General features: G+C 56.3%; 3 protein-coding genes and 1 long non-coding RNA gene across 16 annotated transcripts; 1 reads left to right on the top strand and 3 right to left on the bottom strand.

Annotated features, from left to right (window-relative positions):
• Positions 1–15,963: 15,963 nt before the first annotated feature.
• TP73 (tumor protein p73) lies at positions 15,964–92,767 on the bottom strand. 7 transcript variants are annotated; one of them, XM_044942894.2, is made up of 15 exons: positions 92,531–92,767; positions 90,295–91,925; positions 64,047–64,143; positions 63,581–63,701; positions 36,989–37,231; positions 23,545–23,731; positions 23,164–23,279; positions 21,686–21,795; positions 21,218–21,360; positions 20,791–20,879; positions 19,885–20,009; positions 19,307–19,455; positions 18,913–19,051; positions 18,452–18,545; positions 15,964–17,001 (listed from the first exon to the last, which is right to left on the bottom strand). In XM_044942894.2, the coding sequence occupies exons 3-15, from the start codon at positions 64,112–64,114 to the stop codon at positions 16,663–16,665; spliced, it is 1,923 nt and encodes a 640-aa protein (XP_044798829.1). In that variant the 5' UTR covers positions 64,115–64,143; positions 90,295–91,925; positions 92,531–92,767; the 3' UTR covers positions 15,964–16,662. The 7 variants fall into 7 exon arrangements, with proteins under 7 accessions (XP_044798829.1, XP_044798830.1, XP_044798828.1 ...); XM_044942895.2 differs by having other exon boundaries at positions 90,295–91,920; XM_044942893.1 differs by lacking the exons at positions 90,295–91,925; positions 92,531–92,767 and adding an exon at positions 89,851–90,225.
• WRAP73 (WD repeat containing, antisense to TP73) lies at positions 92,377–104,700 on the top strand. Of its 6 annotated transcripts, none has more exons than XM_006053820.3 (12): positions 92,377–92,533; positions 96,263–96,415; positions 96,905–97,021; positions 99,102–99,174; positions 100,412–100,515; positions 101,177–101,263; positions 101,569–101,703; positions 101,779–101,856; positions 102,811–102,910; positions 103,567–103,692; positions 104,034–104,225; positions 104,370–104,700. In XM_006053820.3, exons 1-12 carry the CDS (start codon positions 92,465–92,467, stop codon positions 104,510–104,512), a joined length of 1,377 nt encoding a protein of 458 aa, XP_006053882.3. In that variant the 5' UTR covers positions 92,377–92,464; the 3' UTR covers positions 104,513–104,700. The 6 variants fall into 6 exon arrangements, with proteins under 6 accessions (XP_006053882.3, XP_006053881.3, XP_006053883.1 ...); XM_006053819.3 differs by having other exon boundaries at positions 101,779–101,868; XM_006053821.3 differs by lacking the exon at positions 101,177–101,263 and having other exon boundaries at positions 101,779–101,868.
• Positions 104,701–105,257: 557 nt separating this feature from the next.
• Positions 105,258–105,855, bottom strand: LOC112585078. Its single transcript, XR_003109428.2, has 2 exons — positions 105,629–105,855; positions 105,258–105,538 (listed from the first exon to the last, which is right to left on the bottom strand). It is a non-coding gene; the product is annotated as an uncharacterized LOC112585078 (long non-coding RNA).
• A 394-nt stretch (positions 105,856–106,249) lies between these two features.
• Positions 106,250–109,208, bottom strand: TPRG1L (tumor protein p63 regulated 1 like). Of its 2 annotated transcripts, none has more exons than XM_025285796.3 (5): positions 108,888–109,208; positions 108,671–108,762; positions 108,417–108,593; positions 107,400–107,553; positions 106,250–106,764 (listed from the first exon to the last, which is right to left on the bottom strand). In XM_025285796.3, exons 1-5 carry the CDS (start codon positions 109,095–109,097, stop codon positions 106,570–106,572), a joined length of 828 nt encoding a protein of 275 aa, XP_025141581.1. In that variant the 5' UTR covers positions 109,098–109,208; the 3' UTR covers positions 106,250–106,569. The 2 variants fall into 2 exon arrangements, with proteins under 2 accessions (XP_025141581.1, XP_025141582.1); XM_025285797.3 differs by having other exon boundaries at positions 109,026–109,208.
• Positions 109,209–118,138: the final 8,930 nt, after the last annotated feature.

The raw sequence follows: 118,138 nt of genomic DNA, 5'->3' as shown, positions 1-118,138 counted from the left end.
GTGTAGTGTAGTTTCTCCTGCTTGAGCATCATTTTAAGGTGAGATCAGGTCAGCTGTCTTCTCTATAGAGCTGTGTAGGGGTCTTTGGAAGTGGGAATTAATCTAAGAGTTAATTTCCCTTCAGTTTCATTGTGCATGAGCTAGTTAAGAGTACCTGATTAAAAAGTCCTTCCATCCAGGTTGGAGACAGTCCCTTAAATTATGTCTTTTTCCAGTCCTGGTTGCAGGTCATGAGGCATCTGATCTTCATCCAAAGATAGATTACTGAGATAAGCTTCAGAAACAAACTTAGGGTGTTCTTTAAGAATTCAATTAAATTTTACATTAATATCACATAACTGCAAAGAAGTATCTAAGAGATGAGTCTTGCTAGATGCAGACCTCCATTAACAAACTGGGATTTAACATTTTTTGAAAAATATCTTTTTCTCCCTAAAGTTAACCTCATTTTTATCAAATATAACCAAATTAAGGATAGTTTGTTTGCAAAATAGGTCTGTTCTCACTAATTTGGGTCTGATGATTTATATAACCATAATTGATTATAGACTTTTTATTTTGCTGAAACATTTATAGAGTCTCAGACTGAACTGTTAAAATAAAACAGGGCTGGGAAACTCACACCAAAGGCTTATCACAGATTTTGCCTAACAAATCTAGGTGAATTCTTCCCTTTTTTAAGGTCTCAAAAATTTCTTGAGATTTTTGTACCCATGAGATAAACTTCCTAACTCATTTGATAAACTTACTGGAAACCTAAGAATTTCCAATTTTTGGAGGAGTCAGATAGAAAATATAATTGTTTTGTTTATAATGTTTAATTTTACCAAAGTATTGTCATAATTAGTTTGAGAGGAAGGTTTTCCCTACTCCCTGAAAACCTAAGATTCAAACCAGTAATTTTTCAGATAGAAACCATAAAAGTCATAAGCATATTCGCTGGTTCATTCAGTCCTTTTGTTAACTTTTGTGAAGTCATCAGGTTTTCCATTAGAATACCAGGACATATCAGAATGTTAAGAACTTCATATAATTTCTAGGATATCTGTATTAGTAATTTTACCATACATTATAACATGAGCAGATTTATTACTCATTTGATAATCTTGTTCGTGTAATTTAACCAACCAAATAAACACAGTTTAATATCTCTCTTTGGGATGTTTCAGGGGCCCTCTGAAGTACTCCAAAGTTAGCTAGAGGTCAAAAGAAGTTCAAAAGAATTCTATTTAGGAAGTTTTATCGAAAAGATCAATTAAAAGAGTTTAGAACATTTGGTCAGATTTCATCAGTGTTGATGGGTGCATCATTTAGCTTGCTGATATGTCACAATAGGCCTAAATACCAAGGCTCAAGGTCTAGTGAAAGTCAGCTCCGCCATCTTGGACCCCAGTTTTCTTATGGCTGTGTCATTTCTAACAAAATCCATTTATCTGACTAATTGTAATCCAATTTTAGAAAATCCTGATCATGCATAACTCTTTTTAGTAATTTTTCATACCTTTTTTTTTTTTTTTTTTACTGAAAACACACTTCCTACTTTCCTTTAGCAATCAAGAACTTACTTTTATATTAGCATTTTATAGATTGGTGAGCATAAATACCAGTGATAATTTCTAAAACCCTTGCTTTCTTAGAACATTTTAGGATGGCACCAAACAGTATTCATTTATAGTCCCAAATCTCTTTAGTTTCTCTGTAAAAGGAAATTAGTGTTTAGTAGTAAATGTTTCAAAATCTTATTTTATTTGGAAATGACCTAACTATTCAATAGACTTCCCACACTTAGCACACTTGGCACAACCCTTAGAAATTTAAGTTACGCCAATCTGGAGAGACTATTTTAGACAGATATTTCTAAAGAATAATTATTGTTAATAGAGTTTATATAAAAGTTCATATCTCATTTACATTTTTTAGACGTTTCTTCACTCAAGGTAATTTCCTTATTGATAAACTTGTAACATATATAATATTTAACTTATATTAAACCTAGGTACAATGAAAATATTCTACTTAATGTTAATTACTCTAAGACATGTCTATATTAGGTAGATCAACAAACAAACATTAATATCAGGTATTTAATCTGAATATTTCCCAGTTCAATGAACCTGGAATTTATTGTTTAATTTAGAATTGTTTGATTTGTAAGCACTTACCTTTTTTTAAGCCAAATAAATAGAGCTTATTTACAAATTAACCTCAAAAATATTACCCAGAGACAAAGACATACCAAGACATATTTAGTCAGACACAGTGCAAGATCTAGCTTCATTTTCTAAGTTTAGTCATGAATTAGATATTACAATATAGAATTTACTAGTTTATAAAAAAAACAGTTGAAATAAATAAAAATTTTAAAGTCTTTTTCCACTTTTCCCTCAGTATCAGGAGTTAGAGATGGTCTAGATAAGTGTTCCTGAGAGTCCTGGTCTCAAGGCATATGGAAAGAAAATCAAGTTCTAACAAAATGGTGGCAGGTCTAAACCAAATGGTGGCCAGACAAAGCAAAATGGCCATCAGAAAATCACAACACAGAACACAGAGTTAAAACACACACATATAAACCTGGCAGTCCTCATCAGACACTCTCTTAAATACAAGAATACAGTCTCTCAGAAAACCTCCTATAGAGACACAGAACTTCAGATCCAAGTACAAACAGCTTCAAAGATTTCAAAGGGAGGAAAGGAAGCCAGGTTGAAAGAAGAAGGGGGAGGAGGCGGAAGAGGGGGGCAAAAGTGGTGGCCTTACAAACGTCTCCTGCCACCCACAGATACCCAGGCATTACGGGACTTTACCCTGGACCTCCAGCGAAGGGAGGACTGGAACTCAGCCCTACCAGAAATCAGACCAGACCAGAACCAGAATTCGAGTTCTCTGCCAAGAAGAGGTGATCAGTCTCCAATCCTCAGCTCAGGCTGAGGGCCCTTTGACCAGATTCCTGCATCCAGGACCAGGGGACTAGAAAAATGGGGAAGGATAGGAAGGGTTAAGGAGAGGAAAGAGAGAGGGAAGGGGAGAGAGATCAATAAAATCTCTTGTTCCTTACCGGTCGGGGCACTCTGGCCAGTTGTCTGCGTCAGGAGGAGACCAGGGACAAAAGGGTCCCAGTTGCGGCCACTGGGTCTGGTCCATTGCCAGGCAAGCTGGCCCCTGAGTACCCGGAGTGGTCAGGTTGTCAGTCTCAGTGAAGAAGAGTCCTGCCAGGGTCGCCATTTGTTGCAGGAAGGTGGACCCCTTCCAGGGCCCGAAACTGGGCTCTTGTCTAACACTCAGAAATGAATTGTCTGAGGAGACACATGTGCTGACAAAGCAAGAGATTTTATTGGAAAGGGCACCTGGGTGGAGCACAGTAGGGTAAGGGAACCCAGGAGAACTGCTCTGCCGCGTGGCTTGCAGTCTCAGGTTTTATTGTGATGGGATTCGTTTCTGGGTGGTCTTTGGCCAATCATTCTAATTCAGAGTCTTTCAAACTGGTGGCGCACTCATCACTCAGCTAAGATGGATGCTAGAGAGAGGGATTCTGGGAAGTGGACGGACACGCGGTGTCTCCTTTCGACATTTCCCGAACTCTTCTGGTTGGTGGTGGCTTATTAGTTCCATATTCCTTATCAGGATCTCCTGTCATAAAACAACTCATGCAAATGGTTACTATGGTGCCTGGCCAGGGTGGGCGGTTTCAATCAGTGTGCTTCCCCTAACAACTGCAAGTGGTTTTTGCCATGTATTGACATGAATTAGCCACGGGTGTACATGTGTCCCCCATCCCAAATCCCCCTCCCACCTCCCTTCCCATCCCACCCCTCTGGGTTGTCCCAGTGAACCGACTTTGAGTGCCCTGTTTCATGCATTGAACTTGGACTGGTCATCTATTATACATATGGTAATATACATGTTTCAATGCTGTTGTCAAATCATCCCACCCTTGCCTTCTCCCACAGAGTCCAAAAGTCTTTATATCTGTGTCTCTTTTCTGTCTCGCGTATAGGGTCATCGTTACTGTCTTTCTAAATTTCATATATATGTGTTAATATACTGTATTGGTGTTTTTCTTTCTGACTTACTTCCCTCTGTTTAATAGGGTCCAGTTTCATCCACCTCATTAGAACTGATTCAAATGCATTCTTTTTAATATATAAGTAATATTCCATTGTGTATATGTACCACAACTTTCTAATCCATTTGTCTGCCGATGGACATCTAGGTTGCTTCCATGTCCTAGCTTTTGTAAACAGTGCTGTGATGAACATAGGGGTACACGTGTCTTTTTCAATTCTGGTTTTCTTTGTGTGTATGCCCAGCAGTGGGATTGCTGAGTTTTATAGAAGTTCTATTTCCAGTTTTTTAAGGACTCTCCACACTGTTCGCCATAGTGGCTGTACTAGTTTGCATTTCTACCAACAGTGTAAGAGGGCTCCCTTTTCTCCACATACTCTCCAGTGTTTATTGTTTGTAGACTTTTTGGTAGCAGTGCAGGCAGATTCTTTACCCGCTGAGCTAATGCTTTCTTTGGGATCTATTAAATTCTTTCCTAACTTCTTCTTCTTCTGCTTCGGTATCTCTCTAGTACTAGTGTCTTAAGTCTGTCTGTTGAGTGGTTCAGCTCTGGGGTAGGGGCAACCTCCAGTTCCACCCTGCTTCCTTTGTTGCTGTTGGGTGTAGTGTTTTATGTAGAGCAATTTGGTAAAGGAAACCCATGGTCTTATTCAGATCATCTTTCTCTCTCTCTCTTTTTTATTTTTATTTTTTTGGCTGCACTGTGCAGCTTGTGAGATCTTATTTCTCTAACCATGGGCCGAATGTGGGCTACAACAGTGGAAGTGCTGAGTCCTAACACCAAGGAGCTCCTCAGATCCTCTTTGGCTTGCTGATTTTTACCCCTCTCATCTGCTGAGAAAAGATTATCAAAATCTCCCAACTGTGGTGCAGAACTATTCCCCCTCAGTTCTGTAAGTTTTGCTTTATGTGTTTAGGAGATCTATTACTGGACACATATGCATTTAAGATGGTCGTCTCTTTCTCATGAATCAACTATTTATCTTAGTGAAAGATCTCTCTCTTTTATCTTTTTGGCCTTAAAGTCTATTTTATCTGATATCTGATAGTCACTCTTACCTTCTTATGCTTCTATTTCATGGCATTCCCACCCCCATCCATTCATTTTCAATCTATTTGTATCTTATATTTAAAGTGTATCTCTCATAAATAGCATGTGGTTAGTAAAAGAGTTCCAGAAAAACATCTACTTTTGCTTTATTGACTATGCCAAAGCCTTTGACTATGTGGATCACAACAAATTGTGGAAAATTCTTCAAGAGATGGGAATACTAGACCACCTGACCTGCCTCCTGAGAAGTCTGTATGCAGATCAAGAAACAACAGTTACAACTGAACATGGAACAACAGACTGGTACCAAATTGGGAAAGGAGTACGTCAAGGCTATATCTTATCACCCTGCTTATTTAACTTATAAGAAGAGTACATCATGCAAAATGCCAGACTGGATGAAGCACAAGCTGGAATCAAGATTGCTGGGAGAAATATCAATAACCTCAGAAGTGCAGATGACACCACCCTTATGGCAGAAAATGAAGAGGAACTAAAGAGCCTCTTGATGAAAGTTAAAGAGGAGATTGAAAAAATTGGCTTAAAACTCAACATTCAAAAAGCTAAGATCATAACATCCGGTCCCATCACTTCATGGCAAATAGATGGGGAAATGATGGAAACCGTGACAGACTTTATTTTCTTGGGCTCCAAAATCACTGCAGATGGTGACTGCAACCATGAAATTAAAAGATGCTTGTTCCTTGGAAGAAAAGCTATGACAAATCTACACAGCATATTAAAAAGCAGAGACCGTACTTTGCTGACAAAAGTCTGTCTAGTCAAAGCAATGGTTTTCCCAGTAGTCATGTATGGATGTGAAAGTTGGACTATAAAGAAGGTTGAGCACACCACAAGGTTTGAATTGTGGTGTTGTGAGAGTCCCTTGGACTGCAAGGAGATCAAACCAGTCAATCCTAAAGGAAATCAGTCCTGAATATTCATTGAAAGGACTGTTGCTGAAGCTGAAACTCCAATGATTTGGCTACCTGATGCGAAGAACTGACTCACTGGAAAAGACCCTGATGCTGGGAAAGATTGAAGTCAGGAAGAGAAGGGGAAGACAGAGGATAAGATGTTTGGATGGCATCACTGACTCAATGGACATGAGTTTGAGGAAGCTCCAGGAGTTGTTGATGGACCGGGAAGCCTGGCATGCTGCAGTCCATGAGATCGAAAAAAGTGCGACACAACTGAGCGACTGAAATGAACTGAACTGGGGCTCAGCTGGTAAAGAATCCAACTGCAATGCAGGAGACCTGGATTTGATCCCTGGGTTGGGAAAATCCCCTGAAGAAGGGAAAGGCTACCCACTCCAGTATTCTGGCCTGGAGAATTCAATGGACTGTACAGTCTAGGAAGTCATAGAGTCAGAACTGAATTGAGAGTCTCCTAATCTTGATGAGCTCCTCTGGTCCCTTTCATCTTGCCTCAGGTGATTTCCTAGCTGTTCCTAACAGTTTGAATCTGCCCTTTGAAAGTCAGGGAAGGTCATGGAGGCTGGAGTCTTGCCTACAAGAAATGGGGGACAGAAAGGCCTGGGAGCCACACAGGGCCCTGCTTGGCATCAGGAGTGGAAGCCAGGGTGGCTTATTCAAGAGCAGTAGAAGCCAGATCCTTGGGGCCTGTGCTCTTCGTGATGGGGAATGACCATTAGGACAGTGTCAGAGATCTGGGCTGGAGCTGTTGCAGGAAGGGAGACCCCTTTAAGGGACTGAGAGCGGGCTCTTGCCTAACACTTGGAAATGAATTGTCTAAGAGGCACACAAGCTGACAAAGCACGAGACTTTATTGGGAAGGGGCACCGGGGTGGAGAGCAGTAGGGTAAGGGAACACAGGAGAACTGCTCTGCCACGGGGCTCACAGTCTCCAGTTTTTATGATGATGGGATTAGTTTCTAGGTTGTCTTTCTTTGGCCAATCACTCTGATTCAGAGTCCTGCCTGCATTGCTCAGCCAAAATGGGTGCCGGTGAGGAGAATTCTGGGAGGTGGTCGGACACATGGTGTCTCCTTTTAACCTTTCCTGAACTCTTCCAGTTGGTGGTGGCCTGTTAGTTCCGTGTTCCTTACCAGGACCTCCTATCTTAACATAACTCAGGTAGATGGTTACTACTACATGGTGCCTGGCCAGGGTGGCCGGTTCCAGTCAGTGTTTCCCCTAACAGAGCCAGAACCCCCAGTGGCAGCTACTACTGCCCTGGTCTCCCAGGTGCTGGCCTCACGTGGCAGAGTCACTTCTCCAGTTCTGAAAGCCAGGAGTCCAAGACCAAGATGTCGGCAGGGCTGGTTCCTTCTCAGGCTGTGGAGGAGGTGCCTCCAGGCCTCTCACTGAGCCTTCAGTCCCCTGGGACTCCTTGGCTTTGTCGATTTAGAAAAAATTGCACAATGTGAGAGCTGTGAGTGAAGTTATATTTGGGGTGAGATGAGGACTACAGCCTAAGAGCCGGCACCTCAGAGAGCTCTGAGAAACTGCTCCAAAGAGGTTGAAGGAGGGGAAGGTCAATATATATGCGGTTTTGGTGAAGGGGGAGTTCATGTTATCAAGCACTTATCTTTGCAAAAAAGTTTTCTGCGAGTCACAAGGAGCTGATGTCACCACAAAGGGATGTAGTGCTTTGCTAGTTCTGAGGATAGGACTCACAAAATACCTAACTATCCGAAGACCTGTTCTGCCAGTTTTTCCCAGAGCCCAGAGGGCCTCATTCCTGCTCTCCACCCTGAAATCCCTTCAGGGCGTGTTGAAGGTCAGCAGCTGCAGCAGCACATGGCTCAGTCCTTGCAGAGGCTGATGGCAAGTGCCAGGGTGTCGTTGACAGCTTGTGAGAAGCATCACCCTGCCTTCCGCTTCATCTTGACATGACACCTCCCCGTGTGATGTGCCTGTGTCCGCATGTCCCCTGTTTATAAGGACACCAGTCCTATTGGACTAAGGGCCTGACTCCAGGGTGACTTCACTTTAACCCAAACATTTACTGTCTGCAATGACCCTGTTACCTAATAAGGTCACATTAACAGGTCCTGGGGGTTAGGACCTCAACACGTGAATTTTTTAGGAGACAAAATTCAACCCATAACGACTTCCCCCATCAGTAATATTAAGTGCAGAGTGCTCTCCAGTCCAGATTCCCTGGCCTCGGGCCACCTGAAACATGCCTGGCACGTAGCAGTATTTGGTCGAATGCATGAATGATCATTTTTGTCTTAAGAGAATTTCTGGTGAAAAATGCAGTAAAAAGCTGAGGACATTCCAGCTTGTTTTCAAACTTTAAGTCAGTAAATACTTAAGGCCAACCAGTAGAAAACAGCAGGCTTGTTCCGGTGCCAGGGATAGTGAGGTGAAAATGAGACATCTGTTCCCTTGGAGATTAGCTCCTGGCCTGAGATATTTTGTCTTCACCTTTATTTTACTCAAGTGTGACCCATGAATGTATCTTTAATTCAGAATCTAGAAATAGGAGCTGATCACCAATGGGGCAGCTGCTTATACAATATTCCTTTCTTTCTGTAAACAGATCCCTGAGTTTTAGGCCTGGCAGGGATTAACCCTGCTAAGACATTTCCCAGCCATGCAAAAGTAGTCATTTGCTTTCCAGAGAGCTCTTTAAATAGAGAGGGTCTGCTAATGTTCGAGTTGTGATCAGACTTCCCTTCCTTTTTAGGGCTGGATAATATTCCATTGTATAAATAGACCACATTTTTTTATCCCAGTGGTCATCCATAGATGGACACTTGGGTTGCTTCCATATTTTGGTTCTTGTGAATAAATCTGCCATGAAACCAGGAACATGAGTTTTCAGCTGTTGACTAAAAAGATCCACAATGTGAGAGTTGAGAGATCAGTTTTATTTGGGGCAAAATGATGACTGCAGCCTGGGACACCACACCTCAGGTAGCCCTGAGAGACTGTTCCAAAGAGGTAGTGGGGGAAGGTAAATAAATAAGATTTTGGGAGGGATTTCAGTGCAATCAGTACTTACTTTACAAAAGGTTTTCTGCTAGTCATGAGGGGTAGATGTCACCATGAAGGGGTTTAGTTCTTTTTTTAGATATGAAGAGATGCAAAGATTGATCATGAAATCAGTTCCTGAAAATATCTAACCATCTAAAGACCTTTCCACCAGGTTCCCTGGATCATGGAGTGCCCAACCCTCCACCCTGAACTGTCTTCAGGGCATGTTGAAGGTCAGCAGCTGCAGCAGCGCAGGATTCAATCTCTGCAGAGGCAGATGGCAAGTACCAATTTGTAGTTGACAAAAGCATCACTTCCAGGCTCCCAATCATTCTTGGTCTTTTAAAAAAGTATTTGCTTATTTATTTATTTGGCTCCTCAATTAAAAGACATTCCTTGGAAGAAAAGCTATGACAAACCCAGACAGTGTATTAAAAAGCAGAGACATTACTTTGACGACAAAGGTCCATGTGGTCAAATGGTTTTTCCAATAGTCATGTATGGATGTGAGAGTTGGACAATAAAGAAAGCTGAGCGCTGAAGAATTGATGTTTTCGAACTGTGGTGTCGAAGAAGACTCTTGAGAGTCCCTTGAACTGCAAGGAAATCAAACCAGTCTATCCAAAGGAAATCAACCCTGAATATTCATTGGAAGGGACTGATGCTGGAGCTGAAGCTCCAATCCTTTGGCCACCTGATGCAAAAAGCCAACTCATTAGAAAAGACCCTGATGCTGGGAAAGATTGAAGGCAGGAGGAGAAGGGGACGACAGAGGACGAGATGGTTGTATGGTATCACCAACTCAATGGACGTGAGTTTGAGCAAGCTCCGGGAGTTGGTGATGGACCGGGAAGCCTGGGGTGCTGCAGTCAATGGAGTCGCAAAGAGTCGGACAAGACTGAGCGACTGAACAACAATTTATTTGGCTGCACTGAGCTGCAGTGATCTTCACGCAGGATCTTCAGGTGTGGCATTCGATCTTCAGTTGTTTGCATCTTTACTGCATGTGGTGGGGACTTTGTGCTGTTCTGGGCCAGGCGGCTCCCTCCCCAGGGCAGGATGGTGACTCAGTCTTCATGCAGCACTGTCCGCACTGAGCCTGGGGCGGCCACACATCTGTGCTTAGGAGACACTTTTAGATTGACTGGTTCACCAGCCATAACCCCCCTTTTCTCTCAGTTTCCTGTTTGCTGTAAAGCTGTACCCTGTGTAGAAAACTTACTTGCCCTTTGGATATCAGAAGATCTATACTTCGCCCAGATTAACTCCTATAACATCTAAAATGTTCTTCTATCCATTAATAGATATGACCTCCTTAAAAGATGTAGATAGGTCTTCCCTGGTGGTTCAGTGGTTAAGAATCCACCTTGCAATGCAGAGGATGCAGGTTCAATCCCACCCCTAGTTGGGGAACTCGGATCCCATGTGTAACTGGTCAGTTAAGCCCAGGCACCACAACTACTGAGCCCACAGGCCACAACTAGAGAGTCTATGTGATGCAATGAAAGGTCCCACATGATGTCACGAAGATCCCATGTGCCACAACTGAGACCCGTCACAGGCAAATAAACAGCACAGACACTGCGGTGATCACCATGAAATTCCCTGGTGGGTCTCTGGTCACTTTGAACATCAGCCAGCTCCACACAGGGATCTGTGACCAGAGACTGGAGGTGACTCCCTATCTCCTCTCCACCCCCCAACCAGTTGTAACTGTGAAACATAAAGTATTTCATTCTGATGGGTCAAAGGGAAGATCTCTTCTGATCCAGCCGTGCTCTGTTCAGAGTGCACGCAGGAGGGGCAGTACTAGGGCAGCACCTTGTATGCAGTAGGTGCTCAATAAATACTTTACTTTAGGGAAAAAAAAGCTTTTGTTTATTTATTTGGTTGCACCAGGTCTTAGTTGTGTGCGGCATGCCAGATCTTAGTTCCCTGACCAGGACTCGAACCCATGCCCTCTGCATTGGGAGCATGGAATATTAGCCTCTGAACCACTAGGGAAGTCCCTATTGTACTTTGTTTTAAAGTACTTTTAAACTCTTCTGTTTAAAAGTTTCTCACGCTTTGATGATTGAGATTCACTCTTTGGTCCTAATGATGTTTAAAAAAATTGTCTTCCTGAAGGTGCTTATCCTTTATTTACATGGGTTGTTGTATCAAAGATCCCCGTGGTCTTTTGGTCATTACACACAGAGCTTAATCTGCATCATGGCACATTGTAGTATAGAGTGGAAACAGGCCTGGAAGGTCAGTGTCATATGTCCCCCCTCCTGTGCCCTGCCCTGCCCTGTACAAGCTGTCACCACCTGGACAGTGCATCTCTAACCAGTTGCCCTTTCAAGTCCCCCTTGACCACTTTTCAAATGCACAGCTAGGGGCACCTTTACAGGCATATAATCAGGTCTCCCTGGACATCTCCAGCCAGCCTCTCCCCTCTCCCTGGACTCCCAGGCCCAGGTTGAGGGCTACCTGGAGGCATGCCAAGAGCTCTACAGACACTTTCTCAGGAAACTTCAAGGTCGGTGACATTCTCAGGAGGAGCCTGGGATGTGCTGACTTTTTAAAAAATATTAAATATTTGGCAGCGCTGTGTCTTAGTTGTGGCATGTGGCATCTTAGAGCTTCATGTGGCATTCAGGATCTTTAGTTGGGGCATGAGAACTCTCAGCTGCAGCATGAGGGATCTTAGTTCCCTGACCAAGCCCACTGCCTTGGGAGCACGAAATCTTAGCCGCTGGACCACCAGGGAAGTCTTGGGACTCTGCTGATTTCAACAAGAATATTAAGTTATGGGTGGTGCAGTAGGCGTGTCATTTTCAAAGTGGAATTCACATTGCCAATGCTAGAATTAGTTTCAAAGTTGTTTGTTTTGAATAATCATTAGCCTTGTATTTTAGGTACCATGCTGCAGGTGTCCCTTTAGGGTTATGTGAATATACCCCATTGCCTGAAGTGCCATAAACACTGTTTTAGCTTTGAAGCATCTAATAGGACAGTTACTTCCACGTTCCTGGGATCGAGCGAATTTCACATGTCCTTGAAGAAAGCATGTGCTTAGTCATTCAGTTGTGTCCCACTCTTTGCGACCTCATGGACTGTAGATTGCCAGGCTCCTCTGTCCATGGGCTTTTCCAGGCAAGAATACTGCAGTGGATTGCCATTCCCTTCTCCAGTGGATCTTTCCAACCCAGGGACTGAACCCAGGTCTCCTACATTGAAGATGGATTCTTTATCACCTGAGTCAATAAAACATAGCAGCTGCTGAGTAGAGCTGTGAGTCTAAATCCCTGGAGAACTCCTGCCTGGGGCCGTCCTGCACTTAGGAGCCATTTCTGGGGCTGATTGGGCTTCCCTGGTGGCTCAGGAAAGCATCTCTTATGTCTCCTGCATTGGCAGGCAGGTTCTTTACCACTAGCACCACCTGGGAAGCACACGTACCATACTGATATTAATGAATCATTTAAAAAATTTTGCCTGAAGATAGCCCTTTTCTTTGGGTGTATGTGGGAAGAGGAGCTGATGCTGTTCCTCCCGAGGGGGCCGTGGCCTCCTGTGCTCTCCGGCAGCTGCTGGGTGGGGGGGTGGAGTGGGGCGGTTGTCCCCGGAGCACTGTGCCTTGCAACGCGGCAGATCTGCTCTGAGCCCAGGCTCTCTTTCTAAAATTACATGCCAGCCTATTGGATATGTTTTTGTATATTTGCAAATAATCGTGTGTTATTCCTTGTGCTCCACTTGTGAAGAGTTTTTAAACCTAGATACTAAAATCATCTTGTGCTGAACACGTGAGCATTACCGTGTTCATCCTTCCAAGTGCGTGATGCAAGTCCCTGTCGCGACTTTGTCTGTCGCAGCCTGTTTCTAATTAAGTCCTTGTTCCCATCCTTTCCTGAGGTGTTGGCGTCTGTGATGCGGATTCCTGTCACCGCGATGGGGTGGGGCCACTTCGCTTTGACATGGAGGATGGCAGTTCTGGAGGAGTCGGGGATGCCAAGAGCCCCGCCCAGGAAGGCGGGGCGAGGAAGTGGGTGGGGTTCTATCTCACCTAGTTCTGAGAGGTGTGTGGAGGAGGGCACGCCAAGAGCCCCGCCCAGGAAGGCGGGGTGAGGGCGGGCCCGGGTGGTGGGCGGGGCTCCGCCTCACCTTGTTCCCCTTGGTTTCAGCCACGTGTCTAGAAAGCCCCGAGCCTGTCTCAAGGTTGAACGGGTTTTGAGTGCTGTCCTTTTGCCATGACAGGACCCCAGTCCCGAGACCTGAGGGACAGAATAAAGCCCCGAGCCCTGGAGACTGAGCCTGGCTGACTGGACGAGCTCCTGAGTTTTGCAGAGAAACGTGAACCTCAACTCGAAACAGAGGGAGGGCTGTCTACACTTGACACGGGGGAGACCTTCCTAAGAGGGACTCTGGACCCTGCTCCCAGGAGGCCTGCAGTGGCCGGGCCGCAGCCAGTCCTGTGAGCCGAACCAGCAGCACTGGGACAGAACCCGGTGTTACCCCTCAGGTCATCCTTGGACTCAAGTCCCTGCATATCCCCACGGAGCACTCGACTCTGAGGTGCAGGGGAGGAGGGCTCCCGGGTGTGTCACACACTGAAAACACCGGACAAACTCAGATGGGAAGCCCGCCTGGTGGTTTGTCACTTGTGCTCTTGTCTTTGAATCCGATTCAGTCATAAGCGTCAGTCATTGGAACCCAGGCTTTATTATGTAACAAAACCAAAAAATCCCATCAAAACACAGCTAAAAAAACACGTTTTCCCGAGATTACATTCCCAAGAGAGGGTAATAATACGGTCAGAATAGATCCATCAATGCTGCTGGAAGAAGCATTGCCTTACATTACCGACGGGAGTGGTGTGTTTTTTTTAAACCTTAAAGTGCTTTAGCCAATAAAACAGAAGCAAGCGTTTGTGTCTGCAAGGCTGGCATGTCCTAAGGGACAGTGAGACCATGTCCCCGGTCCCTGCATATCCCTGGACGAAAGCCACTAAAGGTGCCACCCAGACCTGGGTGGGTGACCACCCCCCAGCAGCCAGGAAGGGCTGGTGGAGACTGAGCAGCTGTGCTGGGCCTGGCCAGCTTCCTGCCCTCCTCTTCCCGGTTGGGAAACTTCACAGCTCACAGGTTTGTCTTCTCTTGATTTTTAAGGGCCTGTAAGGGCCATCGCTCCTGTGTGTGTTCCTGTGACCATGATGGAATCCCCACTGAACCGGTTCTCAAGGTTGCTCCTCCATCAGTGCCAGGAACAAAGGTCCAGGACCACTGGAGCTCACCACCTGTGGCATGGGAGCGGGGAGCCTGTGCTTGGCCCTCCACAGGAATGTGCCTCCTCTGCCTCCATATTGGGGGTCTGCCTGCCCTCTGCCTGCATGTTGCAGCCTCCCAGTTTCAGGAGCACCCGAGGGCCTCCCCACCGGCCAATGGAATGAGCCTGAGGGACAGCCACGGGAGCTCCAGGAGCTCAGCTACTTCTCAGCTGGGTTCATGGACCCCCAGGACCTGGAGGAAAGGCCTGTGGCTCCTGATGGGCCATGATTGGGGGGCCCAGCATGTGCGCTGGAGCACATGCCCTACCCCACAGCAGCCGGCTGTGACCCTGGGCTCAGACCCAAAGTCTGTGGCTCAATCCCCTCATCTGAACTGCATGAACAGTGTACTTACCCAGGCCCTGTGAGGGTGAGAAGGGAAACCGATGCCCACACCCCTCCCCCCGCCCCCACCAGCCCAGCAGCCCTGATCCTATGGCCGCTGTGATGATGCCACCAGGGTGTGTGCCAGGGGGGCTGTAGGCCCCCAGGACCCGAGCTGGCTCCTGTCCCCAGGCTCTCAGGCCTGGCTGTGGGCAGGGCCTCCAAGTGCTGATGACTCCCCCTCCCACCTCAAGGAGCTTCACAGGGAGCTTATGGTGTCGGGGGAGGGGGGTGTCACCCTAGACTCTGGCACCTGCATTCACACAATGCTTTTTAAATAAGCAGAACCAGGCAGTGTGCAAACTCCATGTCCAGGATAAAGCCCTGGTCTGGAGGGCCACTGCTGGCCAGTCATGGGTGGAGCTGGCTCTGGGGCTCCATTCCAGACTGGGCTCCGAGCCACTGAGTACAGGAGACACCCCACCCCTCCCACCCCACCCCCTGGTGCCCCTTACCTCCACCCAGTGCCCTCCTCTGAAGAGCCTGGGAACTGAACACAGGAACTGGCACTTGAACCCCCAGGACTGAGAGCCTGGCTTCAGAGTGGACCTGAGTGATCACAGTCTGCTGCTTCCTGACTTCCCAGGGCTGGGGGCAGGGTGGAGACTATGGCAAGGGAAAGAACCCAAAGAGCAGTTAGGGCTCTGTCCACATCAGCCCGTGGTCTGGGAGCCTTGCACTTCCCCATGACTTAGAGACAGGAGGGCTCAGATGATAACCGGCTAACCACAGGTAACCATGCAGAGTGAGGGACAGACAGGTGTTAGGAAAATACCAGGTGATGTCTCAGCTTACACAGGAGTCAAGCTTCCCTGCATCCCTCCTGCCTCATCCCCTCGCCCACGACCCCTGTGGTCCTGCTTCTGGCTCAGAATGCTCCCTGCAGACAGAACCGGCCCCATTGCCCTGGAGGGTACAGACACTGTCTCTCCCAGCCCACTGACTCCTCTAGCTGCCCACAGAGGCCAGGACCCCCTCCACTGGCCTCAGCACTGTGAAGACAGGAGGGCCCCTCCCACACAGAACACAGCTTCCCAAGGAGCAGGGTGGGGCTGCGGCTGCAGCTGGCTCTGTTCTCCCATCCCGGAATGGGGGAGCAAGTGACTGACCCCTCCCTGCTGTGGATTCCACCCAACTGGCCCCTTTCTTAGCCCATTTTGTTTACAAACACATTCAGACGAAAGTTAAAAAAAAGAAAAGGCTCACCCACATGTAGAAAAAGGGCATCATTTTATCAAATGTTCACAATTCCCAGGGGTCTGAGGAACCTGTGTCCGTGCTCAGGGGGCCACTGTAGGAAGGGCACTGTGGCCAGAGGTGTTGGCATGGGGCCTGGCTGCAGGCCATCCACCAGAAGTTTCCTTGCCTCCCAGGAGGGACCAGTCTTCCTAATTCCAGTGAAACTTGGGATTTTGTTTGGAGCAGGAAATGGGAAGTGGCTGCAGTGGGCTTTACACCAGTGGACAAGGGTGCAAGGGGCAGACCGACCCTCAAGACCAGCAGAGGGACCAGCCTCGGGCAGAGATGTAATCTGGAGACCGGACTGGAGAACAAACGTGTTAGGGACAAGCACCGAGCCCCTCATCCCTACCCAGAGCCAGAGACATTGAAAAACACTTTTTGGCAGTTGTCAGCTGAGCCCCCAGGAAGGAGAGGCAGGGAAGGTGAGCCCCCCAGAGGACGGACCCTGGATGCGCAACCTCAATACAGCTCTGGGGTCCTCCCCACTTCACCGGCGCAGCCCAGGGATCCTGCTTCCCAGGCCAGTTGGTGACTGGGAGGAAGCAGCCATCCAGCGAGGCTTCCTGGGCCGCCAGCCCGGAGACTCCGCCCTCTTCGCCGAGACTCCGCCCTCTCCGCTCTCAGCGTAGGTAGCACGGGGGCAGGGGGTCCAGCCGTGTCCTCCCCACTCAGTTGGCCTCGCTCTCCGTGAACTCCTCTTTGATGGACTGTTTGCGGGACTTACAGTCCGGGAGATCGAAGCCGAAATCGGCCCACTCGTCGGGCCCCGCGCCCCCGGCGGGGCCCCCGCGGTTGGGGATGGTGATGGTGTGGCGCACGCGGAAGTGCACGGCCTCCATGACCCGCTGGCGCTGAAGTTCCCCGGAGCCCCCGATGGCGATGGTGGCCGCGTTGCTGCTGGAACGGATCAGCTGCTGGGCGCTGTAGTCGTGGCTCTGCTTCAGGTCCTGGAGGCCCCTCCAGATGGTCATGCGGTACTGGTCGGGGATCTTCAGGGCCCCCAGGTCCTGCAGGAGCAGCTGTCAGGCTCCGCCCTCCCCCTACCAGGGACATCACCTGCCCTGCACAGCCACTGGGGGACCAGGAGGGAGGGGAGGAGCCCTCACGGCGGGGGGCGGGCACAGAAGTAGACAGTGCTGGATGCCCCTGTGCCTGGTGGTCTGGCCACACCCAATTCTGCCCTCGACAGGACAGGAGAGACAAGAAATGACATGGGTGGGAGTGGGGCACTGAGGTCATGCGGGCTGAGTAGGGCCTGGTTACTCTGATCACAGTCAGAGTAACAGATGGAGCCCCCCGACACTGGGTGCTGGAGGACCCCTGCCTCCCAGCCTTAGGGCCGGGTCCCCCACTTCAGGACAAAGCAAAGCCTCAGGTTCCTGTCACCCCACCCCCACCCCACCAAGCAACGCATCAACTGGTGAGGCAGGGTTAACAGGCCCTGAGCTAGTCCAGTGGGGCCGCCAGAGACAGGTCAGAGAGGGTAGTGGACAGAGGACAAGGCTGCCCTCTGAGCCACTGGCCCCGCTCCCTCTGGCAAATCCGCATCCCTTGGCTGGGGAGGAGGCCTCTGTCCCAGGGTCGACTGTGGAGCAGGTCCAACGGAGGCTCCAGGCCACTGAGTTGGAGCCCTGGGATCCAGCCGGCCGACAGCTGCGTCTCCCGGCCTCCAGCCAACAGTCATTACACTCAAGACGTCTCCAGGCTGTACACTGTGCTGTCGCTTCAGTCGTGTCTGACTCTTTGCGACCCCATGGACCGTAGCCCTCCAGGCTCCTCTGTCCATGGGATTCTCCAGGCAAGAATACTGGAGTGGGTTGCCATTCCCTCCTCCAGGGGATCTTCCTGACCCGGGAACTGACCCCGTGTCTCTTACATCTCCTGCATTGGCAGATGGATTCCTTACCACTAGAGTCACCTGGGAAGCCCTATGAGTGCTTGTTGCTGGGACTCTGGTTTAACCCAAAGACCAGCCCTGGCTGTGGGTCAGGGGTCAGGATGCCAAGGGTGGGGCACTTCTAGCCCTGCACACCCTGGACTGGACATTCAGTTGCTGTGGGTGCATGGCAAGCAGTTTGGGCCTCAGTCCTCCCCCACCCCCCACCGTGTAAACAGTGCTGAGCTAAACCAGCACCAGGTCCCTTCTGGACTTCCCCTTCTGGAATTCATCATGACTTGGAGACAGCCCGCCCCCCAGATCAAAGGCCACAGGATAGAGACTCAAGTCCAGATGAGTGACTCGGGGCAAGTCCTGTCCAGCCACGTGATGCTGGGTGTAAGCAAGTAGACTTGGCTACTTGCAGGAAGAAGGGTTTTCCAAACTCCCCAGCCCCCCTTACACGGGAAGACGGGAAATGGAGGGACTGCACCGCAAGGGGAGAAAGTTCTCTGGCCTGCAGACAGGGCCCAGGCTGGTCTGGGGGTGGGTTCTCCATGCCTGCCCCAGCAGGCAGTTACCTCTATCGTCAGGTTCTGCAGGTGGTAAATATTCTGTAAGCCCTGGGAGGTGAAATACTCGATGCAGTTTGGACACCCCAATCCCGTTAGAAAACTGCAGAGAATTGGGGAAACAGAGCAGCGTTAACTTGTAAAAACCTGGCTGTATGGCCTGTCTGAGTGGGAACCAGCCACCCCCAGGTCTCCCCACCCGGCCCAATGTGGCCACAGCTTCCGGCCCACGCTCACCTGGGTGCAGCCTCCAGGGAGCCCCTGGCTTTCTGTGTCCGCCTTCCGAGCACCTGCTGGAGGCTCACTATCCCCCTCCCTCTATCTGCTCTCCAGACAGTGGAGCAGGGACGGCACCAGCTGCAAGGGGCAGCAGGCACAGAGCCCTACCTTGGGCTTGGGGCCAGGCGGCCGGGAGCCACCAGGGCTGAGGTTACTGGGTTCATGGCAGCACCCAGCAGCAGCCCACGTACCTGAGCAGGCTGGAGTCAGCATGGTAGGAGGGTGGCGGGGTACAGTGGGACCCCGAGACCATGGACTGGGAGCTGGGGCCACCATTCATCTCCCCGTTGGCCGGCAGGGTGTGACCATGGTTGTTGAGTATCCCGGGGCCTGGGCAGAAAGCAGGTGGGACAGTCAGAGGCAGGCAGGCCAGGCCAGGTGTCCCAGGCTGTGTGAAGGAGGCTTGTAAGGCTCAGCCCCCACTAAGACCTGGAGTGGACAGAGGGGACCATGCCTCCTGCTCTCCGGCCAGAACTGCTGGAGGGTCCAGCCATCAAGAGCCCCGACTGGTCCTGAGCTGGGCAGGAGGGTCTGGAGCCAGGCTCCCCCACTCCCCACCCCAGCCACCCTGTCCGAGCCACTCACCCATGGGTCCCAGGTTGGGCCCAGCCGCTGAGCCATGCGGGGGAGGCTGGCCCACCAGCTGGTTGACTGAGGGCAGCTTGTTGACGGCCCCATGCGCTTTGCTCATGGGCGAGAGGACAGGCCCATAGGATGGAGGCTGAAGGTGGCTCCTGCTCAGAAGGGACAGCAACTCTGAGTGAAGCCCCCTGCTGCAGGGGCCTGGAGACCCCGCCTACACTGGGGTCAGAGTACCCACTTCCAGCCCAGCCTCCCTGCCTGACAGTGGCCACACTCACTCAAAGGCAGGACCTGGGCAATGGGTAGGAGCCAGAGGGGCGCCATTCTTGACCCTGGAACCAGACCTGTTCTTGGTGGGTCACTGTCACCCCGACCACCCCTTCCTGGCCTCCACTCAGCAGACTTCTGAGATCTCAGGCTGAGATGCTGCAGTTCAGGGAGCCTTCCTGGAGGAGGGGTACTGCCTGGTGCTGCTGTGTTTTTCCTACTGGGTCATCCAGCCCCATCTTTCCCCACATCAGACAGGTGGGTAAGACCGGGAGGACTGGGGTTGGGGGCGGAGGTGGAGGGGCTGCACTCACGGCCTCTGCAGGAGCTGCTGCTGCTGCTGCCGGTAGGAGTCCACCAGCTGCTGGGGCACCAGCTCCATCAGCTCCAGGCTCTCCTTGACCTTCATCAGGATCTCAAAGTTCTCCCGGCCCCGCACCTGAGCACAGACAAGTGGACCCTCTGCCTGCCCAGGATATGTAGACACCACCTGGCCCCAGAACCCCCCACCTCCTGGCGCAGGGGAGTGCTTTTTCTTTCTCAGGGCTCCCCAGCCCCTGCAGCCATGGGGTCCCCTGGTCCTGCTCTCCTCTCCAGAAGTAGGTCTGAGTGAAGCTGGTGGGCTGGCTCCTGTCCATGCAAACCACACTCACCCCTTACTACCCCTGAGTCTTTGCCACACTGCCCCCTCCCTCTTTTCAGAGCTCTGCAGACCTGGGGTACTGGGGTTGGGGGGGGCCTGGACAAACATGGGGCTTCTAGAACAAGGAACTCATTCTTGAAGGACTCAAGACAAGTCCTTGAAGGACAAACAACAAGCTCATGTCATAAAGACCAGTCCTAGCAAAGCAGGTGGGGGTTTATCTGAGCCGGGGTGGCCGCATCACAGGGCAACCTATACTCCCGGCTCGGTGATGCACTGGGGCCCACCAGGCTGTGGGATTCCTCCCACATGCTCCCTTGGGTGGAGGACTGCATTGCCCTGCACACTGTACCACTGTATCTGTAACGAGCCCTCCTGCTCTGGGAGCTCCATCAGTGGACCTGCTCCCCTTGTGGCTAGTCCAGCTCTCTGGGCTCTGGTTCTCCTTTCTGGGATCCACAGAGCTTGGGGTCTCAGCTGTCAGGGCATGCTGAATGGCACCTGCCACCCCCGGGTCCCTGGGTCTCCCCCTAGCACCGCCGTGCCCCAGCCTGGGCCCCGCAGCCGTGGGACTCACGTGAATGTAGTACACGTCATCGTCACCATGCCGCCTCTTCTTCACGTTGGTGCCCAGGGCAGGAATGGTAGGGGGGCTCTGCTTGAAGGCTGACAGGGGTTGGGGGCTTTGTGAGCAGGCAGGGAGGAGGCGGGGCACACGCAGGTGAGCCAAGCTAACCCCCTCACCCCACCCCACCACCCTCCCTGAGGTGTCCCTCGTGGACAGGCCCGGAGACCAGTCACCCACTTGGATGAACAAACTGGAGCGGCCACCCATGCTGGACAGAGTGGACTGGGGGGCAGCCACATGGGCGGGGCTCACTCTATCCCCTGGACACAGGCTTGCATGCTTCCTGAAAGTCTCCGGACCGGTCCAGCTCATCCCGAGGGTGGCCTGGCTCTGACAGTCCGGAGTTGCCCTCCGCCCTTGCCCCCGCCCCGCTCACCGCGCTTGCTGGCAGCCCCGCTCTTGGCAGCACTCTCGTTGAGGGCCTGCTGCTCACGGTAGTGGTCTTCATCTGCTTTGCGGTCCCGGCCAGGACAGGCACAGATGCGGCCCTCAAAGGACCGGCGGCCCAGCACCTGTCCGCTGTCCAGGGCACAGCCAGAGCCATGAGCTCTAGGGGCCCACCTTCCCCACCCTCCTCGAACCCCACAGGACTGGCCTTGATGGGTCCAGGGCTCAGGGCTGAGAGCACAGCTGCTCCAGGACACCAGGTCTCCTGCCTCCCTCCCAGGGTGGTGCCTGCCCCCGCAGCCCCTCCCAGCACATGGCCTGCAGGGGCCCTCCCCAAAGTTGCCTCCAGGGCCAGCACCCCTCCTAGGTCATGGCTGTCTCCCCAGCAAGACCCCCAGCAGCACTGGCCCAAATCCCTGCCCTCCCACCCCGCTACTCCCACCTCCAGCGGACTCACTCCCGCGTCTCCAGGGTGATGATGATGAGGATGGGCCGCCGGTTCATGCCCCCAACACAGCTGCTGTTGCACATGAAGTTGTACAGGATGGTGGTGAACTCTGTCCCCACCTGCACACAGGGAGGCGGGGAGGCTGTGGTGTCCGCAGGTGGCCTCAACCCACAGGTGTGGGGCTCCTGCGCTTCCAAGCACCCATCCCTCACCTCTCCGGTGGGCAAGAGGCTGCTGGGCCCTCTGGTCCTCTGCCATCTATCCACGCATTCACCATCCATCTGCCTCCATCCACCCATCTTTCCACCATTCACCATCCATCTATCCATCTACTTCCATCCACCTATCCTCCTATGGATCATTCATCATCCATCTATTTATCTATTCACCATCTGTCTATCATCCATGCATGTATCCACCCATACATCTATCTATCCATCCCTCAGCCCCTATCCATCCATCATCCATCTACCTTCATCCACCCATCCTTCCATCCATCCACCCATCTGTCCATCATCCGTGCACCCAGGCGTGTATCCATCCACACATCCATCCATTCCCCATGCATGCATCCACTTGTGTGATGTAGGTTGCCCTGGCAGCTGGGTATGAGCACAGGCCCCTGTGGGCACAGGTGTGTGTTTTGCAGTGTGGGCTCTTCTGGGCACTGCTCTGGCGGAGGGAGGGACCAGAGCTGTCCGAGTGGGCTCCACATACACTGGTTCCTGGAAGTTTATGGACCTAGGACTCGTGACCCCGGGGGCATCCTAGGACCACAAAATGTGCAGTTGTCGCGGTCTCCCTGGGTCTGGAGGATGGCTTAGGAAACCTGGCCTTTCACAGAACTCCTAGCACGTGGCCGCCACCAGGGGGCGGGAGAGACCTGCTTTCCTGGCCAGTCCTAGAGGTGATAGCCTGGCTGGAGGCTGAGGGCTGGGGGAGGGAAGCCGGGGTGGAAACCCCTCCCAGGGCCCTGGTCCCACTGACATAAGGGCTGTTCCGTAGGGAAGCACGGGGGCTTCTGGGGAACTAGGTGCAGGAATGAGGCCTGGAGTGGGAATGCCTAGAGGACTGGCTACAGCACTGGGGGAGGGGTCTCGGATCCAGGGTTGGGGTGAAGTAGTGCCATGCCGCCGACTGCAGGTCTGTCCTCTTCTCCTCGGGCCCCCCCCCCCCCCACAACCCATTCCACCCGGCTGACTCCCCCTGACCTGAGTCCCTCCCTCCCCAGAGCCCAGAACCAGGAAGGGGGACGAAGGGCTGGGTTGAGGCTCAGGGGTCGCCGGGCCCACCCCATGCTGTAGAGCTGGGGGTGCAGATGCCCAGAGAAGGCTGGAGGGGCTGCCCCCAAGCCGGGGGTCAGGCTAGGAGGGACTGATGGACAGACAGATGAGAAGACGAGGGAGGAGCCCCACAGCTGGACTTAACTCTGGACACTAAGGAAGTGACTTGCGGGGCCTGTGCCCCGCCCCTGCCTGGCTCCCTACCTGCGGGGGCTCATAGGGCACCATGACGCTCTGCCGGCCGGTGACTGGGTCGTCGACGTACTGCGAGAGGTTGTTGCCCTCCACGCGGATGAGGTGGCTGGCGGGAGCGGACTGTCCTGCCGAGAGAAGTGAGCCGCTTCAGAGACCGTGCCAGCCAGGGGCTGCACCCGTTTGCCGAGCACAACGTAGCTGCCTCGGGGCCTCCCAGGGGGACGCAGGCGGCAGGCAGCTCTCACAGATGCCCGGGGCATCTGACTCAACAGCCCTACCCTGCTCCACGCGCCCTCCCATTGGACCTGCTGCCTCCAGGTAGGAGGCCGGGCCAGCCCTCCCCTTCCCTCCAGGGTGCAGAGGGGCAGAGGAGAGGGCGGGGACACTCACCTTCATTGAAGTCCCGCCCGAGCTCGTGGTTGGGGCAGCGCTTCACAACCTCGGTCACGTGCTCCGCCTTCTTATAGACGGGCATGGCGCGGATGGCGGTGCCTGGGGGCGGCGGAGCGGACACCTTGATCTGGATGGGGCACGTCTTGGCGATTTGGCAGTAGAGCTTCTTCAGCAGCGGGGAGTACTGCAGGGGATGGGGGTCGCGGTGAGGCTGGTCACACCTCCTCCTGCTGCGCCCCGCCAGGACTCCCCGCCCCACGCCCTGGGATGACTGCCCTCGCTGGACACTTCTGGCTATCTTTCCCTCCCAGCTTCTCCCCAGCCCCACTCAGCAGGTGCCGAGTGCCCTGTGCTGCCGGGAGGAGGCGCTTTCTGCCTGGATCTCACTAGTTGGAGAAGGAGGATGAGAATTGGACCATAAAGAAGGCTGAGTGCTGAAGAATTGATGCTTTCAAATTGTGGTGCTGGAAAAGACTCTCGAGAGTCCCTTGGACTGCAGGATCAAACCAGTCAATCCTAAAGGAAATCAACTCTGAATGTTCATTGGAAGGACTAATGCTGAAGCTGAAGCTCCAATAATTTGGCCACCTGATGTGAAGAGATGACTCACTGGAAAAGACCCTGATGCTGGGAAAGATTGAAGGCAAAAGGAGAAGGAGGTGGCGGAGGATGAGGTGGTTAGATAGCATCACCGACTCAATGGACGTGAGTTTGAACAAACTCTGGGAGATAGTGAAGGACAGGAAAGTGAGAAGGAGCTGCTGGAGAGCGGGGCTGGGAGCCAGGTCTGGTGCCTCAAGCCTGTGGACCTTAAGCCTCCAGGCCGTAGTGGTTTGAGGGGTGAGGTGCAGCATCCTGTGTCGGGTTTAAAAGTCTGGAGTCAGGTCTTCTGGCATTTGTGCAGAGGAGGCAGGCACAGGGACTCCCCGGACCATCCTCGGAGGAGCCAGCCCTGCAGTTGGGTTCTGGCCACTGCAAGTGGGGGGCTTTGACCACGGAGCCCCAGGATGCCTAACAGAAGCCCCTGACCCAGGGAGGATGGGATGATGCCCACACCACCTGCAGGGACCCCCAGGGCCAGTGCCCAGGGGTCCAGGTGGCCCACCTGAGGACCCAGGCTGGATCTCATGAGTCCAAAGTGACCTTGATGGAAGGGCCCCTTGGAAACAGGGGTGTCCACTCATTTCTAAGCTGGCTGTTCTCCAGTGACTGGCTCCTGGGGGCCCATCAGGGGCTCCTCATGGCCCTATCCATCCACAGGGACAGTGGGGAACATCAAGCTCTTAGAGTCACAGGATGCTTCCTGTCCCCATGCCACATCCCTGGGTCCCCCCACAAGCCCGGGGGACTTGGAGTTATCCCAGCCAGAAGACTCTGGGAAGCCCCCAGCACACCACACCATGGTGTGTGGGGTCAGGCTGGAGACAGGGCTGCTGCAGTCCAGAGGATGAGCAGGTCTGAGCCCACCTTTGCCAAGGAAGCTGGTGCCTGACACCATGACCCATAGATGAAGGCCACCCTGGCCACTTGCACTGCCTCTCTGGCCACCAAGGGACACAATGGACCCTCAGGGCCCCCTAACCTCAGCCACTCCAAGTCCAGGAAGAGCAAGGGAGATGGAGCTCACCCTGAGCCCAGGGGGAAGGGGTCCCTGCCCCTCAGCACCCTCGGCCCTGAGCAGCACAGCTGTCCTTCCTCTGATGAACTGAAACCCAGCCAGAAACGCTGCCCTGTCCCTGCAGTGGGTCTGGGGGGCTTGGGGAACAAGTGGGAGGGTCTCCCTAGTGGCATCCTGGGGGATGGGGACCCTGCCCAACTCCCTCAGCGTTGGTTGCAGGATGAGCACCCTTGTACCCCTGTCACGGAAGGGATCGGATGCCCACAGGGCTTGTCCCCTCCCAGGTGCTCTGTCCACTTGTGCCGCAACCCCACTGCTGCAGGCAGGCACACCCGCTATGGATGCAGGTGGGCCCTCAGCTGCTAGACAGCAGGCTCAGAGGCCACAAGGCAGGGGGCAGCTTGCATCCCAGGGAGGTGACCTCCTGTGTCCCCATCAGGATAAATGCTGCCCCTTCACCAGTTTGGGAGATCAGCTGAGTGCCCTGTCTCGAGATCTGTGCCCAGGCAGCACTAGCCCAGCCCAAAGCAAACTCCAGGTGCCAGCCGAGGGCCCAGCTCTCTTGTCCACCCACATACAAGGCTTCAGTGTCCGTCCCTGACGTGAGACAAGTGTGCGCTTAGTCTCGGGATGAAACTACCTGGTCATCATGGAGGAGCTCCAGAGGGCTACCCAGGGGGTCTTCCTGGTGGAGGAGGGCCCCACAGGGAATGGGAGGCCTCAGTTGGATTGCAGGGACCTGAACACAAGCAGTAATGGAGTAAGAAGCTGGGACGCCGGGAGCCATCCACTCGGTGAGCCTTTGTTGAATGCCTAGTGTTTGCCCAGCTCCTGGCTCACTAAGGAAATGAACCGAGAGGCCCTCCACCCCCAGAAAACTCTAGACTTAGCTGAGGCTCACGGCTCATGCCCAAAGGCCACGCAGCCTCATGGCCTCCTGCTGTGGCTGTTGGATCCCAGAGGGGGCTTCCTCCCCTGCAGGCGACCCACCTGCCTTCGGAAGGCTCAGGGAATAAGGTGACCCAGGACTGGGAGGGGCATGCGGAGGACTGCAGAGAGTTGGCCTGGACTACTGGGGGTGGTCTGCAAGGGGAGACTGCCTGAGGTCTGGCCACTGTGTCCCAGTTTCAGCTCTGGGCTGGACAGCTGGGACGCCTTAACCACTGGACAGACCTTTCTGTGGTGTGACCGTCAGCTGTGCAGGTCCCCCTCCGGGAGTCCCATTCGCCCTCTGACTTGTGCTCCCACAGATGGGTAAGGTCTACCAAGACCAGGCATTCCTGGCAGCCCCACTGAGGAGGGAATGGAGACAACAGGGTGGAGCCAGGCTCCAGGCGCAGCCTGGGGAGGTACAAAGCTGCTGCCCCCCCCCCCCCACTCCAAGCCCCCAGGCTCCCTGATCATCCCCTGGCTTCAGAACCCCCGCCCCACCCACGCAGCCTTTCCCCCTGGGCTGCCTGCCCCAGCCCCACTGGCCACCTCTGCCAGAGCTGAGGACGCCCCACCCTCTGGGAGGAGCTGCCGGGAGCTGTCCCTGGTACCGCCGGGCAGCAGCAGCCCGACCGCACCGGTGAAAGCCAAAAGCCGACTCAGCTGGGAGCACACCGCCGCCTGGGGTGCCTCACGGGCCAGCGGTGAGGGTGCAGAGGACACTCTTCCCTCTGTGGTCCTAGCAAGGCCAGTCACTGGCTCTCCACCGCTCCCCATAGGGGTGCCCCCAACCCAGTGCTGCCCTCCCTACTGGCTGCTCTTGTGGCCTTCGGGCACACACACAGGTCAGGCCCCCACTCCAGCAGGGGGTGGGTCCACAGATGTCCAGCCTGGCCAGAGTCCGGTAGCGTCAGGGAGCGAGACCTGAGGTCTCCGCACCCTGGTAGCATCAGTGGTGACACCTGTGGTCGCTGGCCTGCAAGGCAGGAGGGAAGCCTGGGACGGGAGGGGGCAGGCCGGAGGGGTGGGGGCAAACCAGTGGTTGGGTGCAGAGTGGGGCCTGGAGGGAATGAAGGAGCCCCCCACCCCTCCTCCAGCTCCTCCCCCTCCTCCCAGAGCTCCGGGGCCTCAGGCCATCCTGGGCACGGGGCAGGGAGAAGGAGGGCTCCTGGGTCCTCCTCGGTTCTGTAAGAAAGATCACGTGGAGACAGTTCCTCTCTCCCTCCCGCCTGCCTCTCCTTCCCTAGGACCGCTAGATGGATGTGTTTCAACAGATTCCGAGCTGATAAAATCTTATTTATCTTCGGCTGTTGACACGGAGCCGTCAGGACTTGCCTGTTCGGGGATGCGTGTGTTCCTTCGTGTTTGCAGGAAATGGTTCGCCCAAACGCTGGTGTGTGCCCATCCCGCCCCCTCCAGCTCTTCCCCTCAGATCCACGCCTCCCCGTCCCCCGCCCAGCTCACGATGGGCCCTGGCCTGGCTGGAAGCCGCAGGCCTGGCAGGGCTGGTGCGGGGGTGATGAGGGAGAGGGCGGCGGGTGGCAGGCGCGGCGTGGTGGCTGTTAATTTCCTCGCGCCCGCTCCCCGGCAGCTGGGTGCCCGGCATGGGCAGGTTTGGGCAGGAGCAGAGTGGAGAGGTGATAATAACTTGTCTGTCATTTTCCAGGGACGTGTAGCGTCTTGCAAACCGCAAATACCGTTAACCAGCTTGGGTGAATCTGTTACAACAGATTCTGGGAGACGGGGCCCTCAGTGGGGGCTTTATTTTTTTTAATGATTTTTTTATAGACCACTTTTATCTGCTTTCTGTATGTGTGTGCATGCATGCGCTGGTGCTCACACCCACGTTTCTCTCTGCTCTTGGGCTACGGACCCTTTGAGGACCTCCTCAAGACCACAGACCCTCACTCACCCTAGAAAAGCTCCCGAGTAGATCAGCAGAGCGCTTGGCAAGAAGCTTGTGGGGTTCCAGGAAGCTTCCAAAGCTCATAGGAACCCCCGGTTCAGCCTCCTTTCTCCCCCCAGGGGAGGAGGCCTCCCAGGGTGACACAAACCACAGGGACAGTGTCCCCTACTTCTGGCCACCCCCCTCACTGGCACAGATCCACTCCCACAATCCCGTCTTCACTCAGCCAAGAGGGACTGAGGACACGGGGAGCTCTGACAGACGTCAGCGAGGTGACCAGCCTGGGGGATGCGGGGACACCTATGACCATCACTGCAGCCTGCTTCAGGGCACCCACGCTCAGAAGGCAGTGAAGGTCTTCCCTGGAAACCCACACACAAGGAAACCCATGGCCAACACTCCACCCTGGATGCAGGCCTGGTAGCTGGAAGATCCAGGGAACTTGGGACGCCCAGGGCAGCAGCCGGTGCCTGGCCGGCAGAGAAGGCCTCTATGATTCCTCAACAGCTCCTAGCTTGGGATGGGGTGGTGTGGAAGATGTTTCTGCTGACACCTCCGTGAACCTGGATGGCCCAGGCTCCCCTTGCCAGGAGCCCAGCGGACCGGGAGATGGAAACAGGCTGTGCTGGTGCTGAGAGACCCTGACTACCATCTTGGGGAGGCCCTGGAGGCTGTGTTCTAGAAGCTGTCCCCCGGAGAGAGAGAAAGGCTGCAGGCCCCCCACAGCCTCAGTGAGTGTGCCCCCTTCAGCTGCACCCCCAAACCAGCACTCCTTATCCCACTCAAGGCTGTGGGCTGCCAGGGGAAGTGGCTTCTGTCCTGGGCTAAGATCAGGGGCAAGGTGGAAAGCAGGAGTGCGCTGAGCTGACCCAAGAGAGAGGCTCCAGTGGGCACTGGGCCTGCTGTGCAGGGTGGCCAGCAGGGCAGGAGCCGAGGGCTCACCCAAAGCCTGGCCAGATGGAGGGGACAGACCAGGTGGGTCTGGGGAGGCCATGTCCACTGGTGTCGAGGCCAGGAGGCCCGTGAATGGGCGCAGTTACCCCACACTCTCAACAGGGCTCCCGGGGCCACCTGCATGGCCACCGTTTACTGACACCTTCTCTGTGCTGGGTCCACTCGCACACAACCTCCCCCTCGAGGTCACCCTCTCACCCTGTTTTAGCAACGCAGAGCTCTGCTTCCAAAAGCTGGGGTGGCGCAGCCTTGGGCCCTTGAGCTCCATCTCCAGATCCCTTGTCACCACTGGGCTTGACTTGGGGCCGTGAAGACCACGTAGCTCAAAGAGGCAGGTGGACAAGGACACAGGACCAGCTGTGACACCCTTCATCCCAGCTGGGCTGAGCTCCAGCCTCTCAGGACAAGGGAACCAACAGGCGGGAGCCTGACCTGCCCTGTCCTGCTGGGGAGGGGGGCGTCTCCCTCGACCGCAGAAGGAGCATAAGACAGCCTCCTGGTGCAGTGAGGGGTCTCCAGGTGGGGATTGCTGGGGAGCAGCTAGCTGGGGGGAGGCAGCTGGCCTGGATGCTCCGGCCCCCACTTTTCTGTCGAGATGCTGTGTGATGAGCCTCAGTTCTGACCCTGAAGGGCCTTGTCGAGTCACCAGCTCCCCCGTGAACAGTGCTTGGGGGGTCCTGTTGTCTCCTTGCTCACTCTGGTCCCTCCAGGAAGAGGAAGCTGCCCAGAGGCTGGCCATGCCCGTGGCCCCAGTGACACCCTCAGGGGCGGGTGGGGACCCTGGGCTCCATCTGGTCCGTGTTCAGTGACCCAGACACAACATGTGGCCAACCCGGACCCCGAGGAGGAGAAGGACGTGCCCCCACCCCCTACTCCCAGGGCACAAACAGCGTCACCATCCAAAGCACCAAACTTTGGTTCTGCTGGGTCCAAACTCAGTTCCTCTGCCCACAAACTTGGCTTCTGACTTTGCAAGCCTGTCTGTGCCGGCCTCCTTTGAAGTCCAGTGTCCCTGCCTGCAGTGGGTATCCCCCAGGCCGGCCTCATGGAGAGAGCGCTCTGGCCAGAACCCAGCTAGCAGGGCCATGGCCAGGCCTCGGAACTGCCCGACATGAGGCAGCATGGGGAGGCTGCGTACTAGCCCAGCTCTGATCCAGTGCTGGGAGGGCCCCCGGGACGGCCGGGGGAGGAGGCCCCCACTGTGCTCACCCTACCCCCTTGTGCCTTTTTGAGTTGTCGTGGCCTTGTCGGCATGGTGAAGGCAAGGGTCAGAGGCCAGCTTCCACTCACAGGACAGTCCCAGAGCCTCTGCCTGTGGGCATGCCATTCTGGATACTGGGCTGTGCAGTGCGGGCAGTCCTTCCCCCAGCTCCCTGCAGCTTCTGGATGGCCTGGGGGCATCAGGGCCAGAGCTGAACCAGCTGCAGGAGGCTGAGGGGATGCAGGGAGGGGAGGCTGGGCAGTGGCTATGGCAGTGGCAGATGCTCAAGGTGGCCTCCTGGAGGGCTGTCACATTGGTCCCAGCAGGAGCCCTAAGGAAGCACCCTCCTGCCTCTGACCTTCCTGCCATGGCTGCCACAGGTAAGCCCCCAGTGGGGAACCACAGTTAAAGCCACACCCTCCAGTCAGGAAGCAGTGAGAGCTTTTCTTCACTAAATAAACCCCACTCCCGGCCAGCAGGAGAGAAGCCCCGGGACCTGCATGCCCTGGGCACGGTGGGTGGCCATTTCTCAGCTTTTAGTACAGATGGCTGCAATCGAAGTTTTCGCTGGAACTTGTAACTAGCCAGTGAAGGGTCCGAGGCAGGGAGTGCCTACTTCTGAACGTCCGGTCCCGTGCAGCACAGCATGAGGCGCTCCCGTTACATAGCACCACCTGGGCTCATCCTCCCTGGGCGCTAGAGGTTCTGGCTACTCCCCTCCCCAACACCAGGACCCCACAGAGGAAGGGGGCCTCGCCCTGGTAGGTCTGTGATCCTGAGGACTCTGCCTCCAGGCCACTGAGTGGTTTTCCCAACAGCCTCTGATCATCTACTTCACCCAACCCTGTGTACTTTTCACGGGGGCTTTCCTGCCCTAGAAATTCTGAGGGATCCATGAACTTGAGCTTGGTTTCCAAGTTCGGGATCTGAGAAAACCCCAAAGCAGATTTCCCTGACAACCAACCACAGGGACCCACTTGGCTTGGACGCAAAGCCCCCACTCACTGCTCAGCTGTGACCTTCATCCCGAGTTCCCCATGGCCGAGGTCCAGGGCACTCAGCCCCCTGCTGCTGCAGCAGCAGTTCTAGGAGAAACTGAGGTGGGGTCTCCCCTGCTGGCCTCACTTTCCCACCCAGAAAGGGGGCTAAGGGAGCCTGAGAGTGAGCTGAGGATGGTGGGCCTGGCTGAGGTGTGGCAAGAGAGGAAGAGGGGCGGGTCCCCTGCCCAGCTCCCCTGACCCCCAGGCTCTCCTGGCCTGTGGCTACTTTTACTTTTGAGCCTGGTCAGACCCGATCATTCTAATTATAGAATGCTCTTGAGGAGTTTTCATCGGTCAATAAGAAGCAGACAGAGAATGTGGTCAGGCAGACTCCACCCGCCCAGGGGCAGCTGTCACTCACGCACTGACAGTGATCACAGGCTTGCTGGGGGCCTGGGTGCTTCCTGCCGTAGCCATTGGCAGGCCCTGGACCTCTGAGGGGTCAGCTCCCCTTACCACTGGCCCCCTGGGTCCTGGGGGTGTCTGCAGACCCAGCCCTCGGAGCTGGGAGAAGGCTACTCCTTAGATGTGCCCCACAGAGGTACACAGGCTGTACCTACAAGCTAAGTAATGCAGCCAGGGATCAGGCTGCTGGGGTTCCAACCCCTCTCTCCCTGTGCTGATGGGTGACCTTGAGCAGGGACCTGGCCACCTAAGCCTTATCAGTAAAGTGGGAAGACCCTGAGAGCCTACAGCATGTACCAGGGTGCTCCTGGTTGGGGCCTGCCCACAGGGGGACCCTGCAGGGGCACTGTCGATCCACAAACCGGTCACCCCAAAATTCACAGAGCTGTGTCCAACTCAGAAAAAGTCCCAGGAGATGAGAAATGACATGGATCGCATTGTGTCCCTTCCACAGACCCACACTTCTGAGATGGACCCCCAAACCCAGGGGTTCCTCTACAAGAACCTTGGGGTGGGAGGTGGCAGCTGCCCTGGGAGCACCCCTCAGCAGCAGGGACTCAGGGCTCCTCTCAGGGGCCCCCAAGCTGAGCTCTGTGACCTCCAGGCGCAGGGCTCCCTGGCTGCTTGAGGGGCCAGAAGGAGAAGAGGTGACCCCTACCTCGGGCCGCGAGCCAGGCACTGATGCCCCAAGTCCGGCCACAAGAAACCCTGCCCCCAAGCTTGACACAGGGTGAGGTTTGCTGAAGACCCTCCCTGAGTGTGGTGCACCCGATTCCCCTAAATAACCCGCGTTTCATCTCCACAGTGTACATTGTTAGGACTCTTCCTTCAGTTTCAAATACGTATAATTGCTCCTGGTGCCAGTAAAAGGTATTAATTCCACTTATGCATTCCATAAACTTTTAGGATAACGCAATTGATACCGCGATCATGTTGGGACACCTCCACTGTTACTTTCCTGCTTGCAAACCTCCGAGGGGCTGGAAAGTTTTCTCCCAAATCCATTAGTGTTGACTCAGCCCTGTTCTACCCAGGAATCCCATGAAGTGCCTTTGTGTTTCCTGGTCCCCCACCGTGTGCTTCTAGGAGGGGCATCACTTGGCCTTCGTGGGCCAGCTAAACCCCCAAGACAGACAGATGGACACATTCCCCACTGAGTCTGAGGGAAGCTGGAGGTCACTGAGGGGCTTTGTCCAGGCTGGCGGGCTGTCCATAGGTCCCCCAGGGGCCAGCTGTGCCCTCACGCTCCCGCGTACCCACACCATCTCGCCTCACGGCAGCCTGCCCTGTGGGCCCTCAGCAGTGCCACCCAGTCTGCCCAAGGTGACCACAGACGCCCAGCTGGGCCAGCGCTCTGACCACAGCAAGTCGCCCTTCTGCCCTTGGAACCCCCTCCTCAAACCTCCAGAACACCAAGGACAGCCCTTCCCTGGCTCCCAGGCTCAGCCTGGAAGCAGAGGGGGAGGCCGGGCTGGGCTCTATAGCATCCAGACGCCCTCACAGGGGCTGCTGCTGCTCTGTGCTCCCTGGGACTCTTGTTACCAGCTGTCCCCACACTGACAATGTAGGGGGGCTCCCGTGGTGGGAGTGGCCATCCGGAGGTCAACAGAGGGTGACCCACCACGTCCTGGGGAGCATGTGGAACAGGGAACCGGGAACCTGGCACCTCCATCCCCAGCCTGGATCCACCCACCTACCAGCCCAAAGAGCATCAGTGCCCAAGGGCGCCAGCCTCACTCACACCCGTGAGCTCTCATGATGCCTGTCTCTCTCCAAAGCGCAGAAGGCCCCCAAAATGGACAAGCCCCAGCCAGGATGCTCACAGGCAGCGAACACTGGCGGGGGTTACAGAACCTCCTGTGATAGTGCCCTGGCCAGCCACATGCCCACCTGGCCTGGGCCCTGCCCCTTGTTCACAGTCTCAGGAAGAGCCCAGGCCCCTCCTCTGGCTGCTCAGTTACCTGCCACCCACTGCTCCCGGTTCCTGGAGGAGGGGAGGGGCTGTCAGAACCCTGGGCAGCAACCAGGAGGCGCCGGCATGCGTGTGCGTGTTTAAGAACATGTATGCATGTCTGCACAGGTGCTCCCATGTGCGGACAGTATCTACACGCACGCATGTGCACACATGTGCTGTGGTGTGCATGTGTGTGTTATGTGTGCGTGTCTGCATGTGTTCACACATCTGTGCGTGTCTACATGTGTTCACACGTCTGTGCATGTCTGCGTGTGTGTTCACACATCTGTGCATGTCTGCATATGTGTGCTATGTGAGCGTGTCTGCACATGTGTTCGTGTTTGTTCATGCATATCTGAGTGTTGCATGCACGCATATGTGCACATATCCTATGAGCTGAGGGCTCCAGGCCCTTCTGAGCCCTCAGTGTGGGTATGAGACGTGAAGTCTAAGGCACACAGGTCAGAGCAGATCCATCCAGGGCTGTGGGACTCGCAGGGGGCATTGGCCAAACAGAAGCCAAAGACCCCATTAACAGCTGCAGCCGTGTGGGGACTGGTGAGGGTGTTTTTCCTGAGCAGGGAGAGGAGTGAAGGCAGCAGTCAATCTGGAACTGCACTTGAGAAAAATATGAATTATCTATCAGTTACCAGCAGGCTGGCGTAGGGGGCAGCGGGTGGCACAGCGGAGGCCAGGATGGCAAGCCTGAGCGGCAAGTCTGGGCAGTGCCTGCACAGCCAGGGCCCCGCAGCCGTGAGCAGGGAGGATGCCCGGTAGTCTCCATCCTCACCAGGAGCTGGCCGCCCATCTGCCCCCTCCCTGGGCAAGGAGGAGAGCCTGTGGGGACGGGGTCCGCTCCCAGAACCGAGGTGCCAAAAATCTCATTACAGTGTTTGTCCCATCTCTACACTGGCGTGGAGAAGGGCCGGAGAGGGGGATCTGTGAGCACCGTCTTCCTCCACTCAGCTCCATGAGCCATGGTGCAGGGTGGGAGGTGCGGGGAGGAAGGGAGGGAGGGAGGTATCCACTGCTTGTGCTCTGCGGGGTGAGAGGGGCTGGAGGTTGGAGGCAGAGCCGCTGGGGCAAGTGAGGCTTCCTCTGCCCCCTGGACAGACCACCCATGCGACCACTTAGGGCCAGCACAACTGTGACCAAGTCATGAGCCCCTCCAACCCTAAGGTCACACACCTGGCAGGGGATGGTAGAGGCAACCAGGCATCAAAGGGCAGCTCCCATCCCTCCCCGAGGACCAGCTCAGACCATTCCAGGCGCTCCAAGCCCCCAAGATGTGACAGAAATTCCACCAGCATCCTCAAACAGTGGAAAGGAAGGGAGCCAGGACCCCCACAAGCTGCCCACCAGGACTCCTAAGAACCAGCAACTTGGGCCCTGATGACAGAATGTCAGTGAAGAAGGGACTGGGATCCTTCTGCTTAGAAGAGAGAGAAAGGGCTTAAGAAGCAAGTGGGAACTTGGAATAAGAGCGGTAGTGAGCCTCCTGTTGCTTGAGATGTGCAAGTGCAGTGATGTCTCGAGGGCCAGACCTCACAGCAGGGGTGTGGGGAGCAGGACCCCACAGGCCATAAGGAATCCCTGGCAGGTTCAGCTTTGGGTAAACAACTTTGTCCAGGAGGACCAGGCTCCGTGGCACCCCCATCATCTAAGGAAATAATAAAGACATGCCAGCACTAAGCCCCTTGCAGCACAGGCACCATCCCATTTAAGCCTTATCTCCTTCACCAATAGAGCAAAGGAATGAACATTTGCAGATGAGGCCATCTGGGCACCAATGGGACCAGGTGCTCCCTTGGCCACTGCAAGCCCTGGAGTCAGTCTGAGCCTTGACTCAGCAATCGGTCAGCATCTGGGGGAGCCCACTGCTCAAGCAAGAACTCAGAAATGGCTGTAGGGGGCCGCGCAGGCTGCCTTTTGCTCCGCCCCATCTCTGGTTCCCCAGAGTATGGGAAAACCACAGTCTGGCCAGTGGGCACTGGGGACAGTGGGAACCAGTTCTTAAAGTGGCAGAACCTTAGTGTCACCTTCTCAGCACTCCCATGGGGGCCAGAACCAGCCCCCGGACACAGCCCAGCTTCCTCTGCTCCAGGGTCCTTTGCCAGGAGCTATGAGTGAGCACAGAGATGCTGTTCCTGGAGAAGGTGATGTGGCCCCATGGCCAGGACCTGCCAGGGGTCCACAGAGCATGAACCAGAGCCAGGCTCACTTTCCCTTCCTGGGGGCAGGCAGGAGACTGGCAGGTCCTTGGGGCGTCCTTTCCTGCCCCATGCCCTGTGTACCCAATGCTCAGAGGTGAGCTGCTAGTGTATCCAGGGGTCTCGGAATCTCTATAGCCTTTACTCTGGCCCAGCGAGGACATCAGGCAGCCTGTTTCCCTCTAAGCCAACAGTAGGGACAGTGCGGTTCCCATGCCAGCACAACCACCCCACCCCACCCCGCCAGCCTCTGCATAACTCTGAGAAGGCGGTCTAGACTATCCTGCATACGTGCTAATTCGCTTCAGTCGAGTTTGACTCTTTGCCCACCAGGCTTCTCTGTCCATGGGATTCTCCAGGCAAGAATACTGGAGTGGGTTGCCATGCCCTCCTCCATGGGATCTTCTCAACCCAGGGATCGAACTTACATCTCGGGTTTCCTGCACTGACAGGTGGGTTCTTTACCACTAGCGCCACCTGGGAAGCCCAGTCCTGGACTATAAATGGGTCAGTAACAGATTCTACCTTCTGGATTGTAGGCAGTTTCAAGGGTTAACATAAACTCAAAGAGCTTAGGGCAATAGCAATTCACAATAGCAATTCTGGGGAGCAGCAACCATGGGCGTGTGGGATGGTCTCAAAGTTGGCAAAATCTCGATGGTGGTGGGTAGGAACATGCAGATGTGCCCAAGGGCGTGGCGGCAGGGCCTGGGGTCCGCAGCCTTGGGGCTCCATCTCGACCTCCTGTCTCACACCCACGCTTGGAGATGACAACCCAGAGACGGAGTGGGCAATGCCTAAACATGCCTACGACAGAGGCTTCTCGCCAGCCTTGCACTGCCTGGAGGAGGTGGCCTCTGTGGACCCAGGGACCGAGCTCAGATGGCTTCAGGTGTCTGAGGTAGGAGCCTCCTGTCCACGCAGGACAGAATTCAAACCAGAGCCCCCACCCAAGCTCAGGGATGCTGGCCAGGCAGTCTTGATGAGAACAGTCTGCCTCTGTCCTCATCGGGGACGAGGGACATGTCCATCCCCTCTGGGGTGCTGTGGGCGGCCCTGTGGGAGGCTGGCCCACTCTGGCCGCCCGTCCGAGGGCTGGGCACGCCCAGACTGCCCAGCCCTGAGACCCGCCTCCTGCCTGATGCTCCTCCTGGCCAGGTGGGGAACCCTGAGCCGACACGGGTGTATGTGGTCACCCCCTCCCCGTCCTGGGCGCCACTCACCGTCCAGGTGGCCGACTTGGCTGTGCTCGACTGCTGGAAGGTCACCTCGAAGTGGTGGGGGCCAGGGTAGTCAGTGTTGGAGGGGATGACGGGCGCGGGTGACATGGTGTCGAAGGTGGAGCTGGGCTGCGCGTAGGGCGAGTGGGTGGGCACGCTGGCGGCGTGCTCCGGGGTGTAGGGGCTGGCTGAGGCCGCGCGGCTGCTCATCTGGTCCATGGTGCTGCTCAGCAAATTGAACTGGGACTGGCGGGAAGGGGAGGAGGGAGGGGGAGACACACAGTCAGGCTGGAGAGTGGAAGCCATCCCGTCCGGGGAGGTGTCCTGTTACAGGAGCCTTAAAGGGCCAGCGGCTCAGTCATCCCAAATATTTCCTCAGTACCCCCCCACCCCTGACAGGTCACTACTTGTGTTGGGATAAACTGACATATTCACCTCGCCCTCCTCTCTCCATCAGCCTCCCGGGTGCCAGGGCTCCTGGGGCTCTGCTGAGCGCACCTGGAGGGAGCTGCCTGTGGGGGTGGCTCCCAGGGCTGATGCCCTGGCTGCACTCTCTGGGGGCAGCACCTGGCTCAGCATCCTCATTTCTTGCCACCCCAACCCCTCTCCCCCTTCAGTTCAAAGCAGGGAGACCTTGCCCCAGGGAACCAGGCAGAAAGAGGGTGCCCCAGGGTGCAGGGGGCACACACCAGGCTCTGTCCAATGCAGGGGCTGCCCAAGAGGCTCTGGGGATCCAGCCCTGTAGGGCTGGGGGCTGGATGGTGGCTGAGCCAAGAGTCACTTTCGAAGGGCCCCTACAGGCTGCCTCCATCCATCAGCATCTGAATGCCGCCCCACCCCCACCCCCCGCAGTCCCCTCTGCTAGCATCTTCCACACCCTCTGCTCACAGAAGGAACAGGAACTCAGCCTCACCGTGTGGGCGTGTCCCCTGGGTCACCCTCTGCGGGGGTCCTGACCATCAGTCCCTGCCAGGAGCTTAAGGGAGACCCCAACAAAGGGAGGGGGTGCCAACCCATGCTTCAGTGCCTTGAGGGCAAGGCAGGGCAGAGCCCCCCAGGAGGGCTGGCACAGAAGACCCCCTCCCGATCGGGGGGAGCCTTCAAGCAGGAGGTGGTTAAGAGGGTGACACAGTAGCCGACAGGGACCAGACCGGCTCTAACCGCGAACGCTAAACTGCTCCTTCTCTGTGCCAGCTGCGCTCCGGAGCTGTTCCTCCTCACCACCTGGGGTGGGTGTTGCCGCCCCTACTTGCGGATGAGGAGACTGAGGCTGGAGAGCAGGTGATAACCTGGGGACTGTGAACTGGGGGACTTTCGTCTGGCGGGCAGAGAGCCTGGAGTCCCCGAGGGTTAGGGGTGGGGGGGAGGACCAGAGGTGGTGGGGAGGACGGGACAGTGGGAGGAGGGGGACAGGACCAGACAGCGGGAGAGGAGCCCTCCTGCTCTGTCCTCTTCTCCATAGTGAAAAATAAAAGAGCAGGTTCCTCCCATGGATGGTCAGGAGAAACTCCGCCCAGGGGGGCAACCCATGCTCAGCACCCCTCTGCACTTCAGGAGGCTGGGGCTCCATGACCCAGAGTCCCCTCCTGCTTAGTATTCCTCCCCAGGCACGCATTCCCCTGGGCCCCTCCCAGCCTGGAGAGGTGACTCTTCCCCCGAGATCTGCCCAGCCTGGAGGAAGCTCGGCTGGCCCTGGTGATGATGGAGCCGGGAGGTGACCGGTGACGGACAGGAGGTGGCTGGTTCTTAGCAAAGCCACTGCTCCCCACTCCTCCTGCCCACTGTGCCTCCCCGAGGTGGGTGCCCCAGCCCCAGTGGCAGACTGCTACCCAGTGCAGATCGTCTGGCAGTGAGGCAGAGCCCCCAGGCCCACCTGTGCCCTCCCCATCAGGGACGGCCAGACTGGGTGAGGCTATCAGGGCACAGGCATGATGCCCTGGCTGAAACTGCCATTGGACAGATCCCTTAAGCGGATCCCTTTTCTGTTTGAACCTCCAGGGCCATTCCCTACTCCTGGTAAACCAGCGGGACAGGGAGCCCTGCAGGGCAGACCCCACTTCACTGTCCCGTTGAGCCTCCTTCCCTGGTCAGCGCTGCACCACCCCCGCCACAGCCTTCCTACCCTTTGTGCCTCGCCTGTAAGACGAAGGGGGCCCAGTGCCCACTGCCCACCTTGCAGGTGGATGAACAAACTGCAGAGTCCGTGTGATGGAATATTATTCCTCCACCGTCAGAAAGAAATGAGCTACTGATGCCACAACCCAGAGGAGAAACACACCATGCAAAGGTGCAGACACAAAACCTCAGATGTCTTCTCTCTATTGACATGACGGTCGAGGGGCGGCAGACCCGGGAGAGAGACACAGGCAGGGGGCGGCCAGGGCTGGGGGTGCTGCAGGGTGACGGCTCAGGTGCAGGTTCCCTTCTGAGACTATGGAAATGTTCTAAAATGGACTGTGGTGATGGGTCCACGTATCTGTGCATTTTTAAACTGAAGTATAGTTGATATCTGATGTGTTAATTTCTGCTGTACAATAAAGTGACTCAGTTATACACATCTATACATCTTTTTCGTATTTTTTTCCATTCTGGTTTATCACAGGATGTTGAATATGGTTCCCTGTGCCATATAGTAGGGAGAAGGCAATGGCACTCCACTCCAGTACTCTTGCCTGGAAAATCCCATGGACGGAGGAGCCTGGTAGGCTGCAGTCCATGGGGTCGTTAAGAGTCGGACACGACTGAGCGACTTCACTTTCACTTTTCACTTTCATGCATTGGAGAAGGAAATGGCAACCCACTCCGGTGTTCTTGCCTGGAGAATTCCAGGGACGGGAGAGCCTGGTGGGCTGCTGTCTACGGGGTCGCACAGAGTCAGACACAACTGATGCGACTTAGCAGCAGCAGCCACACAGTAGGGTCTTGTTGTTTATCCATTCTATACGTAATAGCTTGCATCTGCTAACCCCAAAATCTCAATCCTTCCATCCTTTACCCACCACCTACTTGGGAACTTTAAGTCTGTTCTCTATGTCTGTGAGTCTGTTTTGTGAATATATTTAAAAAACACTGAACGGCATACTTCAAACTGCATCCTGCAAACACTGAACTGAACACAGCTGAGCTGTGTGGTAAGTAAAATGTAACTCAGTAAAGTTATTGAAAACAAAACAAGGGACCCTGCGGGTCCTCACCTCTCCTGAGCCCAGGTTGTTCTGGGGATGGGGGGATTGACAGCCACCCACTCCCGAGGGCCCATCTGGGGGTCCCAAGTACTCTCACACCCCCCTGTTCCAGGAGAGCTCTGCTCTGTGCCCCCCTGGTTTATGCCTCCCCACTGGACTTCAGACCCCACAAGGACAGACCTTGTCCCACGAGCATCAATGTATCCCCACATGGACACAGGAAATGCAGCCGGTGTGAACTGAGCTGTGCTGTGAGCATAGAGAACCGACTCCAAGGACTTAGTGCCAACGAAAAGAATAAGATAAAATATCTTGTTCACAGTTTTATATCGATGGCATGCTGAAATGAGCATAGTTTGGGATAAGTAAAATAAATTCTTGAATTATTTCCATTGTTTCTTTTCACCATTTTTAATGTGGTTACCAGAAAATGCAACATTATATATGCGGTTTGCATTCCGTTTCTCCTGGACATTAGGCACAGGATCCTCAATCAGTAGCCGATGAGGGACTTACAGCTGGAATTATTGTTATTACTATTAATTATGAGGGACTTGTAGCTGAAATTATTGTTATTACTATTATTACTATTAATTATCAGCATGCCCTTTAGGGGTGTAGTGCATTTCTCGTTATGGTGTGGTTACTCAAGAGGGTTCCTCCCCTCAAAAAAGAGGGTTGCTGGACAAGAGAGTGAGCAGGTACAGGGATGAAGGGATAGGTGGATGAATGGATGGAAGAATGGAGGGACGAATGGTGAAAGGAGGGATGGGTGGGTGGATGGATGGATGGAGGGAGGGAAGAATGGAGGGAGGGATAGATGGATGGAGGGGCGGATGGATGTGTGGATGGATGGACAGAGGAAGGGAGGGATGGGGGAGGAGCAGAGGGATGGATGGATGGATAGTTGGAGGGATGGATGGAGGAGTAGGGGGCAGCAGGATGCCCTTCCCACCATCTGGATGCCTAGGAATGAGCATGGGATGTGAGCCTGTTCCCCTGTCACAGGAGGCTGAGAGCCCTGTGGGTCCTAGGGGGAGGAGTCCCAGCCTGCCCTCATTGTTTTTCTTTTCTAGGCGGTGAGCATGGCCCCTCTGGAGGGTCTTCCCGCAGAAGCATCCTGTGTCCTGAGCAAGGTGGCCCAAACCAGGGGTCTCAGGTCTGTCCCCCCTGCTCCATCCCCAACAGGAAGATGGCCCAGGCCAGCGGGGCAAACAGCCCTTGCCTCCCAGTTCAGGAGAGGCGGGAGGCTGCCCCACGACAACGTGTTCAGATTTTAACTTGTCCACATTCTTTTCAGATCTGAGGTGGGTGCCAGGGAATTAGTCATTGAACCAAAAGGAGCCGGGCTGATAGGATCTACACGCCCAGCAGCCACAAAGCAGGGAGGGGGATGACTTCCAGCAGGCTGGCCCCTGTGCAGGAGACCGTAATAAGATGTGGGACCACCGAGTCCAGAGAGGGTCCTGCCCCCTCTGCAAGTCCTCTTCTTGCTCCAACCCAGGTTCAGGGGCTTCCTGTGGTCTGGGGTCCTGGGAAGCCCCCCCACCCGCCCGGGAGCCCGAGGACAGTGGCCTTGTGCTGGGTCCGGCTCACAGGGGCAGACGCTGTCCCTGGGGACACTGGGGCTGATCCTTCCTCCCTCGTGCTTCCCTAGGGACACCATGCCCATACCCTTGAGCCGGCTGTCCCTGCGGCTTTTCCCTGCGGCTTTGAGCACAGCTGGGAACCCAAAGATTAGAAGCGAGGCACCTCCGCCCTGAAGGGCCCTTTCTTTCCTGCCCACAGGAAACTTCGAATTTCCTTCCTCCTGACAGGAGCCTTGCTGGGGACCCCCGCCCTCCAGACCCAGCTGCTAAACAGGAGCCTGGACCTGCGGGGAGGGAGGGGAGGCCAGCGTAGTGCCTGAGGTCCAGGGTGGTGCACCCACCGGAGCCTGTGGGGGACGGGGGTTCTCCAGAACCAGAGGTCCCCCTCCCCCGCTCCCCGGAAGCTGAGAAGAGACCCACTTGGCAGCAGCGAGGAACTTGGGCAAAACCAGGACTTTTTTGGTTTGTTTTGCTTTCAATAAGAACTCCCAAGAGAGTGGGCTGATCGGGACACGCCCGGCCCGCGGCGGCCCACAAGTGCCTACATGCGCGTGCAAGGCTCTGGGCCCGACCCAAAGAGGGCCGTGAGCGGGAGTCGGGAGCCGGCGGGTGGCCTCTACTCCTGCATCTGAGGAAGCACCCGGCCTGCCTCTGTGGCCTCAATGCCCAGTGAGCGGGTGGGTGGGGTGGGAGCACTGAGAGGGGGTTGGCCGAGCCAGCCCACTCCAACCCTCGATGCCTCTGGCTGAGCAGAACAATACCCCAGGGACCTCTCCCGCCAGGACCACGCAGCCCCTCCCAGACGGTCCTGTCCATCTGCCCTCCGGGTGCCTACGGGCTGCAAATCCACATGGGCAGGGCTTCTGGATTTAGAGCGCCTAGGTTTATGTCCCAGCCCCCAAAGGGCAGCCGGGGTTGCTCCTGGGGTCAGTGTTTCTCCGGGAGGAATCTAGGGTGGCCCCATTTTTGCTCTGTGTGGGACCTCGGGTCCCGCGTTGGGGAAGGCGTGTGCTTGCACGTGCTCAGCACACACAGGGTTGGGGCAAGGGTCCCACTTCAGGCGAGTCAGCAGAGGGAGGAGGTTAGATGCGGAGGGAGAGCAGGCACCAAGGCGGCCCCGCCCCCTGGATGGACACCCTACTTGGCCTCGGGAGTCCCAGGGAAAGGATGGGGTTCCCCAAAAAGCAGTGGGGAGAGGTCCAAAGGGGACTGCCCCTGGGTGGCATCCCGTCCCAGCTCCTGCCCCACCCCACCCCCTGTACCCAGCCCCCAGCCTCAGGGGCCTCCCTTCAGTCCCTGCTGATTGGCTGCGGGTTTTCCCAGGCGCAGATTAGCCCCAGACTAGATGCTCAGAAGCTCTGGGTTGAACGAACCAGATCCTGGAACTCACAAGTAGACCCCCCAAATCACACATGTCCATTGTACCTGAGTGCTAGGCGCACTTTGGGGCCAAAGGCAGCTTCAGCCCAGGGCAGACCTCCTGGGAGACCCTGGTGGGAGTGGCCCCCTGTGCCAAAAGTGCCTCTGCCTGCCCTGGGGCTGGGCTGCCTCGCAGGGAGGGCAGGGAGGCTTCCCCCGCTGTGTCCTCCTCTGTCCCCCACCAATCGCCATCCTAACCAGCCTTCTCCAGAACCGAGGCACCACTGGGTCCATCCTTCCACTGTGAGCTGTGTTCTGTAGGTTTATAAGTATCCCATTTCACGTGTTTATCTATTTAGCATTTGTAAACCATCTCAAATGATTTTGGGGGGTGTCCCTGGAAAATAAACTGCCTTTTACAGCCTGTGTCCCCATCCCTCCTAATCTCATGCCTCTCTGTGTCCATGACCATCTTCAGCAAGGCTCCAGGATGCTAAGATCAGACACTAACAGACCACACGCTCAGGGATCCAGCACAGATTTACAATCAGGGACGACAAGCACTGATCTCTGGAGTAAAACATTTTTTTAGTGAGCATGGCAACAGAAAAACTTGTCAGTAAAATTTAAAACAACTCTGGAGGCTGAGCAGAGGGAACTGGGAAACACGGAGCTCAAACACTGATTCAGGGAGCATCTGTCTCAGCTGCAACGACACACCTGCACCTCTGGGCGGTGACAAGAGCTCTGAGGGAGCCCATTTCCAGCCTCCTAGTGACCCTACAGGTGGTGCCCCAGGGCCTTTGCTTGTGCTGTCTCCCACTCCCACTCACCCCCAATGCCAACTGTCTCCTCTACCGTACCAGCTCTCAAGCCTCACCTCTTCCCCGAAGCCTCCCAGGCTCTCTCCCCCCGTTTCTGTTTTCCAGGGCTTCCTCTGCTGCTTCTCTGAGTAGAGTAACTGACACAGTGATGAACACCTGTGTGGGTCTGCATCCATGCCCACCTTTCACCAATGGCTTCTGAGGGTCAAGCAGTTAATACACTAAAAAGCTGAGAAGGGTGCCGCCTAGCACCCAGCGTGCACGGAAGCATCTGCTGTTGTTCCTACCAGCTCTCTCTCCCTCACTTGCCCCAGGTGGGCACGAAGGCCACAGTCCTGAGAGCTACCGTGTGGACAGCGTCATTTCCAGTTCCTCCTTTTCCAAGCCACAGGAAGGCCAGCTCATCCATCCTGCATTCTCCCGCATTTCCGGCAGAAACGGAAGTTTCATGCTTTTAAGGTTTCTCCTATTCATTTGAGGTCCGGTGAGGAGAAGACTATCACTCAGGGTGCCCTCCCAAGGCCCTGAGGGTCTGTCCCAGAAAAGATCAGAAGGGACTCAGCAAGGGACAAAAAAGACAGGACAACTCAGAAAGTGCCAAAGAGTCTGTATGGTGGGGACCAGTGTGAACAGGGACCCAGGACGAGACACATCATTGCGGGATCCCACTGTCCAGGGAGCAGGGTGGGGAGAGAGAAACTTCCCTGCGGCATGGGAGCCCTGACCTTAGCACAGGGCTCCTCCACCACAGTGGGCCACCCATCGGATGCCCTCCTCCTGCTCTACTTCCTATTTCTATGTTAAAAGCCGGCTGAGTTTCCTGCACACCTGCAGCCACAGAAGCAGCTGGCCAGCACCCAGTTCATGGCCCTGAAGTGTGTGCCGTGGCCCAAGTGCAGACCTTATCAGAGCCTTGAGTACAGCCAGTATGTGGGGTATCTGGGAGGGAAAAGTGGCAAGGAGCACTTGCTGACCTGGAGCTCCTGTCCCCGCAGGAGCCAAGCCTGCTCAAGGAGGGAGTGGGGGAGGGTGAGGGTCTGCCACATATTTGGCTCTTTAAAACGGCCCCCCTTCTGGCAGAGGGTAGAACAGTTTGACAAAGAGCTGGTCCCTCCCCCACAGGCAGGGTTGAAATTCCACCACATGGGGCAGCGCCCAGGTCCTACCTCCTGCCTCCAGGGAGCGCTGGGGGCCCCTGTCCATCCCAGGGCTTCCAGACCCCACTGGCCCATCCCAGCCCTGCCTCTTCCAGGTGGCCTGGCTGCACGGCTCGGCCACTGTGTTCTCAAGAGGTCACGAGCCCTGGTGACAGTGGCCAAGCAGCGGAACGCCTGCTGGCTATGTCCCAGGGTGCCCGTGTGGGCGCAGGTTTGCCCCCCGGGGAGTGGGTTGGGGCGGAAATGCAGGATTCTAGAGAAGCTAGCAGCATCCTGGGAAGACGCTTTTCTGGGCTGCCCTTTGTCCCTGTCCCTGCTCCTTCCGGGAGAGGGAGAGGCAGAGGCATTTAAGTTCCCAGCAGACTGAAAGGAACTAAAGGATCAGTTTATCTTTTTTTAATTGGGAGGTGGGGCTGTCCCTTTTCCTTTGGCTGTAAGCCTCTGCACCTTTGTAGAAACCACTGCAAAGGTCTCACACCCTTGACCCTCAGTTTGTTTTAGAAGCTGAAAACGGGTCTCCCTGGATTCAGGTCGGGCCAGGCGTAGGACTGCTCTGTGTGGACAGCAAGCAGGCAACAGCTGGCCTGGCCGCCCTCCCCAACACCCCCTAAGCTCTTCTTGGTTTTTGACCTGAGCTAGGTTCACAGGGATCATGTGCGGGACCCTCGAGAACCAGCAGGGAGGTCTGGCTGCCCAAGTCGGCCCTATCCATGTCCCCCATCCTTTCTCCGAGACTCCTGACAACGGGCAGATAAGATGTTTCCCAAAAACCCAGGAAGCCTAAACGCAGGTCCCAGCACAATCCCGTGTCCTTCCCAGATGTGCAAGGCAGCGACCCAACAGCCCAAGGCTTCACAACTTCCTCGGCTTCCTTCCCTCCCTCCCTCCTGATTTCCATCCTTCCCTCCCTCTCCCTCCTCTTCACTTCCCTCCATCACTTCCCAGTCTCCTTACCCTCCTCCCCTCGTTACTTCCCTCCCTCCATCCCTCTCTCCTTTCTTCTTTCCCTCCCTCTCTCCCTCCCTCCCTCTAAACCTTGCTGGGTCCCAGCAGACTCACTCATGCTGCCTCCACCTGCCTGTCTGCTGCACCCAAGTCCCCCAAAGCCTGCAGGTCCCACCCTGCATCTAGCACTGCACCAGGGTCTGTAGACTGTCTTCACAACCCCAAGGGAACAGGCTCTAGGCTGCCCTCGTCTGCACACCAGCATTCCAGCTGTTCAAGGCTTCCCCACTGGCTGGCTGTTCTCCCCCAGAGAACACTTCAGCCTTTCACCCCAGGGAAGCCCTGAGCCCTCCAGCTCACAGCAGGGGCTCTCTGTCCCCTCTTGCTTCTTCCTTACTCCCTCCAGGCCCTGCTCTAGGCCCACCTCCCCAGAAAGCCTTCTCCAGCAGCCTGGCCTGGCTGGTCCCTCCAGGCAAAGGGCCACAGCTGAGCCCAAAAGGCATGGGCCACAGACCCATCCTTTCCTTTCCAGGTGGGGCAACCTCCTGCCATGGGAGCCACATCATCCTACCACACCCGTCTGCATGGTCTGGCGGGGGACTTCTCTTCGGAAATCAGGTAAATATAGTAAGTCCCCTACATATGTACAAGTTCCGTTCTGGAGCTCATTCGTTAAGTTCAATTTGTTCATAAGTCCAGAAAAGTTAGCCTAAGTACCCAGCTAACACAATCAGCTATATATACTACTGTACTGTAATATGTTTAAAATACTTTTCACACAAATAATGTATTAAAAAAACCACAAAAATTAAAGAAAACATTTTAATCTCACAGTACCTTGGAAAATACAGTACAACAGCTGGCACACAGGGACTGGCATCGAGCTAACAGGCAAGAGTCATTGACTGGAGGAGGGAGAGGAGGTGGGAGATGGTAGAGCAGAAGGGTTGTCAGCAATACAAGACGGAGGGCAAGCTGCAATGTCACTCACGCCTGCCGTGGAGGCACGGGTTCTGGTTCCTTGCTGGATTCAATTCTATCTACCCTCCTGAAAAAATGATCCAGGGATGACTGAGGAGCAGCTCTTTTCCTCTCGTCTCAGATGACACGGCAGCACTGGACTGCACTCTGAACGGTTGGGCTGCTGCAACCTTTGTGCACCGTTCTACATTCCAGTCTTGTTCCTCAGAAAGGAAGAGTGTCTCCTCAAACAAAGAAAACCCCCGGGACTTCCCCGGTGGTCCAGCGGTTGAGAATTCCCCTGCCAGTACAGATCTGCCTGCCTGCCCTCGCAGAGGACACAGGCTCGATCCCTGGTCCAGGAAATAAGACCCCATGTGTCCTGGGGCAACTAAGCCTAAGGGTCACCAACCACTGAGCCGGCGCTCTGGGGCCTTCGAGCCGCAACAAGAGAAGCCCTCGCACCACAACTAGAGAGGAGCCTCTGCTCGCCACAACCAGAGAAAACCCACACGCAGCAACGAAGACCCATGACAGCCAAAAATAAATAAAATAATTTTTACATGCACTGAAAAAGAAAATCCGCCTGCCATTTCCCGCGCTCTGAGTCTTCTTAGCGGTGCCAGCTACGCCACCACTGGTTTTGCACTTGCTTCTGGACCTCCTGGGCTCGAAATGAAGCCACTGCACCACCATACTTGATACAGTAAAGACACGAAAGCTCAACCACTTGGAGAGGATGCACACACGTGACAGTGGACGCCAGACACGTGAATGACTGCATCTTTGAAAGTTCGCAACTCAAAGGTTCGCATGTAGGGGACTCACAGTAGCATTATCTGTGTCTTCCTCATGGGACCACAGCGTGCATCCAGATAGGATGGGGCCTGGGTGCAAGGTGCTGGGCCCCCTGCCCTGTGGCCCCTCCCGATTTCCCTTGGGCTCAGATGTCACCTCCTACAGTGCGAACCCCAGCCTGTCATTCTCATCCCAGGTATGGTACCTCTTAACCCAGGCCTCCACCCTGGTGACCCCCTTCATCTTGCTCCCCGCACTGGAGGAAGGTTCGAGTCACCCCAGGTTTGAGGACCTGGGGTCAGATCTCAGAGGCTCTGCCTGGGGAGGGTCAGCCAGGCGCCCCCTCCTCTGGCATGCTCCGTCTGTTCTGACCTCTATCCCCTGCTCCCCAGAGGAGGATACCAAGACCAGACTTTCAAAATCTAGAGCATGAAACTTCCAACTCCCGATCTTCCCTGGCAGGCATGTCTGGGCTTGGGCACAACCTCGCCCAGAGGAAAGTGACTGACGGGCCGTCTGGGCTTCACTTGGAGATAACCCGTCCCACTCAGAGCGGGACCTCCAGCTTGCTGCTATTTCCCACAGCGTCTCCCGGAGTCTGTGATTAAACGGATGGAAATGCCAACAAGATTCGACTTGTGCCTGGGGGGAAAGGCTCCCGCTCCTCCAGAAAATATGCACACACGCTCTCCTCTCTCGGGGCCTTGCCCAATCCTCGCCAGGGCCGTGTGGAACTTTCCACACATCGCACCAGGGGAACGTGCCCCCAGAAGCTCCGGCTGCGCTGCCGCTGAGGGAGACGTGTGTCTGCAGGACCGGCGGCCGGAGCCTCCGCCTGCAGATGGCGCTGCTGAGACAGTGAGGGCCCAGTCTGGACCCAAGCGCATCCGCAGGGTCCCGCGCGGGTCTGGGGTCTCCGCCTACGCCCCTGCTGGGCTCTGAGGAGCTGCCCCGTGAACAGGCAGGTGACCCACCGATGCAGAGTCTTTTTTTAACCACTGGAAAAGGGGCCCAGTCCACGTCCCACACCTCCCAGGGTGCCTGGAAGAAAGATATTCTCGAGGAAAGTGGGGAGCTTGGTGATCCCTCATAGGCACAGCCAGCCGGGGTACAGTGGGGTGTTGGCTCGCCTTCCCCCTCAGCACCACTGGGTGGGGGGCGGTCAGCCCCCTTCCCCACTGCCTGCAGCCCCAGAGCCCGACCCATGTATCGTCCATTCATCCTTTTGTCTGTCTGTCCATCCTGAAGATGCTAAGCAGGAAGACACGGAGGGGCCATCATCAGGGCGGACGCACTCCTCAGTGGAGAGACTGTGACAAGCGCAGTGAAGGGGCAGGGAGGCGGTGGTGGGAGGGGAGCCCCCTGGGGCGCTGGGGAGGGGCTGCCTGCACCTACCCAGGAAGTCCTGCAGGCCGACCCCAGCCCCGCCCCCAGCCCTAAGGCCTGGTCCAGCTTCCCCTGGTGTGGGAGGCAGCTCAGCCCTTCAACCCTCATCTCCCAGGCACTGGGAGACAGCAGTGGGCGGGCACCAAGACAGGGCAGGCTGCACCCTCCGGAGCTTAACTCAAAGAGTGGAGAATAGTAGAGGAACGAATAGGAACGAACGAGAGAACCGGCAAGTGAGGCTTCACTACAGGCTGAAGACAAAGGAAGACAAAAACAAAAGCAGCCCAGAGGTGCCCCAGGATGTGGGGCTGAGGGGGACCCTGGCCAGTGGGGTACTGTAGGCAGGAGGTGGAAGATGCCACCGGCTACCCTGGTACTGGGTACCAGGACGTCTAGACTCAGACATTGGGGAGGGGGAGGGCCTTCAGGCCAGGGAGCTGCAGGGCCGAGGGCAGGACACTGGTTAGAGGAGCAGAGCTCTCCCTACGGGGGCCTGAGGGGGACTGAGAGGGGGAGGGACGCTGCTCCATGATGTGCTGCGTGAAGCTGGCACAGTCAGGGTCAGGCTGACTGGTTCCTGATGAGAGCGGGTGCAGCAGAAAGGGGCCCAGGAAGAGCTCCCAGGTGTTGCTGAGAGAAGGGAGGAAGGGTGGGTTTTCCACCAACTGAGAGGGACAGTCACTGTGGGGATGGTGGGGATGCCAAAAGCATGGGTGCTTTGGGGACAGACGTGGAACCTGGCAAAGGAGCAGGAGCCTGGGCTGGTGAGCCCAGCTGATGGGATGACCCTTCTGTCCCCCAAATCAGGCTCTGACATCTCCTTCCGGAACGGTCAGTCCTCCCCCCAGCCCCAAGGCCTTGCAGCCTCACAGCACGAGCTAGGGAGCCTAGCCCAGAGCCCGCACCCCCCAGTTCAGACCCGTCCGCTCCCATCCACGGAACGCCTCCTGCCGGGTCCCCTGAGGCCCCTCCCTCTTCTGTCCTGGCCACCCCGCCCTCTCAGCAGCCTTCCCCACCCCCCTCCCTTCCCAGGCTGCCCCTTTTGTCTTGTGGCAGTCTCTCCCTCTGCTCAGCTCCAGTTTGGGGAGGTTCAGGGGAGCGGCCGGCTTGTCTCCAGCGTGCAGCCCCGCCCGCCCTGACGCCCTGGGCTCCCCAGGGGCATCTCTGCCCAGACCCTCCAGCACTCAGGACACCTGCCCCAGGTGTCCAAGCGGCTCTTTCAGTCCGAGACTCAGACTCTGCACTGTCCTCCCGTCCACAAGATTCAAGAAGCCTGGACCTTTTTCTCAGTGCCTCTCCTGCCCTCATTCCGAAGGTCATCTCCAAAGCCCCCCTCAGCTGGCCGCCTCCTGCCACCTCCCCATCTCCTCCTTGCTCCGTGTCTCAGGTCCCAGGCATCGGGGTGGCACTGCTCGGCCCTCAGCCCCACCGGACATCCCCTCCCACTTCCTCCCGAGGCTTCAGGAACTCTACTCCTGTTTCTCCTCTTGTTCACCTGTGCAGTGGCCAAGACGCGTCTCACACAACACAGCCAAAGCAGAATGCTTACTTTCACCCCAAATCTCACTTCTTCAGCTTCCCAGCTGCATAAATGCCGACTCCCTTCACCCAGTCACTTAGGTCCAAACCTCCAGCCCATCAGCAGCCCTGTCCAGGACCCCAGGGCTCTCAGCTCTTCCCCTGCTCCCTCCGGGTCCAAGGCTCCTGCGTTGCTCTCCATCTGTCTCCCGTGGCTCCCAGCCTCGCCCTGCCCTCCTGTGGTCTGCTCTCAGCACTGCAGATCGGGCTGCTTCTAGAACTCAGGAGGGATCCCGTCCTCCTCTGGTGTGCCCCGTGTGACCGGGGAGGCAGTAGGCTCTCAGCAAATATTTCTTAACGCCCTAACTGGCCTTTCCCTCCTGAGCCCTCCTGTCCAAGGCTGCCCTTCCTGTAGAAGCTGTCTTGTCTGGGGGGTGGGGATGACCCTGCTCCTGGATACATGAGAGATCCAGGCACTGTGCCCTCCCATGCTGCCCAGCACACAGCACACACCTACAACCCCTATCCTGGGCCTGGCCCCCAGGACAGTGGCCCAGTCACCCATGAGCCGGCCTTCCATAACCTGCAGACCAGGTGGACCTGGGTCCATCAATAGAGGCAGGCACAGGGGAGCCAGTGGTGTCCAACATGCCCGTCTCATGCTGTGAGGTCTAAATTGATACACAGTGAAACGGGGGCCTGGGAGGCAGCTGGGTGGGGCCCCTGCACACCCACCCGAAGGACTATGGGACCGTCCGGGTGGTAACAGAGCTCATCCCATCTGAGGTAGCCCCCACGGGCCCTCGGCTCCTTCCTGCTCTGTGAGCTACTGGTCCCTGGAGGAGGGAAAGGCTGCTCTGACCAGTACCAACCCCACCCCGGCATCAGCTGAAGGACCCCAGTAAATGGGCCATGGCAGGGGGCTGTCCAGCCCTGCCTGACCCATGGGAGGTAGGAGGGAGCAGGGAGTCAGACATGTGCCCTCCTGGGTCACCCACTGGCACAGGGCTGCAGGCAGCTGCATCAGAACCAGAGCTCAGAAAGGCGGGTCCCCCAGGAGACCAAGTGGGGGCCCCAACAGCTCCATGCTTCCTTCCTGGCCAGTGGGCTCCTGATAACCACAGGGGCGACCACATGACCTCCAGTTCAACCCCGAGTGTTCATACCACTTCCCCTCTGCATACAGTGAGTAGATCGGAGGTAACCTCCCCCGGGACGGAAGCGGAGGCACTTTTACAAATCAGAACCACCCAGTCCAGCTCCCTGGCCCCAGAAGGGGCTCTGGAGGCCCCCACCTGCCATCAGAGCTGCTCTGGGCACCTGTTGACCTAATGAACGAACAGATGGCCCACGGCTACCCTCTGTCTGCAAGGAGGCCAGGCAATGACAGGGTTGGCGTTGCTGGTCCCCAGGGCAGGGCAGCAGCAGCAGGGAGGATGCCAGGGGGTCCCTCCCCACCACCTACAGCTCCTGCAGGGAGGCGGCGCTCCATGGCCCAGATCCAGGGTCTGTGCCCCGCATCACCATGCCTCCGCCTTCTCAAAAGGCAATGAGCTGCAGCCTCAGCTAACTTACACGGTGACACCCACTTCATGCAAGAGGACAGGCTGTACCAGAGTCCTCTGTGTCCGAGGGGCTCCCCAGCCGACTGGGCAGGGACACTGGCTTCCAGGGCCTGGGACTCCAGGCTCTACCTTAAGTTCTGTGTGTGACAACAGACCCTGGGCAGCAGGAGACTGCCCCTCCCAGCTCACTCACCATCTGCACGGACAGTCTGGGGTATGGGGCTGCTCCCCAGGAACCCACTGTCTGAGCCCAATGACAGGGGCTGGTGGGTGAAGTGAGCAGAGATGGGACTCTAACTGTGGCCACATGGGGTTTTGCCCTTTCTCAGGGCCGGGTTTCAGATAAAAAGTTCCCACCAAAGGTGTGGAGACACCAGGGAGCTTCCAGATGTGGGAGCATGGTGTCAGCGCCCGGTCAGGCTGTATAGAGAGGTCACATACCCTCCACCCCTCCTGGGCCACACCCACGACATCACTCTTGCCATGGTCTCCTGGGGACACCTACCTGCAGGCACAAACACATACACCTGTCCCAACACACAGTGCGAATAGCAAATACACCCACTGCCACCCACACGCCCAGACACACGCACACAAACACTTGCGCGCACCCACACGCCCAGACACACACACAAACACTTGCGCACACACACATGCCCAGACACACGCACACAAACACTTGCGCACACACACATGCCCAGACACACGCACACAAACACTTGCACACACATGCCCAGACACACGCACACAAACATTTGCGTGCACACACACGCCCAGACACACGCACACAAACACTTGCACGCACACACATGACTGAGAACCTGCAGGTCTTTGTGGCTCTGCACACGGCGCTTGTCCTCCGCTCACAGAGCTTGGGGACACCTGGACTCTGTCCAGCTGTTCCCCACCCCTCTGCCCACTGCTGGGTCTCCCACAGGGCACACAGTACCCACGGACCCCACTGCATCCACCTCCCCAGCAGGAGAAAGGCCTGAGGGAGCCGCTGCGCCCCACCTCCACCTGCTCAATTAGCAGCCTGGTGCCTACTGGCCCCGGGGACCCAGCACGTCTGGAAATGAGCCCCAGTCCCCAGGGCTCAGGACACAGGGGCCAGGCACAAGCTGCAGACCCGTCCTTCTCTCTGCCGGCCAACGGCCCTCGTGAAGGGCGATAGGATGGCCTCAAGGCCAGCTTGTGGCCAGCCCCTGACCTGCAAACTCAGCTGCCAGAAAACACCCCGTCACCGCAGCCAATAGAGCAGCGTCCCAGGTGAGGATGCTCTTGACCTGGGAGCAGGTGGTGGCAGCCTAACAGCCCGAGTCCCGGGAGCAAAGACAACCTCCAGGGTACGCTGAGCTCCTGCAGCTGGAGGCAGGGCTGGGCAGGCGGGGCGGCGGACCCCGAGTTCGAACAGTCCAAAGCTGGGAGCATGGCAAACCCCACATCTCGTGGCTGGGCCACTAGCTGACCAGACACCCACCCACCCTCCTCTTCCTGGCTACTGGTTCTGCCCCACTAGCGGGCACTTGTCCCTAGGGCATCTCCAGGATGGGCCGGCACCTCCCTCCTGTCTCTGCTCCCCCTGGATGGCGGCACCCCATCTGGCAGCAAGTGCCCGACCAGGGGGACGAGGGGGACAGGCAAGAGAATGCCCAGTGACCCTTCCACCAGGTGAAAGCCCCACCAAAGTCCCCCAAGAAGGACAGACACAGGCACCCCAGTCCACCCAAAGGACCCAGGAGGTGCACTTACCGAGGCGAAGTGCTGCATGGGGTCACTGACGAACAGCATGGTGGGCGCACGGGGCTCTGCACACGCCGGGGAGCTGGCGTGCCGCGGGACGAGGCATGGGCATGGGTGGCTGGGGGGCTGGGGGCAGGGGTGCAGCCGCCCGGCAGGGTGGACCAGGTGGAGAAGCTCACTGGCTAGGGGACCAGAAGCGAGGGATGCTCTGGAGCATGTGGGCTGGCCGGGGGCACTTTGGCTGTCTCCATCTCCCCAGTGCTGCCAACTAGCTGCTTCTAACAACAAAACGGGCGGCCCACCCCTTTATTCCTCATGACTATTCATCAAAGTCTAGGGCAGGCCTCAGCTTGCCCACTGCTGGGTGGACCGCACCAAGGAGGCTGCACAGGGAGGGGGCGGCATGCGGGGCTGCAGGCTGGCTCCACAATGAGGCTGCACTCAGCTCCTTCTGAGATGCTGCCCGCGGGAGGCCGTGGGGGCCACAGGCCTCCATTCCAGAGCACTGGGGGGCCAGTCTGGACCCCCGAGACCTCGAGAGGCAAGGCCAGGCCACTCCGAAGGGAAGAGATGGTGCCTTGACCCCAGCGCCTGGGGCGCAGTGAGTTTTACTTTTGCTCAGGGAACATGGTGGTCCCCTGGGGCCGCCCCAAAGGGCTGAGCGGAGATGAGACTTACACGGGCGACTGCGCTCCCCTGGGACCCCACAGGGAGCCTGGCAACAGAAAGTGCAGCAGGGTGTGGTCCAATGCAGCCCAGCCTGCACCATAGACCCTGCCCAGGCTGCCTCTGGCCATGCCCCTGCTGCTGCCGAGGCCCCGGAATCAGAGGGACGTGGTCCAGAAGGAGGAGTGCTGGAGCCCTGCCCACCACAGGACTGGATGGCACTGCCCTCGGCACTGCCAGGGGCTCGGAGACGGGGACCTGCCTACCCGGGGGCTCTGCGGTGATCACCACCTCTCCCTTCTGAAGAAACCATGCATTCTAATGTAACCGTCTTTGGCACAAAGCTGCCCCTGGCATAGGGGCCAGGATCCTTCCTAGAAGGTCAGTTGAGCCCAAACCATGTGAAAGATGTGAAGCTTCCAAGTCCCCCAAACCCAGCTGCTTCCCCCTGCAAGGAGAGCTTAAAACCCCCTCCTGGCCTGTTCTAGCTACATGCTGGGGAACTGGGAGTGGTAGGGGCTACACAGAGGGAGGCTCAGCCCAAGGAGCCCATCAGCATGTCCAGCCCCCCGGGTCCTCTGCAGGAGGGGAAGGGGAGCCCAGGCAGAGGACGTGTAGCCAGTGCCGCCCCCGAGGTCTGGGCTGGGAGCCCCTGGCTCAGGCTCTTGTGGGCCTTGGTGGCTTTAGCCAGAAACACGGCTCAGCACGCTTGGCCTGAACCCCAGGACTCTGGGTGGGTGTGGCTGTTACTCGTAACACATAGGCATCCATCACTCATAATGAGACAATCGAGGAAAATCGAGGTTTTGAGGTATAGACTGGTGTTCAGGAAGTGGGGCTGCAGCGGGGCCCAGGCTGTAAGTTCTGGCCAGGATGCCTGCAGGCACGAAGGCCAGGGACTGGGGGCAGCTATCAGTCAGTGAGGTTCCTGTGGGTGCACTCAGGCTTGCCCCCAAGAGGATCGGGGACTTGGCAGGTGGCTGGATGGAGGGACACAGAGACAGGTAGTAGGGGGAGGGTGCTGGGGTTGAGCCCCCATCCCCACAGGGTATTGTGAGACACTGGGAAATTTTTGATCAAAAGTGGCGCTCTCCAGGTGGGCCTGACCTAATTAGGGAGCGGTCGTCCTGATGGCCTCAGGAGCCAAGGATGGGAGGGACCGCGGCGGGGAGGGGGGCGGCAGTTGATCTCTGGGAGCTGAGAACAGCAGCCCTGGGTCAACAGCCAACAAGAACTTAAACCTGAATTCTGCCAACAACCAGAGCCCGGAGGAGGTCCCAGCCCCAGACACGATGGTGGTCCTGGCTGATGCTTGGAGTGCAGCTGGTGGGGCCCTGAGCAGGGGGCCCAGTGGGGGGACATGCAGGACTCCCTACCCACAGAACCTGTGGGACAATAGATGTGTGTCGCTTTAAGCCCCTCTGTAGGTGGGGACTGGCTACACAGCACAGCTGACTAATACACCAGAGGAATGAGCAGGTGGCTGAAGACCTCGGGGAGAGAAAGGCCAGGGCCCCGAAGGACCTTGGGCCACTAGGATGGCTGAAGGGCGGCCTCAGCCTCACTCAGACCTTCAGGATACAGGCAGGCCCTAGGAGGAGCTGGCCACCGTGTACTTTGGACCAAAGGCTGCCCAGAGCAAGGTAGGGTCGGGTCTGAAGGTCTCTCTTGAGCCCTGGTGGCAGCCCTGAAGGCAGAGGGGCCACACCCTACCCATACTGCGGGGACACCTGGGGCCCGAGAACCAGCACTGTCCCGTGGCCTGAGCCCGGGCAGGACTGGGAGTCCCAGGATGAATGAGAGCATTTTCAGCTCTCAAAGTGCCAGGCTCCTCACCTGCCCCAAAGCATCACCCACTTCCTGTGCATGTATCCAAAGTCCTGACCATCTGGGGATATGACCGGGGGACCTGGGCCTTTGCCCCCAGGAACTCCTTCTAGCTCTGTCCTCAGATGCCAACTCTGGCCTCCCAGGTCACCCCCAGGGCCCTCGGCACCTGCTCTTCTGAATTTAACTCACTGGGGGTTCTGCCCCACCAACCACTTCCTCACACTTACAGCAGCAGGATGGGGGTATTTTATTGCTTGGCGCACCTGTGCAGGAAGGGGTGAGTCACCAGAAGGGCACAGCTCAGGGTCCCACTCCTCTCAGTCCCTCCGGACCACCCACAGGCAGGTGGCTCTGTCCCCCACGCCCTCCCACCCCAGGAGGCAGTGACCTGGCGGCTGGCTGTGCACTCAGAGGGTCTTCTTACTGAAGTCTAAGGAAGGGCTGGTGAGGGCTCCCTGCCCCGGAGCTCCTGGCCCTTCCTCCCGACATGAGGCCCTCCCTCCACCCACCTGACCCCTTCTGGGGGCCAGCTCAGTTCCCGCTCCTGACAGTTCCTGCTCCAGGGACTGCACACACCCCTCCTCCTCCTGGGCCCCCTCCCCAGGCCAGGAAGGCCTGTCCTGGGTGAGTGCTGGGGTCTCAAGCCCCCAAGAGTCTGCAGGTTTTAACCCTGGCGTCTCCCTTGCACAGCTTGCTGGGCACCTGAGGAGGAGCGACAGGGCTCCGTGGTGGATCAGCCCCCAAATTGTCACCCCCTCCACGGTCCACGACAGCTGTCACCAGACAAAGGCACCAGGAGAGGCAGGAAGGGCTGCAGGCAGCGGGCAGGCGTGGGCAGCTAGCCCAGGAGGCTCCCAGATGCTGGGAGGATGGGTGGGGGAGACGGGGGAGGGGTGGTCAGGACCAGCCTCAGCATCAGCTGAGCTCCCCTTCCGTGCATCTTCACAGCTGGTTAGAGCGCTGCCCCTGTTTTGTCCTGAGGGACACCGAGAATCAGAAGGCCAGGACCACCCAAAGCCCAGGCTCACACGAGGCACAGGGTGCATATGGCCGCTGCCTGCTCTGGGCCCTACGGGCATGCACCACGGGGGGCTTCATCCTGTCCGTGCTCCTCACAGACTGGGGGTGGGCCTTCAGGACCAGAGGAGACCCTACAAGCTTCCCCTCATCACAGCACCTGCCCAGGGCCCAGGGGCCACCTCGCTGCTCATGCCCTCTGTGCCGCCCTCCTCTCAAGCCCATAGGAGGCCAGGTGCTCCCCTCTCTCCTCTTGGAGAAGGTGGAGCCCTATGTCTCGGGTGAGTCACTCAGGTTCTGCACGGACTAGAATTGGAGGCCACTGCCCAGGGCAAGAGCCCCACCAAAGGGCCCCCAAGGTGGGCCTGGGGCACCGGTCCTTCCTAGGCACCACAGGCTCTGGGGCTGGGGGCAGCTGCTCCTGGGCCCTCCCTGGCTCCACTGTTCCAGGTTCCAGACAGAATGGCTTTCTCAAATTCGGGCTTCATCCCTGGTGTTGCCAACACATCTGAAGTCTGTCACACCCTCTTACAGGCTGGGCACCAGCAGTCATCCTTAAAACCCTGATGGTTTAGATCTGCATTGACCCATTTTACAGACAAGTAAACTGAGACCCAAAGGGTCAAATAACTCCAAGCAAAGAAGATGTGGGGGTGGTATGGGACCTCCGAGACGCCAACCTCTGCATATCTCGGCCCCATGGTGCCTGGACCCTTCCTGAAGCAACCTCGGGTGTCCACCAGGAATCTGTGCTCTGGGGCTCCTCCAAGGCTAGGGGCCCACTGCTCCCACTGGGGCCCTTCCCCTTTAACTGCCTGACTCAGCTTCTTCAGCTGCCCAGCGTGGCAGGAGGGTGGTCGGAGGACCCACAGGGCTGGGGGAGCCTCTGCTGGGGCCCCAGGCAGCCCGTCACCCCAGCTCCACAAGTGAGGGCACCAAGGCTCAGAGACGTGGGGGAGTCGATCCTGGGACAGACTGGCTCCTCAGGTGAGGCCCTGCCCACCCCGCTTGTCAACACTGGCCACTGATGCAGTGGGTGGGGCACCCGTGGGTCCCTGTGGTCCGTCTCCTGATAGAGCCGGGGTGCTGCTCAGGAACCTCTAGTCCAGCAGGAAGGAGTCAGCCTGTTCACCAGGGCAGCCAAGGCGGGTGGAGAGCCAGGGCCCCCAACCACAGTAGGTACCACCCTGGGACCCGGGACCCCCAACGCCAGGACTGCCTAAGCCTCATCTTTTGATGGACAAGCCCCACAACCCAGAGAAGGGGGTGGCCCCAGAGCCTGGGGATGGGGTGCTGGTGCCCACTGTCACAGAGACCAGAGGCCAGAGGGAGTGCTTGGGGGCCTGTGTGTGTGTGTGTGTGTGTGTGTGCGCGCGCGCATGCACATGTGCATGTGCTCAAGTGCACAAGCTTTTACACGGAGCCTGAGTCACAACTGCAGGACGGGCAGAGATGAAAGCTTTTGGCTGTGCAGCAGCTGCTCTCTTGTGACCTGAGGCCTGGCCTGGGGAGCATCTGACCTGTCACCAACTTGGAGTTGGGGGCTAAACTCACTGCCCTAGCCCCAGGCTTTCCCTGATGGAGGGTGTGGACATGCAGATGGGTGGGGGTGGAGGAGGCACTCAGGACACCGCCCACCCCTGCATCAGCAGGTCCCCACCCTCAGCAGCACTCTGTCCTAGGGGCTGCGTTCTGGCCAGAGGGATCGGTTTCCAGGTTGGACTTTAACAGCGCCCAGTTCAGCTCTGCGGGGCTCCCTGCCAGCACCCTGGGCTCTGTGGGCCCCTCCAGGCCCCCAGAAAACTCGGGCATCGGCCCTTCCACAATGCAGCCTGGTAGTGGGCTCTGCAGTCAGCTGTCCAGCTGCATCTCTGAGCCCCATCTTTGCCTCTGAGCGATGTCAGGCTGCATGAGGGTGAGGCTGGGCTGCAAGCCGGCCCCTAGACCAGTCTCTGCTCTCAGGATGGCCGCCGGGGGTCAGGATGAGGCACTCAAAAGGGGCCTGGCTTCCCTCACCCACCCCTGCCCCCAGCCAGGGCCAGCATGGTTCCAAGTATCCCCAGATGCCCTCTGGGAACCCGCAGGACTTTTACTAAGAGGCCTGTTACTACCTACCAGACTCAGTCCTCTTGCTGGCAGAGATGGGGGATCCCATCCTCATTACCCCATGGCTGTGAGGGAAGTCCTCTCCAGCCAGCCCAGACCTGCCAGCATCAGACATCCTCCCTGGAGAGAGGTGTCCCACCCCCACAGGACCCTAGAACTGGCCTTTCCTGATGCTGGGTCGTCAGGGTCTTCCAGGCCCGCTGACCCTCAAGGGCATGAGCTGGGCAGCTAGGAGGAGGGGCTCATGGAATTCTGGAGCTAGACCTCTTAGGAGACCGTGTTCAGGGGTCCTCCCACCCTAGAGTTCAGTGGCAGCTCCTGTTGCTCCGTAAGGTGTGTAGAGGGCGGGTGTCTGCTTTTTGATTGTGATGTAAGCCCTAACACGGCTTTGGGTGGCTGAGGCACCCACTTCAAAGACATGAATCTCCAACAACAAACACCTCACCAGCTATACAACTGGGTCAAGAGCCCAGCCACCCCACCCCTGACAGCCCCCTCTCAGAAAGCCCTGGGTGACCAGACAATGGGTTTTGGAATGACCCCACATCTCCCTGCCGTGCTTTAATTCCACTGTTGGATTTTAAATTCACCAGGAAAGGGACTTCCCTGGTGATGCAGTGGTTAAGAATCTGGGGTGCAACACAGGGAACATAGGTTCAATCCCTAGTCAGGGAACTAGAATTCCACATGCCGTGGGGCAACTAAGCCCATGCGCCCCAACTACTGAGCCTGCGCACAGCTACTGAGCCCACGTGCCATAGCTACTGAGCCCACGTGCCATAGCTACTGAGCCCACGGGCCACAGCTACTGAGCCTTCAGGCCACAGCTACTGAGCCCACAGGCCACAGCTACTGAGCCCACGGGCCACAGCTACTGAGCCTTCAGGCCACAGCTACTGAGCCCACAGGCCACAGCTACTGAGCCCACGGGCCACAGCTACTGAGCCTTCAGGCCACAGCTATTGAGCCTTCAGGCCACAACTACTGAGCCCACGGGCCACAGCTACTGAGCCCACACGCCACAGCTACTGAGCCTTCAGGCCACAGCTACTGAGCCCACAGGCCACAGCTACTGAGCCCATGTACCACAACTACTGAGCCTTCAGGCCACAACTACTGGGCCCACGGGCCACAGCTACTGACTCCATGCACCACACCTGGGGAGTCCATGCACCTTCACAGAGATCCCGTGTGCCACAAGTAAGACCTGATGCAGCCAAATATAATAAAAGATCATTCCAATAAAATAATAATAAATTCACCAGCAAAGAGTGGAGACCCAATCCCTAGGCACCCCATCCTGGGCCCCAGTACAGGCAAAGCCACCAGTCTTCTCTTTTTCCACTCCCCCTTACCCCCTGCAAGGCAGGTAGTAGGGTTCAGGTGAGCATTATAACCCAGAGCATCACTACTGACAGGCTGAGACCCACCCATTTATGGAGGATGCAGATGTCCAGGAGGGGCGGACCTGGAAGAGAGAGGTCAGGACCCTTGGCCCCTGGGGGTGTTGGCCGACTGGGAAGGGTCTGAACAGACAAGATGGCACTACCTGGCCCAGCACAGGCCTACCCTTTCCCAGCATCTGCCTTGGTTTCCTCACCTGTAAAATGGGAATACAACAGCTGTGTCTGCCCCAACAGTCTCCTGGGTAGAGACAGGAGGCTGCGCTGGGCAGGCAGATTCCTCCAGTCCAGCCTGAGGGGCTCCTCAGAGGCAACCATGTCACAGGGTCTCGCTGCCCCCTAAACCCCCAAGCCGTCCTGGCTGCCACTATCCGAGCAGGTACCTTCCCCTGTCCCACTCAGGCCAGCGGGCCCTGGGCCAGCTCAGCATCAGAGACGGACAACAACAAAGAACACAGGGACCCTTCCTCCCCTGCTGCCCTTTCACCCTGGCTCAGTCCCCTGACTGGAGCCCCCCACCCCCACTATTCTCAAAGGCGTGTGTGCTGGGATAAGAGCTCCAACTCCTGGAGGGGTCTCTGGGGAGGAGGCAGGCTCTGCCTCCAGAGTTCCTGGCCCCACCTCCCTCATGTGCCCTGGCCCTGGGCCTGCTACTGGTGCCCCAAGGCCCTCATTGCTGCTCTGTGTGAGGCCGGTGGCCGTCCATGGAGCCCCCAGAGAGCAGAGCTGAGCACAGAGGCTGAGCAGCTGGGCTTCGTCCCCAGGGAACAGATAGCAGGAGAGAGCAGAGCTGAGCCCTGCCCAGATAAGACACGGAAAACAACGTAGTCCTCTTTCTCGAGGTCAAGGAGATGTTCCCAACTACATACACTAAGAAAGGCTCCCTGGAGATCAAAAAGGGAAGGGGTGTCACCCCACAGTGAGTGATGTCAACCCCCCCACAGGCCCCTTCGATAGAATCCATCTTGGCTAAAAGATGTGCACACACACGGGAGGAAGTGAAAGTGAAAGTCTCTCAGTCATGTCCGATTCTTTGCAACCCCATGGACCGTAACCTGCCAGGCTCCTCTGTTTGTGGGATTCTCCAGGCAGACATATTGGAGTGGGTTGCCATGCCCTCCTCCAGGGGATCTTCCTGACCCAGGGATCGAACCTGGGTCTCCCACATTATGGGCAGATTCCTGACCTTCTGAGCCCCCAGACACCTGGGGGACCCTGAGATAACCCAATCATGGACTCAGGACCAGGTAAAGCATGATGACTGGCCACAGGAAACCCGCAAGAAACACCCCATAAAAGTGGTTCAAACCTCCATGAGGGCACAGCACTCTCCCTTGTGTCTATTCACATGTACCCTTTTCCTCCTAGTAAGCACTTTTCTGCTTTCACTACTTTCCGTCTTTGTGGGAATTCATTTCCACACACCTGACGGGCCAGGGCCTCATCACTGGCCACTGGTCCCTGCTGGTCTAGTGGTTAGGATTCAGCACTCTCACTGCCACAGCCCGACCTCAGTCTCTGGCCAGCAACCAGAACCCTGCTTCCATCCACTGTGGTCCGAGGCCACCTGAGATCCAAGCCAGGTGCTTCCCTCATGCTCTTAGCAAAGCTCCTGAGACAGGTGCCCACCTGAGGGAGCCCTGGGCAGCGAGCCCACAGACAGAACTCAGCAGCCCCAGGTCCAGCAGACACTATGCAGAGGAGGTGACCGTGGGGGGGTTCTGGGGCATTGCCAGGCTTCCCCAGGGCTGGGGGTCCTTACACACCCTTCTTGTGTCCTGCCTGCCCCCCACCTCCTGGAACCCCAATGCCTGGCAGGAGTATGGCCAGCTACCACAGCCCTGCCTCCAGCTAAGAGGGCCACCTAGCACGGCAGGGCCTGAGATGTAGCAAGACAGGCAGGTGTCGGGGCCTTGGGTGCTCCTGCAACCCCCCCTCCCGCCTCCCTCCTCTGGAAACAGCAGCTCCATCCCTTTCGGGGGCCTCTTTCCCATAACTTAGCGCCTGTGGTGGGGGAGCCCAAAATACTCCACTCCATCCTGACCCTGCTTCAGGGCACCCAGGTCATCAATGACACAGAGACAGCTCAGGAATAGACACATGACATATTCAGAGATGGGCGCGCTGGATTCTGGGCAAAGAAGGTCCTTCCCCACAGGGAGGGTACTGCTGTTGGAGCCTCTACCATAAGAGGAGACGCTGCCTAAGAACAAATCTACCATGGGGGAGGCAAAGCAAGAGAACAAGAGGCAGCTGTTTGAGCACCTGGATCCAGCCATGCCTGAATTCATTCATACACCTAGATCCAGCCATACCCGAAGGTCTCGCTACACCTGGATCCAGCCAGGCCTGAAAAGCTTCGTACCCCTGGACTGACAGTTACAGGAGCTGATCCAGTTTCTACTTCGTGATCTGAAATGTGCTAACACGCGCACAGAGGAAACTATGTACCTGCGAGCCTGCCTCCTGGTTCTGCAGGCTCCCGAGACAGTTCACACTCACCGCCCCCACCCTGAGTGCCCCGCAGAGGGAAGCCCCACTCACCATGACAGATGTGGTCATGCCCGGCAGGTGGAAGACATCCATGCCGGCCTCCGCACCACCCGCCACTTCCTCATTCCCCTGGCCCGGCTGGGGAAGGTCAAAGTAGGTGCTGTCAGGCTCCCTAGACAGAGGAAGACAGAGCGGGCAGCGGAGCGGTGAGCCCAGACCGCCCAGACCCAGAGCGTGAGGACAGCCCACACCTCCCCTTGCCCCTCTGCTCCTTCCCCTAACCTCAGCTCTCAGAACCCCCAGCTTCCTTGCCCCACCAGCCTCTCCAGGGCTGGTGTGAGTGCCAGGGAGGTGGCCACCCACAGGCTCTGTCCCCTGGACCTCTCCCTGCCCCGAGCCCTCTGGACGGCTGGTCAGAGGAAGAAGCCCAGACTGTGGAGCCTGCGACCCCAGGAGGAAGCCCAGGGCAGCAGCTCCTACCCAGCCCTCTCCGCCCTGCCCAGGGTCCGACACTCACAGAGAACTCCATAGGTGCTGGAACGTGGCCCCCTCATCGGCGGCAGCGGGCTGGGTGGACTGGGACATCTTCCAGCACAGGCAGAGGGCAGCTCACTCTGTGAGAGGAAAGAACAAGAGGGTGGGTTGGGAGGGCGCCTCCAAGCCCTCTGGCCAGCGTCCTCAAGCACAAGTGGCAGGGGGGCCAATGGCGACCACTCGGGGACACCCTTGGGTCCTGGCCGGGTGCAGGCCCCCACCCACCGCTCCTTTCATCCTACCCTTTCTGGGGGTGGAAATCAAGACCCAAGGGTGGGGGCAGCCTAGCCTCAGACCTTCTCAGAGCCATCAACTGTGAAGCGGGGATGATGGCAGCGCCCCCTCATGGGGCTGCTGCAGGGCCCCTTGGGAGCACTGATTTCAAGTCTCAGCCAGATGATCGTACTAAGTGAAGTGAGTCAGAAAGAGAAAGACAAATACCATAGGGTATCAGTTACGTGTATAAGTTATAAACTTGTCTACAAAACAGACTCATGGGGGACTTTCTTGGTGGTTAAGACTCCGAGATCCCAGTGCAGGAGGCCTGGTTCAGTCCCCGGTCGGGAAACAAAAGTCCCACAGGCCACAGCTAAGTCCACACACTGCAACTACTCAGCCTGCACGCTGAAAATCTAGAGAAGCCCCACGGTGCAACAGAGACCCAGCCCAGCCAGATAAAAAATAATAATAAAGAATGAAAGAGGAGAGAAGAAACGGACTCACACACGTAGAGAGCAGACATGTGACTACCAAGGTGGAGAGGGACGGGGAGTTTAGGGTTAGTAGATGTAAACCATTGTATCTAAAATAGATGGACAACAAAGTCCTACTGTACAGCACAGGGAACTATACTAATATTCTGTGATAAACGGTAGCAGCAGCTGCTGCTGCTGCTCCTAAGTGGCTTCAGTTGTGTCCGACTCTGTGTGACCCCGTAGACAGCAGCCCATCAGGCTCCCCTGTCCCTGGGATTTTCCAGGCAAGAACACTGGAGTGGGTTGCCATTTCCTTCTCCAATGCATGAAAGTGAAAAGTGAAAAGTGAATGTGAAGTCGCTCAGTTGCGTCCGACTCTTAGCGACCCCATGGACTGGAGCCTATCAGGCTCCTCCAAACATGGGATTTTCCAGGCAAGAGTACTGGAGTGGGGTGCCATTGTCTTCTCCAAACTGTAGCAGACAATAATATTAAAAAGAATGTATATATGTGTATAACTGAGTCACTCTGCTGTACACCAGGAATTAACTCAATATTGTAGATCAACTACGTGCTGTGTGCTTAATCACTCAGTCATGACCAACTCTTTGCGACCCCATGCACTGTAGCCCACCAGGCTCCTCTGTCCATGGGGATTCTCCAGGCAAGAAAACCGGAGTGGCCCTCCTCAAGGGGATCTTCCCAACCCAGGGATCGAAGCCAGGTCGCCAGCATTGCAGGTGGGTTCTTTACCCTCTGAGCTACCAGGGAAGTATAGATCAACTATACTTCAATAAAAACTAAATTAAAAAATAAAAACAAAACATGAAGATAAAGTCTCTGCTGTGTCTGGGTCATAGTTACACTGGAACACGAGTGGTCATTATTATGATGAACTGTGTCTCTAGGTTTAGCCTGTGGGGGAGACTCAAGCCAGGTTTCAGGGCTCCTGATGCCCCAGCAGCCAGTGACGGCTCAGATCCTGTGTCCCCCTCAAGAAAGGGTAGGTGCAGGGCCCACCCGAGGCTGGAGCCGAGGCCCGGGTAGGAGCCTGGCTGTGCCCAACTGCTGCAGGGCTGGGCAGTCTTTCACCTCTGCGGTGGGATCCTTGCTGGCAGCCTGGACGCAACAGCAATGCCAACCCGGTGAGGCAGCCACCAAGGCCGAGGTGGAGAATCTGCTCTGTCACTGGAGGGGGGTCACGGCATGAATGGCCTCCCTTCACAGGAGATGCCAAGGGCTCAGGGCCCCAGCCCCCTGTCTGCTGGCCTTTGTCCCCACCACCACCCCTCCTGAGTCCCCATGCCCCAGTCACACCCAAAGCAGCCCTGTCACCACGGCAGTGGCCACGCCAGGCACATCTGGGATCCCTGTTCTTCAGGGAGGGAGGGGCAGGGAAACCAGAGCCCACTCTGCCCACTGCCCCCACCGAGGCCCAGGCGACGTCTCCCCTGGGCTGGCCTCCAGGTCCTTGGCAAGGGGCCACAGGAGTCAGCTCGGCCATCTCCTGGCAGTGCCCAAGCGGGCAGGCCTGGACCTGCCCACAGCCGTCGGGGGAGGAAGGGTGGGGCCCGCAATCTGTTGCTTTGTCTGTCCCCAGGCAGTGGGCCCTGATTGAGGCCTGTGGCATGTTCCTGGGGCTGCCACGTGCCAGGCCACCATCCCTGGGGCAGTGGCACGAGCTGGGAGGGGCTGGGCGGGGGAGGTTAAGGTGCGGCCAAGTGAAGGCGGCCGGAACAAGTGGCTTGGAAAGTGCCAGCCACAAATCAACTCCCCAGCAGGCTCGGAGACGGTTCCACTCCCTCTCAGAAGATGGGGCTCAGAGAGGTTATATGACCTGCCAAGGTCACACAGCACAGCTGAAAGTGCAGGGATAACAAGTGGCCTTCTCAGAGCTGGAAAGTAACTTAGTCATGCCTCCTGCCCACTCCACCTCAAACCTTTAGCACACGATCCACAGAGTTTTTACAAGGGGCTGGCCAGCGCTCACTGGCATGCTTCCTGTGCTGGGGAGGTCACTCCCATCCTGGGCTAAGCTGTCCAAAACCCAGTGCAGCTCCAGTAAGGCCTGGAGTTGGCCATGAGGTAACTTAGAACAGGGTAGAGTTGGTAGGAAGCAGAATGCGCTGTCTGGAGCAGGCGTGGAACAGGCCGCCAAGCTGAAACTGGGTGGAAACCCACCCTCACCCACTCACCATGGGTGGTCCTTTCTGGGTGAGCAGAGATCAGTCAGGGTGGCCTCTTGGTGTGGGCAGGCTGTGCCAGCTCAAGACTCAACTGGCCCAGGACATTTGGTCCCACCCCCTCTATTTTGCCAATGGCCCAACTAAGCCCAGAGATGACAATGCCTTGACTAACGTCACACAGCAAGTGGACAGCAAGATCCTATCTCTGGTCACAGCACCCACAACAGGGGAAATGTGGAAATAGCCCCAAGGAGCATCAGCAGATGAATGAATAAACAGTCCTGGTAGGTCCACCTGTGTGTGTGCTAAGTCACTTCAGTCATGTCCAACTCTGTGCAACCCCATGGACCATAGCCCGCCAGGCTCCTCTCTGTGGGATTCATCAGGCAAGAAAACTGGAGTGGGTTGCCATTTCCTTCTCCAGGGGTCTTCCCGACCCAGGGACTGAACCTGAGTCTCTTACGTCTCCCGCATTGGCAGGCGGGTTCTTTACCACTAGCACGACCTGGGAAGCCCTGGTAGGTCCACACGCTGCAGTTTCACTCTATGAAAGGGATGATCTCTCACACTAGCTACATCACTATGCCCTCAGAACCTCACACTGAGTGAGCGGTCATGTGTCTTATGAAACATCTAGGAAGGTGAATCCCCAGAGGCGGAAGGCAGCTTGGTGGTTTGCAAGGACTGAGGGCGGGTTTGGAGTGGGATGGGGTGGGGGGTGGGGTGACTGCTGGAAATAGACCGAGTGACGGTTGCTCAGCCCTGTGAACGAGCCAAACACCACTGGAAGGCTTGCTGCAAAGGGGTTAGTTTTATGTTGTGTGAGTTTCACTTCAATAAAGAAATGCTGAACTTCAGAGAAGGAGCCTGGGGTAGTATGTTGGGGGGAAATCGGCACCACCAAGAATGTCAGGAATATGTCACTCTGCCAGTTACATGAAAATTAAGACAGTTTCTCTCCCGGAGCCTAGTCCTGGTTCTCAGCAACTCCCTCTGCCCAGCACCTGGGGCAGTACATCAGCACTGGGAATCTCCCCGAAGCCCCCTCCCCATGCTTATACACCTGCTTCCCTCCAAGAACAGCCAGGAGGTGGGACAGAGAGTCCCCACCCTGGGCAACACAACCAGCATCTTTCCTAACCACACCCCCTGCTTCACCCCAAGCTGCTGGGGTCAGAGGCGCCTGCACCATCACGCAGGCCAGCTCTGGCTCAGGATAGACCTGCAGGTGCCCAGCCCTCTGGGGAAGCAGGAGGCTGCAGGGGTCCCACCCCAGCCCTCATCACCAGGACTGCAGATTAGACAGTTCAGCCTTACTGAAGGAAGAGGAGGTTCAGGCTCACCAAACTCCACTGTCTTCAGCAGATCCTGCTGCATCTGCCCCCAATACACCCCAAACACAGGGCTCCATGTCCACTTTTAGCCAGCACCCTGGGACTCACAGAGATTCTGGGATAGACCCCTCTGCCGAAAGGGAAAGCATCACATAGGCCCACCTGGCCCACTGGGGGGACCCCTTTGGTTGCCAACCCGAAGATGGCGCCAGTCTCTGAGGGTGACTGCCGCGCCAATCTCTGAGGGTGACTCCCACGCTGATTCTCCACCTGCAAAATGGGTCCAGAAACCTGCCCTGCCTGACTCAGAGGATCCGGGGGTACTCTACCCAGGAAGTCACGCAGCACCCATATCTCCAACATCCCTGGAAAACTCAGAAGAGCTGGCTGCACTGGGCTACATGTGACGGAGCTGCCGACCTAGTATCTACAGGTGTTGGGGACCACCCACCACCCAGGCAGGAGCTGGGGCGTGAGGAAGAGGCAACACTGATGCCTGGCCTCAGGCCATCTGCCCACCCCGCCAGAACCCCCTGGGCTCAATGGGCACCGCACCCTCTCCCCTGGGCAGGGATGATCTCTTCCCTTTACCCACTAGCAGCATTTCGGCCAAGGTGGCCAAGGTTCGCAGGCATGAGAGAAAGAAAGCAATTCTAAAACCACTTCCTGCAAATTAAATCCAATTTCCCCGACACACTCTGCAAATCTGGAAATGTGCTCACAATGGAAACTGCTTTTGCAAATGATGCAAATTATGTTAAAAATCGCATGTAGGGGGGAGAGACCAACTTCCGATGATATCCCCCAGGTGGTAGCAATGATGCGACAGGGCACAAAAGCATGCTGTGCAGCTCTGCTTTGCCATCAAGTTGAAGTTTCTCTGGAAAGGAAGTGCATCCTGTCACAACGAGAGGAGTCCAGTCCTGCTCAAGGTTGGAGACATGGACGTGAGAGGGTGGGGAACGGCGTGGGTAGGGGCTGGACTCAAGGAATCCCTGAGCACCCGGCCAGGGGAAGCTGCAGTCACGGCAGCGTGAAAAGGGCAGAGTGTAGCCCGTTCTCACGGCAGCTGGCCCGATGCTCAGACACCCCCGACTGTGGGCTGTGGCCCCCAAAACCACTTCACCTCAAGGAATTTCCAGCGAATATTTGTGATTCTGAGGGGTGGGGGCTGGTGGCCCAGAGACCTCAACCCAGGCTTGAGTGGAGACACAGCCCCACGTCCTAACAACTTCATTTGGGGACTCCCCGAGGTCTCTGAGAGCCACCTGGGGGAGGGGACGTGGCCCCACATCCTGCAGTGCCCCCCAGCAGAAAAGGTTCCAGCCCAGAGGCCCAGTGCTGCAGGGGAGAAGCCAGCCAGCTGCTGCCGGGGCCAGCAGGCTCCCACACCGCCACCCCCGGGCAGGTCTCAGAGGCCCAAAAAACGTGCCCCAAGCTACCAAGGGTCCCAGCTGCAGCCCAGGTGGGAAAGACCCAAAGAACCCCACCCTGTTCCCCACCCAAAAACACCTGAGGGCTTTGCCCCAGGCACACAGCCTGTCCCAGGCTGGTGGAAGCTGGAGGCCCTAGGGGGCTAACTCTTCCTTCAGGAGCTCAACCCTCTGACCTCATCCTCCAAGATCCCAGTGAGAGTGACAGCCTGCCCTGGGCTCCCAGCCCCGTCCCCATGCACCCCAGCCAGGGCTGCCTCCACGTTCAGCTCTGGTCCCCTGTCCACTCCCTACCCAACCCTCGTCCTGCCAGGCCAGGCCTTGCCTCGCCTCCTCCAAGAAGCTGCTGACTTCCCTGACTCCGGATCAGAATGCGCCTTATCCTGCCCCCATCACCCGGCTGGTGGCAGAGCACACACAGCCCTGTGCGGCCCAGACAGCAGCCTCGCTGGTCGGCAGGACTTCAAGGCCTTGGGCTTCTCCTTTCCTCTCCCTCCACCCGTCCCTGCCCAGGGCTCCAGAACCAAGGCCCATAAACTGGGGCCCCTGTGACCCTTTGGAAGGGACACCCCATTCATAGAGGGGGCCCCCACCCGCCTATGGTGGGTGTGGACACTTGGCCTGGGCACAGGGAGGGACAACTGGAGCACATGCCCTCCCCCACAGCGTTCAGGGAATGGGTGCGGCCCAGTCACTTTAGAGAGAAAAGACCCAAAGAACCCTACCCTGTCCCCTCCCCAAAACAATCCATCCCAGTTGTCCTCAGTCACACACTGGTTCTTCTTGTGGCTCTTTCCCTGGTTATTTCCATAAACGTAGATGGACTGAAATCTAAGGGGCAGATAAACCTACACCATCACAGGAGGGATCCCAGGGGCCTTCCCAGCCCCTTCCAATACCCTGTGGCTTGTCTTGAGGGAACCCCAGAACATCCCAGCGCCCACAAGTCCCCCTACCCGGGCAGAGGGGTCAGGCAGCCATCACACAGGAGGCCCTGCGGTGACATGGCGCTGTCCCTGGGCAGCAGCCCAACAGAATTCCTGAAGGACACCCAGTGCCCAGCCTCCTGGGCCCTCGGAGCTGAGGGGCTCCTGTAGACCCAGCCACCCACCCCGGAACGGGCTGCCCTTGGCCTGTGGGGCCAGGACAGGGGTCCCACCTGGAATGGTGGCCGGAAGCGTGTCGCCCTCAGGGAGCATGGGCAGCGGCCATCTTCACCTGCCCCTCCCGCCCGCACCGGGCCACGTGGCCACAGGAGGCTGGATAGCCTCTGTCCCCGCTGGCCCAGCAGGGGGTGGGGTGCGGTCAGGACAAGACAGGACCCTCGGCCGGGGCTGGCCAGGGTGGCACCTGGGCCTCCTGTGGAGAAAGATGGGGCCTGCAGGGCCAGGGAGGAGGGCATTGCCACGGCTCCATCACCCTGGGGTGGCTCCCTGCTCCCTCTTGGCTCCGCTCGGGGGGAGCCCAGTGCTGCTGATGAGACAAATTTAGCCTCCCCACCCTGGGGCAGGGTGCGCTTGTGAAATATGAAAACAGCTGGAGCTGCCCGATTAAGCCGCCCTCTCTCCCTCCTGGGCTGGGGCCCCAGGCAGGCGGGGGAGGCCGAGCCTGGGAGCGGCCCGGGAATCCCCCAGCCCCGCCGCCTCTCATCCCGCGGGCCTCTTACTTTTGCTGGTGCCAGGGGCAGGATGGCCTCCCTCCGCACCTGGGCCAGCCTGGAGCACCCTGAGGTTGCCCAGCAGTTTCTGTTTGAATCTAACGGTTGGCTTAGTACCCACGTGAGGCCGGGAGCTGGGCAGCAGCCCTCTGACCACGTGAGCCTCACGCACTTCTGGAAGGAAATGGCCGACCAGATCCTCCAGGGCTGCGCGGCTCTGGCGTCACCCAGACCTCTGCTGGGAGAGGTGCTCGGCCAAGCTGAGTGTCGGGGACCCAGGGGCACCCCACCCCCGCTCCACCAGAGAGGCTGCCATGACCAGCTTCCTGGTGGACAAACTCTTGCAGCCAAAGAAAGAAAGAAACGCCAGAGGATGGCTGAGCCCCGCCATGTCCCAGCAGGCCCGTGCACTGACGTGGAAACGTGCAGAGAGGTCAGGTCACTCACCCAAGGGCACACAGCTGGTCACAGCTCCAACCCAGTCAGCTGGCTCTTGACCTTGCCCTCAGCCTGGCCTCTCTAGGAGGGGAGCAAAGGAGGCCCAACTCCCTCCCCAGCCTGCATTCCCACCCACACAGCCCCACCAGCACGCTACTGGGAAGTCCCTCGCCCACCCCTCTTTCTTCACCCTCATGCCGAGGCCCTACCCACATCCGGGCCTCCCCCCCGCCCCCACCCTCCACTGACCTGCCCATGGTTTTCCTCCCATCCCAGCATGTGCAGGTCAGACCAGGACACACAGTCCCTGTCCCCTGGCTTTCTGCTCTGTAGCTCTACACTGCCTACCACACTCCTGGCCCCCGGCCTCCTCTGTCCACTTAGCCCCCCTCTGCCGCTCTGCTCGGCAGCTGTGTGACCCCAGACAGGTGTCTTGCCCATTCTGAGCCTGCTTCCTGTGCTGCGTAGGAAGAGCCTGAGTACTCAGCAGGGCTCTGATACAGGCACGGATGAAGAGCTCGAGATCCCGGAGCGAGCTGTAATGGACCAGCGGGTCCTGAGGATTAGAGTAGCAGCAGACGGGGAGGAAAAAACCTTCTCTGGTCCCAGGCAGAGGCCAGGTCTGGCCGCTGACCTGTCCCTGGTTCGCTTACAGGGCCCTCTCTTCACTTGTCTCTCTAAAAACAAGGCACTTGCAGAGCAATGGATGGGACCCAGCACCCCAGGGCAGCAGAAAGCTGATGTGCCATCCCAGGGTAACGGACAACCCACCCGCTGGAGGCAAGCAATGGATTCCAGCTTGGGCTTCAAAGGCTGGACCCCAGGGGCAGAGGACCAATGGAGAAGTCTCGGTTCCTGCCCAGCCTGGAGAACGGGGGCAGGCAAGTTTGTAGGTGGGGGTGGTGGGGTGTCAGAGGCACAGGCACTGGTGGGGAGAAGTTTTCTCTAAGAAGGCACAGTGCAGGGGGCAGAGGGAATGACCTCACACTGGTGGGGGGGTCCTGGGTCTAAGAAGGGACAGGTCAAGGGCAGCTGGAATGGTGCCCCAAGCCTAACTGCACCACCGCCAAGGGGGCTTCCATGGCAGCATCCAGCCACCTGTCGGGGGGCTGGGAGAGAAGAGTGGGAGCAGAAGCAAGAGTGTCGGTGAGGAAGGTTCAGATAGAAGAGAGGACAGGGAGGAGATCCAGGAGGCGGGGTGGCTGCAGGGCTGGGAGCCTCACGAGGCTGGAGAGGACGGATGAGATGCTTCAAGCAGAGCAGGTGTCTGAGCTCTCGGTCGTGGCGTGGCCCACATGAGAGCCGAGGTGGCTGGGAGTGGACGGCAGCTGGGCGCATCCTGGGCCCTCCATCCCACTGCCCACCTCCAACCGTGCCTTCACATGGATCTGGAATCCAGCGCTCCCCCTGACGGGGCCACCCCAGCCCAGATCCCCTCACCACTGCCCCATAAGCACAGCAGCCTTTTAGCCAGGCTCCCTGCTCCTGCCTCATCTGATGGCCCCCCAGTGGCCGGATGTAGGCTCATGCACCCCACCTCTGTACCCCCACCAGGTGGAAGAAGTCAACAACACGAAGACCAGACTGTAGCCATGACATAAGCTGCCACTCTTCTGAGAACTGGCCTCAGGGAATTCCCCAGCGGTCCAGCGGTTAGGACTCTGCACTTTTATTGCAGGGGGTGCGGGCTGGATCCCTAGGGGAAACTAAGATGTATGCCAAAACAAAAAAAACAGAACTGGCCTCAAGAAATGGAAACAAACTGACCCTGGAACTGAAGACTAACTGTACTTAATCAAAATGACACTGATGTCATTGATCACCACTGTGTGATCAATTTGAAGATCACTGTCAGAGCTGACTGCTGTTCCTCATGTTGCCCCCTCCCTCCACCTATAATAGCTCTTGCCCCGATACTCAGTGGGAGGGAGTCAGCCTTTGGACGGGAGTCTGCCCACCACCCCCTCAACTCTGCTGCCAGCCTCCGGAAAAAAAGCAGACTTTCCTTTGCACCAGGCTTGCCTCCTTTTGGTTTTTGAGTGACGAGCAGCCAGACCCCACTTTCGGCAATGCTCTCACCTTCCAGTCTGCCAGGCACTCCTGCTGTTTCTGTCTTTCTCCTCCAAGCCACCCCTCCCGGGGTCCCACCTCTACACGCCAGTGTGCCAGGTTCTGTCCTCCAGAATCTTCTCTTCCCCGAGCGAGCATTCATGCTCTTCAATTCTGCCCCACGTGGTCATTCCCAAACCACCTGACCACCCTCCTCTGGACACCTCCACACTCCTTGAAGGGAAACATCATCTGTGCTCCCCCCTGCACAGACTCCTTGACTCTCACCCTGGGCTCCTCGCTATGGGCTCAGGATGTACTAATTTCTACCATCCCCACTAATTTCTACCTCTACCCATCCCCACTCAGCTCTCCACCCACCCCGCCGCCCCCAGCCATCGAGGCTCTGATCTAGTTCGAGAGCTCCAATTGACTCATGAATTCTGCTTTCTGTCTCTGAAGTTAGCTGACATCTGACATAACGTCATCCAAGGTGTCACAACACTGGTCCCTCCATGCCTCACTCACTCCAGGAACACTCATCATCAGCCCTTCTGTCCCACCTGCCTCCCTGCCCCCACATCTCCAAGGTGCCCCCAACCCACCCCCTGGCCCTGGGGGTCTCTGTCTGATAATGATGTGCCCTCCCTCAGTGCCAACCCCAGCCTAGAAGCCTCTGCATTTCTTGATCTCAGTCTTCACAAGATCAAGGCACTGCTGCACCCCACTTTCCAGATGTTCCTACAGAAGCACAGAGAGCAGACCGCTTGCCCAGGGCCACTCACTCAGAAGCTGGGTTTGAGCCCAACTCTGGTTAGGATCCATCCAATCCCTTCCCACCAGGCAGCCCCACCCTCCAGGGGACCTGCTCTCTTGAGGGGCAGACAAGAGAACCAGCCTTCCCCCCACAGTGTGAAGGGTGCGCAGAAGGGGCACGGACAGGCCTGGGGTCAGCCCAAGGGGAGATGAAGGTCCCTGTGCGTTGTCATTTTTGGTCTCACCAGCTGACTGAGGGTGGAGAAGGGGCACCAGCCAGGTGGAGCTCGGCCAAGGACAGGCCCTAATGACCCATCAGGTCAGGGGAGGCAGGAGTTTCCAGGCGGGCTGGAGAGGGGACAGGGGGCCCAGAGGCCTTGGTTACAGGGAGGGTTGTCGACCTGCAGCTGTGGGACTCAGAGAACAAGGAGGGGGTTTGGCTCTCAGAGGGATGAAGGGGGATTCTGGTGGGGAAGGCCACCCGGGGGCACATCGTGGGTTTGGTGAACCTAGAGGCTGGTGGTCAGAGAGGCAGGGATTGGCTGAGTCCAGTGAGGTGGGGATATGGACCACAGGAATGCAGGAGGGTGCAGAAGGGGTGAGGACACGTATCCTGTCCTGGGACCCCCTTCCACACTGATCCACAATGGGCTAATTCACTTCTGAGTTCAGCCCCTCAACCAGCTGCACTCGGGCGCCTTCAACCACCTACCAGTTGCGTGTAGTTTGGGGCCCTGTCTTTTCATCTGTAGAATGGGGACATCACACCCACCATGCAGGGCTGACCTACACAGGGGTGTCTAGCAGGATTCCTGGGGCATCTCAGGGTGCACACTCAGTGCTCCTGTCTGACCACTGAGCCATTTGTAAATCTGCTATTGGCTGTCTTGCAGTTAAGCCCTCACTCCTCGTTCCACTCAGGCTTCAGAATCTGCTTCCTGATGGCAGCACGTGGGGTGGAGAGCCAGCCACTGGGGCCTATACACCCCACCAGCACCATCAACACACATGTCTGTGTTTGGTGTGTTTAGCCGCTCAGTTGTGTCCGACTCTTTGCGACCCCATGGATTGTAGCCCACCAGGCTCCTCTATCCATGGAATTGTCCAGGCAAGAATACCGGAGTGGGCTGCCATTTCCTCCTCCAAGGAATCTTTCCAACCCAGAGATTGAACGTGTGTTTCCTGCATTGCAGGCAGATTCTTCACCACTGGGCCACCGCCACCAATGCACATGCACACGTGTATACACACCTGCACACACACATGCTCTGCTTTCATCGTGGTGAATCCCCCACCCCAGCCCCTCCACTCAAGAGTGCAACTTCAGAGGCACCCCTGAAGCGCAGGTGGTACCACAGTGCCCGGCAGGCAGCACAGGAAGCTATCCTGCTGCCTGGGTCTTGGTGATGCCTGCGAGGCAGCCGGGGTGGGTGGGGGAGACCAGGGAAAACCGGCACTGGCCTGGCCCTATGGGGCTGAGGAATGGTGGCCCCCAGCGGGACAAGCCTGGCCATGTGGCTGGGGCTGGGACTGGGCAAGCCACTCCAGGCCTCCGCGGCAGAACATGGAGAGAGTTCCTGGTGGACCCAAGGCGTGGAGGCGGTGGCACTAGAGTGACTTCTGTCCCTCCCCCAACTGCCGGGGCCATGCAAATTGCCCTGCCACCCCCCTGGGGGCAGATGGCAGTGCCACACAACAGTGGCTGAGCCCATCAGGGGAACCACAGGCATGGCCTCCTCGCACTGGCCCGTCTGCCACCCCCGCCCCCAGGGTACCCAGTTCCCAAGCACCAGGTGGGGAGCTAGTGAGGAGGGGCTTCTGTACCCTGGCGTGGCCCCAAAGAGCCCCAACCGGTAACTGAACAAGGAGGGCCAGCCCGAGCCAAGCCTACCTTGGCGGAGCCTGGGCCCTGGAGGGTCCGTGCAGAGGGGAGGCAGCCGGAAGGCCCACAGCTCGTGGCTGGGCAGGCCGGCGGTGGCGGCAGCGTCCTGGTCGCCTAGGCGATGACATTGGAGCGGAGGAAGCAGCGTGGCCGCCTGGAGCCTTGGGGCAGACGGGGCGGAGCATGGCCTGGAGCCCTGGGGCCTGTGGCCAGCATGTGCCCCCTGCTCTAGTGGACTCATTGCCCTCTGCAAGGGACCCAACAACAGCCCCACCTGGCGGGAAGCAGAACTAGGGGCCGGGGAGCAGGATCGGAGCCACTGACTCCGTTTGTGTTTGTGCTTGTGGGTTTTTATTCTACTCCTCTTGGTCGAAATTTCCAAACACACTCAGAAGCAGAGAGAGTGGCACAGTGAACCCATGGATCTGTCCCCCGGTCTCAACATCGGTCCACCCTCAGCCATAGCCTATTCTACAAATTATATTGTTTCACCTGTCGGTCACTCAGTTGTGTCCTACTCTTTGCGACCCCATGGACTGCAGCCCGCCAGGTTCCTCCTTATGTTAGGGGAAGCACACTGACTGAAACCGCCCACCCTGGCCAGGCTCTCTAGTAACCTTTCACATGACAGCAGATCCTGGTAAGGAATACGGAACTGATAAGCCACCACCAACCGGAAGAGTTCGGGAAAGGTCTAAAGGAGACACCGCGTGTCCGTCCACCTCCCAGAATCCCTCTCGCTAGCATCTATCTTGGCTGAGGGATGCGTGCGCCACCGGGAAAGACAGAATTAGAATGACTGGCCAAAGACCACCCAGAAGCTAATCCCATCACCATAAAACCCAAGACTTCGAGCCACGTGGCAGAGCTGTTCTCCTGGGTTCCCTTACCCTACTGCTCTCCACCCGGGTGCCCTTTCCCAATAAAATCTCTTGCTTTGTCAGCACGTGTCTCCTCGGACAATTCTTTTCTGAGTGTTAGACAAGGGCCCGCTCTTGGGGCCCTGAAGGGGGGCCTCCCCACTTCCTACAACACTTCCATGGGATTTTCCAGGCAAGAATACTGGAATGAGTTGCCATTTCCTTCTCCAGAGGATCTTCCTGACCCAGGGATTGAACCTGGGTCTCCTGCATTGCAAGTAGACTGTTTATCATATGAGCTACCAGGGAAGCCCTTAATACAGCAGCAGGTGCTTCTAACAGATAAGGATCCACCTATTTCAACACCTATTTCAAAAGTGCTGATATTCAGCTCTTTCTGTCCTACCAACACACATATGCACGTGCAGGCACATGCACACACACACACAGAATAAATTCAGATAATTCAATGTAATATGTGGCCACAGTACCACATTCTGAATTTCCAGGCCCAATTTTTAACTGCTGGTCCAAAGAACTTTGAAGAGGACACAGAAGGACTTTGAGGAGAACACAGATTTGGGACATTAATCTGTGTCCACATAGTGTCCCTTCCCTCCCCCAGTGCGGGCAGCAGCACAGAAAGCCCAGCCCAGCTCCTGGTAGACATGGCCAGAGGGACATTGCAAGTGGGATTAAGGACCTGGAGGTGGCAGCCCTAGGTTATCTGGGTGGACCCAGTGTAACAACAATGGTCCTCACAGGGAGGCAGGAGGTTGGGGTGGAGGGAAGGTGCCTGGACGTGGCTTTGCAGAGGGAGGCTGGAGCCGCGCCCCAAGGAGCGTAGGCACCTCTAGAAGCCCTGAAAGGCAAGAAACAGGTTCTCCCCTGGAGCCGGCAGAAGAAATCAGCCCTGCCAGTGCCTGGACTTTAGGCCAGTAAGACTGACCTCAGCCATCTAACCTCCAGAACTTGTAGGAAAACAGATGCATGTTGTTTTAAGTGGCTGAATTTGTAGCAATTTGTTTTCAGCAGCCTAGGAGACTGATACAGTTTCACAAAACACAAGCTTAGGAAACGTCATTGCAGAGATCTCCCCATTTGCCAGGGCCGCAGGGACAGACATTAGCATGGCAGTAAGTCTGAGGAGGAATCCCTGGGGTGAGAGATGCTTTACAGAATAGCAGCCCCTGGCTGCTGACTAAAGACAATACCATCCTGGGAGTCAAAGTCCTTGCCCTTCGGGGACGTCACACACAGACACATGCACACATACAGATACACATGCACGCATGGACACACACACACTTGTGCACACTTGCACACAGAGACACATGCACCGACACACATGCACGCATAGACACGTGTACACGTGTACACACATGCATACATGTGTGCACGCACACACATGTGCTCAGGCACATGCACAGAGACACATGCACACAAACACAGACACACATGTTCATACACAGACACATGCACACATACTACAAAACAACAGTGAGTGGAGGTGGGAGGCAGGTGTTTCCTAGTCCTTGTAAAAGAGGCAAAGAAGCCAGAGGGATGCTGAGGGCTCCCCATGCCCTCATTCTGGGCTCTGCCAGGCCACCTTCAGCCAGCTGATGGCTGCAGTGGGCATGTCCTCAGGGAAGCCATGCAATTCCAGGAAGGACCCCTGCTGCCCATTCTTAAGAGAAATGGGTGATCTCACCACCCTGGGCTCCTGTGGGGTGACCTCCTGACTGCCTCCTCTCCTCCCCTATGGAGACAGGAGAGTCCTGAGTTCCAGAAGGCTTGGGCCCCACCCCCAGAATTGGGATGGTGGATCCACAGCCCCAGGCTCTTGGGTGACAAACCCTGCTCTTCCTCAGCAGAAACAAGGAAGTCAGAGACAAAGGATAGCTGGCTGACTATTGAGTGGTGGTCACAGTTGGACCTCTGGCTAAAGAGCAGTTGACACCCGCCAGCTCTGGGTGGAGCACTCAACGAGCATTCTGGGTCTCTTCTCCCCTCAGGAGACACGATCAGAAAAGCCCTCCTTGCTGAGGCCGGAGCCAAGGTCAGCCTGGGAGGCCCAGGTGTGAAGTCGGGGCAAGGCCTCTGGTTATCTCCATGGAGAGGGGAGCAGAGGGCAGGGCCCTTGCAGGGTGAGCTTGCCTCACTTCCCTATTGCAGCCAGAACTGATGACCTGAGGCCCTCTGTTATTCCCTCACAGTCCTGGGCATCAGGAAGAGTCTTGTGAGCCTGAAATCAAGGTGTTTCTTGTGGAGGCTCCAGGACAATGTCTGTTCCTTTCTTTCTTCAGCTTCTAGAAGCTGCCTACATCCCTTGGCTCCTGGCCCCTCCCCTCCTCCATCCTGAAATTCCTCCCTCCACCCTCTTCCTCCATCTTGCTTTGACCCGCCTGCCTCCCCCTTAGAGGGACCTTTGTGATGACACAGATACCCCAGATACCCCAGGGGTAGATACTGCCCACCTCTAGCCCTTGATTTAATCATGTCCCTTTTCCTGTGAAATAAGTCACAGTTTCTAGGGACCAGGACATGGATGCTTTTGGGGGACATTCTTCTGCCTTCCGTAAATGCCCTTTATTCCAAGATACATTTTGGGGGCCCTGTATGGGGGTCAGCTAAAACAGCCCTGCGTCTTTAGACAGAAACCTCTGGACTTCCCTGGGGGTCCAGTGGCAAAGATTCTGAGCTCCCAGTACAGGGGTTGTTGTTGTTCAGTTGCTCAGTAGACTGCAGCACGCCAGGCTTCCCTGTCCTTCACCATCTCCCTTCACCTTCAGCAACTCCTATGAGTTTGCTCAAAACTCATATCCACTGAGTTGGTGAAGCTGTCCAACGATCTCATCCTCTGTCATCCCCATCTCCTCCTGCCTTCAATCTTTCCCAGCATCAGAGTCTTTTCCAATGTAGGGGTCCTGGGTTCAATCTCTGGTCAGGGAACTAGATCCTACATGCCGAATCTAAGACCTAGTGCAGAGAGAGAGAGAGAGAAAGAAACAGAGAAAGAAAGAAAGAGAAACCCCTGCTTCCTCCTGGGGCAGCAACTGTGTGGTTGGGGAGGAGGCAGCTGAGGCATGTTCAAGGCCACCCCCCACCATCCCACCTCCCACCGTTAGAGGAGCCTTCCTCCAGTTCTCAGCGTTTCCCATGAGCCCCTACTCATTCAGGGTGCCTTCCCAGAAGTGTGTCAGAAAGTCAACAGACAGTAGCCAGATCCCCGTGAACCCTCAGTGTCGCACCCGACATGTGACTCCCTGGGCATGGGGCACCGGAACAGGCACTTTACAAACAGGGATCATTTAGTCATCATGTCAGCCCTGGAGCGGAGAAGGCGATGGCACCCCACTCCAGTACTCTTGCCTGGAAAATCCCATGGACGGCAGAGCCTGGTAGGCTGCAGTCCATGGGGTCGCGAAGAGTTGGACACAACTGAGCAGCTTCACTTTCACTTTTCACTTTCATGCATTGGAGAAGGAAATGGCAACCCACTCCAGTGTTCTTGCCTGGAGAATCCCAGGGACGGGGGAGCCTGGTGGGCTGCCATCTATGGGGTCGCACAGAGTCGGACATGACTGAAGCGACTTAGCAGCAGCAGCAGCAGCCCTGGAGAACAGTTACTGTCTCCATTCTGCAGGTGAGGATATGGAGGCACAGTGAGACTAAGGCACATCACACTGCAGAGCTGGGCCTAAAAACCAACAGATGAACCTCTGACTAAACCACCTACTTCAGACGCGTCCTGGGCAAAGCATGTGCCATGTTTCCTGGGATGTGCTTGTTCTTCGGGACTGAAACACCACCATCAGATTCAGGAGACTCCAGGAGTTGAACCAAACTCCTGACCCACCTGTTGTGTGTTCTGAAACCTTCTCTCAACTCCTCCCCCACCCCTCCCCCCACCCCAGCACCGTGTTAGTTTCCAAATGCTGGTGAGACAGCTTGGAGGAGCAGGTGCCCCAAAGCTGCCCAGAGGGCCTCTGTCTCAGTTCTGGGCACAGCCCATCCTGACCCTGGTGGTCAAGACCTCTCCCCACCCACGTCTTTAAACAAAGGAAGCTCTGAGTCACCGCTTGCGCCCAGGACCCTCAGCAGGGGGAAGCTTGGGCTCTGGCAAGCCCCTGCATATTTGCAGTCAGCACCCTGCTTCCCCTTCTGGTGCCTGGTCTCTGAGGAGTGGTCATTTTGGTTTTAGGTTGATATCACTGGGAGGCAAGGCTGTGGGCTTTTAGCCCTCGGAACGGAACGTGGTAAACTGTGGGTGCTCAGGAATGAATGACAAGTGATGGGTGGATGGATGGATAAAGAGTTAGACACTCTGTGGAATACTGATTTAAGCCACTCCACATCCCTTTTCTGAACTTTGAGATCCAAAAAACTCAGAAAACTGAAAGCCTTTCCTTACGTCTGGGGCTGACGCCACTGAGTGGACAGACATGAGACCCTCCATGGTCTTTGTTGATGTTTAGGGTAAACATCCATGTGTGTCATTGCAGAAACGTGGGTGCTCCTATCGGACCTCTTGGTGGTATCATAAAACAGACGATTCAGACACTATGCTACTTTTCTAAAATGAAACAGTGAAAGTTGCTCAGTCATGTCCAGCTCTTTTCGTCCCCGTGGACTATACAGTCCATGGAATTCTCCAGGCCAGAATTCTGGAGTGGGTAGCCTTTCCCTTCTCCAGGGGATCGTCCCAACCAGAGATTGAACACAGGTCTCCTGCGTTGTTGGTGGATTCTTTACCAACTGAGAAGGCAAAATGAAAAAAAGTAATCTGAATTCTGAAATATCAGGGCTCAGGATTAGTTTGGACCATAAAGTTAGGGCCATCACAATGGCTTGGTTATCCCCAAGGCCCGGCTATACCCAGCGGTGCCCAGATAAGGGGTCAGGAAAGGGTCCCTCCCTGGGACCACAAGGGCTGAACTGGCCACATCCTCACGTTCTCTCCTTGTGTTAGTCACTTAATCATATCTGATTCTTTGTAACCCCATGGACTGTAGCCCGCCCGGCTCCTCTGTCCATGGGATTCTCCAGGCAAGAATACTGGAGTAGGTTGCCATTTCCTCCTCCAGGGGATCTTCTCGACCCAGCAGAGATCGAACCTGCGTCTGTCTAGCATACACTGGCAGGCAGGTTCTTTACCACTAGCAACACCTGGGAAGCCCCATTTTCTCTCCTTATATGGGGAAGGTATTTTTCCACTCATCAACCAAAGTCAGTCTTCACACAGCAGATCTGGGCTAGCTGATTCCAAGTTCGGTCACCCTCACCATGACTTTCGTCACTTTTTACCTCCGTGGATTTTTTTTTTTTTTTTTTTTGTCAGTGAAACACTACTAAGTAGCAAAAATTTCAAAAGATTCAAAAAGGTTCAGGCAGGGCCAAGCCGGTCTCTCCCAACCCCGTTCGTCCCAGTCCTGGCTCCAGTCCGGGAGCCCAGCAGCTGACACATCTAGCAGATTTATCAGGAGGAGAGAAACAAAAAGGACCAAGGCTTAGAGACAGCAGAGGAAAGAAAAGAGAAAGTCAGCAACTTGAGGTTCTGTTGACCACTTTACATGACCCTGTCTGGCCAGAGACTCCTCCAGACTCCGAAAAGACAGCCTGGGATGGCTCGCGGCTTCCCCACGCTCTGCTCACACGGGGCTCTTTCTTCCACTTTCCTTCATCTGCACACTCCACCGCGAGAGCAGACACTTCCTAGTATCCTAATTCTTTCAAACATCACACAGACCAGATGACAGCCAGGCAGTGCTCTTGACATCACAGTGACCTCAATCTTCCAACTGTCTAATTGGACCACTTTTTATCAGAATTCATTACTTTCACATTAATCCAATTAGCATCTTGTTTACCAATACCTCATTTTTAATTTGCAGCTTCCTTCTAAAAGCTGGGGGGACTTTGACAACCTGCGTCCTCCTTGCTCATTACTGCCAAGTAATTAGGCAAGGAGCACCCCTGATCAGAAGCTAAGAAGCCGGGAGCAAGTGGCAGCTTGTCTGGCTCCGTGAAAAAAAAAAAAAAAAGACAGAGTGTCTCCTAATTACCGGGGTTTTGTTGGTTGAGTCAGGGGAAGCGGGGAGGGGTGTGGGAAACGGAGGTGAGTAAAAGCAGAGGGGCCGCTAATGACTGGGTTTTGTAGGTCACAGAAAACACCGAGGGGATCCCCTTTTGATCTGCATACTAATAATGACCTGCCCTCCCACTGTCTTTTGGGGAATTGTGCTAAATTTGCATTGCACATAATGCAAATGATTGAGGACCCTAAATGCAGGACCGCCCAGTGTGGAGAGGGTGATTTGATCTGTTTATTTGTGTCCTGCCTGGCAGAGATGAGGTTTGATCCCTGGGTCGGGAAGATCCCCTGGAGACAGAAATGGCAACCCACTCCAGTATTCTTGCGTGGAGAATTCCCTGGACAGAGGAGCCTGGTGAGCTACAGTCCACAGGGTCAAAAATTGCGGGATACAACTGAGAAACTCAGCGCGTGCGCTCATGCGCGCGCACACACACAAAGCACAGGGAAGCATAGCCTCCCCTCCTGTAGCCCCAACAGCTGCAGAGACTCCTCAAGCCGCACCCCTCCCAAAAGCCACCCTCCATCACTGTGCAGGATGGCAGGACCCACACTGGGCCCCAGGCTGCCCTCCTGGTCCCCACTCTGGCCCGTCCCCCAGAGCCTGGCGTGTATGCTGGATAGACACAGAAGTGGCCTCTGTCTGGCAGGTGGGCACCACGCAAGCAAGCTTGGAGGCCCAAGGCTGACAAGAGAGGCCCTTGCGTCTTTCTCACGGCTCAGCCCCGACGGAGAAAAGAGCCCAGGAAGTCAGGGGGGAGGGGGAGAGGCATCTTCGCTGCCTGCTCTGAAGGACCCAGTCCATCCCTGCCCCAGGAGAAGCCGCCCGCCCAATTAGCCAGAGGCTTCCCCAGATGCCCCTCTCCCGGGCCTGGCACCTTGGAGCGGCAGGTGAGCAATTAGAGCCCCTGTCCCTCCTCACAGGCACCCAAGGCCTCAGGGAATGCTTTGCCAGCTGGCACTGGGCAGAGACACACCAGGGACTGGTCCCTTCTACATGCAGCCACCCTGAGAAGGACCACAGAGGAGGGACCCCTGGGCACCCAGCCCAGCCCTGATGCCCAGGCCCCCGAACCCTGGCTGGTGGGAGGCAGACTTGTCTGGTGGGGCATGGAAGGGGCTGAACCAGTCTTCCCTGGGCACCTTGAGTCTGCCCTCTGGGGCTCTCAGATGTATTCCATGGGCCACTCAAGGGAACCCTGGCTCCGGCTCCAACAATGAGGAGGCAGGTGGGTGTCCCCCGCCCAAAGATGAAGAGCCTGGGGACTAGCCCAAGGTCATGGAGGAGCCAGGTCTGCTCTGGACTACTGTCTGGACTACCAGCCCAGGGCCCTGCCTGTTGTACCCTCTGCCCGTGGTGTGCCAGGCATGGGTGGCCAGACAACACCTGCATCTGATTTAATCACTTGGTCTGAGGTTTCTGGCTTCGGTGCCCACCTACAAGTGTGGTAAACGCCCAGAGGCACGTACACGGGGCGGGGTGGGGGGCGCTATGAATGTCTACTGTCAGGGTTATAACTCACCCTTGCCCCAAAACACAGATGGGAGGGCAGAAACACTGGGCGGGGCTGGAGCGCGGTCCTCACTCTGGTGCCCCCGCCCCGCTGGCTCCCAGGTCCCTCTGGGGCTCACTCTTTGGGGGACCAGATTCTAAACCCAAGGGCCAGAGTGTCGCTGCTACAGACCCTCTAGAGCTGCCTGAAATCGGGGAGGCCCCATCTCCTCTCTTCAAGCCCCGCAGGGCCCTCCCTGCTGCCTGGCCTCTCTCCTGGTCCAATTCCCTCGGAGGTGCCGCCCCTCCTCCCCGGACTCCCCCAGGTTGATGCCTGCCCACCTCTAAGCCCCTCTTTGGCGCCGGTGGCCCAAAGCTGCTTTGTGTGTCTGTTCTCTCTCCCACCTCTGGGGGCTGTGACGGCCCACGTAGCCTTGGGTGGGGTGGACGGGATGGTGGTGGGAAGAACTCCCCCCAGAGGCTGGAGGAGTGGCTCCCTGCAACCTAGGCTGCCCTGGAACAGACTGGGGGGAGGGGTGTCTGGTTCCTCTTTCAGCACAGAGGGGTGTGGGTTAGAAGAAGTTTCTTCACCTTTTACGTCCTGGCCCCTGGAACACTTCTTAGAAACATATTTCAGGGAGTTCACTGGTGGCCCAGTGGTTAGAAATCAGTGCTTCCACTGCGGTGGCCCAGGTTGGACCCCTGGGCCCTGGGGGTTCCAGAGGTCGCGTGTGCAGAATGCGCAAACAAAAAATTACCAACGAAACTAGCTACATTGAATTACAATTATTCTAGTGGGTTGAATGGCACCCCCCTCCCCTTTGTAGATGTGTAAGATAAAGATCTCAGGATGGGATCTCCCGGATTGCTGTGGTTCTAAATCCAACGACAAGGGTCCTTATAAGAGACAAAAACCGGGAGACACAGAGGAGAGGCCGTGTGAACCCGGAGGCAGGGATTGGGGTGATGTGTGTAGAAGTCCAGGAAGATTCGGGGCGAGGGGTAAGACACAGACGCGCTCTCCCTCAGAGCCTCCAGAGGAAACCAGCTCTGCCCACACCTGCGTTTTGGACTTTTGAACTCCAGCCCATGAAAGAGTAAGTCCTTTTCGTTTGTTTTCAGCCCCCTCGTTCTTGGTTAGTGCCCCAGGACACTAACACAGTTAGGATGATATTTAAAAGCAAAATTAGGGACATTCCCCGGCTGACCAGTGGTTAAGAACCCGCACTTTCACTGACAACATGGATTCAATCCCTGGTCAGGGAAATCAAGATTCCACAAGCTGCATGGCTTGGCCAAAATAAGATAAAAGCCAATTCGTGATATGGTGATTATGGGGCTTCAGGTAGCAGGTCTGACGACTATTTCAACTCAGTGACAAGAACAAACGAAATTTTGAGATTTCCACAGCAGCTGCCACACACAATGAAAATATCAGTGATTCCCTTAGGAATTTTTGCTTTCTTTGGGTCTCTGATTTGAGGGAGGATCTCTAGGAAAAGAAAATACTTTTGAGGAGCGAATGTCTGGTTTGCAAAGGAATACCAGCCTGAGAGCAGACACGAAGCAGGGGATGCAGATGAAAAGTCAATGCCTGCCCACTCGTGCAGACTCTCAGAGCCTGCTGCTGTAAAAGTGTCTTTAACTCGAGCCCCGATGAGTAGAGGCTTTTCTTGTATAGAAAAAAATCAATTTTCCTCTGCATAACACACTCAGAAAGGGTTTTCCAGGAGTCCTATGTAATCTACTTAAGAAGGCAAACTTAAAGAAAAAAAAGATATTGTGTATTTGCAGTTCAATTCAGTCGCTTAGTCGTGTCATGTCCGACTCTTTGCGACCCCATGGACTGCAGCACGCCAGGCCTCCCTGTCCATCACCAACTCCCAGAGTTTACTCAAACTCATGTCCATTGAGTCAGTGATGCCATCCATCTATCTCATCCTCTGTCGTCCCCTTCTCCTCCTGTCTTCAATCTTTCCCAGCATCAGGGTCTTTTCAAATGAGTCAGTTCTTTGCATCAGGTGGCTTGTATATTTTGGCTACACACAAATGGATGCTGCTAGTTCCAGACACGGAGAAGGCAATGGCAACCCACTCCAGTACTCTTGCCTGGAAATCCCATGGACAGAGGAGCCTGGTAGGCTACAGTCCATGGGGCAGTGAAGAGTCAGACATGATAGAGCAACTTCACTTTCATTTTTCACTTTGATGCATTGGAGAAGGAAATGGCAGCCCACTCCAGTGTTCTTGCCTGGAGAATCCCAGGGACGGGGGAGCCTGGTGGGCTGCCGTCTATGGGGTCGCACAGAGTCAGACACGACTGAATCGACTTAGCAGCAGCAGTTCCAGACAACTGGGCAGGGCACAGAAACACTTTACAGCAGCTTGCAGGGGTAAACTGGCACACAGTGTTCTGGGGGCACAGTTCTCATAATAGTAAAGCTTTCAGTATCCAGACAGAAGCATGGTCAGGGGCCAAGGGAACTAGGACTTGCTCAAACACTCCTCTCAGTTTGTTTTTTTTTTTTCATTTTTGCTGTATAAAGCTAAATCATCAGAAAATGAGTAGTTTTAAACATTGACTCAGCACTCCCATGGAAATGTCCAAATTGGAAAATAAAAGCATGCCCTTCCCTTTTATGGGGGCTGGGTAGAAGAAATGCACAGTTGAAGAAAGTTTCTGGGTTTTTTTCTTTTTTTTTTGCAAACCCGAAGTTCATTGTGTGTGTCCTCGATGTCTTTTATATAAGCCTTTAGAGGACAAACTCCCCTTGAATTTGTTGTCCAGAAGCAGTCTCCTGGCTGGATGAACATGAAGCTTCCTTTCACCCACCGAGGATTTCCCTTTAAGGTGTCAGAATCTTCGGGTGAATGCCATCCTTGGCCACAGGCAGGACCTTCCCCAGGTCCGGTTCCCAAGTTCTCTACAAATAACTACTCAGGGAGGAATCCTTGCTCCAGTACCCCCGACAGAGACTGGCAGCCTCCATCCAAACCACAGGCAGATTCCTGCCCCACTGCCAGCCATTCCATTCCCCACTCCCAAGGGGAGACCTGTTGGCTACCAGAGAACTATGTCCCCTACCCTACCAAGGGCCTCTGGAGCAGCATCAACAGCCAGCACTTTGGGGCCCACTTGTGTGTAGCAGGCGTCATTCTAAGCACTTAGATATGGCATCTTGGTTACTGTTCCTCCAACCCTCTGGGACAGAGGCCATTATTGCCTTTCTTTATAGACGGGTGAACTGAGGCTCCAAGTGGCTGGGTCACTGGAGGTCCATGACAAGTAAGTGGCGGAGAGGGGATTTGAACCCCAATGTTCTAACCTCCACACCTACAGGATTAATCATTGCACCAGGCTGGCCCTTCCGTGGGGCTGTCCTTGGAGGCTGAATTTGTAGACAGCTACCCTGTTCTCCTGTTTTCCCAGCAAATTCTGGTGGATAGTAAAGGACAGGGAAACCTGGAGTGCTGCAGTGCATGGGCTCACAAAGAGTCGGACACAACTTGGAGACTAAACACCACCACCCTGTCCCCCAGAACCTCAGTAGGACTTTGAAATGGGGCTAAGCTTTCTGTGGCCATTCTCTTGGTGGCACCCCACTGACACCCTGGCAGCTTCCGGTACCAGCCCAACTTTTTATCTTATTTTTAAAAATCACATGCATGATCCATACATTCATATGTTGCAAAATGTTAAACACTTTGACTTTTCGTTCTCGATACAATTCTTCTTTAACTTATTGAGTAAGTCAAAAGATGAGTGCTAGACTTCCGGGGAACAGTGCATTTTCGCCCAAAAGCTAATAATATATTAAGGTGAAACAAACAGTAACAATGATAGCAAAACAAACAAACAAAAGGCTCCCAAATGTACAGCGTTCAATAAACAGGCTACAGTATACTTGAACCAAATGACCTCTGGTCAGAAGTGAACGGTGTGCTGTTTCCCCGGCCCCTTGCTGGTTGATGGTGGTTTACCCACCACCCATTTACTTATGCAGACACGTGCATACTTTGTGCAAAGCCGCTTAGGGACCAAAGGAAAATACAAGCTGTAGCCCATGGGGTCTCAGAGTCTGAGTGACTGAACAACAACGAGAAGGTGATAATAGCCCCCCAGCCCCCACCTCCCACCCCAGTCTAAGGCCTAAAAGGATGGCGACTGCAAAGCAAGGAGGACTAGGAGAGAAGGGGTCCTGGAAAGACGTGTGGTCTCTGGCCAGGCCGGCCCAGGGCCTAATTCTGACCCCTCTTTTCCTTGTTTGGAACAGATTCGGAAAACAGGTGGGTACCCCAGCCAACTCAGGGCCACCTAGAGATGCCACTCTGGAACCTGGCCCCTTGGTAATCCACCCCTGGGACCAACCTAGGGGCTATGCCCAGTTCCCCTGGTCCAGGGAAGACCTGGGTCTCACTCGCCCATACTGGGTAGGGTGGCTAACGCCTCCAGATTGCTAACAGCCCTCTAGAGTACAGACGGACTGGGGCCCGGCGGGGAGGGGCTTGTCAGCTACCGGCACCCGCACCCCTCCGCAGCCAGCCTCCTGGGGGTCGCACTCCCTACCTCCCCTTGAAGCTAGGGTGGAGAGGGGTTAACCCGAGGCAGGCCCTCTGGGAATCCCAGCCAGGCTGATCCTGGCCCCAAAGGCCGCCACGCTGGGGGCAGGACCCCACATCTCCCCGGCTGGACTCTGGCTCCCTGCAGCCCCACCGCGCCCCGTGTCAGTAGCTGGTCATACTCGAGGGAGACGCCAGGTCAGCCTCTCATGAGTTCGTGCACGAGGTCTCTTCTCACCGACTCCCAGCTTCGGAGCCGCGAGCCCATGCGCTCGCCGCTATGGACTCAGGCCCCGCAGGCGGAGCCCAAACACGCCCAGGCCCCTTGCGCCAGGTCCCCGTGCTCCCTACCTGGTGCCGTCGGAGCCCCGGGAATCGATGCCCGAGCCGCCTGGCGCTAGCCGGGGCTTCGCCGCGTAACCCCTTCGTGGGCTCAGGGCGGGCGCGGGACGAGAGGCGGGTGCGGCCTGGCGGGCGCGGGCGCGGAGGCAGGGCGGGCTCCGGCCGCCGAGGCGGGTTATATGGGCGCGGGGAGGGGAGGCGCCGCGGGGAGGGGTAGCCGCCAGCGTTAGCGCCTTCCGCAGCCGGCCGGCGGGAAGGCAGCGCGGGCCACTCAGCCGTTGGCAGGAGGAGCAAGGGGCAACAGCGCCAGGCTAGGGCCAAGGTTGCCATCCGGCGCTCCGCCCCCCCAGCTGGCCGCGTCCGAGTCGGGGTCCAGGGGCGCACTCTGCCCCGCCTCCTTCCCGCCGTCCTTTGGCGCGCGTCGCCCCTCCCGGCCCCGGCGGGGCCGCCTACCTCGGGCTGGACGCGGGCCGGGCCCCGGGGCCCTGATGCTGCGAAAACGGGACAGTGGCTCTCGGCCGGCTTAGGAGCGCGCACGTGGCGGGCAGAGGTGCTGACCCCCCGGCCCGACGCCTTCCTGTCCCCGGGACGCCGCATCTTCCGGGTCCCGGTCCTCCGCCCCCACGGGCGCGGGACCCCTCAGCGCCGGGAGCAGAGGATCCACGGGGCAGGGGAAGGGCTGGGCATCGTAGGAGCGCGGCCACCCAGGTCTGCGGAGTGCGCGCACTGGCTGTGGCCTGCGGCGGGGGCGGGGGGTGGGGAGATGAAAGTGGCAACCCCAGGACCCGGGATTAAGTGAAGCCGCTCGCTTCCGGGTGGTACGAGCCGGGCTCCTCCGCCCTGGGGGGCTCGCCACCTACGTCGCTCACCCAGCTGAAGTCGCAGCCCCGCTCCCGCCCCTGTCCGCATTGTGGATCTGCTGGAATACCCTCTAGACGCGTCTCTTTCGGCCCAGCGGAAGATTGTGCCCACAGCACCCGGGGAGTAATTCCGAACACAAACACTCCCGTTTCGAAGCCGGCACCTTGCTCCCTCCCCCGGCCACCGATTCGCGCGCCAGGGGCTGGGTTTCGTTCCGCGCTGCGCAGGTATGCGCGGGTGTCCACGGCGACACGTGGGTAGTGCACTGGAAATTGATTTCTACGCGCAGAGACCCGCTTCAGACCAAGACTTTCCTAGGGCGCCCACACCTGGGGCTCCATAGACCGGTCGCCCTCGCAGGGCAGACGGGGTCTTCAGGGCTTCCACCTAGTCCTAGGGCCTTGGCTGAAGAAACCAACAGGCTGGCGAGTTTTGAACTACTCAAGGCAGCGGGTACCTGCTGTGCGCTGCCTTCTGGTGCTCAACATTACCCGCCTCAAGGCCACGGGAACCCGCGCGGCAGTTACCCTGGAACTGCGCGCAGCCAGGGCTAGTGCACGGGTCAGCACCTGGCCCATCTGGCTGACTCCCACACACCTTTACTGATCACCTACTGCTTGCAAGGTGCGTGGTATGGGGGTTGGGGTACCCAAAGACGAATCACACACAGGGTTTGATCTGTCAGGGGACAAAAACGGCTGGCACCGCCGAGCAGGACGCCTACACGCATCCCCTACCCGTTTGTTCTGGGAAGCTTGGAGGGGGCTTCCCCAGGGCACAGGACCAGGCCGGATTCTCGCGGATGCGAGTAGGACCCGGGCCGGGTCTCGGATCTCAGGACGCAAGAGCCGGGGCGGGTGTCCCGGTCCGCGCGATCTAGAGGCGCTGGCTGGGCCTGGCAGGGTCGCGAGGGCGAAGAGGACCAGGAGTCCCTAGTGGGCAAGAGGACAGGCCCGCGCGGGGCGGCGAGCGAGGCCAGCAGAGCCAGCGCCAGCGCAGGAGCTCGCTCCAGTCCGTGCCGTGCGGGCTGCGGCGGGGCTCTGGTCCCGGCCTGGGTGTTGTTCTCCTCGCGGGTCCGAGCTCAGGTGCGCGCGTGTGATGGACAAGCGGGCGCGCAAGATCCAGGAGCTTTCTGCGCGGTGCGAGCGCCAAATTCGTTCTCTCTTGGATCAGAGAAGTTCCTAATCGCCAAGTGAGGGCCTCGCTGGAAGCATGTTGCTGGACTTAGCCAAAAGACAAACGAAGAAAAACGAATATTTATTCATACTCTATGTATATATAGAATGTAATATACGTACTATGCACCACATTTCATATTCTTGTATGTATACAAATACATGAATACAAATACACAGATACATAGGACGACACGTTTTAACTTCAGACAAGCGGATAGTTTTTAAGCATATGTGTCATGTAGTATTGGGGAACATATTTATCCTGGAAAATGATTCGTTGTTTATCTAAATTCAGCTGTAGTGCACTTTCTGCATTTTATGTGGCAACCCTAGTTGAAGGGGACTTCCCACACGCGAGCGCCGGCGGAAATCCCGGGTGAGACCAAACACCTTGTCTCCTTTAAAGCGCGGTTGCGCGCGTTGGGCGGGGTAGCGAACTACAAGCCCCACAATGCCGCGCGCCACCCGGGGTCCTGACTGGCTGCGGCACGCTTCCCGCCCTTCCGTCACTTCCGGTCGCTGAGGGGCGGTTGCGACTGGCCGGGGCGGCGGGGCTTGGCGGTCCCCCGGGTGCAGCGGCCGCCATGAACTTCTCCGAGGTGTTCAAGCTCTCTAGCCTGCTCTGCAAGTTCTCCCCGGACGGCAAGTACCTGGTGAGCGGCCGCCGGGCCTGGGCCGAAGGCGCGGCTTCCGCGAGGATGCGCGTGTCCGCACGGGGCGGCGAGGAACCAAGGGGGTGGGGCCTACCTGGGGCCCGGAAGGAGGTAGCAGGTGTGGGCTTCGAGCAGGTGACCTGGGCAGTGGTTCCGAGCAGGGTACCTGGACACTTGCTGCGTTCTGGGAACCCGGGAAGCTGCCTGCACCTCGGTTTCCATCTGTTAAAAGCAGGTAAAAGCAACACTGTTTTAACACTTCAGGACACAGTAAACGTGGACTGTTGTTCTTCAGTCTCTCAGTCGTGTCCGACTCTTTGTGACCCCATGGGCTGCAGCACGCCAGGCTTCCCTATTCTTCACTATATCCTGGAGTTTGCGCCCTTGAGTCAGTGATGCCATAGAACCATCTCATCCTCTGTCATCCGCTTCTCCTCCTGCTCTCAGCCTTTCCCAGCTTCAGGGTTTTTTTTTTCTAGAGTTGGCTCTTGGAATCGGGTGGCCAAAGTATTGGAGTTTCAGCTTCAAAATAAGTCTTTCCAATGAGTTTTTAGGGTTGATTTCCTTTAGGATTGACTGCCCTGATTTCCTTGCTGTCCAAGGAACTCTTAAGAGTCTTTTCCAACATCATAGCTCAAAAGCAGCAATTCTTTGGCGCTCAGCCTTCTTTATGGTCCAACTCTCACATCCATACACGACTACTGGAAAAACCATAGCTTTGACTATAAGTTGTTGTTTGTTTGTAACAAAAGGCAGGTATATAGTCCTGTTGGCTATAAAACAGTTCAGTGCTGCAGCTAACTGTTGTCACCTTTTCCAGCCCCCTTCGAGGGTCTCTACCACATGCCAGATGAATGACTTAGGTAACTAGCATTCTGTGCTCAGATAAAGAGAGTGGTCTATACTCCTGGTATCTGAGTTGCTCATTCCGAGGATGGCAGAATGGTTCTCACATCACTGAGCTCTCATACATGAAATATAAGTTTTGAAATATACAAGTATGATCAGTGTCCATTCTCAGAATCTTGGGGGGAAATGTGGTGGGTGGGTGATAATTGGCATTGGAAAGACATTAAGGGAAAAAAATGCTTTTTAAAAACTGTACTTAGTTTCATTAACTATTAACTGATGCATCCTGTGTTGTCTTTTCAGTCTGAGCTTTGTCAACATTCCATTTATCCTTGAGGATGGATGTATTAATACCTCAAATTACATGTTTACCTTCTTTATGGTGGTTTTATTCTGAATCACATAGTATGGTATTCAGCTACAAAATACAAAATATCTTTAGCTTAAATGGCACCCCGAAAACCTTGGTATACTTTTCAGAATACTCCCCAATAAATTTGCTTTTTGGTCATTTATGAAACTTCCCTAGTGGCTCAGCTGGTAAAGAATCCACCTGCAATGTGGGAGACCTGGGTTCGATCCCTGGGTTGGGAAGATGCCCTGGATAAGGGAAAGGCCACCCACTCCCAATATTCTGGCCTGGAGAGTTCCATGGACTGTATAGCCATGGGATTGCAAAGAGTCTGTACACAACTGAGTGACTTTCACTCACTGACATGAAACTTCCAGTGAATTATAGAGACAAAGATTACATTTCCTCATTTAGTTTTGGTACCTTTTAGTTTTTACATTCTGATTAAAATTGTGAGCCTAGGTAGTAATGTTACTGGAACCATGTTCTTCAGAGCTCTATCCTAAATGCTGAGAAAAGTAGGGCCATGTTGCCATTTTTAACATCTTGCAACAGATTTGATACAGTTTTTCCAAGTGTTTCTATAGACATTTCATTTCACTAGGAGTTTGTGGTAACTGATCACAGCTTTCAAAGCTACAAAGTGAAAAAATAAGCAGGGACAAAAAAAAAGCAGGATATTTGTTCTAATCAGCAGTCCATCTCGCACTCTTTTTTCCCCAGGTGGGACTCACTGGCTTTTTAAAAATGAAAGTTCATAAAACAAAAACCTAACAATCCAGTTTGACCTTGATAAGTACCAACATGAGGCAATTAACATTCAGAAGTCAGTTCTCGATTTTTGAATGATGATGCACTCTCTGGTTAATAGTTAAGTATGATCGGTCATAGAAGTCATTTGCTTGGATTTGGATATTATTAACAAATATGGACATAAAGTAACTGTATTTTTAAGAACACTATATTAAGAGTTAAATGTTTCCAAACTCAGGTTTAGGAATAAGTTAATAGGTGTGTAAGAAACCCCCCAGCCCTCCCTCTGTCAGTCCCTTTTCCTCTCAAACGACTGCCATACTCAACACTTATGAAACGTCTGGTCACCTACTATGTGGGGTTTTCCCCACACCAAGCAGTTCTCCCCAACACCAGCTGGGTGTCCTACAGTTTGACTCTGTTTTGACACTGTCCACCTGGAGAGAGTGCAGAGCCCACAGGTGAAGGGCTCAGCCCCACAAGACTGCCCCCCACCTTGCAGACTGCAATTGAAAGTCCAGGTGGTCACCTTTGCTCCTGACCAACTGGATATAGGCTCCATGACCTCTTGTTTGGGTTCCGTTAGTTTGCTGGAGTGACTCATAGCGCTCAGAAAAACCGATTTACCATATTATTAAGGGGTGTGATAAAGGAACAGGTGAGCAGGCATATGAAAAGATAAAGAGGGTGAGATCTGGGGGTCTCGAGTACAGGAGTTCTGTCCCCGTGGAGCTGGTAAAGAATTCTCCTGCAATGTGGGAGACCTGAGTTTGATCTCTGGGTTGCGAAGATCCCCTGGATAAGGGAAAGGCTACCCACTCCAGTATTCTGGCCTGGAGAATTCCATGGGCTGTATAGTCCATGGGGTCGCAGAGTCAGACACAACTGAGTGACTTTCACTCACTGACCCACCCAGGATGTGGATGTGCTTGCCCACCTGGAAGCTCTGGACCCTGCATCTTTGGGATTTTTTGGAGGCTTCACCACATAGACCTGGGTGATCATTCACTCCATCTTGAGCCCTTTTTGCTGAAGAGAAGAGGAGAGCAGGGCTGAGAATTCCAAGCCTCTAGTCTTGGCTTGGTCTCTCTGGTGACAGTCCCCCCAGGAGCCCACCCAGAGTTGCCTCAGTAGAATAAGAGATGCTCCCGCCCCCCCAGCAGTTTCCGAGGGTTTCATCAGGAGCCTGCGTCAGGACCTGTGAGCAGACACCAGTGTGTATTATCTGTTCTCTCATCACAGGTAGATGGACATTTATGACGTGTCCTTACACTTGCAGAATTTCAGACCTGTATGTTGACTTTCTGTTGGTTTGGGTCCAGGTTAGACACTGAACCAAAGGGAGCTGTGTTCCTGGATCGTTCTCACCGCAGCCCGGAGCCCCCTGCTCGCACCTCACACACAGCTTGTTTGCAGGTGGTAGAACCAGAGGGGAGCTGGTTGTTCTCGGAGGGCCTTTTGCCAGTGCCGTGTCCTGCTTTAGCATTTGTCACGCAGTGAAGACAGGCGCAGAAACGATGCCGGTAGAGGTCTACAGTAATACTTCCTCCTGGGGCTGAACAGCCGGGCACCTGGTTTTACATTTACGCTTCATCTTTCTGCTAACTCATCTTTGTTTGGAATACGCTGTCCACATGGCAAACACAAGACCATCTAGATGGAAAGCGTGTGTGCAGGGAGAGGAGGCAACCATCCTGACCAGAGGGTACGCTGCCGTCCCAAGAGTGCCCTCCTCCGGAGCCCACCCCGCCATGACCTCTCCTCTCCCCCTCCAGGCTTCCTGCGTCCAGTACCGGTTGGTGGTCAGGGATGCGAACACCCTGCAGATCCTCCAGCTATACACATGCCTGGACCAGATCCAGCACCTCGAGTGGTCGGCTGACTCACTCTTCATCCTGTGTGCCCTGTACAAGCGGGGGCTCGTGCAGGTACCTCTGGATGGATTTCCCCCCCTCCCCCTAAACACAGCCCCCACCCAGGGCCTTGTTCTGTGCCCTACTGGTACGGAGGAAGGGGCTGCACAGGTCAAAGCCCGTTTTCTTTTAACATTATAATAGTGCTCTAATAGTTTAAGTACTTTTAAAAACAAGAAAGCATGTAAATGTCCTTAATCTGTAACCTAGTTCATTCTGTAACAGGAAGTGTTCAGCAAGCAGCCCAGCTGGTTCCTGTGTTTAGGGAGTGCTGAGATGTGTCTTGCTATAGACCCCACACCTAACTAAGTGAGGTCTCAGACAGCAAAGGGAATAAAGCCTTCAAACCACAACTCCGTGACATCACTGAGAAGTGTGGTGTAACCCAGGACCTGTCCTTCACACTGCAGGATTCTGAGAGTTGGGCTATCTTTGCCTCCATGCAGCTCACCAGTTGTTCTTAAGCCTAAGTAGCAAATGGATTCATCTCTTTTGTGAGTCCAGGTGTGGTCCTTGGAGCAGCCAGAGTGGCACTGCAAGATAGATGAGGGCTCGGCGGGGCTGGTGGCCTCCTGCTGGAGCCCCGATGGGCGCCACATCCTCAACACGACGGAATTCCACGTGAGTGGGCACCCCAGACACCTGCCTCAGCCACAGGACAGTCACCCCTCACCCCTTGTCCTGATCACTTGGGAGGATTGGAGGGAGTGGTCTAGTGGGGAGGATGTATGTCATAAATGGTTATGTCATAAATGAGCATTATAAGCCCATGAGTGTTGTTAATGTAATCTTTTTGCCCAGTTTTAATGAAAAAAGGTTTTTAAAAAGAACATCTCAAATTGTATCTTTAAGGGTTTAGACAGGTCCTTTGATTCAACAATAGAAAAGAATTTCAGTGATGCAAAGAGCCGACTCGTTGGAAAAGACCCTGATGCTGGGAAAGATTGAGGGCAAGAGGAGAAGGGAGTGACAGGATGAGATGATTGGATGGCATCACTGAGTCAATGGACAAGAGTTTGGGCAAACTCGGGGAGATAGTGAACGACAGGGAAGCCTGGTGTGCTGCAGACTGTGGGGTCGCAGAGTTGGAAACAACTTAGTGACTAAACAACAACAATGCACGAATTTACATCTTTCCCTGGAGACATCTGATCTGTGTGTCTCTAACCTCCTCATTCATTTGCTCTTCAAGCCTTGGGCTCCTTTGGGATGCAGGACCCTGGGCAGGAGCTCTGAGTGGGAAGAAGAACCTTTGAAATCCAACCATAAATCAGAGACCGCTTGGGTGGTGTGCATATGCCTCCCAAACACATCATGTCAGGGGACTATGGGGGTTTGGGTGTGCTGGTCCTTCATTGGCACAGCTTCTTCCAGCTCCTGCGTGTGACGTGCCTACAGTGGGTCCCCCAGAAATCCTCTGCAGAGCCTCCACTCGGACAGTCGGGCCACTCCCTGTCACTGCCGACCCCAGGCCCAGCTACCTGGCAAGGCAGAGCCACTCCCTCCTTCACTGCTTTGAGAGACTGGGGGGCATCTTGTGTGGCTTTCTCTCCTAGATGTGTTTCTCTGAGAAACATTTTTAGGTTTGCTACTATATGAAAACTTTGACTGTAGCACCCCCCGGCCTGTTATCCCAGGGCATGCCTTCTTGGACCCCTGGATGCTGAATCCCCCAGAAATACTGGACCCTCCATGGGCTGCTGTGCCTGCTGCTGCTGCTGCTAAGTCGCTTCAGTCGTGTCCGACTCTGTGCGACCCCATAGACAGCAGCCCACCAGGCTCCCCCATCCCTGGGATTCTCCAGGCAAGAACACTGGAGTGGGTTGCCATTTCCTTCTCCAATGCAGGAAAGTGAAAAGTGAAAGTGAAGTTGCTCAGTCATGCCCGACTCATAGCGACCCTATGGACTGCAGCCTACCAGGCTCCTCCGTCCATGGGATTTTCCAGGCAAGAGTACTGGAGTGGGGTGCCATTGCCTTCTGTGGCTGTGCCTGCAATAAAGCTTAATTTATCAGGCAGAAAGGGGTGCTGACTGTACTTTGAACTAAAATGCACTTATATTTAATTTTGTGTCACTTAGATAATATTGTCACAAAATGAAAACCAAACACTAAGACCGTTAAATTTAACAATTGTGGGAGTTCTCTGCTAGTCCAATGATTAGGACTCAGCACTTTCACCTCCATGTCCTGGGTTTGATCCCTGGTTGGGGAACAAAGATCCTGCAAGCCACATAGCACCACCAGAAAAAAAAAAATTGGCAATTGTAGATGTGAGTTTGACACATTTCTTCAGGCAGAAAACACCCTGGGACTCCTGGTACTTTTACTTCAGTAAATCTCTTGTTTCTGCTAAGTCACTTCAGTCGTGTCCGACCCTGTGCGACCCATAGACAGCAGCCCACCAGGCTCCCCCGTCCCTGGGATTCTCCAGGCAAGAACACTGGAGTGGGTTGCCATTTCCTTCTCCAATGCATGAAAGTGAAAAGTGAAAGTGAAGTCGCTTAGTCGTGTCTGACTCTTAGCGACCCCATGGACTGCAGCCTACCAGGCTCCTCCGTCCATGGGATTTTCCAGGCAAGAGTACTGGAGTGGGGTACCATTGCTTAGGTGCAGGCAATCGGGACCTAAGTGACTCACAACTCTTTCCGAGAATGCTAAGTTACACTCTTTCCTTTCTCTTCCTCCCCCTTCCCCGGCAGCTGCGGATAACTGTGTGGTCCTTGTGCACAAAGTCCGTGTCCTACATCAAATACCCTAAGGCTTGTCAGCAGGGTGAGTCATCAGAGCTACTCAGAGGCCATTTCTCTGTAGTTGTTTGGGGGTTTGGAGACCTTTTTATCCTGGAAAATTTCAAACACAGACAAAAGTAGCCTCAACTGTATTTCAGCTCATAGCCAATCTTTTTTCTCTATACCCACCCCTCCTGCTGAGTGACTTACAGTACATCCTGGATCTCCTAGTACTTCTCTGTAAGCCTTCCGCCAGCTGTGTCTCCAGAAGAGCAGGGCTTCCCTGTTCTGTGATCACAACGACTAAGGAGAATGTTGTTTAACAGATGTCAAAGAAGGGTTTACACGCAAATCCTGTATGTCTGTCACAGAGCTGGGTGTCAGATCCTTTCTTGTTCGCGTCAGTCCTGGGACCCCACCGCACACAGTGGATTTTGAAATGAATCCTCTGTTGACTTAACTCTGAGCTCTGTAGAGGGCGACAGTGACCTATCCCATCTGTGCGTCTCAGAGGAGGGACGAAGGGCGTGTGTCCACGGTGCCCTCAGTTAACCCCCCACACGCGTTTAACTGAACCTGTGAGCTTGTCGATGCCCCCCTCCCGAATCATGAAATTACTTGATTGTCTTCTAATTAATAAACAGAAGGAAGCATCACATGATTTGAGAGGTTTTTCTGTTCTTTCTCTTGCCATCAGCGGCTTGAAGCTCACATGTGAGTGAAATGCGATTGTTCATTTATTTTTTGTTTTCATAGTTTGTATGTTAGTGTCTCTCCAGATGACACACATGCTTCTTGGTGAAACAGCAGCTCTGTCACCTAGGTGTTCTCTTGAGGTGTGAAGTGTGGCTGAGGACTCAGTTCACCCATGTGGACCTGGAAGGGACAGTCTGACATTTCAGCCAGATTCTCACCGTAAATTGACTTCTTCCAAATTTAAATTCAAAAGTAAAAATAGGAGCTGTGGTGACGAGCCTGTGTTGACCCAGCTGAGCTTCTTGCAGTTGATTTCCTGAGAATACAGCATCCCGTAGGGCTCCACACTTCCCTGTAACATTTAGAGGCTCATCAGGGCTCAGGGCGCCCTGTGTGTCTCACAGGTTCTCTGTATGTCAGAAGCCTGATCGAGGGTATGGGGACCCTGCCTCATGTGCCCACACTCTGCCGCAGACTCGGGGTCTGTGTGCTGCCTCCCCTCTTCAGACCTCTGCCTTCTCTCTCTCCTCCTAATGGGAAAACTACTGCTTCTCGATCCCAGTACCTTTCCCTCTTCTCGGCAGGAATAACCTTCACCAGGGACGGCCGCTACCTGGCGCTGGCAGAGAGGCGGGACTGCAGGGACTACGTGAGCATCTTCGTCTGCAGTGACTGGCAGCTGCTACGGGTGAGGCACACACCGGGAGCACCAGGACCCTGGGGCGGGGGTGGGGCGGAAGTACGTTCTTGAAGATCCCAGAAGCTCTTCTGGGTGGTGTGAGAAAGGCAGCTCCATGTTTTCAAAGGTGGGTGCTGCCTGTTTCCCCATGGCACGCACACGGGCAGGTGTTCACAGGATCCGGTGAGACTGCATAGGCTCACAGGGTGTTAGCAGTTAACAGTCCCCCAGATGGGAGCCGCTAGGCTTCTTGGTGGCTCAGTGGTATTAGCATCCACGTGCCCACATGAGGAGGAGTGAGCTGCAGGTTAATACTGACCACGTGCCTGGATGGGCAGAGGCTGCCAGGCACAGACACCCAGGGCGGGGCTGGATCCCGGATGCTGTTGATTGGCGGCCTCCTTGACCAGGGCAGCGATATCCTGGGAGGGTCTCCCCTGAGCTGATCTTAAAGGGGTGAGACTCAGCCGCACGGAGGCCTGAGCCACGTCGCAGATGCATGTTGCTCGGCCTGTCATGGCAGGAGGACACAGTTGTAGGTGTTGCTGCCCATGGCTAGGTGAGGAGATTAAATACTGTGTTAACGCATCAGGTGTGAGATAGATGTTCGTGTATTTGTTGAAGAAGATGTTCTCAATGTCATCTGTTCCCCCCTCGCCCGCCTGGGAAGCACTTTGACACGGACACTCAGGACCTGGCAGGGATCGAGTGGGCCCCCAACGGCTGCGTGCTGGCCGTCTGGGACTCCTGCCTGGAGGTAGGGAGCCCGCTCGGGACGCTCTCTGCTTGTAGCACTGCTGTCTGTGTTTCTCACGCTCTCTGAACGCCTCAAGCGTGAACTCTGCCTTTTTCAGATGTTGAGCTGAGGAGCTTTTATTACAAGTCTTTAGATTTCAGACCCAGCTTCCCCTTTTCCACAACGTTCTCTCTGCTCCTCCAGTACTGTCCCCGTCTCCACTTCCCACCACTGTGGAGGAGGGCAGGGTCCCCGCCCAAGTCTCACTCCCCGGGGTGGCCGTCTCGCACGCCACAGGTTCAGTAATGCTGTCACTGTCTTTGCAGTACAAGGTCCTGCTCTACTCCCTGGATGGCCGGCTGCTGTCCGCCTTCTGTGCTTACGAGTGGTCCCTGGGCATCAAGTCCGTGGCCTGGAGCCCCAGCAGTCAGTTCCTGGCGATCGGGAGCTATGATGGAAAGGTGGGAGGGGGCCTGTGGGGCAAAGCCCATGCACAGCCAGCGCCCCGAAGGCTCTGACCATGTGGTTCTCCCCAGGTGCGGATTCTTAACCATGTGACTTGGAAAATGATCACGGAGTTTGGGCATCCTGCAACTGTTAATAATCCCAAAATAGTAAGTCTGCAGGTGTGTTTGAGGACGGGATAGAAAGCTGCTCTTTAACTTGACACTATCAGTGCAAGTGCTGCAGGGGCTCCTGTCACATGACCTTCTGACGCTGAAACATTCTAAATGCAGACGCTCCCGTGGCCCTTGTTTCTCCTGCCATGTTCCCAAAGGGTCCCAAGTGGTGTCCTTCCCAGCCTCCTCCACCCCCATCCCCACGACTCTGGGACCAGCTCCTGCTCTGTGCCAGGCAGAGATCAGCAGGCGGCTTCTTCCCCGTGGAGCCTTCCCTGGGAGGGCAGGAAGGCTGCCTGCCAAGGGGCCCCGGGGCGGACCTTGGGAGGAAGTGGTGCAGGATCTGGGGAAGAGCGATTCAGGCAGTGTGAACAGAACAGCAGTGTAGAGGCCCTGAGGAGGGATCGAGCTCTGTTTATTCAGCAGGCCCCTGACAAGGTGCGGGAGACCGTAGGGACCCAGACAGACAGCCTTTCTCGGGGCGGGGGGTGGGGTGGGACAGTGGGAATGAGGGCAGACACCCCGGCCTCGGGGCAGGGATGGGGGCAGACACCCTGGTGAGTTGCCCGCAGGTGAGGGACCCAAGTAAGACAGGTGTGGGGTGAGGAGGAAGCAGTGGGTGGGCCACTATACAGCCCTAGGGTCTGGGTGGGTTTCTGGGGAGCCTGTGAGTGGGCGGACGTCCCAACAAGGGCGGTGACTGGAGGACCCTCTGGAGGTGCGGGAGTGGGACTGACCTGAGGCCTCACAGGGTTCGCCTCGGGTCCTTCACCCCACAGCCGTTTGTCCTTCCCATCCAGCCTTTGGTGACACGTGCCCCCACCCTGGCCCATCTGTCACCTGTCTCCACTGAAATGCCGGCTGCAGGCGGGACCTCGTGGAGAAGGTCCAGGAGGGCACAGTGAGGGACCACGGCCACATGTGCTGCCCAGGCCACCTCTCTTCCAGGTGGTGTACAAGGAGGCTGAGAAGAGTCCGCCACTGGGCCACCTGGCCTTCCCTCCGCCCCGAGCAGCGGCAGGGCCCCTGACGTCCTCAGAGAGCAAATGTGAGTGGCTCGGCTGGTTGTGCCGCCCTTGTCTTTCTCCCTTTCCTTTCTTTTCATTATGAGAAAAAGCCCTCTCGGTCCAGGGAGACTCCAGATACTCCCTTTTTTCCTTTCAATCCTTTTCCTCTCTGGCGATACCTGGTGGACACAGTCCTCAGCTGAGAGCCAGCAGGCTGCCTGGGCTCTGGCTCCGTGGACTGAATACATGCCGTGGGTCTCCTGATTGTTGGCTGGTCCTGAGAGCGACTTTTTTTTTAATGAATGCTGACCTTTTCTTGGGTGAGTGGGAGGCCATCAGAGGGCTCAGGGAGGAGCTGCAGCTGCATCTGCGCTGCAGAGGTCACTTCTGGTTCAGTTTCATCATCCATAAAGTGGGAGTAATTGGGGCACCAGAAGAGCCACTGGGCCTGGGCCGACCACCAGGCCCTGCGGTGTTGCCTGGCCCGTCACAGCTCTGGGACCACAGCCTTGCGTGGGCGGGCGGGCCAGGTGCCCTCACAGCCCTGCCTTCTGTCAGACCCTGCCTGCCCCTGCTGTCATGTGTCCTCCTCGCCCCACGGATAGTTACGCTTAGCTCCTCCCCCGTTGCGGGCAGCACCGCAGACCCAGGCCGCTCGCCCACGGGGAGGCTCAGGGCGCTTTCTTTTCCCACCCAGACGAGATTGCCTCGATGCCGGTCTCCTTACAGACCCTAAAGCCGGCTGCTGACAGAGCCAACCCCAGGATCGGCATCGGGGCGCTGGCCTTCAGTCCTGACAACTACTTCCTGGCCACGAGGAATGGTCAGTGGCCTGTCCCGTGTGTGTGCTGTCCCCGTCGGCCTCCTCCAGGGCCCGGACCTCCCGCGCTTGCTTCTTCCCATTCTGCTGCTGCTGGCGGGGTGGACATCCTGCAGCAATAATGTCTGGGGCCCATCGCCCCATCAGACCAGCAGCCACTCAAGCCCAAGCCTCCACGCTCTCTGCTCTGTGTCTGGGAAAGAGCAGGGCTCCAGGCCCACAGGATACGCCCCCCTTCCCCTTCCTGCCCCTGGGGAAGGTGGGCATCCTCAATGGTGAAATGCTGGGGGCTGGAGCAGAGCAGCGAGGGGTGAACGTGAGCCTGGGTGCCCCTTCCTCCTCAGACAGCGTCCCCAATGCCGTGTGGATCTGGGACATCCGGAAGCTGAGACCGCTGGCGGTGCTGGAGCAGCTTTGCACTGTGCGCGCCTTCCAGTGGGGCCCACAGCAGCCCCGGCTGGCCATCTGCACGGGGGGCAGCAAGGTGTACCTGTGGTCGCCGGCAGGCTGCGTGTCGGTGCAGGTGCCCGGGGAAGGTGAGCATGGGCAGGGACACAAGCAGATGCTCTGGGGAGGCACCTGCCCGTGAACCTCGGGGTCCGCTGCTGCACTTTGGGATTCCAGCTGGGTCACCCTGGGACCCGGGTCTCCCCTAACCTCTGGCCACCTGTCTTCTCCAGGTGACTTCCAGGTGCTCTCCCTGTGCTGGCATCCGAGCGGGGACTCGCTAGCCCTCCTTAGCAAGGACCACTTCTGCCTGTGCTTCCTGGAGATGGAGGAGGGCATGCGTATGGCCTTTGGACAGCAGGTCAACTGCACGTAGGACCCGGGCATGGTCAGGCCCAGGTGGCACACATTGGCCATGGGACAGAAGCAGAGCATCTTGGGCAAATTTTCCTTCTAGAGGAAAGGATTTGCTTTCATTTTGCTGTAGCAAGTTGTTTTTGTAAATATGTATGGAATAAACTGTAATTTTTGTTATTTAAAATAAATACTTGTTCATTTATAAAATGGCTAATGCTTACTTTTAAAGGTTTAAGTCACAGGAAAGTCTTCCAGGTCAGTTTTAAATTTGGGGTTCACTTGTCTTAGGGGAAGTAACTTCACCCCAAGTGGCCAGTCCCCCATCCCATCCCATCCCACCCCACCCTCGACACAGGACCCGTTCTGCAGAGAGCCTCTGTTCCGTCCCTGAACACTCTGAAGCATGGCCTGTGTGTTACGTGGGCCTGTGCTGGAGCAGAATTGGAGGTCAGGGCTGTGGGTCCCAGGGCAGCCCAGTTAAGGTCAGGTCTCTGCAGGGAGTGTCTGCCTGGAATGATCCAGATGCTTCAGGCAGTCAGCCAGGGCTAAGGACACTGGAGGAATAAGAGTTCTTCACCCTGGGCAGAGGCTGGACGGTGGGCACCACCCCTGTGGCTGTGAAAGGAGTAGGCTGTGCAAATCCCTGCAGTGCCCATGGCCGGGGTCAAATCCAGTGCGGAGAACATCTTGGCTCTAAGATGCTCTCACCAAACAAGACCCTTTCTTGGCTGTTGCACCTACTTTAAAAAAGGAACAACACTCACTGGATTATAAATGTCTTTACTAGAAGACCAAAAGCAAAAGATCAAGACCCAGGCAGAGTTGTGGCCCCTGCATCAGGATCATCACATCCATGCCGACTAGAGCTCTGCCAGCCTGGGCAGTGAGGAGGAAGGAACTTGGGGCCCAGCAGTCAGACCACTGTGGATGGACGGGGGCGGTGACCGATGACTGCCCACAGACTGGGATCTGCACGGAGCAGCAGGAACTGAGGTGGGGCAGGCTGCTTCAGGAGACTAACATGGTTCCTTTCTGAAAGCGCTTCCTTAAAGGCAAATTAAGCAATTCCTTTTTAAAATATGCCATGACAGGACAAACCTAACAGAGATGTCAGCATCGTGTGCAAAGAACTTACCAATGTGACTTTCTCAAATGAGTTGTCTTAAAATAATTTTCTGGGAAGTTTTTGGGTGGGCCTGAGAAAGATGCCATCAGTATTATTCACACAATATAGATAAATTTTGGAGAAGGCAATGGCACCCCACTCTAGTACTCTTGCCTGGAAAATCCCATGGATGGAGGAGCCTGGAAGGCTGCAGTCCATGGGGTTGCTGAGGGTCGGACATGACTGAGCAACTTCACTTGCACTTTTCACTTTCCTGCATTGGAGAAGGAAATGGCAAACCATTCCAGTGTTCTTGCCTGGAGAATCCCAGGGACGGGGGAGCCTGGTGGGCTGGCGTCTGTCGGGTCGCACAGAGTCGGACATGACTGAAGCAACTTAGCAGCATAGATAAATTTTAGGAGAAGTGTGACTTTAGGTCAAGCACGCATTTCCACAACAGGAACAGTCCATTCAGGAGCTGACAAGGCAGGCCAACTTTTGCTGAGCTGGTGGTCTGCTGGCTTCTTCCATATTAGCTTTAAGAAGATGGATTAAATCTCAAAATGCAAAACTGGACACCAACTGTACACACACTTTCAACAACGGGCACTGGGTCCCAGGCACATCCCTGGATGGAGCGAACAACACAGCTAATCACGTGACATTTATTGTTAACATGCTCCAGGGCTTGCGGGGAGGGACCACGGGGAGCCGAATGGAGACACAGGGGACTTGAAGACTGAGATCCTGGCCAGGATGCTGACAGGTTCCCTCTGCTGTGTCTGGCGCTCACGTGACCGTCTGTCCAGTAGCCAGCTCCAGTATTCGGTCCACCTGATTGCACTCGTGGTGCCCAGGTCTCTGAAGGTAGGCGGCCTTGACCCTGCCGGCAGAAGTGGAGCTGGGCCAAGGTCTGTCACTCCCAGAGTCCTGCTGGCCGCCTCTCCTGGCAAGAGCCCCACGTGCAGGATCTAGAAGCCGATCTTGCCTCTGGTCATGGAGTAGCCCAGCTTGGCCTCGTTATTGATGAAGGACATAAGCCCCACGTAGGTCTCAATGAGGAGTGGACACTCCAGGACCAGCACTCCACCCTCCTGGCCTGGCAAAGGACTCTCCTTCTGGGCTTTCTTGACAGCTTGGATTAACAGAGCCTTGAAACCATCCAACTGCAAAGAGAGAAAACATGGAGTCTGAGCAGACGATCTGCACGAGGTCCCCCACCCCTGGACAAGAGGCCTTCCCAGCCACACCCAGCGGCCCATGGGCTCACCTCCTGGGTGTGTCTCTCACCTCTGGGCTCACCCATGACAGATGACAGCTAGTCCTCACAGACCTCCCTCTTCCGCTCGAAGGCGTTTTGCCACGGGGACCCACCTGGTCCTCCCCACCACCCACCAGGCAGGCAGCAAGCCAAGGCACGTGGCTGGAAGTGGGGGGCCTGTCCCCAGTCCCAGACCCCATGCCCATCACCCCCAGGCTTCCTCTCCTGCTGAGCGCACAGCTTGCCCAGCTCTAGCAGGGGCCAGGGTCGGCTGCCACACCCCGAAGCCCTTCTGGGCCCTTCTCCAAAATGACCACAGCCACCGGGGCCACGTCACAGCACCACACTGACCAGTCCCCACTTACCACACAGGGCTATCTAAACATAACTAGAGCTTTTAAAAATTGAAAAGTTTATTTTCTCAGTTTAGCCACCATTCAAGTGCTCAGCAGCCCCACGTGGCCACTGTACTGAAAAGTGCAGGCCTGGAAGGTGCCTGTCCCCGCTGGGCAGCGCTGCTGCTGCCGTCCGTGTCCTTACTTGGCACAGAGAGGCTGTCTTCTCGTCCACACCGGCCATCGGGTGTTCTATGAATGTGGTGTATGGCACGCTGGTGGACCACGGGTTCCATCTGCTGATGAAGGACGGGCGGCTCTGCTTGTCCCACTGGATGCGAATCCCAAAGCCTTCTCGCCTGCAGGGTCAGAAGACAGGGACCAGACTTCACAGGCAGGCCCGTGCCCCAGAGCACCTGCTTGGTGCTGGGTGTGGGAACAAAAAGCGGTCCCACCGGTGAAGATGAGACTGATTATGGCCATTTCACAACAGCCAAGGACCCGCGGGTCTGGACAGGAATGTCATGTCTAATAATGACAGCTTTTAGCACTTTAAGACACGACAAACTAGTACTCAGTTAGGCTAATTTCTACACGGTTAATAAAGTTTAACATGTAGTGCTCTAACTAAACAAATAATACTTTTCCAACTTCAAATCCTTTTTCCCAGAATATTTTATTGTTGTTTAGAATTTTGAACTTATCTTCCTGAATTTCCTACCCAAATCTCCACATCAAAACCCTAAAATTTACTGTTTAATTCAACTGAGTATACTCATGCCTAGGTGTCTCATATTTCAGAAAGCTCCCTAACTGATGAAGATCAGCTCTTGAAAGCTGGCCATTAAACATTTCCAAATTTAATCTTCAATAGTATCTGTAAACCAAAGCGATGTGCTACCTTTTTCTTTTAAAAATTAACCACAACAGGGTTTGACATGACAGCTGCCAATCCTTTCTTGGCAGGGATAAAGTGCTGAGTTCACTCGTGTCTGAAAAATACCTGTGTCGGGCCTATGCTAACCGTACCCTGAATTCATTTACCACCAGCCTAATAGCTGTCTCTTGTGCCAGAATGCCTTTTAATGCACCCTGCTGGGCAGAAGTCACCCGGGTCTATCCTAAACTCTACTGATATTAAAGCAAGACGTCCACGGGGGGCTGGTTTTGGAAGGGCTGTTGAGGAGGCCCTGGTGAGGGGCTCTATGTTGAAAAGACTTACTTGTTGAGCGATTTTGGGGGAAACTGGAATTCTCCGTAGGAGATGGTGTCCACCGCGTTTAAGGACACCCTGACCACCTGCTGGCACTGCAGGCTGATGAAGTCGTATTTGCAGATGAGGAGCGCCTGGTCGGTGATGAGCACCAGCCGCTCCTTTTCGTTGTTCCAGTGATCAACCCTACGGGCGGCAGCGGTCACCTCGGCGCTGCGGAGCGCACAAGTGCCCGGGCCCCTCCCCAGGGCGCGCCCCCTTACTCGGTCAGCAGCCACACCCCCTGGATGTCTCCGTCCTCCACGGGCCGGACCACTACGCGGATCTCCTCCACCGCCTGCTCGATGGTGCCGGGCTGCGCAGAGCGGGCGGAGCGGGGGCGGAGGTCGCCACAGGTCCCGCCCGCTCGCACGCCCGGCCCCGCCCCCGGCCCCACAGGCCCACGCCCTCTCCCGCCCCCGCCCCCACCTCCAGCCTCACCCGGAACACGAAATACTCCTTGACGCGGGCGCGGCGCGTGGGGTCGTGGACGCTGAGCGGCCACAGCGTCTGTCGCAGCGGCGTGCCCACCCCCGGACGCCCCCCGCCACCGCCGCCGCCGCCACTACCCGGCCCGACCTCCTCGCCGGCGGCCAGCAGCGCCGTGGGGCTCGTCCCCGCCGAGTCCACCGAGTCCCGCAGCTGCAGCATCACCGCGCCCGCAGCCGAGCGACCCCGGACCGGACCCGACGCGGCCGCAGTAGCAGCCGCCGCCTCCACTTCCACCTCCGCCGGACCCTCTGCCCCGCCCCAGGGCCCACCCCGCACCGCAGCACGCCGCGATTGGCTCCGCCTCGCCAGTCCCGCCTCAGTCTCGAGTCCCCTCCCGCCCGCTCCGGTCCTGACGATTGGCTCTTCCCTCAAGTTTCTTCCACGATTGGTCCTGCTCGCCGCCGTTCACAATCGCTCCCGCCCCCCACTGCGCCGGAAGCGCACGCCGCGCTCACGCTCACTTCCTGTTTACGCTACCGGGGAAGGGCGGGACCTAGGCCGGTTGCCAAGACGACGCGGAGGGCCGGCGGGGAGAGGGTAGTCAGGTGCTTACCGCACCCGGTCAACGCTTCTCTATTCATGTTCGGCTGAAGTGCAGCGGATCTCCGGGGAGGGACTCCTGTCCTTGCCTAGAGTGACCGGGCCCTGGATGCGCCCCCCGCTAGAGCTGATAACTTCTCTGGACTCGCCTTACGCCCTGGACGACCGCCCCCTGGATGCGGACCCCTGAAGGGGGAGACCGCTTCCCTGGTCACACCTCCTGCCCGGGGTGACTGCCGCCTGGACACCCCCCCGCCCGGGGTGACCATCCCCTGGATTAGCTCTGCCCCTCCCAGGGGTCCGCATTGCACAGCAGGAGAAGCGCGGGCTTCGGGGACTGGAGGAGAGGAGGCCGGCGGGGCAGAGCCCCTTCCTGAGCGCCTGCTCCTTTCTGACCGCGGGGTTCAGGGATGCAGCAGCGTGGACATGGCCCCCAGCTCTGTGTTAAATGCAGACATGCTCCCCGCGGCGTGGGAAGCAGAGCTCCGACCCTGCACCACGGAAGGGAACACGGTGGAGGCACCGGGCGTCATCACTCCATTGAGGGCCGAACCAGGGTTCATTGTGTCGCTCTGCGCTTGTCCTCCCGAGAGTTAGATGTGTTCTTGCCCTGAGTGAGCTTGCCTGCGGCTAGCGGCATCCTGGGCCTCCGCAGTCCCTGCCGGGGACCTCAGCTCCCTGGTCTTGGCGCCTACAGGCCCCAAGGCAACCTCATCTCCGTCCACCTTGTCCCGTTGTCTTAGAAACCCAAGGGCTGCAAGCCGCGAGAGTTTACAGCTGCTCCTAAATGTCAGCACCTGTGATCCTGACCTGGTTGGTCATTTTGTCCTTCCACTGCCTGTAGTCACAGCTCCAGCTACTCCCCCTACCCCAAAAGGCTTCTTGCCTCAGTCCTGCTGTGTCCATCCTCTGATATTGGGGTTTAGCGCCCCCTCCCAAGGAGGCACTGCCATTAACTACACTCACTGCTAGTTCTTTGCTGTGTCATACAGTCACCTACTGCGTGTGTGTCCTGTGTATAATTCACTTGTGTTTGTTAGGTCATCCTGTGTGTATGTATGTGTGTGTGTGCTCACGTGCACATGCGCATACCCTATTAGGAAATTTCAAGAAACCAGCTTTTGGCATATGACTGCGCTTTGGGGTTTATAACCCCCAAATTCACAATCCTTTGAATTTCACAAGAGCCGGGGGAGGTAACCCCTCTCTTGTACACGTGCTGCAGTTGGAGAAGCAGGTCTGGAGAATGCCGCTCAGGTGCCTGGGGCTGCATAGCTAGCATAGCTAGGCTGGTCAGTCATGGCCCTCCTGGCTCTGCAGACTCAGATGCGCTCCTGGGCTGTGAAGGATTCCAGGGTGGCTGGCCTTCCTTTCCAGGGTGTCTCTGGAGGTTAAGGGGGGTCACCGAGCTGTGCATACAGCAGGTCCTTGGCAGCCCCTCACCACTCCACCTGGACATAGTCATCCACAGAAACAGGAGGGATGAAAATATCACAGATGCTGAAATATTAACAGCTTTGGTACTTCACTTCCTGGGAAGACCAAGGGCTCAGAGAGGGCTGAGTGTACAGAGACAGGAAAGGGCTTCTAGCCCCACCAGCCTGCTGAGATGGTGCAGGGACAGCCACTGCTGCCCCTGGGGGACCAGGGGCCATGTCACACCCAATGGGAGGTAGCCGCTTTCTCTGGCACCCAGAGCCTCCAGCTGAGTCTGCTCTGCTGGTCCCTGCAGGGTGGGCCTGAATCAGGCCCCAGAGGGTCAGCCTGAGCGGTTGGGCTTAGGAGACCTGCCGGCCCCTCTCCTGAGTCCACTCAGTACAGGGGCTCAGCAATGGCAGCTGGGCGAGTGGCCTCATAGGGACTTGAATCCCGGCTGCCCTGCTTCTGTCCACTGAACTGGGACCCTCAAGCCCTGTCTGCCTCAGTCTCCATTTTTTTTTTACGGAGCGGAGATAATGACAGTTCCTGCTTCCTATGGCTGTTGGAAGAAGTCTGTGAGTAAGGACCTGGGACTCAGTGCCCCGCCAGACCTGGAGCCAGCTCAGTGTTAAGCATGTTCATGCTGTTCTCTGAGCTGCTACTCGGGGCCTCGTGTGCTGCAGATATCGTCTTTGCTCCGCCCACACATGCACGTCCCATTCAACCAAGGAGAAAACAGTCCCAGAGAGGCTGTCACTTTGCGAAGGTCACGCAGAGCCCTGGAGTGCAGGGCCTGTGTCCCCGCCCCCACCCCTGCCCCCCTCTGGTGGCCCGTGAGAACAGGCAGAGGAAACCCGTCCTCCACTGGATTCACTAGGAGTCCATGTGTGCTCACCCACCCTAGGACACGATGACCAGGGAGACACGATCGAGCACTGATGGCATGACTTTACAACGACCTTGATCAGGGTCAACTCAGCCGAGGAAGGAGGGATGAGAAGGAGCCATGGTTTAAAGGATGAGGCTGAAGGTGGGGAGGAGGAAGTAAGAGGGGACAGCAGTGATGCTGGCAGGCGGCAGCAGTGTGGGGATGGAAGAGGCCTGGTCATTTCTGTGGGACAGCCAGCCCCACAGGGCCCAGCCCGCTCATCCACACGTAGCTGTGGTGACCTTGAACTCAGTACTTAACCTTCCTGCCTCCCTTTCCTTGTCTGGAGAGCAGGAATAATGAAACCTGGCTCCCAGTTTGTCATGAGGCTCAAACGAGCTCACAGGTGCCGAGAAAGACACATGAACATCCCTGGCTCAGGTGCTTCGTGAGTGTCGGTGGAGTCAAGGACAGGACAGGGGCCGAAGAAACGGGACAAAGGCCAGTGTGAATGGACCCAGCTCTCGAGCAGGCTGGTGGGCAGAACCTAGAGCCCAGGGGTTTGGGTCTACCTAGAGCAGGAGGGCTCTGCCTGCTCAGGGATAGATGGAGAGAGCTCAGGGTGTACAAGTGGTGGGGTGTGGATGCAGTGGGGGAGCGGCATGGAGCGGTTCTGGGACATCTGCTTTCTTCAGTGGCGAGCAAGGAGTTGTTTCAGGTGGGTGTGGGGACCACCAGGCTGCCTGCCGGGAGTCCTCAGGCAGGTTCTCAGTGGAGCCTTCCACACAGCAGCTGGTGGGAGTGGGAGAAGCCAGTAGCTGGACTTGAGTTTGCTGGGCAGCTGTGGCCGAAGACAAGGGGAAAAGGGAGGACGAGCTCCTATAAGTGAGTATTCGCCAAGGCCAGTAAGGGGTCAGGGATGGCACCCCAGTTGTCAGCTGACAGGCTAAGCCGCCAAGATTTCAGGGATACTGTGGAAGACAGGTGACCCCCGGATCAGAGATGATGGACTGTTATCCACAGGGAAGCCACGTCCAGAGCATCAGCATGTTGCATGCGTCCCGAGTCCCAGCTGCCACGGGATGCTGCCATGGGGCCGTGTCACTGCAGAGAACTGGGGCCTGTGAGCAAGCCTGATCCTTGCCCCTCAGGGCTGCTCTGTGACCAGCGGCCCCAGGCAGGGTGGTCAGGGCCTGGCATTTGCTCCTGGCGCCCCCTGCAGGATGTGTAGGAGAGTTTCCCAGCAAGGTCAATGGTGGGGACCTTGAGTCTAGTTCTGGTCTGACGGAAGCATCAGCAGATCTAATAGGCACTGGTGACCGGGAGGAGGTCATTGAGAGAATGGGACCACTGTTGACTCTCAAGCTGGACCCAGGCAATCGGAGTGTTGACGAAAATAATCATTGAGCTATCTAATATAGGAACAGAAAAGAGCCAAACTGTAGCCCAGAAGACTGCCTGTCAGATCACTCAGAGGAACTGCTCCAGAGAAGCAGAATTTTCAGCACAGTTTTCTGTCTTGTCAGAACAGAGAACATCAAAGGAGTCAGGGAGACATTTCTTCAAGGTTTCAAAAAACAGACTGGCACGTACACGAGGCTTCAGTGTGGCCTTGGCAACTGGAAAGGGAGTCTTATTGTGGAGGGAGTAACCAGCATTGGTGTCCCACAAGGGGAGGTGTTTAATCTTCATTTTTAACATAGGTAGTCTTTACTTCTGGTCACTGTTTCCTTTAATAATTAAAGTGAAAGTGGAGTCGCTCAGTCGTGTCCGATTCTTTGCGACCCCATGGATTGTAGCCTACCAGGCTCCTCTGTCCATGGGATTTTCCAGGCAATAGTACTGGAGAGGATTGCCATTTCCTTCTCCAGGGGATCTTCCCAACCCAGGGATTGAACCCGGGTCTCCCACATTGTAGATAGACGCTTTACCGTCTGAGCCACCAGGGATTAAAGCAGACGGGAATTCCCTGGTGGCTCAGTGGTAAAGAACCCACCTGCCAATGCAGGGGAATCGGGTTTGATACCTGGTCCAGGAAGGCCCCATGTGCCGTGGAGCAACCAAGCCTGTGCTCTGGAGCCTGGGAACCGCAACTACTGAAGCCCGCACTCTTTAGAGCCTGCACTCTGCAACAAGAGAAGCCACTGCAATGAGAAGCCTGCACACCGCAGCTAGAGAGTAGCCCCCGCTCGTTGCAACTGGAGAAAAGCTGAGGTAGCAGGGAAGACCCAGCACAATCAAAAATAAAATTATAAGAAATAATTAAAGCAGACATATGACCTGCCACAAACAGGCTGTTCTAGTTGGCATCAGATTCAGGCTAGCTCCTGTATGAGCCAGAATGACTTCCCCAGACCTTGGCATGTGAGGATTTCCTTCATCAGGAAGCTCCTTGAACATCTGTCCTTAAGATATTCAGAAGCAGCCATAGGACAGTGAGGTGCCCGTGAGACCACAGTCACGTGACTGAGCCCCATGAAGGCCTCTGTGTGAACTTTTATGATCTGGCAGGTAGGTGTGGAGACCCACTGGACCTGCAGTGCCCAAGACAAGCCTCAGGAGCAAGTTCCCTGTTTGTCAACCTGCCCCCAGCCCATCTGGAGCGTCTGCCTCTTCCTTCGGGCTCTCGCTGCCCTGGCGTGTGGCTGGTTTTGAAAGCAGTGTGGAGGGATGGGGAACAGGGTCTGACGTCTGGACGCCAGAGGCTGCAGTGGGTGCTGGAGTTGGAAGTGCCACAGAGACAGCACTCTGCAGCGGAACAAGGACTGAGTCTTGGTCTTGGGACTGGGTGCCCAGTGATGGGTGAGCAGGGGCCAGGACCGGACAGAGGGTGGGCCCTGAGTTCCCAGGATGCTGGCAGGAGTAGGCATGACAGTGAAGATGCTGACCGGGTGTCTGAGCCTTTAGTGGATGTGGAGGGGGTGGGGCAGGTAACTTGAACATCTATAAACTCGAGAGATGGCTGGGTTGGTCACTGAGCATCCGTTGGACACCTGGCACCAACTGTTGTGCTGACCTCATGGGGCCATCATCCCAAAGTACCACAGACGGGGGTGTTTCAACAACAGTCTGAGGCCGGAAATCCAAGGTCAGGTGTCTGCAGGGCCATGATCCCCCTGAAACCTGTAGGGGAAACTCTCTGCTGCCCTTTCCAGCCCCTGGTGGCTGCCAGAGATCCTAAGCAGGTGGCCAGGTCACCCTGATACCCTCTCCTCCTCCTGATAACTCTCTCCCCTCTTCCATGTTGGACTCAGGCCCGCCCAGGTGACCTCATCTTAACCTGATGACACCTGCAAAGACCGCGAAACATGGCCACGGATACTGAAAGACTCCACCCCCAAACACGGCCACGGATACCGAGTGGCAGCGGTTAGGACTCGAGTGTGACTGGGGAGGTGACGCAGTTCTCCCTGTGAGAGGGGTGGGCACGTGCTAACAGCGAGGGAGCTCAGCTGGTGCTCAGCGCTGTCCACCTGCGCACAGTGGTCGTTGGGGGGAGGGAACTCCTGCCGGGTCTGGCTGTGGCTGCCCCTCCCGAGTTGCGTTCCCCTGGGTTTGCGCTGTCTCTCTCGGGACCATTGAAAGGCTGTTCCCGCTCCTACCAGCAGGTGGCAGGATCGCCCACACGGGGCTTTCGGAGCAGCGACCTGCGCCTGGGTGTCCGTTAGCAAATAGATGATGGTCATCTCTTCCCCAGGTGAGTGGAAGGCCGCCAAGTCTCAGCTGGAAGTGTGGATTCTCATCTTAACTCCAGATGTTGTGGCTTAGTGTTTGTTCGTTTGGTTTTTTACCAAATCCAAGGATCTCACCTTTGACGTCTGCTTCTGATGGAAAGGGAGGTCAGGAGCACGCCTGTGGGAACTGCAGGGGCAGGACCTCAGAGCTGCCAGGGTTCCAGGGGTTCTGGGGCTCTGCGTCAGAGGTTAAGTCAGAGCCCAGGGACTACTCTGTGGGCCACACTCACCTTCCAGAGACAGCTGCCCTCTGGGCGAGGCCTGTCTCTCCTGGGGAACCAGGCTGTGGACTCAGGGCTGGTCAGAGGCTGGACAGTGCTTGCTGGCTGCCCTGGCCGTGGAGACCCACCTGAGAGCTGCCGTGAGGTGCACTGGGGAGACTGCTCTTGATCTTTAGTAGATTTCTTTCAACAAACAAACACCCAGTCCAGCAGACAGGGTTGGGGGAAGCCCTGGCCTTGGGCAAGGAGGGGGCAGGCTTCCAAACATCCTGACTTTAAGGCATATGAGCAGGACATGGGGAGACAGGAAGACATGGACACAGTACTCCTGCAGTGTCTAAAGGCTGAGTCATCTTCATGGTAACTTTCATCACGTCCTGCACTCTGATGGAGAGGACTGGCTCCCTCTGCCCACACCCTGCTGCCCACCTCACCACGCCCAGGAGCCCCTAGTGCCCTGTGCACATCTGGCGGGAGCTGAGGTGTGAAGATGGAACCCAGGGAAGGTCTGGCCAATGGATGTGCTGCCCTTGGGCGAGTGGGTTCAGGAGGGTCACTGGGTGATACTGGGATAGGGTTGGGGGCCAGGAGGTCTTGGAAAGGTCATTGCCTGGGACTGGGGCATCTGCCCTGGTTCTGGTCATCATGGGAGTCAAGGGGTGACAGGAAGGGGGACACGTATTGACTGTTCCCGAGAAATGCCAGGGCTGTACCGTGGGGAGCGTGTCTCCCAGACTCGGTGTCAGGAGGAGCCTTTGCCTGCCCCAAGGACATGTGTTTCTGAGTAGGCGGGCAGGAAGGGCCCCCGGCATGCCCCATGCTCTGCCACCTCCTCTGTGGGCTCCCAGGGCAGGTGCTGGGCCTCCTTGTCACGGCTGTACGTGTGCCCTATAGCTGCTGTGAGAAACAACCACAATCTGGGTGTCAAAATGAAGGAAAGCTGCTCTCTCACAGTCCGGAGGCTGGAGCCTGAGAAGGAGAAGCGGCCAGGCTGGTCCCTCTGGAGGCTGCAGGGAGTGTCTTCTCTGTGCTCCTCTCCCAGCTTCTGGTGGTGGCTGCAGTCTCCTGCATCCCTGGGCTTGTGGGTGTGCCCCTCCCATCCTGCCTGCATGTGGCCACAATGCCGCCCCGATGTCTCCTTGTGTCTCAGGTCTCCTCCTTCTCTCTAAGTATCTTCTTTCTGCAAGCTTCCTTAAGGAACCTCAGATTGGACTTGTATTTATTTGTTATTTATTCATTTCTGGCTGTGCGGTATGTGGAATCTTGGTTCCCTGACCTGGGGTCAAACCTGTGCCCCGGACCACCAGGGAAGTTCCCTTTTTCTCTTACAAGGACACCTGTCGTTGGGCTGAGGGTAAGTCCAGGGCAGTTTCTTTCTGATATCCCTAACTTATATCTACAGAGACCCTTTTCCCATGTCTGGTCACATTTGCCGGTCCTGGGGGCCAGGGCTTAGAAAGATGACTTTTCAGGGGATACAGCTCAATCTGGCACTGGTGCATGAGTGGGTGGTTTTCTGCTCGCAAGGTTGGCAGGGGTCTGTAACCCCCTTCTTGATGCCCCTTCCCTCACCCCAGGTAAAGGGAGGGAAGGGTGAAGGGGGCGGGCCAAGCCTGTCTGTCCACTGAGCAGTAGTCAACTTGCTGTCCAGCCAATAGGCCATCAGATCAGTGGCCGAGCAGGAACCGGATTCCGGGCCAATACTCTGCCGTTGCTGGCCCACCACGTGGATGGAGGCAGAGAGAGGCACTGGGCCGCACCCAGGGCTGCACAGTAGAGGGGCCCCGACCCTGGCGTCTGCTCCAGAATCCTGGCCCACCCACCCTCTCCGGCCCCATCGCACAGCCTGACTGTGTTTGCGTGGGTGGCCTCTTTGGTGTCAGTCTCTCTTGGGGGTGAAAGAGGAGGTTTAGAACTGGACTCTGGAAGCAGAGCCTGAGAGCATCCATCTGGCTGGAGAGGCGTTTGGCGTAGGGTTTTGGATGCCCTGCTTAACTCGTCATCTGGTCCAGAGAGGGGTGATACTGGATTTGAGGTCCCCTCCCAGTGGGAAATGGTGGTCTTCCCCCTACACATACACACATACTATCGCAGGCGCCCAACCCCCTGTGGACACTGCTTATACCAGGCCCTCTCTTCTGGAACCTGAAAATGCCTTTGGCACTAAGTAATTTGCTTACTCTCCTGTTAAGGAGAGGCGTCTGTAAAAATTCAGACAGAATACTGGATTCTTCTCTTGGATTGCCAACAAGTCCAGCTCAGGGAGCCGCAGAGGCTGTGTTAGGCCATCTCTGCAGGACCCTGTCTTCCAATTTCCTGGGACTGGGTGCCACCGAGGAGGTGAGGGGCTGCAGCTCTGGGTGTGGGGGAGGGAGCAGGTGGCTGTGTGAGGGGCCAGCCAGGCTGGGAGCACGCCTC

The sequence above is a fragment of the Bubalus bubalis genome, chromosome 5, assembly GCF_019923935.1.
Source record: "Bubalus bubalis isolate 160015118507 breed Murrah chromosome 5, NDDB_SH_1, whole genome shotgun sequence".
Classification (NCBI taxonomy): Eukaryota; Metazoa; Chordata; class Mammalia; order Artiodactyla; family Bovidae; genus Bubalus; species Bubalus bubalis.
This window is presented reverse-complemented; position numbering and strand designations above follow the sequence as displayed.

What these genes read in the sequence shown, in the direction of transcription:
- TP73 (XM_044942894.2), bottom strand. Translation starts at nt 64,114, where the DNA reads ATGTCCCAGTCCACCCAGCCCGCTGCCGCCGATGAGGGGGCCACGTTC. An exon ending in ATCACCCTGGAGACGCGGGA is followed by an intron (nt 21,361 to 21,685) that starts GTGAGTCCGCTG and finishes TGCCCTGGACAG; the next exon opens with CGGACAGGTGCTGGGCCGCC. An exon ending in CAGCAGCTCCTGCAGAGGCC is followed by an intron (nt 19,456 to 19,884) that starts GTGAGTGCAGCC and finishes CCTTCTGAGCAG; the next exon opens with GAGCCACCTTCAGCCTCCAT.
- WRAP73 (XM_006053819.3), top strand. Translation starts at nt 92,465, where the DNA reads ATGAACTTCTCCGAGGTGTTCAAGCTCTCTAGCCTGCTCTGCAAGTTC. An exon ending in CCCTAAGGCTTGTCAGCAGG is followed by an intron (nt 99,175 to 100,411) that starts GTGAGTCATCAG and finishes TCTTCTCGGCAG; the next exon opens with GAATAACCTTCACCAGGGAC. An exon ending in TCTGGGACTCCTGCCTGGAG is followed by an intron (nt 101,264 to 101,568) that starts GTAGGGAGCCCG and finishes CTGTCTTTGCAG; the next exon opens with TACAAGGTCCTGCTCTACTC.
- TPRG1L (XM_025285796.3), bottom strand. Translation starts at nt 109,097, where the DNA reads ATGCTGCAGCTGCGGGACTCGGTGGACTCGGCGGGGACGAGCCCCACG. An exon ending in GGGGTGTGGCTGCTGACCGA is followed by an intron (nt 108,594 to 108,670) that starts GTAAGGGGGCGC and finishes TGCCGCCCGTAG; the next exon opens with GGTTGATCACTGGAACAACG. An exon ending in CCCCCAAAATCGCTCAACAA is followed by an intron (nt 107,554 to 108,416) that starts GTAAGTCTTTTC and finishes CTGACCCTGCAG; the next exon opens with GCGAGAAGGCTTTGGGATTC.